This window comes from Apis mellifera, linkage group LG1 (genome assembly GCF_003254395.2).
Source record: "Apis mellifera strain DH4 linkage group LG1, Amel_HAv3.1, whole genome shotgun sequence".
Taxonomy (NCBI): Eukaryota; Metazoa; Arthropoda; class Insecta; order Hymenoptera; family Apidae; genus Apis; species Apis mellifera.
Window position 1 is genome coordinate 22,491,551 of NC_037638.1, and position 121,896 is coordinate 22,613,446.

Sequence of the window (121,896 nt, forward strand, 5' to 3'; positions counted from 1 at the left end):
GGCGTGATAAAAGGGAGAAAGGGGTGCGGGGACGCGACGGTTTCCAACGTGCAGAAGCGTTGGGAGACACGATCACCGATGTATATATATACATATACGCGCACCGAGTGCATGCAATAGTTGTGCGTATACACAGCGACAATCGTAACAGCGACAGAGGCTGCGTCGCGCGAGACGACGGGGGCGGCGAGGGCTTGTGCAAACGCGCCAACGTGCAAACGCAAACCTGGCGAGAGCGAACAGTTTCGCGCCGTTGTAATGATTTTCGGGTGGCGTGGATGTGGCGCGAACGTGGCCGCGTGTGAGTGAGTTAAAACGATTAGGAAGGTGAGCTAACATCGTTGCGTTCTCCACGGAAACGCTGAGACAGAGTCATTCGAGGAGCGAGGAAGAGGGGAGGGAGAGAGAGAGAGAGTGTGTGTGTGGTAAACGAGGTGGATGGGAAAGGGTCGACGATGAGAGAAAGAGGATTAGCCGTTAACGGAGGGAGGAAGAGGAGAGCGGAGTGATAGAGGCGGTTGCCGAGGGGTTGGAGAACGGGATATGACGGGAACGCAACGACAACTTCGTACAAGTGAATTACGCGTAATTGGCCTTGGACCGTGCAAGTTTAAAATATATTTTTGGTGATGCGATTCCAACGGGTGTTTCAGACGCCCGCCCATTAGTCCGACTTTGTCTAATTGTTCGCTCCGTTATACGGGTTTCTCGCATTGCCACGCAGGTAACGCGGCCGACGTCGCCAATCCCATTTCGGTAATCCGACTGCGTCCTTGTTTACTCGAACCCGGGGCCACCGAAAACGGAATGTGGCAAAGTGGAAAGGGAATTAGAGGCGGATCGTCTCTTGGCTTTACGAGGAGAGAGAGAGAAAAAAAAGGGAAAAAAGAAAAAAAAAGTTGAAACCTTTCCTTCGCACACATTTCGAATGTGTCTCGTCGCTCGTTTGTTCGATATGTAATTCTTGTCTCCTGTTTAATTTTCACACAGGGAGGGAGGAATTTATTAAATCTCGTTTTGGAATGTTCATTTACTTGGGAGAGTAATATAAAGCATCGTGTCCAATTGTTTTGGAAGGTTTGGAACGTATGTTTCATCAGCGACCACGAAGGGCGTCGTTAATGTGCTATCGCTGGGCTGCGATGATGTTCAGGGTCCGACCCTAGTATATTTATGCGCTCGTACTAATGGGCCGATAATACCAGTCGTGAACGACTCTGGGTCGCCCAGACGGCGCGCGATATACTACCGAACACATTTCTCTCAATAGTTTTGCAATCCCCCGCTACATGTCCGCTACACCTAGTCTCAGCATAATTATCCTTTTATCAATTGCGCTCGACAAAGGATATTTTTCTCCTCCTTCAAAACGTATCAAAGTTCTTCCTATCTTCGATCGCCCACGTACTCTATCTTCTAAATAAAAAACGCTTCCAATCGCTCGATAAAATTGATCGTTCAAAGTCGAATCCGTCGAAACACCTATTTCTTTACGCGCGATAAAATGTTGATAAAATTCGCATTAATCAAACGACCGTCGAAAACGACACGTCGCGCGTTCGAGATAAGTAGTACCGTTAGGAGTATCCGGCAAGACCATTTACGCGACGCGAGATATGCCGGGACAAAGCGGGGCGAGGGGATAGGCACAAGTATAAAGGCCGTTCATAATTGCCAGTGCATTGTGGATATTAATTTCGTGGCTCGTTCATATCGAAAGTAATATCGACCTCGGCCCTGGGCCGAGGGAAAGTCTAATAGAAGTCGTCCCAAGATGAGTTACTGCCTTTAATTTCCCGATAATAGGGCTCGAGCAACCCTCCCGTTTCTCCCGTCCCACGGTGCATCCTCTTCCTCTCCCCCCACTCACCCACGCCCCTCCCGATTTCGCTCGGTATTCCTTTCTCTTTCCGTGAACCCTCTCCTTAGCCACTTGGAAGGCAACGAGCCATAGCGATCCTTCTCGAGCGCGACGCATCCTCCCTCCTCCGCCCTTCTCGCCGCCAGGTACCCCATTCGCCGCGGACTCGGCTCGCAGAATTGTTCCCTGATAGTTTCCGCGCGGGGGACACCCGGCCCAGTAGTTAACTTTGCGGTCGGGGCCATTCATCCTCGTGGAACAACTATTTTATTGGCAAGCCCGCAATAACCCTCCTCTCGCGACGGACGTTTATCAGCGGCCAACTATGTTTACCGGTCGGGCCGCTCCAATTTTTTTTAATAGACGGATAAATCAACCGCCCGCCCAATTACCGAATGGAAAAGTAATTAAACGTGTGCTTGCTCTATTTTTTTTTCGTCGGATAGGAGATTGGAAGAGAATTTTTATTTATCGCCGCGCGAAGAGGAAGATTGTCGACAATTGCATTTCAGGTTTGGATTTCAGGATTTTCATGGGTCTGGATGGAATGGACGAAAGACGTTTCTGGGAAAAATATTAATTTTTTCGACGCACCGCTCCTCCGAAGCTCCTCCGTTACACTTGGCTAACTTTCCGGTCACTTGTCGAATGAAATTCCGGACGCTGGCCAATCTGCGTCCTTCCGCTTCACGCGACGCCGCGTTTCTTTCTCATCGTGGACAAAAGGCAGTCTATCAGAAGGAGCACCGGTCGCAAGGGTACAAAGTGATGTCACGTAATTGAAACCGTCGGAATCGTGGCGGTGGAATTCCTCCAGCGTGCCCTCTGCCCACCGCGAATCAAGTTATTAATATATTTTTTCTTTTTTTCTTACCAACATCGCAGCTGCGACCAAGTTCGCTCACTGATCCCTTTCCACGAAACAATTTTCTCCGAAACGACGCTTTTTCGTTCCCTTCTAACGAGGCGTCTATCTTAAAAATAACGAGGACCGTAAAAAGAAAAAAGAGAAGATGAACAAGTTGGTGCATAACAATTCTCCCCCTGGTCGATTCGACAGAGTGGACAACGACGGATGTCGAATGAAAAATCGTGACCCCGGCTAAGCTAATTTCGATCGATCTTATTGAATTAGAAAAATGATCTCGCTCTTCTCCCATCGCGTGTACACGCCACTGCCAATCCATATACGCAACGCGCATCGTCACCTATGCACCGTCACGCTGACGTTGCCTGAATTCCCTTTCCGCAGCGAGCCTTGTATCTCTTCTGTCTCTTCTTCAACCGTGTACAAACGCAACCGCAAGCCACGCTGTTGCCGTACCTACTTCACCAAGTTTACCCGGGCATTCCGACGATATTGAATTGGAATAAACCGTCTCTGCCTCTCCCTGCCTCTCCTCCTTCTCGCCGCGCGTCTCGAAAGGCTGCCGTGAAAAAAACGTCCCGGTCGAAACAACTTTCGTGTAATGCAAATCATTCGGGGAACGTACACGAGTTTCTAAGAAACGCTGTCTAAACATTCAACGGATTTATAGCGGAATATATCGCGCTTTATTTGTCATGGGAAATCATAGATGGATCCCCAACCAACCGGAGTGGGGATCGAATTGAAAAAGACGATTGAAAATTGAAAAGCGAATGGGAATAATAGGCGCGATAAATCCGTCGATTCTTTTCGCGATCACTTTTCTTACAAAACAACCGGTGTTGTTTTTTCCCGAATCGAAGATCGGGCTTTGGAAATTGGAAGGCGTAAATAGAGGTTTGGCTTGGCGGTGTAATTATCGCCGGTAAGAAATTATCTCGTGGAACGAAGTAACGGTAGAACTGGCCGAGCTCGATGATGGTCGTGGCCGTTTCGAAAGCCGGTACGAATGATTCATAAACCCGTGGCAATCTCCAGCCTCGATACAAACCGCACAAGAGCTATTGGAATTTGTGACCTTCGGCAAAGCGAGGCGAAGCCCGCAACGCTCGCGCCCACTTGTGGGCGTTCGCACACCTCGCCCGAGTTTGAACAAATAAATTCTATTCGACTCTCTCAGGTACGCGCATACCACCACGCATAACACGAATTATTTTAAACAGCGCGTTAGTTAAAAGTGGCATTTCGGGCATTTCAACGCCTTGTTAAATTCGCTCTAAAACATCGGTCGGATCGGAAGATCGGCTCTTTTGCGTGATAAACATTTGTTCCTCGATCGAGACTCTTTTCGAAAATGTTTAAAGAAAAAGAATTCTGATTCCTCGTTTATTCTGAGAATAGCCTTTTTATTAATTATTCTAATTGGAATCCAATTAGTACTCGATTTCCAAATGGATTATTATTCTTTTTTTTATAGTTTCCAACGCTCGATTTTCATTTTACTTTAAGTCATACGATTTTAAAAGCGACGTTCACATTTCTTCGACGAGGTTGGTTAGAAACGAACGAGCTCGTGTTTCTTTTCTCTTGTTTTTTCTTCCTCCTTTCATGTTTTGCGTTGGTTTCCACGTACACTCGAAGGTTGAACAGCACTTATCAGAAATGGCAAATAATTTCCCGCGGCAGCGTGAGGAATGGCCGAGGCAGCGCCTCATTAGCCTTCCTTTTTGTTCGTTCTGAAACGATTTCGCCGTTGTCCCTCGGAACGGAAACGGCTTTCGGCGAACACTCTTATCGCGGTTCCTTCCTCTTCGTATAAACCAACGTTGCAGACAAGAAGGGGAGGGAGGAGGGACACGGCATCCTCCAGCGGTAGAGCTTCCACCTTTTCTGCCGCGAATGCGTCCCTAATCGAGGGAAAAATCTGTGGCCCGTACGAATGCGCAAAACGCGATTCTCTCGACCGTGAAATAACTACGCGAGATATTTCTCGAAATATTATCTTTACAATAAATAATAACAGAAAGATCCCGTAACGTTTATCGTAACGAATCAGAAATTCGACGGATTACGGGAAGAACGATGAAATTAACTGCGTACCAACACGCTCTCAACTGATATTCGCCGGGTGCGAACAGCAATGAAGACATCAAGCGTCGAATGGCGCGCATTAGAATGCGTGAAGCGAGGACAGATGTCACGCATCTACCCCTCCCCCGTGAGTGGTTTAACGGATTTTCCACGCATGTGTCGCCGCAGATCTGCCTCGATACCGGTGGTCGCATATGTCGTCGATATCGGCCCACGATATCGGTCATTAATTATTCCAAGATTTTCTTTTTTTACACGTGTCCCATCGTGTATACAAAACGATTCGATACGCGGCTGTTCAACAGGCAGATTGATCGGTAAAATAATAGCTAGAGGGAAACGAAGAGATATTATATCAGAAGGATATATCAGAAAATTATTCCCGATCTGTGCGCAGTTTCATTCCGCAGAGATTATATCGTTGGAACACTTTCGAATCCACGCGGAATCGACGCGTTCACATTTTACTATTCGAGATCGAACGCGTCACTCGCACGTACCGCGAAAGAAAATAAGATTTCCACGACACGTGTGTACGTATTTTCCGTTGCGCGCGCGATGGCAATAGGAAAAGGGTAGATATAGTGAATTCTTGGAAGAAGGGAGAAAAACGCGCGATTACGCCTAGCGCGGTCAGGTATATCCACCTCCTTTTTATCATGAACCAATTGAAAATTTCATTACCAAACGGTTATTAAAAGTTCATCGAAATCCGATACACATACACGGCCCGATTCCATTAACTTTTCCATTTGGTCGGATCGAGCGGGGGAGGGGCACAATGAAAAAGTACGATAACCGAGAGAGAGAGAGGGACTATTCCGCGCGGGATAACTGGTTTCCTAAAATAAAATAGATCTCTTTAAACGGGACGGGACGGGTTAGTGGAGCGCTAGTTCAAATCTCTGGGAGATAGATGTTGGTTGAACCGTGTCGCGCCCCTGTTTTCCCACGTACGTACGAGCGCGCGTACACACACACATATATATATATGTACACGCCCGCTGCCGCTTCATAAATAAACGAGTTTCTTAATTAACCAAATTATACGCAACTGCATCAAAATTTCACATTACCAGTTAAGGGTTAATTGCATTCGCACCAGTCAACCGCTCCACCACACTAAGCCCTTTACGCCGCTCAACTACGTGCCAGAAACGAGATTTGCATCGTCGCAATTTCCACGTACAGATTCGCGCATATCTTCGCGTCTACCGCGCGCCGTTCCAATCCACCCGTATCCGGAATTACAATTTTCAGTCCGGGGGGGAGACTTCGAGAGGAGATCCTTTCACGATGCCAACGAATGGCCGCGCGCGAAAACAACGTTCCTTCGAGGAGGGAGATCAACGCGCAAACAATGAGACACGTTACGTGCGTTTAATTCTTAGTTTCGTTTGAACTAAGAATAGAATCATAGCTAGACTCTCGAAACGGATTTTTCTCAGATTTCCCCGATAGAAACAGCCGACGATAACGATAATAGAATTCTGAACGGAGAGGAGGGGGACGAGCGATACCACTTCTGCTCGAAATAAAAAAAGAGAGAGAAAGAATGAGAAAAAAAATGAAAAAAGTTCAAGGAGATTTAAAGTACGCGAGCGGAGAAAAAATGGGGCAAAAGGAACGGACGGATGGATGGATGGTGGAGCACGGTTGAAAAAGAGGGGACGTATAGAGAGGAAGGGGGCAAAAGAAGGGAAGTATAAAGGTAAAAAAGAAAAGGGGAGGAGAGAAAAAATTGAGGAGAAGATAGAATGCAGAAGGAAGAGGGCGGGCGAGGAAGAGGGGAGCGGATCTCGCAGTACGGTAGCCACGGCAAAGGTGTATCATAGCAGGGCCCAAAGTGTCGGATGCTCGTGGGATGTTCGGGGCCGTGAAACCCCTTGCCGGTCGGTTCGCTCGATGGAGGTACAAGTAGGTGGTTCGCTCGAGGATCGAACGAGAGCAAGGAGGATGCAGTGGGGCGAGCGGTGGGGGGCGGGCGGAGAACGAAAAGAAGAAAAGTTGGCGGCGGTGGGGCGGAGGGGCAGTCGGCGTTCCGTCTTACCTTGTAATTTACTCACCGCAGGCCCCAGGCTATCCATCTCGTGGCATAACTCAGGGATGGGCCCATCGGGCCCCGAAAATGTCACTTCTTCGCGGGGCACCGAGTCGAGGAATTTACAAACGTCTCGCCAACGTTCCAATTTCAACCGCGTTCGATTCTCCGAATTGGATCATCTACCACGGCTGCCAATTTCGATCGATCCATCTTTCTCTCCGCTCGAGAGAATCTCGTCCCGTTTCCCTCCGCGATTGCGGAAAGATTTTTTTCCCCTCCGAACGAAAAACAGAGTAGAATTTCCCCACGCCTGTCCGTGGCATTTCCGTCCATGCAGCCTACCACGAACGATCGTACGTGACAAATAGCGGCATCGAAGATAATAGAATTTATGACGGTATTATACAGGCGCGTCTATTGTTCGCCGAGGCAACGTGCACACACGACGCTCGCGCTCATCCCGCTCGAACTGGACGCTCCAAGATGCTCGATCCACCGACGGATAACCACACTTATTCTCGTCCACCAACAAGCAATCGCTCAATTACCGCGCGCCGACTAATCTCGTTAGAGAACTCGCACCACCTACTAACTGTCTATTGTTTCCTAAAATTATTACAGGATGCCGTACACTGTGGCGCGGTCGAGCGTGTACCAACAGGATGAACGAAGAAGATCACCCGCCCCGTGTGAACGGTGTCGTGCAACGAACTCTCGCGAGCGAGCGTACGTACGAGCTAACGCCAGAAAGAGGCAGAGACTAGGCACAGCCCTGAGTATTCCAACCCGAGCTTCGATACAACGTTGCATACGTTTAGCTAAATTACACTTTATATGTACCATTATTATTTCATGGGTCCCACCGATGCGCCCTCTCACGGCTGACGCCTTTTTCTCCTCCTCCCCTCCACCACTTATCCCCCTTCGTTCCTGCCCTCCAGCCGAGCAAAAAAGCGACGCGTTCCACCTCTATGCGCCTCGGATAATCTCGCGATCGTTTCATTGCGATATCATCGTTAAATACGTTTCCTTTTTTTCTTTTTCCTTTTTTGTTTCTTTGCTGATTTTCATTCGAAAACGGCGACGTTGCGGATCAAGGTTTGCGGGATAAGAAAATCGTGTGTTATCGCGGTTCGTTACGCGGATACCGCTAGAAAAGGAAATCGATAACGCACGAAACTGCGATCATACTTCGAGAGTAATATTTCCTTTCTTTCCTTTCTCGCGTTTTTGACGAAGGATTGAAAAAAAAAAAAAAAGAAAGAAGGAAAAGAGAAGAAAAAAGGGGGGAGAAATAGGATTCACCGATCGACTGATAAAACCATTCTGGAACGTCAATGGTTTTTCAGCGAAGGAACTTCCAAGTCACAAAGACCCTTTACCGTAAGTAATCAGACATGCAAAATCCTCCTTTTGTGCGCTCAATCTCCCCCTATCCTCGTTCAGCCGCGTGCCACCGCCTCTTCCCTCCTTCTTCCACCTACTCCTCTCTTAATCGAACCGACCCGTTTCTCGATTCCAACGATACTCCCGCCGCTAACGTCGTCGTCCGTTTTCGACGACGACCCTAACCAGAGCCACACGGCCAACTTTTCAGAGTCATTAGAACAGAAACGGCGTATGATGTACGAGCTTTCGTCTTCTTCTCCCCCCCTTTTTCCTCTACCGTGAAGAAAAAACTGTATTAATCTTGCGACAATCGCGCGGTATATACCCCATCTTCCTCGTTCCTCCCCTCCCCCTCTACCCGTTCCGCCACCTTCCGCCATCGTCCAACAGCTTAAGGGAAACGTTTGAGACTAAACTACCACTAAGGTTGTCATATTGCTCCCGATCTCGAATCTGAAATTCAAATGGCCGCCGCTCCATGACTTTCAAATCTATCGATTAGCAGATAGCACCGCGAGCAAGTACAAATTCACAGTAGCAGACGGGACGCTCGCGAATATTTATGCTTTCGAAGAACGGAAGAGAGGGTAATATCCCTGGCCGAATGAATGAAAAATTTATCCCGCGAATCGTCGTCTGTCATTTCGTATCTTTCTTGGGGGAGGTGACGCGCGGAATACGATAATATCTACACGATCCGAGCATCCGAGTATATTTTCTGAATCCGAATATTTTCTTCGCTCGATTCAAGACAAAGCGATTCTTTTCAACCCTCGTTTCGTCGATCGCCTGTTCCATGAATATTCCATCAAAAAAAAAAAATCCATGAAAATACGTAACGCGTATCGTTCCTGATCCAGAGTCTGAGTCCTTAATCGTCACTCGAATCATAAGTGAATCGCTCGGAAAGATTTACTTATCAACCGTCTTGGAAGGCGATAATTAATTATTTTCTTCGTTCGATTCAAGACAAAACGATTCTTTTCAATCTTCGTTTCAAAGTTCATCGATCTATAAATATTACACGCGACTAAACTAATCCACCCACGAAAATATGCAACACATATCATCGATCTAGAGCTCTGAGCCCTTAATCATGAGCACCAGATCGCGAATCGTTCGGAAAAATTTATTTATGCAACTTGCAAGGCGATTCAATTAATTTTCTTTATTCGATTCAAGACAAAACGATTCTTTTTAACCTTCTTTTGAAAGTTCATCAATCTATAAATATTCCACGTGACTAAACAAAAAAATTGATTCATCCACAAAAATACGCAACACGTATCGATCTAGAGCTTGAGCTCTGAACTCTTAATCATCACCAAATCGTACGCGAATCGCTCGGAAAAATTTACTTATCAACCTGCAAGGCGATAATTAATTACTTTCTTCGTTCGATTCGAAACGATTCTTTTAAATCGTTTCAAAGTTCATCGATCGCCTGTTCCATAAATATTCCACGGAAGAAAAAAACCCGACCCACTCACGAAAATACGCAACGCGTATCGTTCCCGTGTTCATCGATCCAGAGGCTGAGCTCTGAGCGATAAACCCCTTAATCGTCACCCGATCGCACGCAAATCCTTCGCTCGGAAAGATTTACTTATCAACCGTCGTGCAAGCCGGTAATTAATTATTTGGCCCCGAGGCCTACGTGGCTCGCGCGCGCACGCTAGCCGAGAGACCGAAATTAATTCAATTTAATCCACGTCCACGCGAGGCGGCCGCGAAGATCCCCCCTGCTTCCTCGTTCCCCTCCTTCGTTCGAGCGCAAAAAACAAACGGGCCAGCGGAGCCACTTATGCAAAACACCGCCGACGGCAATTAAAACTAAGTAACAATTAGAGACGACCAAGGGGTCGAAATCCCTGCCTGGTCAACGCGTGACCCTTCAACGACGCGACGCGGGCACAAAAACGCTTCCTTGGCCCTTTTCTTCCTTCCGTCTCGATGAAGAAGTCCGAGTTGTCCTCTTTTTCTTCGTCTCGCGATTGCGTTCTCTTCTCGCGCGCGAATCTCTTTAAGGATCTCAAAGGCTACGCAACTTTGGGTAATTTAACGAACGCGGGGTGTGAAAACCGCGGTAATCAGAGAGACGGTGGCCACGAATGCGAGTAATATCGAGTAAATAATTCGATGATTTCGATTAAAAATAAGAGCCTCTCGTTTCTTTCTTTTTTTCTCTCTCCATTACTGATTCTGATGAATCCACGTTCTTTAGTCATTATTCAATCGCGCGTTATTCGTTGGAATTTTCCATTCTTGTTTTTTTTTTTTGGAAAGGAAAAGGTTATATATATAATATTTAGAGATCCGTTAAGAGATTTAATCCGGGAAGACAAGAATAATATAAAGATGAGATAAGTTGCAGTGTCACGGAAACGTTCGACGATATTCGTTTCTCTCGGGAATATGCGAGTGTCGTACACGAGTCGCTTTTAATACGCAGTTAACAGGGCCGTTTACGTTACCTAACGTTACAAAGTGTAATCGCGTGGAGAAGATTGGAAATATTTTAACGGGATAAGGGGGGAATAAAACGGAGAGAATCTTCCGTTCGCTGAAGAGACGAGAAAGAAAGAAATTATACGTAGGATTGAATTCCACTTCGTCTCGTAATTAAGCGATAAACGGATGGGACGAACATTCCATTCCGATAAACAGAGAACGTTTACGAGTCTAATATATACGCGATTAAAAATTCTACGCGCGATTAGCGTGCCGCGTAAAACACGTATTTCCGGCGAATTGCCGCGGAAATTTATCAATCGGGGACGCGGTCGAGAAGGGAGGGAAGCGAAAGTAGCGCTTAACGAGCCCTTATGGATAATCGGCAATGAGCGCGAGAGAGACGGGCACACTGTGCGTCTCTGCGGGTAATTATAAGTTTTTCGAGATGGGCCGGGTATTGCCATTCAAGGTCTTTTCCATCGCGAACATCGGGCCAAGTGCGATCAAAGTCGTAACGACAGCTCTCGAGGCACAAACTCGAAAGTTTTCGAAGGCGGGGAGGAGTACGCGCGAGCTCCTCGCCAACTACTTACCCGCTTTCACCAAGTTAAATAAACGATACCCTGTTCTCTTCGCCTTCGCGTCAAATCTTCCCCGTTTATGACGAAGCTATCCGATTATTCTCGATCGTCTCGACCAACATCTCGAAGAAATCTCTCGTTACTTCCACGAAGGATCTCGTTTATAATCGAGTTCGAACGGTCGAAACTTCGTTTTTTTTTTCTTTCTTTGCCGCGTTCGACAAAGTTGAGGCGAGGCGAGTTCTCGAACGCGGAGGGGCGTTCACGTGGCATGGGCCCGGAACCAACGCTGTAATTCCCGGCCCGATGATCCGGTCGCAAGAACTGTCAGTAACAAATGTGCAGTCGGCCGCGAGCACGGCCGAAATCGCGCGATCAGAAGTCACGGTAACTTTAATTACCAGTTTTCAATTCGTTAGCGGTGCGCAACCGCGATACGTGACCGGAATCCGGCCGTTTTGCCGGGCAAAAAATTAGCATGCCTCCCTGCGACGTACCGCAGTCCGGTTAATTTGCAAAGACGCAAGGAATCGATCGGTCGGAATTGTCGTCGTAGATTGGCCATCGCCGTCAAAGGGGGCGAGTGGATAATTCGAATCGGCCCAACTTCGAATCCAATCGAATCGAGTACAATTAAGTTTTTCCATCCGGAGTGCGATCTCGCGTTTCGTTATGTGTACGTTTCGTGTATGATTCAGCTTGCAACGAAACGCATTTAAAAGATCTAACTTAACATAATTGAAATCGGTTTGATTCGACATACCAAATGAATCTACGAACAACTGTTTTTCCACTCTTTGCGTTGTATTACACTCTCGATTTTAACTAACCTAATCGCGTTGCGAGTAATGGGTGAATATCGCGCGAATTTAACTCCAATTTTCCACAATACCATTAATTATTATTTATGATGAACATTCATCTATCAAGGATGGACGCGGTTAAACGCGGTTCATCGTTTTCGATTTCTCATCGAGAAATCCCCGAAGCGCTGTCTATCAACGCAATGACGTGATTCGTTGGATAAACTCATCCCTGATTTACACTAGTATAAACTATCCTCGCGTGTATATATATATAGATACTTTCAAAGCGAGCAAACGCGTGAACATCGAATTTTATATGTACACTCGATTCGCGCGAACGTCGATAATTGTTGTTTCGCAGGGATCCAAATGCAATAATATTAATAAGAGGAGCTCCTCTCTCGAATTTCTGCCTATCTAACACCGGCGGGGGAGATATTACGGAGTTATTCGTATTCAGATTAAAATTCAAACGAAAACTCGGAATGAGTTGTGCAGCGATGTTTACGAGAAAATTTTCGCGCGTATCCGTGCACGGGAACACGAGGAGTGGCACACCACTGTTGTTGCCACCGCACCCCCGTTGTCGAAATTGGAAATTCGAAGCGTTCAAAGCCACCGGTGATACGATACGCGCGTTAATTTTAAATAACGATACAATTGATACGTTTACATAAATTCAATTAAGGGATATGCGGCTGGAAATTATCATTTACCCGCATCACCCGTAACGCGAGACGCATCGAAAAAAAACAAGTGGTCGGGGATAACGGGGCGACGGGGTTGCCGTGGGCGTTAGCTTGTGCGCGCGATTCGTAATCGCGTTATCGTAACGCCTGCCCAACAAAGGGAAATTCGATTTGAAAATACCACGGCGCAGAAAACAATGCGTTTACCGCATTGCGAAATAATTTGCCCCGCGTGTCATTACGCGTTCTCGCGACACTGTGCCGCGAGTGTAATCCGATGCGAGCCTCCTCCTCTCCTCCTTCTCCTCCACCTGCTTCCCCCTCTCTCCGCAGTTCCGTATCCCCGCTTTGTTACACGGGGAGGGGAGGGGAGGGGGGCTAAACATCATTATTTGTAAACGGGCGGGTATTGATTGATCGAAAAGCGATGAAAGTCGGCCGACCTCGGTCGGGCATCGTGCCACGCCTCGCCCCGCCGCGGCGAAACAGATAGATCGACGTGGAAACGAACGCCATTTCCTGCCACGGCATAAATTTCGTTTCATGGAAATGAGCGAAACTCGTCTGGGCTTTTGTTTAAATCTGTTTCCGCGCGGAACTTTCATTCTGGGAGGGCCCAGAATTTATTTTGTTACCTCGTAACGCGATAGACGGAAATTCTACGACTTCGTTTCGTATCGTTTCGTTTCGTTTCGTTTCGTTTCGTTTCGTTTCATTCGATGATATATTGCGAGGAATTCGTTTGTCGAAGTATCTCGATTCGATGAACTTACTTTCCAATTAAAATCGTTCCTCCTCCCTCCCGCGCCCAAGTATTGCGAAATATGAAATACGAACGAATATTATCCCGGTTGGTAATTAATCAATTATTTTTCCCACGGTATTTCATTTATATAAATTCGATAGACAGTCAATTTAACGGATAGATTCATTCATTACCTCAATATTCCTTTTCTTATTCGGATAGGTGAATTTATAATTGGAATAAATATTCTATTTAATTTTTTTTTTTATAAACTTCTATTGGTATACAAAATTCTTACCTATAAGAAAGATAAATTACTTTGTAAGAGGATCTAAATGGTATTAAACGATTGAAATTGCGAACTCATTCCTTGAAGGAGAGTGCACATACCGTTACGTATAACTCACCCCCTCGTTCCAAAAATCGGCGAGCTCAAATCGCTCGTAACAAAGATTTAATTGAGGCAATTAACGAAGACAAAGTTTAGAAGTGGGGAAACGAGAACGAGAGTGACAGGGAAGTGGTGCAAGAGAAGGGTTGTCTGGGCGAGTGTGACGATCGAAAAAGAGAGAAACGGACGAAACGCGTGTGCCTCGATATTTGTATGTACAAGGTGTTCCAACAACGCGATTTCTAGCTAAAAGGGGCAAATTAATCGCTCCTATTATCGGGAGAACGTAACAGCGCCTGTAAGAAATTATTTACACACGAAGTAATCCCACTGATAAAATTCAATTAATGCGTCCTTTGAAGCCGAAATTATAATTAAAATATTGATCGACAGGCGTGTTTTTTCGCAGCAGCCGTCCGGCGAAAAGCTTTTTAAAAAGCGTCAAAGATGGATTTAATGTCGTGCCTCTTTATATAACTCTATTATAATGTTGGCTGAAATTTTTAAAATAGTTGCGAAATGAACCGAACCTTTCATTCGTTCGAACGAAATTCTATTTCAATCATTCTTGCGAATATTCTCCGCACGCATACGTGATTACTCCCGATAATTAACTAATTTCGTTACTGCGTCAAAGCTTAATGGATAATAAAAAAAAAAAGAAAAAAAAATTAATTTAAACATTCAATCATTTTACGCTAATTGTAAGAGGCCAGAATCTCGAGTGATCGATATTCAATCATTAGGGAAATTTAAATTCATACATCGTGAAAATAAATTAAAACAAAAAAAAATAGACGATGCTATATGGAATATTCAAAACGAAATAATGTTAGAAAAAAATTACTTATATACGTTTGAATATCGATACGACAAGTTCTAGCGGATCAATTCCTTCCATTTTGGAAAAAGCCATAAACGATATCATCGCTATCAATCGTTCCAATTATTTCTTATTTCCAGAACACCCTGTACGTCACGGCCAGCCACATCTACACGCGCACAAGCCAATAGATATATATAGATATATATATAGAGCGGAGTGCGAGACGGTCGGCGTAAGGGTGGAAGTCCCTGTGAAGGGTCCTCCACTTTGCCGAAAAGCAAAGGACTTCGAATGCGTTATTTGAAAAGGGACGTCCGTTCCGTTGGGGTGGAGAGACGAGGCCGAGAAGTGACCCTCCATGTATTATTCCCTTCGAACGTCATTTCAAAAACGGCTTATCCGCCGCGAGACTATTAATGTCAAGCCTCCTCTTCGTCGACGCGTAAACGGAAGGGAAGGAACGAGACGGATGACGAGGACGACGGACGACGAAGACGCGAACGACGATCTGATTTGTCCAGAATCCTTCCCGATTTAAGGCGACCCCGGATTTAAATCCTTCCGACGAGCACTCCGCCGTAATGAAGCCGACACCGAGCTCGCCGCACCACATTTCTCTTCGCCGGAGAAAGGGAGAGAGAAAGGGAGAGAGATTTTTTTTTTATAATTATTAACGTCCGACACGCTGAGAATTACGCTCAACGTAATTTTCGATGAAATAAAATATCATCCGGTTGTATATTACGGTTTTACCATCGATATCCATAGCGAAACCGGCCGGATATAAAATTATTCGTGTTCCTTTGCGCACGATTATTCGCGTTCCGTTTATGGAATTTTCGTCCAACGTTACACGCCGCGTTTTACCTGCACGCGGTTCACGTACGCAACGTTGATCGATTCAAGCGCATCAAAGGGGGATCAACGCGCCAATGTGTTACGCGCTTGGCTGTGAATCGCTGTGAATAACCGACCGTTCACCCTTGAGCGAGGAGAGCCGTCAAGTCCGCGATTGATTCACTGTGAATTGGTCCACGGGTGAATTTCAATCGGTTGTCTTGAATTTTATGAAAATTACTCGTAAGGCGTAAAAGCGAACAAGAAGAACAATCTTGAGTGAGTAAAGTATGCAATTAATAATAAAAAAAATATATCGAGGAAAATCGTGACGAAAAATAAAACGCGAAGGCAATCGTCGAAAAATAAAAGAAATATCGCGAAACAATTCGTGAAATAAAGCAACCTCTCAGTCAGTCCTCCCATTTCGAAGGATTAGAACATAACATTCTCGTCTCGTGAATATCCTTTGCCCTTTCTTTCTCTCTCCCAACCAACCCTACTATTTCATAAACGTTTTCATAAATTCCCTGCTTGGAACGCGACGCCACGATGAACAGGACGTAAAAATCGGCCGATAATTCTAGCTACGTGGGGGGACAGTTAAGCGTTATCCGGCAGATTGTCTGCAACGTTCGAATGTTTCCATCGCGGTACGGATGAAAACGCATCGCTTACCGATATCGAAAAATCGTTAGGAAGAGCGTAACCCCGGCCAGATATATATGTCGAGAGATTCCCCCGGCGTCGCGTGTATAGGAGGAGCATCGAGGAGAGACGACTCGCGTACATACCTGCTATACACTCCGTATAACCTAGGCTCTCACGCCATTTCAATTATTCTTCGTTACAGATCTCGCGGCCGCGAAACGTTTTACTCATTTGCGAGCATTGCTCGCGATCCTCCGTGTTTGCTTTCCGAAGATTGCCGCGATAAATCAACGCTTCCACCGAGAGATCGGGAGAATCAAGGAGGGCGCCGAGTTTTTTATTCGGTTCGATTTTCCAGCGAGCAAGCATGAAGGATGGCAAGCAGGATAAAGAGAACCGAGTGGACGTGATTTACCGCACGAGCCCGTTCGTACAGTTACGTAACGAGTTTTCGTTTTAATCTAAATATTCTGTTTCTATTGTGAGCGCAGACATGATTTTTTCCCTCGGAGCATCGATTCGATAGAAGATAAATAAAAAAGAAAAGCAAGAAGAGACGTCTACCGTTGTCCAGACGTCTCGTCGACACTTTTATTATGGCAATCGTAAAATAAGTTGGCGATCACCTGTGTTCGGTTGACCAAATTTACGGCGAGGCTGATTTTATATCGTATCGAAAAGGATTTTTCGTATTGGACGACGTTCACGGCGATAGAACGCGTTTTCAAACGAAATGCACAAGATACTGTTTAATTATGATAAAAACCGGACGAGAATATCTTATTTTTAATTCCGTCGAATGAAAGTGTAAAAATCGTGAGAGCAAAATGACAACAGGAAGAATGGGGTGACTGAGGGAAAGAACGCTTACGGTTTTGTTAATTAAATTTCTGAATTAATCCAGGTTGTCGCGACGCCACGGGCGGGCTAATAGTTTCTCTTTATCCCGGCACAGCGAACAGCTGAGAAAGTCGACATTTCTAGCACGTGCGACTACGTTCCTACAACTGTTTTCCACGGAAAAAGGAAACTTGCTTTCCTTTCCCTTGAACTTTATACCAATGTATATGTATGATCGTCGATTTTAAGATTTACTTTCCGAAAACGAAATTACGAACGATCAATAAAATGAATTGAATCGATAATCTTACGAAAATTCGATATCTCGACGACTAAATTTATGTTAAATTTTATAAATCACAATGAAAGCTTCCGAAAAAGCTCAATGAATTGAAATTTTAATGTACTATATAATAGAGGTAATCCTAATATAATACGGTATTTACATAATATCATTTTAATAAAACATAGTTCATAAATTGTAACAATGCTCTTACGGTCAATGTATCAACACAGTCAATATAAATTTTAATAATAATACTGACGTAATAATACTGTAATGTTTTCATTTTACAGTATTGAATAAAATTGAAATAAAAATTTTAAAAATACAAACATTTTCCTCGAAACTAAATTCCGTATTATAGGATTAATAATATACGAAATATGTATAATAATATACGAAAATATGAATAATAAGCTATTTTCGTTAACGAAAATATTGAAATCAATCGAGTTACTCAATCATGTCATTAATAAATATTTTCAATAAATATTCATGCATTCACAGAAATTACAAACTTACCGCATCCGATGAGATGTCAAATCATCACGATTCGATAAATATTTACACGATGAAGATTCTCCTTTGCAAACATGCTGTGCCAGTAGTTCGTGCGTGTAATGATATTAAGTGTATTTAACCTATATCCTGAAAATAAAGCAGAAAATTAATGTCAACATGAATATTGGATTATTACCATCATTGACATCATTGTGTACTAAATTAGTGTACCGTTTAAAATCGTCAGCATTTCCAAAATAAAGATAAAATATACACATTCGTTCTCGAAATTTGTGACCGAAAATATGATGACACTGTCAACTACGCAGTTAACGTGGCTCACGTTATTATCTTTACGCGGGAACTCTTATTGGAGTCTATAAACGAACTTCAAGTTTAGATCTTGACGTTTATCACTTTCACTGCTCACTTCTTGAAAGTTATGAACTTCTCTGAAATTATGAATCACAAACAAATGTCGTTATTTGATTCTAAATGTACCGAACCGAACTGCACGAAAAAAACGTAAAATTCCAACATGGCTGACAAAGGAATGCGCGATGCGTCTCGCGCATCAAATTGCGCATACGTCTTGCGCATAAAACGCGGGAATCGTGTAGAAAAGAATGCCAAGAGTCAATGTTCCTAGCAATAAATTACTAAAAACATTTGCAGCTAATATTCATGATAGCTGTTAATAAAATTGTATAAAATAATAAAATACGGTTACGTTTTAATTCTAAATCGAGTAAATAACACGATATGATTATAACGAGATCAAGAAAGATTTTATTAAAGCGGCCTTGTTTTTATATATATATTGTTTTAAATATTCATTTTTCACTGCTCACTTCTTAGAACTTTTTTAAAATTATAAATTAAATAAACGTTATTGTTCTCTTTCGATTCTACAGATGCCGAACTGAACCGAACGAAAAAAATTCCAACATGGCTGAACAAGGAATGCGCGATACGTCTCGCGCATCAAATCGCGCATACGTCTTGCGCATCAATTGCATATACGTTTTGCACATCAAATCGTACATGTATCTTGCATATAAATCGCATAGAATGCATAGGAAAGAGCATTAAAACAATATATTATTTTAAATAATTATATTCACGATGAATCCCAAACGAATATTGTTATTTGATTTTACATGTACTGTATCGAAAAAAAGAACTAGCTGGTAAAGAAATGCGTAATATGTCTTGCGCATCAAATTGCGCATACATCTTGCGCATCGAATCGCGCATACATCTTGTACATAATCGCGCCAAATGCACAGAAAAAGACGCCATATTTGTCAAATTTCGTTCGACGATAAATTATTTTTTAAATCGACGTATGGTCGCGAAAGAATTGCACGAAATAACGGGTTACGGTTTTAAAATCGGGTAAATAACATAATGTGGTTATAATTCAATCAAAGAAGTTTTTATTAAAGTGTCTTCTGTACGTTAATAACCTCTTTCAACTTCACGCTTTAAAAAGTTCTTGTTGTTAAGAAAAGTGTGCCAAAATTGGATGCAGTGTTTGATTGTTCTATTCAACTAAAATAGAGACAAGATTTCTAGGATCCCAAATATGGATACATAGAGGTACGTACTCATCTTTGTCAGAATAAAGGAAGTATTCATGAATTTTTCATGAATATCCCAAAGACCGCTTTTCTCTTTATTGAATCTCTATTACGCTGTAAGAGAGAGTACACTCTGCTGTACAACTTAAAAATTTATAACCATATCATTTATTAAACGTTTCGTTATATATCCATTCTCTCGTGTTTAGTTCGAAAACCATTAATTTTATACAAATCTATCATTTCGTATGACGACGAATGATACAATTAAACAAGTATCACACATTTTCGATGAGTAAAAATAACGTCTCGTGTCGAGAAATCGTCGTATATCATTTTTATGAGACCAACTTTATATCGCAACATTAATATATTTTATAAGTGATTGTGCCCTATGTGTATCCGCGCAAATCGTAAGAAAAAACGAATAGAAACTAAGAAGTAGGTATCGTCGGACAGGGAATGGGAATGGCAGCCCTATCCCTGTGTTTGAAATACGATTGCGTCGCTGATATAAAGCATGTCACAGGGCTGGAACTTTTATAGCGTACTAAAACCACAGGATCGAGAATGATCCACAGGATAAAGATTCGGAGACACCGAACGGCTGGAGATATCCGATCCTTCGACCTCGTACACACGGGACTAGCTGATTGTTTGACGTCGCGTGATATCACTTCCTGTCGCGATATCCACACATAGCTCGATACATCGGATTTGGACATTGTTTACAGGTTAAATATCCTTTTGTGCACGGGATATTCTCTTACTTGGTGACGATGCAATATCGGTGACGACTTTAAAATTAAAATTTAGATAATAGAAATAAAATATTATTCGGATGGACATTAAAATTTCCCGGTACGAATGTAAATCTTTATAGATTTTGAAATTGGATAAATTTTGAAAAAAAAAAAAAATGTAATTGTCTCATTTTGTCATTTAATTTTTTAATCGGTGATAAATAGTAATGAAATGCAAAGAATAATCTAAAGTTGGAATAAAACAAAGAATTATAAGTGGCGATGAAAAATGTCGTTAAGAGAAACGATGAAAACTGTAATTGCGCGAATAGGATAAAAAACGAGGATTCATAATGGAACACCGTGGTCGTAGAAATTTCTTTTATTCGGCATCGAGCGGACAATATATCGCCTAAGAAAATTAGTGATCATCGATTTATTGCAACTTTTTTTTTATCGGTCCCGAGTGTTTTCCCACGAATAAAATGGCGATGAGGTCGTAAACGAACGTCGAAGAGACAAGAAGAACGATGCCACTTCACGAGAGCGGCCGTTAAGGTTAAGTTGAGTTATCGTCGTGGATTCTTCCAACGGATCGACGTTGATACATCGTTTTACAAGCTTTACATGCCATCTATTTACAATAAATTAACCGATCAAATATATACTTCCATCGAAATTTGAATTTTTCGTAGAAAATTTTGATAGACAAGGCATGAAAAAAGGGAAAACATTTTAATCAAAATTATGAAAGATACACAAATATTACAAACAATAAAGAATTCCGGCTATTCGAAAATAAATCGAATGATACTTATTTTCAATCGCGTTGTTTAAGAATCGATTGACGTTCGAACAACGATAATATACGCGTAACTAATAAAAAAAAAAAACAAAGACGAGAAAAAATAACGGGGGAGGGAGGAGGAGGAGGAAGGCAAAAGCAAGAAATAGTCTTTATTCGAACGATATTTAAACGAAACGACTGGATTCGCAGCGCGATTCATCAAACGATTCGACAGTTTAAGAGCGGATCAAGCTCAAATTTATAACGCCGTGGCTCAAAAACGGACGGTAAATTTTAATTCGGGATTCGTAGCTGCCGGCACACGGATTCTCATATATATTTAAATCGTTAAATTACAATGTAAAAGTGTGACCGTTGTTAGCATCGACACCATGGCAATTCCATCCATCGTTTCGCCGCGCAAAAATAATACGCGGCTAATGGAGCTCGTACGAATCGTAATTATGACACATTCAAACCATCGATACGGACCGAGGGGGGAGGGGAGGGGGTGTGAATAACAATTTACGAGCACAGTCGCAGTTTAACGAGTTCAAAGACCCTTACGATCCACGTCATTACCAGCACGTAGCACCGCGTGGCTTGATGTTCGCGCGTTGCAATTAGATTCCTTGCATATTATTCTTAATCATCCGGAAAATACCGCTCGCTACGTACTCGTTGCCACCCGGTTAATATTAATTCCATTTTGAATTACGTTAATGGAGGGGGGAGGAAGTTAATTTACCTCTTCGTCGATCATTCTCGACATTTTCACTTAACCATAAAATCCCGAAGGAACATCTGAAATACACTGTGACATGACGAGCCTTGTTAAGTAATATAAAATATAATCCAGAGAAAGATGAATATTACACGTAAAAGATATTTAATCCTATTTCATTTTCTTCTATTCGTGTTTCCAATACCGACGTGTTCTCTTATCGTACGATATTTCCACTTTGATAATACATGATTTCGATCTTTTTTCTTTTTCTTTTTCTTTTGAACTTAACGTAGACACATTATTTCTATCTCTTCTGTATTTTGTTTCTATAAAATTCAATTCTTGGTAGCATAAACCAACGCGACGTTACGTGAAATTTTTCGTTGTTCAAACGGTGCCAGTTTTCCGCGCATCCGTGACGTAGCGTTATATCGTCTATCAAAACGAAAAACCAATGAGACGGAAATCTGGAGAAAGTGTAACCCGCTAAACTCGTGCTCGCTAGTATTATATATCTGTCCGCGCTAGACGGCATACCCAGCTCTCCGCACGTCTATATAACCATTCGTTTCTCCAGAAAAGCAACAGACAAGCCAGCAGCAACGCCATTACACACCACCCACCGCGAATTTTATCGTCTGCGCGACCGCGGCAATAAACCGCTATATTTAGTACGGCCCACGAAATCTCAACGTCCAAGTAATGAAAAGCTCGGATCACACGTTCGTGCAATATCCTTGAACCCATGCTGCACTCTCGGGGAAAACGTCTAATTGGGTCAAGGGGTCGTGTCCTCTTAACGATTAACATGTGCGCCTATCGGCTAAGATGAGTTGAAAAAAAGTAGGAGAGAGAGAGAAGAAAGGAATTCGCTTGCTTGGCAAATGAAGCGAATGGCGACTGATCGAGTCTGTTGGAGGTTGTCAAGGTCGGATTATTATTATTTTTTTTCTTCCTATTTGGGTAAAAAATTCTTCTTCGCTTCGTTCTAACCTTTCCTTCATTTATTTCTTTTTTCTTCGATGATTTTCTTCTCGAGTTAGTTCTCGAAGTTTTTCGATTTATTAATTCTTATAATTAACAACTAACGTAACTTGACTGGCATTCGGTATTTTCGTCCTTTGTTTACTTTGTATATTTACTTATTTATCCTTCGAGATGAGATTTCTTGTTAATTAAAAAATTGTACAAGATTTTCTCCCTTAATTGCCATTTCCCGGGAAGGTCTCGTTATTGTGCCAAAGACAAGGTATTGCCATCAAGGCCGGGCAAGTTAGAAACAGTGAAATTTCTATTCAGCTACGATATTAAAACCATCCCCCGCCGCTTTGTGCAACGGTTGAATTACGAAATTACTTAAAGGATCTCCGGGTAACTTCTACCGAAGACTCTTTTAATTAATAGTTCGCCAGCTACGCGTTGAATACCCAGCAGTCACCCAAGTGGTTATCAAAGTAATCCCTGTTCAACGTACGGAGAGTTAAACGAGATTTTTCTTCGACTTATCCGCTTCTCATCATGCAAAAAATAAACCGATAAAGTCGAACGAACCGATTATCGGGAGGAATAAATCTCGTCATAAAGCCGCATCCTCGATTACCCTTTTATTAATTTACAATTCCAGACACGCGTTCGTACAATATAATCTTAATATATGCGTTCACAAATCTTAACGTTTAACCCACAGAGATATTTTAAAGAGGATAAAATATATCGAAAAAACAAATTCGATTGTAATTCGATTCGAATCTCGATCCGCCTCGAGATTTCCATCGCGCAAGAAATATAAAAAAATATATATATATATATATATAAAAAAACACGATCCAATTCGAATCATCGCCATTTTATCGCGTCATAAAAGAGCACGAGTGTATCGACTACGGCCGATTCTCGATTCGCATAATTTGAAAAGATGGAAGCTACATTTTCCTCGCCGCTTTACTCGTTAAACGACCCACTGACCCAACTCCCTTTCGAATCATGTACCACCGCCGGAATGAACGGAAGCGCCTATAAAAAGCGAAGTCTGGGCAGTAAGTCTGGGTAAGAACCATCGACAGGGTTAGTGCTCTTAAAAATGCATACGATCCAGCTCATGTGTTTTTTATGCACCTCCTCCTCCTCCTCCTCCTCCTCCCTTGGTATCCCTTCACCGGCTACCCTTTTCGGCTTAGCGTGTGCAGCTGTGCGCACTCGCTTTTTCGTGGCTCAGTTTCAGGGTTTCTCAACGCCTTTCGACGTGTTATCATTCGGAACGAATAACGCATGTAAACGTGTCGACGTAATTTGAGTTATACGATTCGACGGATTATCGATGGATCGATCGATCGATCGTACGTAAAACAGCGGGCGAAGATGATTCGGCGGAGCAATAGTCTGGGATAAATAAAGTTAGCCAAGTGTGGAATATTACGGGGAGGTTCTCGTGCAACTCGTAGCTGCGAATGCAAGTAGAGGCATCAATCTCGGTACAAGCTCCCATAACTAATTATAAGTTTGTTTCACTTTGGTAGATACTAAGCACACCGTACTCCCCATTGTTTGCCAACTTCAACAGGGCGTTGTCCCTTTGTGTGCAACGTGAGACTAGTAGCTGACCCATCTACTATCTTCGATTCTACGATACGACGGTATTAATGTTCGAGAACTGTTGCCTAACTAATGACGAGACGAGGGCGAAGGAAAATTCCCTTCCTCCGCGTGTATCCGGCTTGTTTATATTAAAGCTGACTATTGTTGCGTAATTCTAACTAACTCCCCGCAAGTTGTAACGTTTATCGTTTACGAATACGGACGGAAAAAGAAGGAATAAAACTCGTAGTATAATCATCGCCCGTATTTGAGAATTTGTTTTTGCTCCAGTGACCTTCTTTTCGAGATGGGAAAAAATAGGAAGAGGAGAGGGGGGGAGGTTGTCGAATTAAACGATATCCAACAACACTCGGCCGACGGAGGAGGAAATGATTAATTATCGAAAGTATATCGAGTAGAAAGCGAGCAAGAAAATCGATGAAAGGGGATATCGAGTAGGAGCGAATTAATCATCGTGACAAACGATGCATGACACGCTGACAGCAATAGTTAAATCATACTTCACGGCGACCATGACTGTTTATAATCGTGCAACACGTATTATGCACCGAAAAGGTGGCATAAATTAGTTTTCGATTCCGATATTTGACCGATAGTTCAGTTGCCGGAACAGTCTTTCGAACGAATTATCTCCTTTCTCTCTCTCTCTCTTCCTTTTCTTCTTTCTTTCCCTTCGAATCGATTCCTTGGAAAAATTTCTTCTTTGCCCTCCGGAGAAACGCATCGTAACCGACCGCTTTAGCATTGCTGGATGCACTGGGTGTTACGATGTCTTAAGTGGAAGAAAGAAAAAGATAGCGAGAGAGGGAGAGAGAGAGGGGTTCTACAATTTATTACATTTTCCCGTTAAATAACCTCGCTCACAGGTCGGAAGGAATTTGATCGATGGAAATGTTGGCCTGGAGCCCAACGATAATGCAATCTCCTTTATCATTATAGCAGCTGGCTTGTGTAATTATACTCGAAAATGCAACGCGAACAGTGTGTAATGATTTTTGAAACGTATTTTTATATCCTTGTTGAATATGTATGAACCGCGAAAGGGATTGGGAATGTAAATCGAGGGTAAAAGAAAACGAAACGAAATGGGAAAAGAAAAAAATGCGTTACGAATGTGTTCGCCAAACGAAACGAAACGAAACGAAACGAACCTATGAATTTTTTAAAACGATGATTGTTTCGCGTACACAACAAGTTTTTCTTCCGATATCTGCGAAAATCGATACGATCAACAATGGTGTCGCGTCTTTCCATCCATTTGGACGGAGGAAGAAATCACGATTCACCGGGGACAGATTTAACGCTGGCAAACAGAAAGCCGGTGGACGGGTGATATTTTCTCGTCATAAATCAGGGGAAGAGGGGGGGGGGCAAAGAGGTCCGATTACGTCAGTCCAGGTGTTTTCTCGAACAAAAGGTGGAGAGAAGAAAGAAAGGACGTGGAAAGTAGCAAGAAATTCCGAAGCGCGTCCTGACGCGAGCGGATTTCGCAAGTAAGAAAACAGAAGGGGAAAGAAGGAAGGGGAGGAAGAAGGAAAAGAGAGGGAAAGATAGGTGGAAGACATTAATTTCTAAGCTTTATGCGGTTCTTATTAGAATCTCCGTGGAGACGGTGGCCGGGTGCGGCCAGCTGCCCCCAGAAATATGACTCTATTTTTCGTCTGGCGTCGACTTATTTGCGCGACTGGTGAAAATCGTCAGGGATGAGGAAGGGGAACGACTAACAGTTTATAAGTTACACGAAAGTGAACAGTTGAGATTTGATCGTAAGGTCACTCACCCTCTTCTTCTCTTTTTTTTTTCCTTCTCTTCCTTCGACAATCTCGGATATCATCTCGCCTCCTCTCCTCTTATTTCTCTCTTCTCCTCCCTTTATATATATATATATATTTGACGGAGGCGTTATTTTCAAGCGGGTTTTCACGACCTGCGAGCGATATATCGGCTATACCGATAGAGTTTTTAAAATTCTCTCCGCTGCGTGGTTCCTGTAAAAACGCCCGGATAAAATGCCACGACTTAATTAAATGCATTAAAGTAGTTTTTTGTCGCTCCCGCTCGTTTCTTATATTATCACCATATTCATGAAAGTAATGGTAATTACATACGGGACCTAAAACCGTAAAAAGCGTAATTTTTCACAGGGAGGGGAGGGAGGGAGGGAGGGAAAAATGTTTCCCTGATAAAAAGTGCGTAATTCTCCCCTCGCGCCCATTACTGTTTGGGGCATGGAGCGTTCGCACGCACTTGCACGTTCCATACGATTTCCTTTATCTTTCCTTTTTCTTTCATCTCTTTATCTTTTTTTATCGTCGCGTCCGGAAATAAAAAAATATTTAATATCGAAATTGCGCGCCAGAGATCAATCGCTTTTTTTCGCTCTTCCCTTTATCTCTTTCTTCTTCTCTTCTTTTCCTTTTCACCTCTTCTTCTCCCCTTTCCCCCTGCTTATCCCCCCATTGCATTACAACGAGGCGGGGACGACGTATCTATCCACGCTTTTACGCTTATCTCTCCCCCTTATCTCGTTCTTCTCGCGTTTCATCCATACGTCGAAGACGTCCCGATATTGGTAGTCAGTCAACCGAACGGGTCATATGAAATTCTGCGCCATCGTTTCCCACCCGGTAATAGAGTATTTTCTATACAAGGCAGGGAATTTAATTCAACGATCCTTTGAATGCCGCGCGCTTTTCCCTTTCGTTCGCTCTCTCTCTCTCTCGCTCTCTCTTTCTCTTTCTTTTCTGAGCATCGCGGATGAAAAGTTGGAGGGCTTCATAAATTCGGTTGCAAGCGGAGAAGCATCGCGCTTATGCGAACAAAGGGATCCAACCCGGGGAAATCAGCATGCATCCGGGACCGTGCATAACTGGAAAAGAAAAAGTTGGCGCGAATTGGGCGCGGGAGGGAAGAGGGGGAGGAACGGTACATAATTACGTAGGGCGAATAATGACGGAAATCTGGCGTGGTAACTAACGCGAACGCTTAATTATACGCGTTAACTTGAGCAACAATTTTCCCTGGTAAAATACACATCAGGATTGTAACTATTTTTCCTGTGATGAAATTGTAAAATAAAAAGGAGAGGGAGAGAGAGAAAAAAGACAAATAGAAACGCACGAGATGAAACGTTGAATTTTTAACCACGTCGTATCACTCTATTCCGATAATAATCCACGGAAAGGATAAAATTAAACAATCTCTATCGATTTCTCTAAAATTTGCGAAGCATCGTATTTTTTTAATGACGAACTCGAACGGATATCGCACGGAATGATACGCGGAAAATCTACTCGATTTCGATGTTGCTAAAAGCCTTGGCGACCAGATAACAGGGCATAAAAATACGCTCGCCGGTTGCAGTAATAAAATGAGCACAAAAGATTATTTACGCTCGCTGCACTTACATCCAATAAAGAACAAGTATTGGACGACACCAGCATGCACGTGGATCCAATATGTTCCCTTGTGTTGGATACCGATGTGCACCGGCCACGAATACAAATAGCAACGGGAGAGACGGCGAGTTGGAGCCCTGCCCTTTTAACCAGACTTCCAGAAAAATTGATATTCTTGTTTGCGTCCTCGTGCATCCGTCTTAAAGCGTAATAAAGCTTATCCGACCGACGTGTGTGTGTGTGTGCGTGCCACACGAGATTTGCAAGCGTGGAGGATTTATCGGAACTGGAATTTAAAAGATCGATATATCGTGTAATTGTTGATCGATTGTTTCGGGAGCGCGATCAATTTATCTCGATTAATTTCAGTTATCGGGGCCGAAAGAGATGGAATTATAAGAAAATTGCACGATCGTTGTACAACATGGAGAGATTTTCGGAGAGAATTTCTCGTCCGTGGATTATATAAAATAGCGCGCGTATTTTTATTCTTTTATTAAAGATATTACCAGAACGAGACGTATCAAGATAATCTGGAGAGAAGAAATTTAAAAATTTGGGGAATAAATAGTAGAATAAATAAATGTTGTTTGCCCTAAGAAATACCAACATCTTCTTCGTTATTCTTCGTAAACAATGAAACGAAGAAATTAAACGACAAAGAAGAAGATACACGGCGTATTTGTAGGAGTAACAAGGAAGCGAGCAAACGTTAACAAGAAAAAAGAGGTACAGGAATAAAAGTAAGTACGATAAAGGATAGATTCATTCTGCTAGTAACCGTGAACACGTGATTCTTACAAAGATGGAACAAAGGAAACAAAAGAGGCGAAATTGAGAGATAGAAAGATCTTTTGTAACCGTTAAAGAATGGAAGAAAAAGGATATCCGAATCTAAGAGCGCTTTTAAATCAGCGTAACCCAACGTATTGCTCGCGGCGTTCACCTGTGGTAATGGCTGCATAAACTCTAGACTCCGGGGTTCACGTCCGTTCTTTTTCCATTCCGTCGAGAATTATTTGGTTGTACTTCTTTCTTTTCTTTCTTTTCCTTTAACCGCCCATGTTACTCTCACGCTTTACTTTATTTGTATCCGTACGCGATTACTTATTCGCTTTAATATCCCATTTCCTCCCCTCCCCCCTCTTTAATATTAATAGAATAATTATTAATATAATTTTCAAAAAACAAAAATCACCGATCAAATTCCAATATTTTAAAAAACTGAATACCGTACACGGAAAAAAAATCTAAAAATATCAAGTTTCGCAAAAATATAATTTATAACGAAATCGTATCAATAATATCAAATTTTTCATACAATATACAATCGACCATTTCGAAACAAGCATTAACCGATAATTCTTTCCATGTGTTACCGATTCCCGTCGTAAATGGGGAGAGATTAATTTAACGGATCCAGACGACAAAAAAAACATATATATATATATATGTAAAACTGTTGGCAATTAATAAGCTCGAGGATCGAGAATGGAAAAGACCTCGTTCCTCGTTTCACGTTATACCTACGGTATAATGGCGAGGTGGTCTGAACTGGCCGGTGTCGGGAAGATCCTGCTTGCACGAATTAACCATTATAAGTACGAGGAGAGCGGGCCAGGATATCGGATCATTTGTAAAGCAATAACGCCGTATAAATCTCCATCCTTTCATTACTATAAATTCCCGGCCGTTGCGGATTTTTGTTCGTCGCCACCCGACCGGTCCAACGGCCGGCAATAAATGTTATATAGGTATATAAAATTCAGGCTGCATCCGCGCGGCTGTGTTGTATATAATCACAATTAGCGTCCTATTAGGCGCCGAATGTGCCTCCTTATTTATACCGTGCATTAACATACCTACCTCTATGTAAACTTATATCATTTCCATCATCCCCCTTGCAAAACACGGGGTACATCACGGCGGTCATCCTTCGCTCGACCCTTCGAAACGACGCGTGGAAGGACAATAACGGGTTCTCCGCTCTTGCGATTTACGATTATCCGCATTTACACCTGGCCAAACGTTAAACAACGAATATGTAGACACTTTATAAATGGAATTACTCTTGTAAACACTTTGTTCCACGAAGAGAAAGCGATCGTCTCGCGGAACGTGTACGATCTCTTTGCTCTCTGCAACAAAGATTTTTTGGATAACGATATCTGTTCTGATGGTTCTCAACATAGTCGCAAAATATAATTTGATCTTTGGATTTTTTTCTCTATCATTATACGTATTTCTATCGTGGATAAATATTGGATAAGGTCGATGCGGGAATTCTTATTTTCCTTGTTTGATTCTTGGGACGAGTTAAGTTATACCATGGCTTCTGTGTCATCTGTGAAAAGAAATTGAACGGATATTTCGTTAGATTAGATAGTTACCTCGAGAAATGGAATGGAGAAAGAAGGATGAAAAGCAGCTCTCCGAATGCAGCGGCCCTCGTCGTGTGTGACGCCGCAGTTGCCCAAGAACCATTCCACGGACCCTGGAGATGGTGAGGCCCCGAGGTCAGGGCCTTGCCCATGGTGTATCGTGAGGACCCCAGCAGGGTGTCCATGCTTTCCTCTGTATTAATAACATGGCCCGGCCACTGCCAGCTATACATTAAGGAAAATAATCATCATAATCGTGCGTAATACGTCCGGTGAATCGCAATTTTCTCTACCTTCATCCAGCTAGAGACAAATAACATTCCGTATATCGAATTTATTGAAAGGTTCTTTTACCTCTCTCTCTCTCTCTCTTTCTTCACAATATATTCCACGAATCTTTTACTTTAAAAAATCTTCTACATAGTTCGATTCGTATCTACAGATTGAAAGATCGGCAAAGAAAATTTACATTTTTGTGAAAAGATTCGATCTAACGTAAAGAACGATTTCATCAACCGACCCATCCCCGACCCAACCCCGATTTAAATCGAAATTATCGTAGTTAGAAAAAATCTTCTAAATATTTTGATTCGTATCTACAGATTGAAAGATACTCGGCAAAGAAAATTTACGTTTTTGTGAAAAGATTCGATCTAACGTAAAGAACGATTTCATCAACCGACCCATCCCCGACCCAACCCCGATTTAAATCGAAATTATCGTAGTTGGAAAAAGTGGCGTGGAAGCAGCGCGATCGTAAAAGGAGGTCGATCGCGTTACCGGTAAACTAGCGAATAAAGGGGTGAGCCTTAATAAACAGCGAAAAATTATATTTGCTTTTTAATCTAGTCGCGCATCGTAAAGCTCGCGCGCTCACGTAGTTCGTTAAGGGGCACGTATTGCTAACAGGGTGTATATGCAAATCATGTATGGAATTAATTTTTCGCATGCTGCGCATACACGGCCCCGCGTACACGCACACGCGCGCGCGCGCGCGCGGGGGGCGCACCGCGAATCCATCGTGGGTGGACAGACGCCGCGGATATTGCGAAATGCTAGGGCAAACCGATGGCCGCGACTATGCGTACAATTGATTACAGACGTGATCGTCATACCGCGCTAAATCCGCGACATTCTCCTCAATCTTGGCCGCCGGATTCGACCACGTCCCCCGATTCTAACCCGGAACAATCGATGTTAAACCTCCATGATAAAATTTCTCTAACAATCCCTCGCGATTGACGAGGGATCGTGAACGAAACGCATTACTGTCCCCTCGCATTTGATAGGGATTAAATACGAGCACTGTTGGAGAAAGACTCGATACGTTCATTTCCTGTATCCAATGTCGTTTTTAACGGTTAAAACGCGAAGTGGGTATTTTAACACAGCGGAATGAAAATTTGACACGTTTCGAAGATTAAAATTACTCTTCTTCTAATTGGAAAATGAAATTTATCAAGTTCGATGCTGCGATAGGGCCATATACAATAGCGCGAATTGTTATAAATTATACGCCGTATCCGTGTAACGAATTATAGAAAATAAGAATGTAGAATAACGAAATTCTTGTTGAGGAAATAATACAATATTCAAGAGGACGCGTTACAAGATTAATTCTGACGACGATTATTCATTTAACTGTCCTTCTATTTTTAAATTATTCCGTATATGAATTACGTATGAAGGAAAGGTCCTATCGTTTGTTGTCGCTCTTAATTGTGAAACGTTCGAACGATATAAATACTATAAATACTAACGTTAATGTATCGTTAATGACTCACCAAACTGTTTGGACGTAGATACACGCTACGGTGCTCCTTTGCCGGCGTCTTGCGGGACACGTTTTCAATAATTCATTTTCCGGATAAGGTATATCGGTAATAAAGTGACTTATATCGGTGTAAGGCCACGACAGCACGCGTGACATTCGTTCACGTGGAATCACGGCCGGTTCCCGGAGAACTCTCCCTCTCTCTCTCTTCTTTCGTACGCCATTTCTTCCTCTCCTCTTCCTTCCTCTTCGTCGTCGTTCTAGTTGTCGTCTCCTTTCGGCGGCCATACGCGATTCGAGTTAGCCGTCACGGTGCTTTGTTATGTATTTATGTGCATATTCGCCTATTTGTCGAGAAATTCCATCGTCGTGTCGGCTCTAGGCTGCTCACGACTCGTTCGTTCCATGCACGATCCGTTGAACGTCGAGCCCGAGGACGATGTGTTTACCCGGCGTACACGCGCGTCCTTATACGCTCGTACACGCGAACCTTGTGTTGTGGATTCCCCGCGCTCCCTCGAGGACTTTGTTGTCTTCTCCTCCTTGTGTCTCTTGTGTCTCTCACGTGACCCCCCAACGTATGGAAAAACCGTCCTCTCCCATAACCGTCACGATTTTTCACACATTTCTCGCCATTTCCTCCCCCGATCGAACGAATATTTCTAAATCTATTCGTGCGATCTGTGAAAATATACTACAATGTGCACGGATACGTGTTTGTCTCTTCGAAATCCTTTCTCGAAACCGAAGATTCCAAATGCTGCTTTCTTGAAACTTCGTCGAACGACCATTGCCGTGAGACGAGACGAGCAACACAGATCACGCGAAATATTTACTAAACAATCGTACCCGCGAAACGAATATGCTTCGAACTTGATTCGAGGAAAAATGATACGCGAATACACTCGACACGTTTAATTCGATTTTTCGTTCGTCGATTAACTGCGTTATTTGATATCGAGGGGAATTTATGGCATAAAAGTTTCTGATCTGAAAATCTAGAAATCTTCTTTTCTTTTTCAATCGATATCGAGAGTATATAGATTCGAAAGAAAATGTTGAGGAAAGAAATAGGAAAAATAAAATTTTAAGATGTATTATCGACGGATCTTGCGTAAACAGTTTCTTTTATTCCACGAAATGTGGAATAAAAGAACGCGTGGAGGGAATCTTTGAGAGGATGTCGAATCGAGATGAAAAAGATAAATTTCCATAACGTCGGCGGCGAACAATTTTGTTTAAATAAACAAGAAACGCGGCCGTGTGAACATATTATAAGCACGTCGCACAATGATATAACTCGTTGTTGACTGTTGCGCGAAAAACGTTGTTCTATGTGCTTTTCATCTGCATTCTTTATTGTCGATAAATTATCCGGTGCAAGTGCTTGTTGCCTCCGCTTGATAAAGTATTCATCGTAAAATCAACTTTGCGGAACTACCGTGAAACACCGTGCGTACACAAGATCTTGGGAAATTTTTTATCGATGAAAGTCATTCCCTACGCACTTTTGATTACGAGGAAATTTAAAATGATATATCGACGTGGAAAAAGATATAATATACCTTAATAAAAATATATACTTTACTTACTTCGCTTTACCTTACTTTACCTTACTTTACTCACTGCTCACTTTATCAATCGTATCTTCAGAACGAGTTAATACGTTTACTGCAACATTTACCCAAAACGAGTTGCTCCTCGTACGCACGCATATAAATAAACGTTCTATTAACTTCAATTGATTTAATATCGAGGGTAAACAAGAAGCGAAAAAAAAGAATCTGTTCCCAAAAGATGTATAAATCAAATAAATCATCGAGATACGGACCGAACGAGAAGCATATTTCTTCGGAGGAACAGCGATGTTTTGCTTCGTTAAGGATCGATAAAGGAAAGAGGCGAGGAAGGAAGGTTGGAGGACGGTGGCAAAAATACGCGGAAAATTGATGCTTTTTCCAACGTGGACTCGCGCGTCATCTTGTAAACACTTCTTTCTTTCCCCCCTCCTCCCTCTCGGCCGTTGTAAATAACGAGCAGGCGGTGCTCCCGGCCCGGAAAAATCTCTCATTCCGGTTTCCTCGCCGCGCTTAGAGGCGCTACACCGCGGCGAGGTCGTTCTCCAGATTTATTGATTACAAATTGCACGGCGATCAATCGCTTAATGGTACCGGCCGCGCTCTCGCTCTCTCGCCAGATGTATTTATGAATCAATACGAAATATAGCCTTATTAAATCACCTATCGCCCCCACCGAGCCCTTACCCCCGAGAAAGGAAGGGGGAGGAGGGGGAGGAGGGGGCCTCTAACGCAACGAACGCGTCGTGTTTGCACCGCGATTAATGCGCTCTCGAACGCGATCCTGACGGCTATTATTTTCTTCGTAACGCGATATAATCGAACCGCAACCGAGATCAACATTTCGTGCGGAAGAACGTTCGATCAGGAACGTTCGAGGAGAGGGGGAGAGATGGGAGGCGAATTTGCATTTAACTTCTCGACACCCGCTGCATAAATTTTTCCTCGTAAATTGAAATTCTTTACGGCTCCTTGATTCGTTCGACGCGATTTTTTTTTAAACGATCGATCCTTATTTGACCGTTGGATCGACGATCCAAAGATATTTCTCCGATTCCGATTTTTTTTTTTTTTTTAATAAACACGTCAAGTACGTGTAGAAAATAAAATATTGGAAAATCGCGTGCTTTTTCTTTGATAAATGGAAAAATATTTGTACGTCAGAAGGAAGAATTTGTTTTAAAATCTTAATCGGTGTGGAAGCAAAGACGGAATCTATCTCGTTTATATGAATACAAAAAGAAAAAATTGGCAAAAAGTTGACTTCTCCCTTACTTCGAAACGTCTCAATTGGAAACGAGATCGATGGAGATCATTTTGTTTTGAGAAAGAGAAAAAGTTTGACGTATCCGGTGGTGAGAAGAAAACGAACCGGTTTACGTACCTTATTATACAATTTCTGACAGAGTTGGAAGGAACGGAAGGAAGGCGCGGAGGCGAGGGTACAAAAGAGGCCGGGGAATGCGAAGCAATAAGATCAAAGCTAACGATCGATTCCTCGGAGACTGCAGCTTGGCACGATCCTTTGCCAAGATCGTTTCCGGAAATCGACGACTCTGTCGACGTTAAAATTCAATCCCAAAAGTAAGAGGGGGTGGAGGGGGGGGGAATAAAAGTAGAAGGAGAATACGCGAGCGTGTACGAGCCGAGAGAGGAATTTCTTTGGCTTCTCTTGCGAGTCGAATCCCTTTCGCGATCGATACCTCCATTCTTCCGTGACCATTGCCCTCCCCCGCTTAACCACGACAACATTCCGATTAATCCATCCATTCGATTATTCGCGTGAGAAATAACAGCCGGATAATATTGTATTTACACGTTTCTTAAAATTCTCATGAAAAACTGAATCGCGAATGAAACAGTCGCAAACTCAATTCCTTCATCTTGCTTTAACGATCTCTTAGCGCAGTGACAACGAGTTGTTTCAAACCGTCGCCTCCTCGGCGAAAAAAAAGGGAAGGGAAAACGCATAAAGAGAATAAAAGAGGGAAACAATAGCGAAGACGGGAAAAGAAGAAGTTGTTCCCATGGAAAAGAAAAAAAGTGAAAGCTTTGAATACTGCACTCGTCGAGGCCCCCGTGCCGGCGGAGCCAATTGCCGGAAATCGGCGGCTCCTGGGCGACGTCAAAGTCGAGACGAAAACGTCGACATCGTCGAGTCAACGGCGAAGACGTCGAGAACGGAACGAGGAGACGGAAATGGAACGAAACGGGCGAAGAATGGGAACAACTAGACGACGATGAACAGGGAGAAGGAGGAGGGCTGGTCGACGGAGGGCGAAACACGAGGAAATAAATAAATCAACGAGCGAGGCGGTCTCCTGGGTTGAAAAGTGGAAGAAAACGATCGACGCCGAGGGGTGGAGAATAACAGGGGCGGGACGAAGGGCTACGGTAGTTCGCGCGAACGAATTCGAAACAGGGTTTTGTGTGTATATATATATATATGCGCGTCTTCGTTCTTATCCCTCTGGCTTCATTCAAATGTAAGAACTCGAAAGGAAAACGCATTTTCTCTCTCGCGATCGAGAGGGGAATCGATCTTTTCTCTTGTGCCACGAGCGGAAACGGAAAGGAGGCCTTTTCCAGAGGCGGCACAGAGATACAGCCTTCGCTCTGGAAAGCGGAGGATACTCCAGTGCTGATATTCCAGCACGGAATTCTTCTTCTACGTAGCGTGCACAGAGGGGGTGAATATTTGCCACGATTCTTTCGCTTCGAGTTCATCGCGGATCGATACGGAAATTTAGAATTTGAAATTTGGACGGGAATGAATTTGGAATCATTCGATGTTAATGCGTTTGCTCGATCGGGGAAAATTTATGATAAAGTTGAAGGAAAATTGAGTTAAGTTTTAAATCGATAACGGTTTAAAATTGGGATAAAATTGTGGAATTTATCTCGTGTTGATGCGCTTTTTAGGCGAACAGAGAAATTCGCGTTAAGATAATATTTCCGTGAGCGGACGGTGGATGGTTTATCGTTAATTATGTATAAAGAGGGGTATTAAGGGGCATAAAAAGGAGGAATCGTTGCATCAGAAATTTTGTATCTACCTACCTACCCTTCAAACTGACAAAAACTAGGGAAATAAACGACTTATAAATTGATAACATCTAAACAAGGAAAATCAACGAGTCGTGCGCTTTGGTAAATTTCATGAAGTTTGTACCGGCATCAGAATTAATTACCAGGAATCTAATTTATTCGGGAAGTTGATAAGCGGAGGAAAAGGATAATTGATAGTGATTTTGTGTGAGTGAATAACATGGAAGCGCTCTCTCGTACGAAATCCAGGAGCTAGAGCCGTAATCGGAGAACACTAAAACGAACTGGTCGTTATGTCAGAGGATTTACATATTAGAACTCAAGCCCCCGAGATTACACGAAATTTGGGGAGAACTAATTTCCCTTTGCTTGCGGTATTATTCGATTATTGATTTCCACGCGAAAATTTCCTGGTTGAAAATAACTCGTTATTTATATAATTGAAATGTTGGCGAAACATTCACTTCTGGACACGTATCCGCGCGTACATGCACGCACGTATACGCGCGCGCGCACACACACACACACACGTATATATATTTTTTTTAACTGGAATCAAATTCGAAGCATTCGTACAAAAGAGGAAATATATGTATAGATCTAGTACGGTTCGGGTAATTGCAAAAAAATAGACATTCAATTTATAGTGCGCTATTTGCTTTGTAAAAATATTACGAATATCGAATTTTTTTGTCGAAACAAAGGGAAGTGTAACTATGCACAAACGCTAAACATAGTTGCATAAAAAAACGAGACAGATATTTTCGTTCGTTTTGCATGTAAAGTAAAATAAACTAATTAAGCGTTTCCCTTTTTTTTTTCCTTTTCTTTTTTCTTTTTTTTTTTTTTTTATCATTCGTCTCTCCGAATTTTTCACGTAAGAGTGTTCAAGAGTCTAATTTTTGAACGATGATACAAGAGCATCGGGCGAGCAACCTCCCCTGACAAGGGAACGTATTAGGGAACCCCATGTAAAATTCAGAAGCCATCGTGCACTATGACGTCAATAAACTAGAGCGTAAGCCTCTGGTGATTTATTCTCTGCAACCATCGCGATGGCAATATATACGCCATATTTAATGAATTATGATCGGCCACTGCGGCCACCGAGATTCTTAATCTCGAGGAGAAATAAAATTCTCTCTAACTCTCCCTTGTCAAAACCCTCGAAATATCGTAATTGAACAAAACGCTAATTACAAATTTCGTCGTTTCGATCGTTGCCCGAGAATAAAACGGAGAAAAATTCGAACTGGATCGGGATCAAATAGACATTAAATTAAAATTAAAATTAAATCGAACGAAATTAAACGTGGATCGAAATGAAATCAAGCTCAAATTGGAAACGGTATTAAAGCGAAATTAAAAATCCGGGAGAGGAATCCTCTCTTGTCTCGACTTGCAAAACTTGCAAAACTCGCTTAAACACCCCGAAAAAAAACGTAAAACGCGATTGGTTACCGTCAGGGCTAAACTGGGTAAACTGGAAGAAGATTTTTCACGGCGAAACGGGTTAACGAGTAGAAACGCGGGCAAGAAACTCGAGGAGGGAGGGGACGTTCTGGCGACGTCTAGGGCTCGCCTTGTCATTCTGTTTACGGCCTCTACGCACTAACTAGAGCGGAAACCGGGTGGCCAGCATTGTGTATCCGGGACTGGCTTTAACCCGCGGGCCTCCGGATTAAGTCAGCGTCGCTGCATACTCTCTGTGCGTTCCTCCACGTTTTCCTCCGGCTTCGTCCTCCCGCTTCTTTGTTCCCCTCGCGGGGTGGCTCGGCCGCGAGTTAAGAAACTTTCCCTCTCCGTCTCTCTTCTTTCCTCTACGCGCGTGCCTCTAAAAAAGGTAACAGGTGCGGAACGCGCAACACCGACAATCTCCCTCCTTTTTTCCCCTCTTTTTTTCCTCCTCTCCGTTTCTACCGACGACCAGTTCAACCCCCCACCAGAACAACCAGAACAATGCTAATTTATTGCGCGGCCGATGCGCAGGCGCTTTAAAAGACGCCGCGAACGATCCTAGACGAACCGGCCACTTTGATAATGCTGGATCAACTGACTTCGTTCGTTCCATTTTTCAACCAGGAAATAGAAGCTCGAACTTCAATTCTCGAGAATAATCGAATATTTCAAATTTAATATTCCAAGTATTTTTTAAACGACAGAATAATCGATTGATTGAAAGATCAAGGAAAATTATTCCTCTTTCCTTTTTTAGATTATGATTTTCAAAAGGGGTTCGCGCGTAATCCGTGTAATTGATCGCGCGAACGATCGCCCTCTAATCCTCTTCTGAATTCTCCGTGGACAGCTCGGCTTTCACATCGTGGCACGGTTTTTTGCCCGCGCACAATGAGACGGTGCGTGCACAACGCTACGCCCTCGCGCATTCACTATGCGACTCGTCCCGGCAGATGCGCGAAGCTTGCCCGGAATGCGTTCGAGAAAGAGAGCTCTCGCCGAGAAGGAATCGAAGAAAAAGAGAGAGAGAGAGAGAGAGTGGAAGAAACGAAAAGGAAGAAAAAGAGAGATATTTGATTGATGAAGTGCGCCGTACGCGGAAGAAAAAAAAAAAAGAAGGAAAGCCTCCGTCCGGCGCAATTACGCATTCGAACTTCGCCATCAATCTTAATTACCGGCCACGGACGAAAAGAGTTCGTTAAAATATTAAATGTGCGCGCTTTCTTTCGCGCGGATAATTAAAAACCGAAAGAGAGTAATGATCGTGGCCGGGGCCGGATTCTCGCGATTACTTACTATTCGAAACACGATCCGATCAAAGGCTATTAACGCTGCACTTTGTACACCGTTTCGCGGCCGTACTTGGCGCGCCGTCGCACAGATCGTTTCCTGTTTCGCCTCGTCCCCATCATTGTTCCACCGCGTTTATGATATAAAATCCACCGAACTTTGTCGGCCGACTCGGAACAATTTAGAAAGTAAATGGAAAATTCTCTTCTAAGTTGCAGTTCTCTCGTCTAATGTCGGCACTTCAAACGCGTGTAAACCGCCGAGTAATAAATAAATTTAGCCGCGCGGAACGGCTATTACGGCTTCTTTGTACGTTCCCCGTGATTGGTATAAATTAACGGAGCAGGATCGCTTTCAGCCCTCGAAACGGCCGTGTCAACGTAAGATTTATCGGAGTTGCCGTGGAAGAGTTGCATGCTACTCGGAATGGACCGTCGAATTAATTGCCGGTTATCTTTCGCGTAAACGTTCGATCGTCCCGATTATATTATTTCAAACTATAGTTTCTCTAGATTCTGAAAGAAAAGCTTCCGTTCAGAAGAAATCGTTATCAACGATTCGATAATAATTCGAATTCACGTGAATTCTTGTTTTATCGCGATTTTGTTTCAATTTCAACAAAGCAAAGATTAAATCGTTACGATTATAATTGAATTCGTTGATCACGTGTCTATCTACACGGTGTGTAATTATTTGCGAAAGGGAAAAGAAAATAAGAGTAATATACATATCTCGGAAATAAAAATCGCATCGAGACGAGATAAAAATCGGGAATGATAAATAATACGAAGGAGGAAGAGTCGGAGCGGACTACTTTGGCGGACTGTACACGGGCAAAAACAGGCGGCCGATATCTATATTTATAAGGCATCGGCGAAACCGAGCACCCCTCCTCATCTTTTGTAATTAAAATAATAAGATTAATGTTTCGCGCGGTGGCGCGCAAATTGAGCATTTATACATATGTAACTGTCAGCCGGCCGGACATAATGACTTTGCCTACATAGCGTTATATCCTTAAAAACGCAACTCCTCCTTTTAATCACAACCGCTTTAATCGTACTCATTACGCAGACACGCACGGGACATGCACGGTCATATCAATTCGTCCGGCCCGCTTAAATCGATCCATTCCAGATAATGAACTCCAGTTAAGCCTAATAAGCATCGAGAGAGAAAGAGAAAGAAGAAAATGTGATTTAAAAATCGTGGATCCATTTTACCCATTCGAGATAAAAAAACCAGCCAAAAATGCATTAAACAACCGATTCGACTTCCAATATCCAATTATTATTACAAGTTGACGAAGGGAAAGAGACGTTCTTCGATATCTCTCTAAAGTAGAGGGAAATGGAATACGAGATTCGTCCTCCCTTTTTTTTATTCAGCCGCGAATCGTGCGCGAATTTGCGGGGCGACGTTGGCCGGAAACTTTTACCGCGGACTGTGCCCCGGCCGAAGGCCACAATGCATGCATAAAACCTCTCGCGAGCCACCTAATCGAAATGCGAGGTTCATTTGACCGCGGGGCTGCGATCGCACGAATCCAATCGGTAATCGAAAAAACTCGGGGGTCGGTCGGTCGGTCGGTCGGCCCGTTTTTATTTTCGTTTCGCCTCTCGGGCCCCGAACTCGACGCCGAGCCGAGAAGTCGTTCGTTAGGTATCATTTGCATTTCGCTCGTTTCGTATTAGTTACATCCGACCGGCTGTAATCTAATTAGCCGTCCAACTTGGCGGATCGTTAGCGCGTCCGCTATCGCGCGCATTATGCGGCTCAAGGCTCGCCGAGGTGAAAGAATTGTCGAAATTATCGGAATCGGAAGGAACGGAACAAGGCCGAGCTACAAGTGTCGTACAAAGTGTTTCCACCGGTTACAACTTAACTCTGACCTAACCTGACGCTGGAACCTGTTCTCCATCTCATTCTGCAATTTCCAACGACGTATATTATCGATCGTTAGATTTGAATCGATCAATGGGAAGGAATGTTTCTTATTTCTCATCGAAATATCTTTGTCATCTCGAGTTTGTTTATAGAAATTTCGAGGTTATATCGAATCGAAACGCAATAACTATTCAATTTTCGTTGCTTCCTTGAAATCGATCCGCGTGAAAAATGTAATAGGGGCCGGTGAACCGTCAAAATCGGTCAACTTGGGCGTATATCGGGCCGTGCGGTTTCCGAGACAATCTGCAATCGCGGTTGCGGTTTCAACGTAGGCGGCCAAGATTCAGGAGCGCATTACGGATTGGCCGACCGCAACGAATACGCGCGCGTTATATTCTTCATCTCCGTTCTCCGCGCCACACTCCGCTCGCTTTCTCACGCCGCGCCAATCTTGGATGCCTTCATTCACGAATTAAAACCTGTCCCGTCATTCATTTCCCCGCGGACGGTTTGCGTGAAGAACAGGTTCTTCACTACTCCTCTCTCGTGTAAATTGTTTCATTGGCGAGATTTTTCTTTCCGCGCGCAATTACGGAACGCGTGTCGGCGGTGCCACTTTATGGCATCCGGCAACTGGGCCCATTCTTCGGCCGCACAATATCCTGCTGGCCAGAAGAATAGGTGACGCACTCGAGCGCTCCGAGTGCTATTGTTCTAAAAAGCTCTCGCGAGCGATGCGGGCAAGTCCTTGGCCCGCCCCTCTTCAGCGCACCCTTTCCTTCTTCCTATCTCGCCGCACCGCCTCGAAAGAACAATCGTGAGAATTATGAGAATTACGAATCAACATATATATATATATATTGTGCATACGTATTACAATTTTTGCTTTTCGCATTGTTGGCCGAAACAGCAGGCAACGTCGACATTTCATTCCTCGAGACGTGTAGTAAAAGATTTCGAATTGAACGAGTATTCTTATTCTTATTCTTGCGATGGATCGTGAAAGGAAACGTAGTAGAGTTTTGATCCGACATTTGTCCATTCCTGTATCATTTCTGCGTGCAATTCGAGCAACGATTGTAAAACTATTTCTAAGGATCATTCCTCTCACCATAGATTCGACTTTTACAGTCGCTACGCACGTTTTTAACACGCGTGTCCCGAGATTCGAGATTTCGAGCCTAGTCTCGAGCCACGTTTAATAAATAAACGAGACAGAGAGCAAAGATGGATCATTCTTGAAATATGAATCACGTTTCGTCGAGTTTTTCCATGAAGAGCAAACTTTGATTCCGTGAACGAGGATAAAGCCGCGATCGAGAGGAGGAGGGAGGCTGTTGGAAGTTTGGAAAATAAAGGAAACGCTTCCGTCGCGCAATCACCGGCGAGATCCCTAGCAAGAGGCAGACGCGACTGGAACAAAAGTGAAGGGACGGCGACGTTGCTTCGAATACATATCGCGAGGCAACTTCCCGTCTCGAATAACAGCCAAGCAGATTGCTCGTGCATAATTAAGGGAACGAAGTTGATTTCGTGGAGAATTCATGGGGAGAGAGAGAGAGGAAAAAAATGGCACCGATCCTCATCTCGAGAGATTGCTTGAATTTTCGTAGAGAAAAGAATCGTGAAACGAACGAGCCTCGATTACGAGATCTACGCGCATAAATATTTGTTCACGAAGGATGCGATATTTAAGAGGCAACCGCGAAAGAATTTTTCATTAAATCGGAAAGATGTATAAGTGTGAAGGAAAGGGGACGAGTCAATTAGAGGAGCGATGAAGATTTCAAGAAACGAATACAAATACGATGGATTAAAAGAGGTTGAAAATAGGTGGTTGGGCCGATGGGGGAAGTATCGCCTTGACGAGAGCGCACAGAGATTAAACCAGTAAAACGCAAGTGGCCATAAAACCGGTAAACGCCGCGCCCTCATCTCCAGGGCGCCGGGACGTCAGTTTAATGACGGGAATAATTTTACTTGTGACCCGACCGAGCCGTGGCCAGGGAGAACCGGTTCCGCTACCGCAATACGTCAATAACGCGCCAAGGCAAAAAATATGAGATATTCGTGACAATTTCTCGAAAACAAACGATTTCTTCTTCCATATCTATAAAATATACTTTTTCTTTTTTTTTTTTTCCCCCCTCGAGTATCGATGATTATTAGATTTAGAGAAATAATATACGACGAGACATCGTTTCATCGCGCGTAGTGGATTATTGTTTGCTCGTAATAATAAATTGTAATCTTTTTTATATTATAATTCCGATGAAACGGGAGAGAAGATCGTAAATCAGAAATATATCACGACGTTTTATTGACACGGAGGATCAGCGGGCAGGGTATCGGACGGGATTGATTAGCTTTCGAATTAAATTTCCTCGAATAAAAACAACGTCTATCTGTGTGCTTTAACATCTGATTTGCCGTTGTTGATGAATCGAAACATCGGCAAAGCTGAGCGCGCAGAGAGAAACTCGGCAAATCGGGGATCACTGTGGATTAACCGACATCCCCGTGCGTGTAATTCGACCGAATCAGCCATTAAACTTTCGCGAAAATACCCAAAGATCCGAATCTATCCGAACGCTTGACTAATCGCTTTTCGCCTATTTTCAAAATTTGATTATTCCAAGAATCGATTTCGATGATGAAAAAGAGAGGAGAGAAAAATCAGAGATATCAAAAAATAAATTCATCAAACATTGGAGGTAATAAAGTATTTCCTCGAACGGTGTTTTGACACGATGATCATTAGCGTAATCGGCCGAGAGGGAGAGAGAGAGAGAGAGAGAGAAAGCCGATAAATCAGAGATCGGTGGAGATTAGCCGACATTTGGTACGCGCGATTCGGTGTTCGGGCGAAAATCGGGCAACGGACCGAGGCTGCGTAAATATACATGACTCTGGTAACCGTGTACGCGACAAACATCAATTCCATCCGCTGCTTATGCCGCCGGTGAGAATTCTCCTCGCGTATCGGGCATCAATGCCGCGTGTAATACCGGCAGAAATACGTACATTGGGGGCGGCGTAACGTGGATCGAGAGCCGGCATTAATGCCCGAATCGATCATACAAGCTATCGGTATTAAGGGGTAAATCATTTGCCTTGGCCGATGTTGGTGGTGGTGGTAGCGACGGTGGTTATGGCGGTGGTTGTGGGCATGGAGGTGGTGGCTGGAAGCGTTAGAAAGTTGTTGCTCGTGCACTACCACCGCCGCTGTACCAAGTAGCAATTGCCGCTCATTTGTCAGCCGCGCCACTGAAATATCGTGGCTGAAATAGAGGCTGCGCGGCAAACCAACCGCGTTTCCTACTGCCTACTAGTAGTGGTGCTAGTATCGGTCACTTTACGCTTTGATCACCATCCTGCATCGTACACGAATTTCCTTAATGGTAACGCCGTTTCACGAGCTGGCGTGCATCTGGGCAGGGAGGAGGGTAGGAGGTTCGATAAGGGGTATTAAGGGGTTGCCTCCAGCTTTTAAGGATTTAAGGATCGATCGGGGGATTAAGTTTCGATGGAGAGATTTCAATGGTGAATTTTGTGTTAAAAATTGTTCTTTGCGACAACGGCATGTGCGATATTTTGAAGGAGAGATTCGTTACGATAATTGAAGTAATTATTCGAGCAATATTTCTCTTCTATAGCGATTGAATATTTTTCAGAGTTTTCTAGATTCTTCCCTTCTTTCTTTTTTTTTTTCTTTCTTTTCGAGTTCCCCACCGACGCTCTCCTCTATCCTTCTTATTTTTCTCATTGCTCTTTCACATTGCGTGTATTCCTCGAGTGCCTTTTGCCTTGAGCCTACTTTGACCAAGTCCTTATACAACTCTAATCCGTAGACAACTCTCCACAGTACTGAAGAGGTCGAAGGATTTACGGTCGAGGTACCGCGCCGCTCTTCGAGCAAAAGTGAGAAGGATAATGCGAAGGGGGAGAAAGAGAGAGAGAGAGAGAGAGAGAGCAAGAAACCCAAATGCCGAGTACTATCGCTTCAACTAAAAGGCATTACTGTATCCTAAGAAGCATTTATTCAGCCACTCGTTTACTTTAGTAAGTAGCTTTATCCCCTTTGTCGAAAAACCACCATTTAATGATAGATCGCTACTTCCATTCGCGATGTTCGGTATAAATAGTATTACGTTATAAAACAATTTTTTTTTCTTTTTTATATCTTTCCAACAAATCCTCGTTCGTCGAATTTAAAAGGGGATTCAAAGTTTAAGATCCATTTTGCGATTTTTCCGCGATAAATTATCGTGCCCCCGTCACGATTCTATTACGCGACATTGAAAAATTCATAGCGCTATGACAAATGTTAGGGGAGGGAGCAGCCTCGTGTAGTATCGAAACGTGCACGAAGGATCTCCGAAATCGGATCTCCACCAGCTTCCATTCCTTCGCGTCCAGGTAAGAACACGGTGATGGCATTTCGTTCAATGGAATTCCAGCGTCGGATTCTTGGACGGCAATTTGCCAGTTGCGTTCGGATTTCGCGAATTCCTAGCCCGTGTATCGGGCCAACAGGTAACCGCCATAGTCGATAGGTATAAAAACGACTTGCATAGACGCACGGACCACCCCACGTGACCCGCGTGATCCATGCACGATCGTCGCAAAAGCGACGATCTAACCGTGGAGCGTCAATCTTGCAAATATATATATACACGCCGGATAACGTCGTTGATTCATCGGGTGATTCGGAATCCGAATTATAGCGCGCGTCCACGATGAACAGTGACGCGACGCTGATCGCTGGCGCAGTCGTAAAACACGGGAGAGACGATCGATCGTTTGTCTTGGTTGATCCAATTGCAAATGGAAGGCAGGGGCTTCGCGAACTGTCGGACGTTCCCATAAATAGCGGAGGTCGCTCTTCGCACCCACCGACGTCGAAAACAAAAAAAAAAAAAAAAAGGAAGGAAAAAAAAGGAAAAAGGCGAAGAAGAGCGATAGAAAATAAAAGTACGGGACGCGAACGGTGGAAAGTTGGCGAGGCAAAACGGCTCGTTTTCACGATCGATTGTTTGTCCCGTTTGATCCAATTTCAATCAGGATTTCGTTGCTCGGGAATCATTTATCTTTCAAAGTTCCACTCCAGTTAACCGATAACATGAATTTCGACGACGAGACCCATGTTCATATTTTATTTTCCGCGCGATACTTTTAATCAAGCCGTTTTTTCTTTTTTCTTTTTTCTAATCCGATCGAACAATGTTTCAATTTCAACCTCTCAAAGGAGAAGAAGATTAATCGAAAGGAAGAAAGAAAGATAGATACGATGAATAGATAAATTAAGGGGACTAGGATAAAAAGAAAGATCGACGAAGGAATGTTCACTCGAAAGTTTGTAATAACTGTGGTATATAACGAATACAGGAAAATTGGCAGAAAGTTGAACGCGAAGGATTGATTGGCGGGCAGCGCGTATAACTTAATAACGCCTATCCAAGGTTGGGGAAGAGCGTCGAAAAGTACAGCCCGAAGGTCTCGTAGCTCTCGGGTGGAATCCGCGGATGTGGCCGGGCCGCCACGTAGGGATACGCGGCGCAGGCACGCACGCATGGGAGGCGAGGGAACCAAGTCGGAAGGGTTATGATACGCGTGTCAAATTTGGACGGGGCCCCGAGAGACCGCCCACGCGGCCGAACGGAGCGGAGTGAAAAGCAGCTCTGCCGCGATCGGGGCCCAAGCGGCTCCTCGGTTAATTATCGTACCTACGCCACATTCGTGCGCGTAAATCACTTGACGATGCCTCGAGACGTGAGATGTTTCCTCCCTCCCTCCCTTCTTTCTCCTTTTCGCCTTCTTCAACTTCAACGCTGATTCCGATCCCCCTCCCCTTCGTTACTCCAACTCGTTTTATTTCTCCCCACGTCTTAACCCCTTTTCGCGAGCAGCCTATCCTCCGTACAATCCTCTCCCCCTCTCCCCCTCCCCGGGACCGAAAATACCACCTCCCCCACGAAAAAAACGCGCGCGGCCTATACACACGCGAGGCGGCCTAAAATATGAAGGGGCCCCGAGTTAATACGGCATTTAATCGAGGATGTGTAGGCACAACATGGTGGCGTGGCATGACGGAGGGCGCGAGTGGACACGGGGGAAATCGAATAGCCCCGCCGCGTGTACACGGATAATAAACACGCGTGTGTAGTGCAGCGGGCATCACGGCTAATTATGAAATATTGCGGGGGCCATTGGCAGACCACCGCCGGCAGACCGAGCCGTCCACGCGCGTATGAGCGTCGCGCGTGTGTGACCCCGCGAAACTTGCCCTATGGCCCCGAATCCCGAACACGGGCCCAACCACCGGTTCGCACCAACTGCAACCCCACGACTTACTCTCTCACCTCTTCAACCGTTCCTCTTTTCGAAAACGCGCCTCTCTCGCCTCCTCTCCTCCGCCGCCGCCGCGCTCCGCTTCCTTCTCGGAAACAACTATTCGCTCCGACCTCCTGCCCGAATACTTCCCGACCCGAGATTCCGGACCAGCCGGGAATTATTGCCGGATTAGCCACCTACTCCACGTAACCCCTCGCCGATATATTTATTAGGCTGGCGATAACGAAAAAACCTTCTCTTCCTTTCTCTTTTCCATCCGCCACTTCTCACGCTACCAATAATAAAACTCGGTACGCCTGCCCCTGCCCCGCGACCGGTGATTTAAACGGGGCCGCAAATTATCGAACCGTCCCTTCACGGTTAATCAGAATTGTTGCTTGAAAAATCGTTAAAAGCTCGGCCGATAATTTACACACCTTCTCCCTACGTTTCTTCTCCCCACTCCCTTCCCTTTGGTCCAGGCGCGTGTGTTCGCGATACGAAGAAGCGGCCTTTATAACCTTGTGAATGGTGCACCGTGCGGAAGAATGATCGGTAATGTCGCCGTGGAATCTCGTTTGCGTGCGTGAAACGCTTCTCCCAGGGAGAGCACCGTTTCGCGGAACGAATTTGATTTAACTCGTATCGCGCGCACGCTTTATGGCCCCGGCCGAACTTTCGGGGATAAAGTCGGATAAAAGCCCTCGGCGCTCTCGCACTCCTCTTCCTCGCAGAGGAGCACGCGGGATTCGTCGCGATTCTCCCGCTGCCCTTTTCGACAACCGTAGTAATGTAACGTTGTAATTGATCGGATTGAATCGCCGTTCCTCGTTCTTCCCTCTCCATAACGGAGAGACCGAGACCCTTAGATGATTTGCTTTTGAAAATGTCTTGCATTTGCAACGCAAATATGGCCAATCTTTAGATACATTATAGTTTGACGATCATCAATTTGCGAGGGAATTCCTTATTTTTCTTTTTGTCAGATTTTTGTTCGAATTTTTGTGAGTATATTTTTGAAGATATTAATTGCTTCTCTCTATTTTCGTTCATTTATATTAATTTTTAATGGAATATCTTCAAAAACGAAGTAATCTCGAGATTATTTTAAGGATCAAACGCGTATGTGTTTAAAGCGCGATTTATCAACATGCACGCAGAATTGTTCGAGAAGAGATTAAGTTTTAATTTGACAAGTGAAAAATTTCGCTTCGATTTGTTACTTACAGCAGAAATATTTAAAAGTAATATTTGTTGAAAGCACGTAACAACTATATTTGTTGCACGAAAAACTGGCTGATATTCGTATGTCGAGCCCGCTTCTGTTACGCAAAAAAAAAAAAGAAAAAGAAAAAGGAAAGAAAACGATCACCTAAACGATGCACCTGCAAAGTGCAGCTGCACTTGCGAGAGAAACGAGGTCGTAGGGACATAATCCTTCTTATACCGTTCAACTTTTTACCCCCGACACTTTTTTCCGTCATCAAGCAAACAAGAGATACGATTCGCGTGACCGTCCGCGGCGTAAGGATTTTTACAATGGAAACTGCACGGGCCGCCGCTGTTGAATATTAACGACCCCCGTCCAAATGACGGAGATCCTCCGTTCAGAACGTGTACAAAACACGTCGGGCCTCATTTCTTCCTCCCCCTTCTCCCTCCCTCCGCGTCTTTTCATTACCGCGACGCTTCATCGTTTAAAATAATGTACGCGAGTCTTTGAAAATAACATCGCGCAACACGGAGAAATTAAACATCTGAGAGATGCAAAGAGCAACTTAGTAAAATCGAAGCACGCCTTTGTTTCGCAACAATACACTTTTTCCTCCTTCAACGTTTCTTCCTTGCCGCGAAAAAATTGCCACGATAACGAACGCAAGGGTGAATCGTGAATCGACGAGTTTCAGTCAGTTTTAAAAAAATCGTGCTTGTAAATGCGACGATCGATATTCTTGGACGGATATCGGAGATTCGTTTCGGAAAATTTAAAAGATTATTTCGTTCGATTACCTTCTATAAAACACGTTGGCAAAACTTTCCATTCATATATCCCGGCGCAAGAATCTTCCCCCCCGTCTTTAGAGAGCGGCTTAACCACTCTCTGCCGGCTTTTCGAAAACGTAACGCGGCGCGAGACCGCAGAGCGTTCGTTTGTGCGACACCGCGGCGACGTGTAGAACGCGGGCCAGGTACGCGCCGCAAAACCGCAGGTGGCGCGAAATTTTCGGCGAGGAGTATTACTAAGTAATTTGTTCCCTCTCCTGTGTTAAAGTCTGCGGCGTAGAAAGAGGGATCGTCGTCGGGCATAAGCCGCAATACTATAATCTCGTCCGTCCTCCCTTTCTTTCTCTCTCTGTTCGTGAAAGACGAAGATGAGGAAGGAAGGAAGGAACGATCTCCCTATCCCCTTTCATGACCACCATCGACGACCAAGAGTAATTAAAGCGGACAATGTCTTACGCGCGAAATTAAAAAGGGGATCCCTCCGAGAAATACGATACGCGCGAGTTAATGCACGCGAGCTCGCCTCTATCTCGCATGGCTTTATTTCTAACGGCAAGTCTTAAATTATTACGCGAATTTCGCGCACGGTTGTGCGTGCATCGAGGCGCGTGTCGCGGATGAAAAGCCGTTGGATGGATTATTGGACGCGATTGACAAACATCTGACGAACGAGGGAGGGATCGAGCCTTGGAGCTACGGAACATGGAAACGCTATCAGAAACCACCGAGCGCCGATTGGTTTAAATCGATTTTCAGGAATATCGATGAGAAGAATTGTCCTAGCATGTTTGAGAATGTTTAGAATTGCAGCAGGTTAAAGGAGCGTTTTTCAGGGAGGATCGGTTTTCATCGCGGTGGAATATCTGTGAGTCGAAGAATTTTTTCAAAGTATCGTAAAACGGGTATCGAAAAGGTATCGGAAGGAAGAGGATTGATTTGAATGGCCGGTCGTCATCGAGACGTTAATCTCCGATAACGGTAGCAAAGACACGGGGTTTCGAGGTGTTCCATGGAATACCGTATGAAACCGAGTGACATCTTTTCAATTTCGACCGATAAACCGGTCCAACGGTGGGTCCAAGGGATAAACAAGTTTTTTGCACAGGGTCCCGAAACATCGGTGCGCAATTAAAACCGGGCTTAAGTCTTACCCGAGTGACGTTAATCCTTGATAATGGCCGGCTAGGACATGGCTCGCGAGATCTTTCAGCAGACGACACGAATCGGGTAACGACCGGTTGCCACGTGTTCCGTCTTCCTTAAAATCGGCCCAATTTAAAAAATTTCGATTCGATTTCTCCATACGATGGAATAATAAAAGAGATCGAGATTTAATATTTTTCTCGTCTCGTATAATATTTTTCAATCGGGAATTATCTTCTTCTTTGTCACGATCGTAATTATAATGGAAATGGTTAGAACGCGGATAACGGTTTCGCGATAAACTCCATTGGGATTCCATTATTGTCCTCGGTGTCCATCCTTCTCGCAATTACAGGCGCGTCTCCCTGCGAATACGAAGCAATGGTACAAGTGGAGGTACAGGCCGAGAGTCATAGAGAGACTCGGTGTTGTCGGCACTTTCATCTCAATCGACACACTGGCGCGGGGATAAAGACATAAAACGTAACGGGCGTCCGTGAAGAGAGTGCATAATGGTTAGCTCGCGCTTGGACGAAACGATCGAAAACCGAGAAAGAAGAAAGAGAGGAAGAAACGAAGGAAGGAAGGAAGGAAGGAAGGAAGGAAGAGGCTTGATGCACGCAACGAACGATCGGAGGGACGTCGAAGCGATCGAGCAAAAGACGCTCTCGTCTCTTTCCACCTTTCTCCTCCGTCCGCTTCGTCTTCCCTCTCCCTTTCATTTCGCTTCTTCCTGTCGACCTGCTTCTTTCCTTCCTCCGCGTCTCTTCCCGTTTCTTCGTTCGCGATGCGACGATGTGTGTGGTCCATCGTGGCAGCCGCCAGGGTCGACTCGCTAATAACACCCCCCCGGCCCTTCCGCTCACCTTCCCCCTCCCCACTCTCCGTTCTCTTCCATCCCTGACCCGTCGTCGTCGTCCTCCTCCTCCCCGTCATCTCCTGCTCTTGCCCGGTGCTGGCCAACGAAAAGGGTAAAAAGGTACCAAAGATTCAGAACCCGGGCCGCAAATCGTCTTCTATGAATGCCTCGACGAGGAGAAGGCTCGCTCTCCCGTGGCTTCCACGCAATTCGTCATCCTCGTCCTACCTTCCGATCTTCCACGTTCGTGCCCCCTGCCCCTCCTCCTCCTCCTCCCATCTTTTCCTCGGCCGCGTGAGAGGGGCCCGCGATCACGCTCCTTCCCCTTTTTACAACGCGCTCGAAAACGCACGAACGCGCGTCCGCTTGTCGAGCTAGCGAATTTTTCGCATTCTATCGCTTCATTATAAAGGCCGGCCCCTTGCACCGGCTCCCGATTTCGGGGGATCGAGACGCGACACTGGCCACGCAGTCGAATCACGCCGTCCTTTTAGAATGTACGAACCTGTTCTCGGATCCCCTTTCTCCCTTCCCACCGCGTCGAGCAGTTCTCTTTCTCTCTCCTCCAACGTCCTTCTCTCCTTTCCTTCTCTCCTTGATCGTACGTCTTGAATTCGCGTGGTATCGACGTGGCTCACGATTTTGCCATTTTTCTACGAATCCTTCCCGTTTCCACAAAATATCCTTCGCTATACGACCTATACGCAGTTGATTTTAACGTTGCGTTCTCGTTTTTATAAATTGCAATTTAGGGACAAACGAGAATTTATGTTTGCAAATTTACAACGATCGATATAAATTTCCCTCGAAAGTCGTAATTAGAAAGTTTTATACCGTATATGTAACAGGTTGAAAAATTTTAGCAACAAATTGGCCGTGGAATCCTAATAAATTTGCACGGGGCGCTGAGCCGCCGATGGTCACGATAAGTCATTTCGCGCGGGTAGTCACGGTTGTCCGCCAATTCTTGGCCTGCGCTGCCAACCAACGAATTATCTATTCGCAAATTAAGGTAGGAGAAAAGAGTTATGGCTGCTTAAAAGGTTGGCCGTTTCACGAGGGCCATTCCTTCTTTAACGTTTCGTTCACAGGTATGTTCGTGTCCACGTAAACGCAAACTATATAATCGATTGTTCCCCTCTACCTTGAAACGTGGAAAATTTACGTTTCGCGTCCTTTTACGAGACGAGAGCTCCTCCTGTGAGCTTCCATCTCCTGGAATCTCGACCAATGTCAAACGAAAGAGAAGGAGAAGAAAAGGGAGAAATGAAAGATACGCACAATGTGTATCCGCCGACTATTCCATCCAGAATCGGGCACGAAACAAAATTTTGAGATTGAAATTTACTGCCTCGAATTCGTTATTTATCGGCCACTCGAGCTTCCGTTTCGTGAATCCCTCCTTGCCCCATAACGCGCCTACATAAAAACGCTTATGTAGAATTATGTTTTTTACGATTACGGGTTTAATAATACCGATGAATTAAATTAATGATCCGCGATACGAAATGCGGCGATCGTTCACAGGATACACGTGTTTCCGTTGATTCTTCATTTTCTTTCTTTCGGCAATTTTCGATCGATTCGTTCCTCCGTCGAGAGTAATTGACGCAAAATTTCAATCATATTGATTGCGCCGCCGATTTAAATCCCTCCCCAACACTTCGGGGCCCGCACACTCGCCTGTTTTTTTTAAGTCATTAGTTTTTGAAAGCCATTAGATTTTGATTCGGGGTAGCCAATTGCAATAACCGTCCCGTGACTGCTATCGATACTCTGTCTGATCTTATTGCATGTCTCGCCTCGTGGATTTACGTGGGCAAGTTGGGCGGAGTCATCACCAGTGGTTCTCCTCTCGCGTGAATTCCAAACACTCTTCTCACTCGATTTTCATCGAACGAATCTTAAAAATATCTTTTACCGCTTCGTCCAGATTTCTCGCAATTTTTCAAATCGATTATTAATCGGACTTTTGTAGATTGGTAATTTTAATATTTGAATTTTAAAAGATTTTTTTTTCTTAATGTTGAAAATTTATTCGTAGATACAGTTGTAACGCAACTCTTTTCGTTTTTCATGCGCATCTTTCCTTCCAGAATAACGTTAAAGTAAAGAAAAGAAAAGATATTATAACATCGAGTTACGTATATACTGCAGTTTTAACGCAAAAATCCGCGAAACGGTAACTTCAAACGGTGTCAATCGAAAAGTAAATATAAAGCTGCACAGCAGGATTTATCAACGATCCCGTATATATCTCCTCCCCCGTGCTTTTCTCTCTCTCTCTCTCTTTTCTATTTTCACAATGGGCGACAAGTGCGATCTGCGCGAGTCCCATCGTTCTATCAGAGAAATAAAAAAATGTGTTCGAACGTCGAAAGGATGCGTTTAGAAAATGAAAAACGCGAAAAAAGAAAACAAAAAAGAGAAACAACGATGGAAATAAAAACGAGATCAACCGTGGACGGGGACAAAGAGCGGAAAGAGAGAGAGGAGGACGGAGGCGAATTCTGGGTTTCACGCGGCGAAGTCGTTCATCCCCGACGCTATCGTTCGATTCTCGCTCGTCGTACTTTGTCATCATACCTCGTGTTTAACGATTTGTCCACGCATCAGATTCCCCAGATCCTCTCTCTCTCTTCGAATTCACCGTCTGTCATTTTTCCACGTGGCTCTGTTTCCCTCGCCGTGCCACGAGCGTGCCATGCCCTCCAAAAAGCCATCGTTAGAGCAATATTTTCGCGCAGATCGCCGCTCGCGTAAAAAAGCAAAAACCAGCTCGCGTGTGTCTGATGGCGCGAACAATACCCGGCGATATCGATATCCCAGGTAAAATCGATAATACATTTCCCTGGAACCGGTTGAACAGAGGCCGACCTTTCTGATCCCTCACTTTTATCCCTTCTTTCGATGGTAACCCGAACTACTGATGATCCCGTCGTAGTACACCACCTCCCCGACAGTCCCTGACGAACCACGCCCGTCCAAACAAATTATTTTCTCTCCGAACAGAGGCCGTATTTTCGTTCGACGATGACGATTGAATCAGCATATAACCATCGAATTTGAATTGCAATAGAGTTCAATTATTCGAGCCTTGAAACAGAAGAATTTCCACGTCAAAATTTGAATTATTATTTTAACATTCCAATTTGGAGATCTCGAATTACGAGATCTGGAATCATGACGGGCAAATTTCAATTATTTCGCTCATATTCGATCGTAAATTTCGTCCAACGTTAGACGCGTCAAAAGCACACGCGCGTGCATGGAATAGAATCCGAATTGCGTAAATGGATGGACGGATTCGATCGTTAGAATAGTCTTGGAACGGGCAGAATGTGCCCTCGAATGTATAACGTAGAGACGCAGGGACGAAACGAAAGTACTTTACCTTTTCTCTCCCACCGGTTTACCTTGGTGAGCCGAACGACACAGTTACGGCGGCCATTTCTCGCACAGTCGGACAAAAGCCGGCGCACGGTACAAACACCGATATCTTACGCCGTCTACCGATCTAGTTCAACGGGTTGAGGCGCGTGGCCGGATAAAAAAGAAAAAGAAAAAGAAAGAAAGAAGAGGAAGAAGAAAAATATCCAGGTGCGCACCGTTGTTGTATCGTTCGGCTCTTTAATAATTGGACAGGTGGACCTTGTAAGTGACCGGTAAAGACTGGTATTTTCACGCACGATTAACGCGATCGGCGCGTGCTACCACGAGGCTCGAATCGAGGCCACTTTAAGCGCGCCTATTATTCTCTTCTAGGCTGTGCAACCCACTAACCAACCTCCACGTATTTGGTAACGTTTCAAGAGTTATATGTACGCGTCAAAGGGTAACGATTCACGCGTTGAGAAAAAGGAAACGGGGAATGAAGAATTTTGTTGATTTCGCTTCGTCGTTTAAAAATAAATAAAACAAATAAAATAATATAAACTTTGGTGCAAATTCGAATTATTTAGCTATGTCATTTTAACTTGGATCTGGTGTAATCCCACAAGTTGAAATTTATGCACGTTGTAAGGAAAACTTTTATTATTATTATCATCTCTATTCGAAGTAATTACGTGTCGCAACTTGTTAGTAACTAGTTATTTCATAATATATCTCTTTTCTTTCGTCTGTCAGAATTGAAAATTATAGCGTATTTGCGTATTTTGAAGAATTCGTTTCATTAAGTAAATTGATATTTATGAAAGGAATGGGTTTTTCTATTCTCTTGTGTTAGCATCGATTTAACTTAAAAGAACGTGGTATTATTACATCATAGTTTCATTTTTATTCGTCACATTTTCATCATTATGATCTTCAATCATCCAATTGTTCGTTGAATACTTGAAAACAAAAGAAGACATTTGCGAATTTCTATTCTTTTTTAAACTCTTGGAAAATTATCGATCTCCCATGAAATCTCTTTAACTCAAAGATTTTAGATCTCTTTCCTTCAGATTCGAGTTCCATTTTTTATGCAATTAATCAAATTACTTGAATTTCCAAAAATTTTGTCTTAAATCCGAGTTAAAATAAGGAGGCATAAGGAACATTTTGAGAACAATAAAGAGAATAATAAAGAAGTGTAATAAATTTAAAAGCTTAATTCTTCCATTATGTAAATCTTATTTCTCCCGATATTGAAAAAAAAAAAAAAAAAAAAAAGAACGTGTCGAGCATTCCTTATAATTTGGTTGCGATGAAAAGCGCTTTTTAGTACACCGTTCTTCCATTCTTTCTCTCTTTCTTTTTTTTCCTTTTTTTTTTTTCTATTACCATTAACGTGTGCGACATGTGTTCCTTTTCACTTGAAAAGCGCGAGCTTTGTGCTTTTGACGCGAAATACGAAAGAAGAAAAGCGGTAATTACTATAGCAAAAATTTCGTTGTAATTTTACCGCAAGAAAGAGCGAAAGAAATATTATTCATTATTAAATCTGATTGCTGGGGAACCATGAATGAACAAAAGCCCCACGTTATTGTGCGCGTACTCCTATGAAAAGAGTCATTGTCAAATTTCGATCGAGAAAATCCGAAACTTTTATACTTTAGAATTGTAATGAGAAATATTATTGCAAATTAATATTTCAAAATAAAAAAAAAAAATACATAATTATATATATATATACACGCAAAGATACATGGAACGAATCGAGAAGTTGAAGGAGGTTTCAGACTGGAAAAGCACGGAATGATGAACGAGGAGAAAGGTGGCGGAGAACGATCACGAGGGTGACGCGCGATTATTAAAGAGTTAGTTTCAAGAGTGACACCGCGCCTCATTGCTTATTCAGGCTGCATACTTTATTAGGCTGGAACGAAGACATACGCAGCAAGATTATGAGTCGGTCTCATCCTTGATGGCGTTAAAGGAAAGGACAACGACGAGGAGGAGCTCGAAGGAAACGCGGGAGGGAGGGAGAGAGAGAGAGTGCGGAACGCTAACGAGGGAAGGAGGGCGAAATGGAAGAAAGAGAGGATAGGAAGAACGGAAGGACAGAGTTGGGTACACAGCCGAGTTGCAAGGGGGTAACTCGGATACCTTGTACAGAGCTACTGGCGTTTAACTTCTAATTGAATTGTGAATCCCAATGCAGGAGCGTTGGTACAGAAAGACCCGGCAGTTAAATCAACTGTGTGAGCCGTCTAATTGAATTATCAATCCCGGTATGGCGGTGAAGAAGGAAAAACCTCGGAAAGATCCGTGATCGAGATAACGAGGTTAACGCGTGGCAAGGATATATATATGGTGTACGGATGGCGTATATATCGATTTTAATAAGTATCGTTAATAATCGCGATTATGAAGCCGCGCTATTGAATTCATGATCCACGGATCATCCGTAAATTGAACGAATCGAAGAAATGGCTATCCTCGAACGATAAATTTAAAGGACGATTAAAGCGTATTACGATTGACGTGTAAAATTGAATTTCTTATCTATTCGAAATGCTCAGCTTATACGTTAGAATGGATATTTTCGATGAATGGGATGAAGAGATTTTTTTTTTTTTAAGTCACGAACGACTCAATGTGACGGAGCATGATCGATAATAGAATCGAGATCATTTTTAAAATACTTGAGTATTTATGCTCTCCTCGTGATGACAAAACTTGTCATTTCGATTTCATTGCTCGTAAAATATAGGAGATCGTGCGGGAGAATAAAATGAAAATGATAAGATAAAAGATATCCATATATTTTTTTTTTAAATAAATGAAAAAAAAAGCATAATGGTTAAGAAAATCAACGCGAGAAGATCGAATAGGATCGATGAGTGAAAAAGATTTCGCGGAATAATTAGCCTCGCGTGTTATAAAATTTGACAGGGCGGTGTGTGCGTGTATCGGTTGAACACCGGTCGCGTCCCTATTAAATTATCGAACAGACGTAGACGCGAGCTTTTGTGGAAGGGATACACGTGGAAAGCTACTATAATTGTAGTAACTACGGCTGCTGAAATGAAGTTCAGCTTCAATTTACGATCGAATGCTGAGTTACACACACCGTCTGGCGGCCGAATTGGAACCAGGAACAACTTACGCTTCCAGGTAATTAATCAAATCTGTGTGCGGCGGCGACAGGTAAACTTTAATGAACGAACAATACGGCGGTTTCTGTTAAAATCTCTTAACCGCAAATATGCTCCCAGAAACAAGCGTACAATACCCTAGAAATTATCGGCTAAAGCAGGCAAACGTCCCTCCCTCCCTCCTCTTCCTTTCCTCTTCCGCGCAACATTCCGATCGATGATTTTGTTGTTCGTTCGTTTCGAAGGGAAATTACAATATTCGCCTTCATACTTTCCCCTTAATCCTCCCTTTAAATATGAAAGAGGTGAAAATATCGTACAGGTAATAATATTACTTCGCGATTATTAATTAAAACGGATGAAAAACGCGATCGAATCGACGTTATTACGATATGCTGCTGAAGGGACAGACTCTCGTAAATATTTGTATTGGAACTCGAAGAACGTATCATCGATTCCTTCCTATAAAAAATATATCCTAAAATCGATTATCATCTCGTGATAAAATTAACAATCGGTCGGGTAAGGAATTTCTTGCCGTCATTAAAGTTGCGACGTGGGAGGAAGAAAGGCGCGATATTCCAGGATATTCCAATATTTTATTGCACGGAATAAAGTGGCGCAAGCTGGTAATTTATGACAGTTTACCTAGCAGAGGCCGAGAAAGCTTGACATTTGCAGCGAGGCGAGGCGAATTTCGTCTACGAAGCAAGACGAAAGCGACAGTCGGCGTACCAACTATTCGCCGGCATCGAGTTCCGCGAAACGCGCCCTCGAGACTTCGCATTCTCTCGCTCCATGCGCCACCGCTTTCCACCTCTCGAGAGCGTGTAACAACCGGAAACGAAGGTGGTGGAATGTTTAACGCCCGCCAGAAAGAAACTGACGTTTCGCGCGTATCGATCCGCGAGACGCGTGCATCGAATGTCAAACGCCTCGAATACCTCTCTTCCTTCTCGTCGAACGAGAAACCAAGAAATCGGGTTCGTGCCGGGTGGAAAAACGTAAACGAGGGCGTTTACAATTAAACGAAGGAAAGGAAGGGAAGGGAAGGGTTATGCAAAGAAGGAGGATCCGAAAAGGGGAGCGGCATCGCTTTTATTCCGCTCACGTAATCGTGGCCGCGATCGCGATTTTTTCATCTCGGGATGAAAGGCCCGGTTTCTCACGAACGCCTGCTCCCCCCCCCCCCTCGTCTAATTAAGGGACCGCGAATGGCGCATAATCGTCCTACTATCTCGGATGATCCACGAAAAAACGGGGATTTTGAAGGGGCGATAGGAGGGGGAGGGAGAGGATGTCCACGAACGGTCGAATCGCGATTATTTTTAATTCGATCAACGTCACCGGCCTGCTCACCACGCTCGAGGAAGCGTATATATATAGGCGCTCCCTTTTCCCTTTTTCTGTCGTATCCCCGGTTAGAGGAGCTCGTGCGGGGGGAGGGGGACGGATTTGAATACGCACATGCCAAATGTCTCGGGGTCCGGCCGCGGCCGCGCTCCCTCCCGGCCCCCCGGCTCTGGCCATCGATCCGTTTGTCCAGCCTCGCTCGTGATCCCGCGGCAATAAATAAGGGGAGACGAGACGCGGCAGGACAGTCGCGATGTCGTGCGGAATGCATCGGCTTCTGTCAAACGGGCGAGTGGTGAGGAGACAACGGAGAAGAGGAGGGACGAGGAGGACGGGACGAGGATGGGCGACGACGCGGCGGTCCTGGAGAGGGAAGGGATGGAGAGGGAGAGAGGAGGAGGAGGAGGAGGAGGGGGAGGACGACGACGAGGACGACGACGAAGACGACGACGGGAACGGCGACGGGCCATTGAACGGGCAGAGGAGCACGTTATACCCATCCGCTGATCCGAGTCTAGATTGCATTAAGGCTTTTCCAAAATGAGCGATCCCTTAGGTCGGGGGACTGGGAGGAGAAAGGGAAAGGGAGAGGGAAAGAGAGGAGGCTCCGGTTCAGATCCTACTAACGACTCCCAAATGCGGGCAAGCCGAAGGTCCAAGGCACGTAGACCTCGTCACCTTTTCGTGCTTTCGGCCGAGATTTCGTGATATCGAGCGTATCCGCTACGTAGCGGAACGTAGCTGCCATTTTAACGATGCAAATGATTCGAAATGCCGGATGGATCGCAATACCGATTCTAACGTATTTGACCTCTGAACGGAGATTGAACCCGCTATTTATTAAATCGTTGCTCGAATCGGAATCGAAATAGAAATAGAAATTTTGGTATCCGTACGATGTACGGAGTATTGTTCGAGTATTTATTCGTGTTGGAAGGATGATAGAAAAAAAAAAAGTGGCGCGATTATATTTCGATCGCGAAAAGGACGAAGAGAACGAAAGGGGGGACGAAGAGGACGAAGTGGAGGGTCGTGTCTCTGGTCGTTGAGCAATTTTACGATCGAGTACCGGGCTTAAAGAGATACTTTTGCGCGAATTTCACATACAACTGATGAGACACCGCTAACAATGCCCAGTCATACATCGAAGTCGCCAAGGACACGACGGTCCGCTGCATACAAAACGAGAACAGCCTCGAACGGCGCATCGTGCCCCGACACAGGAAGAATCGAATACGATCGGGCTTTTCTTAATCATGTACCGATTTCTTATTTTTTTTTCCCTTTCCTCCCTTTTTTCTTTTTTCTTTTTTGCTCCCTTTTTCCTTTTTTTTTCTTTTTTGTACGATCCCTGTGAAAAATGCCGCCCGGTTGTAAATCGTCCGTTTAGTGCGCTCTTTCGGGGAACGAAACACCGGTTGAATTCTAACAGTTTCGCTCGTCCGTTTTTCATCCCCCTCCGACCGTACCTCGAACCCTTTCGACTTTGCGTCCAATCCAAGTGGAAAATTTAACGTGTATAAAATCCGGTTCCTTCCGGATTTTTAACTTTCGGACGGTTGATATAATTAAGGGAGAATGCGCCTTCGCTAAATCGAACGAGACTGCAATAAAATGGAGGAGGAAAGACTGTCGTGAAATGAAATTACGGGACGCTGAGCAAGCACGTAACACTTTTCACGACGACGTATCCCCGTGAAAATCCTGCAGGAACGTAGGAATTCAGAAATCAACGTTAACGAACGGATATTGCATCAGACGGCAATCAAGGAATTAGTTTCATTAAACCGTCTAAGGGTCACTCGAACTCCGATCAGTTTGAAAATTGACACGTTTGAAAGCACGATGCGAGGGAAGGGGGCACGTTCCGTCGAGAACACTTCCGCGAACTTTAATCTACCGTGTATCATTGAATTTATCGCAAGATATGTCGAATATCGATAATTTAATTACAACATATAACGAACATTAAAGACACGAATCGATCATACTCACCGATCAAATTCCTCCTTTCCTCGTTCCGTTATTAACCTTCCGCTATTAAATACCTCGAATCGCGTAATTTTCAAACAAATTTCCTATATATTTAATAAAACATAATCCTTCCAATCTCCTTTCGCGAGATTGATGATCGGAAAAAAAATTCCACGTGAAAATCGTTCGAAACAATTGACACTTAACTTGAGAAAATTCCAATATATTCCAAGAGGAAAGAAAGTGAACAAAGTGATATCTCTCGATATATATACATAATCGTAGACGAGATTGACATAACCCTCGATTCTCCGGATGCAAATCCGATCGAACGAGGTGGAGGAGAATCGAAAAGGGCGCGAAGATCGGTCGATTTATACTTTCCATATATTATTCCCTCTGCATCGTAAAACGATACTTCCATGGAATGAACACGTTGCCACGTGTGACAAAGGGCCACCACTGGCGGCCACTAAACGCATTACGTTGCCCGTCTACGCGCCTTCTAACACCTTCTAGCACCGTGTTCCAACCAATCTTTCCCCCTGTCGCGTACGCAAATACGCGTAAACGGCTGTAACCATCCGTATCCAACCGCTTACTGCTGTACTCCTCCAGATCGTGGAGGAGAGAGAAGAAGAAATATTCTTCGATGTATTCGAATAATAAACGAACCGTGAAAATATGTAACCAACCCTCGACTCCTGTCTCTCTCGACGCAACCTACTTTTATTTGTTTCCGTCGGTGGAAAGTTGGAAGCGGGGAGGAGAGAATAAAGAGGGAGAGGAAGAGAGGCGGCTTCCATCGGAAAATAGACCTAGGTCGCCTGTGGGGACAGATTCGTCCGGAGACACCTCCCTCCACCGTTTCGCCCCCAAGATGAAATTAAACTTCTTTGCTGTTTGCGCCGCGGCTTGTTGTTGCGCAATTTAAAACACCGGGGGGCAAACATCGATACAACAACCGATCAAGAAGTACAGGCAATGGGATAAAAGCCTCTCGAAAGTCGAGAATCTTTTTAAAAAGTTCCGAACTCTGCAATAATAACACCGTGAATTAATTCGCGATGATTAATTCGTGTTTGTATCGAAGCTTACGTTTTTTTCAGAGATTTCTTTTTAAGAAAAACAAATTCGAAAATTCATCGAATATCAGTGAAGAACATTGATTAATTCTTATGATTGAATAATCGATAGAGAATTATCGAAATTGTATTCTTCTGATCTTCTTTTTAATCATCTTCTTCCGTTCTTTAGAAGAGAAAACATCCAGTGTTAGAATTCGATGGCGAAACCGAGCAGGCAGAATGACTCGACCTACATTTCGCGACAACGTCGATGCAAACGCCGGCTGATACGAGAGTATTTTTGAAAATGACGGGAGGGGGGACGAGAAGAGAGAGCGAAAAGAGGAAGAGAGAGAGTCGGGAGACGGGACGATCGAACGAGCGAGTTCGTCTCTCGTATGCACACGCACACACTCGTGGGCCAGCGCTCGTTAAGCGCAGTGCGATTCCTCGAGATATCGTGCCGGCTTTAAATCAAGTCCGTCTGCCTCTCAACTGCTGACTGACTTTGAGCCAAGTCCACGGGCGTATACGTAAAACAAAAGAATCGTTAACGTCGAACCGCGACGACGACGCGCATGGAACCGCGGCGCATTCAAATGAGCTATTGGCCGTCGCAAAAATGACGACGAGAACGGGAACGGCCAAAACACGAGAAGGAAATCGAACCTGATTCGACCAGGAGAAGAATAAAACCAGCCTTCCCTCGCCAGTTTTTGTTCCTCAGTTTTCGATTGTTCGGCGAAACCTCGATGCATCACTTCCCGTCAATTTCTCTATATTGATTACGTGACGGTAGGAATGTTTTCAATGTTTTCTTGTTTTTTTTTTTTTTAAGTGTGTGTGCGTGTGCGTAGATTATTTTAAGATAAATTTCATAATTTTGCGGATACGAAATTCAATATTTTTCTTACATTTTTTACTTTTCGTATTTTGGATGTAATTATAAGAGATGAGAGTGTTTTCAAATATTTGGAAAGAATCGAATATCGGATTTTGCGAATAATCACGTCGGCGAATAATTGGATAAAAGTGAGGAAGGAAGTGAAATTTCGGCGGATCGGTTTTATTTTCGAAAGACCACTCGCTCGTTCGACTTGGAATCGATAAAATACCATTAATATATTTGACAAGTTTAAAAAATACCTTACCATCTTTTCCTGCCCTTTCCCGGTGGTCCTCGCGCAACCTGAAATTACCTTATAAAAGATCGCGCGGGGAACGTGCAATGAATTAACATTTAATCAAGCTATATCTAAATGCTTTCTCTCGAAGAGCACCGTATCTTTAATCGGGTTATAGAAGTAATTGCCTTAATAGCCGCTCAATGACCGTTTATTTTCGATCGTAAATTAATAGAAAGATGACACGGCGGACACGTTGGACAAAGTTGTTCTATAAATTGTTAAGATTTACGCGTCGATTAATAGGGTTTGGGCAATACGGTTTATTAATCGAAATCGGCGTTTGGCGCGATCATCGCCACGCATTTAAACAAGCTGTCGAGGCCGAGGTGGAAAATCAAATGGTAAGAAGAGTGTCGCGGCCACCGCTTCGCCACCACGGTGTTACATGGACGAGAAATGAGACCGGTTTCTCGTGCGAGCTACGTGTGTCCACTGTGTTCTTACAATAAATTTTAACACGGTACTATTATGTCGGGGATTAATAAGGATCTACATATGATTTGCTCTCTTGTTCCTCCTGTTTCTCGATCCCTCAGTTCTCACCATCTAATCACGACACCGAGAATATCATTAAGATATTTTATTTATATCGAATTAAAAGCTTATTGGATATATATATTTTTTTATTATAAATTGCAAACGTAAAGCTATTTATCTGTTTGTGAATTTCGTTAAAATACAAATCATACGTAGAAATTAATCATGATCAGATTATGATACTGAATTTGAAACTTTTATGACAAAAATTTTCACGTAATTCATTTTAACAAAATGGATAATCAGGACGCTTTATCAAGAAAAAAATTCCTTAACTCTAATTAAATAAATATGAGGACAATTTCGTAACATATATATTCGTTTATCACAATCACTTCCTTCTCCTCTCGTAAACACTCGTAAATCTATCTAAGGGAAGCACCAATGAAAAATAACGTAATGGAAGAAAGAGAAGAAGGAAAATCCGCTAATTGCGATTAAAAGAGATCTAATTTCACGGGCATCTTCTATTTTCGATATTGCTTCGATGAACGATCAATGAATCCACCCTCAATTGACGAGGTGTATCTCGTCTGAAAGGGACGGACGCGCGATGGTTGGCCGCGAAATCAAAAGGCGCGCATTACCACATCTGCTTTGAAGTTGCATCGAGTCGAGATCGATCTTTGAGAAACTCCATTTCTCGAGGACGAGGGCCACGCCGTCCCCCCCTCCGATGCGGGGATAAAGGGAAACGGACGACGGCAACAGACGACGGTGGAGATTGGTATTTCTCTTAGCGGGTAACGACGTGTTTCAAAAACACGCATCTAGCGCGGCTACCGTGTCGATAATTGGCAGGCCAACGGGGGGAGGGGAGGACAGATGGGACAGACCGCGGGTGGCCAAAAGGTCACGAGGCGCGCGGATAGGTGAGAACGTCTTGAAAAAGCGTACAAAGCGTTGGTTGATGGACGAAGATGAATTGGCTCGACGTGAATTCGCTCACGACTTGGATGGGGTGGCATCCAAGCGACAGCTCGTTCGAGATCGAGGACGATAAACGTTGAAATCGTTGCATCATTGAATATCATTTTTACCCATCTAACGAGGGGGAATCGTTGCATTGAAACCGATTTCAATGAAATTTCTCTCCCCCCTCCGTATTTCGCAATACGTTGTTCAATACAAACTGGCTCGTGAAATATTTAAGATCGAAACTCTTGCACAAACTGCATCACTAGAGACACACGTTTAATTTTAATCTCTCCTTTCTTTTACCCTATTATTGTACATCGACGAAGAAAAATTCCAAGATTATTGTCACTTGCAAGATATATACGTAAATATATCGAAAAGAAGAGAAAAATTCTCTTCTCGAGAAGCTCCCTTCTTTCCTTAAACGCCTACGCGTGGACAGTCGACGGCCCGTTTAATTTAATCCACCTTACAATCCGGCGGCATTCGAGGAGGCAAGCGAGGGGGGAAAGGGGAAAAAAGAGAGGCGCGCGCGGGCACGCGTGTACACACGCGAGCATTGGGACGAGCAGGGCGCTCGTAAAAGAGGGATAGAGCAGTCGATGCAGAATTGGCTCTGCCGGTGCTCATCTCCACTGCCTAGAAGCCGGTGCATCTCCGAATATGATTAGCATATGTATGAGTCGGCCAACCCCTTTCCGCAGCCTCGAACGAGTGACCGCGCATGTCACCGTCAACGTTCTCCTCCACCATCCCCCCTACCTCTCTCCTCAACGGTGGTCAACGTGCACGCACAAACGTACCCACGCGTGTGTAAACGTGTGTACACGTATACACGTACGGGCGTAGTGGACACGAGTCTGCCCCAGAAACTTCAATAATACCTTCCACGTCCCTCAATTACCTCCTATTTAATTACAACGCCGCATAATTAACGTCGCGAGAACACCCCTCTGGGTGATGCGTCGCCGCTTGACCGGTCAACTCCTGGATACTGGCAAGGTCGTGTCCTATATCTAAGTTGCCACGCATTGCGAAATCGAAGCTCGAGGAAGGAATTTTCAAGTTGGTGTTTCCAATTATCTTTGGTGGAAGGAATTTGAATTAAATAATTATCGTTTCGCTGATAATTATTACGATCCAAGCAGATATAACGTCTTCTGATATAAAGTTCGTCTTTCTCGTGGGATCATTTCTTTTTTTAATTAAAATACTATCAAAATATTGGGACAAAATCGTGGCTTTGATTGAGGTTGAGATGATGACCGCATGATTGATAATCTGATTACATGATTAGAAGAAAGAAACTTTGGTCGATCGAAGACTAGATCATTAACTTTTATATTAAAATCCGTATATGGATAAAATTTCGATCTGGAGTGAAAGAAGAATTCGAAAAGGGTGGCTTCTCACGCTTAAGGATAAATCGGGTGAAACTGTTTGAACAGCACGAGCAACGAAGCTCGAAATTCGTCGAGTACACGGAGAAAACGAGACACTTATCCGCTCTTCCGATGCACATGTCCGTAGCATTCCTATGGACGCGGCTAAAAAGATCACGCACGCTCGATAAAACTTTCAAGAGAGATCTCTGTCGGTTGCATAATGCACGAAAGCATGGACAGTGAGAAGCGGCTGCGAAGACGCGAGCAGTTTCTCACGTTGCATCCTTGCCAAGGAATTCTGTCCTCGCGCGTTGCTGACCTTCGTCCACTTAAGGAATCCGATCGCGACGGCAGGGAAATTAAGTTAGTCGAAAAGAATCGAGTCGATTCGAGCTCGAGTGATTTAGAAAATAAAATCCGTATATAGAATAATCGTTTCGAAGAAAAGAAAAACCATATTGCGTAATTTCCTATAATTTATAATTTCTTGACGATAATTGGAGCGTATCAAATCGTTTCAAATAAATACGTGGAATGTAATTCGAAACGTATGTTTTTCGAGCCTTTAGCTTCCATTCGAAAAAGAAAGGAAAGAAAGAAGGAAAGAAATGCTAAAAGCAATCAAGTTTTTCCCTTTTACGTTTCGTTAAAGCATCGCATCACCCCGTATAGATCTGTCATCCTCTTTACATCGTGGATTTTAGCATTCCACCTTTCTCTTCTACCGCTGAAATCACCATTGAAAGGAAGGAAATTCCAACTCCGCGACGAGGACGCAGTTGGCCGCCATTCCAAAAAAGGACATCGTAAATTGTGAAAAGTGGAAGGAATGCTCGGATAAGCGTGCGAGATCCCGAGGGGAATACCTTAAAGCGAAAGGCTGTACACTTACACAATTCTCTTACACACATATATATACATACACACACATATATATATCGAAGTTGAGTTTAGAACGATCGAGATATTGGACTAATTTGAGGATAATCGCAAATCGATGAACGATCGATGAATATAATGGAAACGTTCTAGGGCAGAATCGGAGAAACTGCATTACCAGGCGGAGAGCGTATATACAAATGGATAGGAGGTACATAATAGGAAACGATTGGTCTTTAATTGGCCACATCTGATTGGAAACGACCCTCCAGCCATTCGCCACTTCTATAGGCCGATTATAAGCTTGAGAGAGGGGAGGGGAGGAGAGAGAGGAAGAAACGTCATAACGTTTTAAGCGCGGTTAATAGCGCGAGCTACCAAAAACATGAATTTCGCCCCGGTTGAGCGTAATCGGTTCAGTTTCGATCCAAAGAGAGAGAGAGGAAGAGGTTCGAAACTGCTCTTTACGGGAATCTCCATAATTGAATAAAATTTGAATAACATTTTCGGAAACAATACTCTTAAACGAATAAAGTTAAAAGCTAATTGGCCGAGGTAAAATGTTTAGCCGAAAACGGCCCGTCTCTTTCAACCTTATTCGGGGTTATTCGTTTCCCACGATCGCACCTCCCCCCTTTTTTTTACCCCTCCCTCCTCCGCTTTGCCGAGTAGATTTGAAAAAAAAAGAAAAAAAAAGATAATCGGAGCTATTGCGTGAAAGCCGGGTCGATGAAAATGAAAAACTGATTGAAAAGTGGGTGCCTTAACCGCTCTGATGGACTATCGATCGCCGCGACAAGAGCGAAAGATACAGTTTTGATCCGACTGGGCGGGTAATTGTCTTCCCCGGGATTGGCATACAATTTCCGGCCAAAAATGTCTCTTCCAGAGCGGATTATTTCTTGTCGTTCAACCTCTCGGTTAAGTGTTTTCCGGGAAAAAGTAGATAGTTTCGACTTCATTCAAAATGATTCTGTCAACGATGAAAGTCAAAAGCAGACGTTTTTTTTTCTTCTTTTTTTCATCCTTTGTCTCTTGAATCGAAATATCGAATAGATTCCAAAAGTTCTCTCTCCAAAATCGAAAAATCTTCTTCCACCGATAAAAGAAAGAATAATTCTTCGTGTTGCTCTCATCCTCTTGGAAACGAAAAAATCGAAAAATCTTCTTCCACCGATAAAAGAAAGAATAATGCTTCGCGTTGCGTTGCTCTCATCCTCTCTGGAAACGTTAAGACCGCGAAACGATAGGGAAAGATTGGCGGAGAAACTGTGGCCCTTTCACGCGGCAGCTTTCAAGACGGCGGCGGCGGCGGCGCGTCGAAGTGACGGACTTAGATTAACTTAGGAAAGAGGGTGGTGTAAGTTCAAAGGGGCGTCACGGCGCCATACGCCACCACGAAGTATTCGAAGAACGACTAGAGAGAGAGAGAGAGAGAGAGAGAGAGAAATTCGGTAATCTGAATCGAGAGAAGTGGGAGGGAAGGGGTTGGGCAACATTGCGCGAGAGAGAACTTTAACAAATTTACGCGCTGCAGGGTGCAAGAGGAGGCGAGGCGCGCGTGTGTGCGAGTTCCTTGCCTGTGACACTGAATAAACGCGAGGCTTTCGTATCGATTATAGAGAAGGAGATTATAGAGGAAAGGGTGAAACGACAGCAACAAACAAACAAACAACGCGAGTATCGATGCGATATTCGATGGTGATCGGCTCGAATTCGTACGTCTCTGGCCCCTCCCTCCCAGCCTCTTTCCCTCCATTTCTCGAAAAGACGACGTTAGACGCGGCTCGAATACAGAATTAGCTCGGAGGTAATTGATCCTTTAAATGAACATCTTGAGGGAGCTCGCCGGGATGAATTCGCGATGAGAACACGCTAGTGCGAAACGGTGTCGTCGTTAACGCTTTGTCGGATGAAGGGACTTTATCAGTTGGCCGTAGACGCGGCGAAGTGTCTCGGAATTATACGGGTCCCAACGTTCATAAATCATGTAGAGCCGCGCCGCTAAATCATATTTCTGGGATAGCAGCCTTAAACCTGGCCGGGCTGCATGCGAGCGTTACGCTTTCCACGTGAGGAAAACCACGGGGAATCGAGAAGAATCCGGCACGTGGGACAAGATACAGGAAGATTTCCTTTGTAAAACTCGAGTCGAATGAGATTCGAGTTATCGATAAATTCGCTCGAAGACACGAAAATTTCGATAGGTTTAGATGATGGTCCTTGATTCGAATTCTTTCACAATTTTATACTCGGTGTCCATGCAACGTGAAAATTTGAAATTTTCACAATCGAGAATACCGGTTTAAAATATTCAACCAGTTTTAAAAGCTAATGGGGGAAAGCGTTGAAAGTTGGAGAAAAAGTAGGAGGGAACGGAACCGTTTGTCGAAACGGAACGTCGCGTTGAATTCTCGAAGCGAATACACAAAGGACAAGATTGCACAGGGAAGGTGTACAAATATGTATAAATAAATGTATTGGGAGCGGCGTTTGGGAGCGTTAGAGGGAAACGCGTGTGGCAGGGGGCGAAAGGGTGGCGAAGAGGAGCGAGCCATTTAATAATCAGTAAACTAGTTACAGCCTCGCATACATTCATGCAGAAGCGGCCTAGCTCGGTCGCATGTGCACCCTGAATTATTTACAGCGGAGGATGACCGCTCGCCAAAATGGACTTAGAATTCGCAATTAAGGTGCACAGCTCCATAAGCCCGAAACGCATTATCGCATTATTATTAAAATCGGGTAAAGCCGTCGCGTTCACCTTGCGACCGCAAAATGCAAAGAGACCTTCGCTTAAGCGGACGCTGCCTGGTCGGGAAGGAAAAGAGCGATCGAAGGAAAAGAGGAAAGGATAAACTAGAATGTGACGAATTGTTATACACACTCATCCGTTTGAGAGAACGAAACTTACAACAAGCTGGATTAAATTTTCATGGGAAGTATAGGTTATACGTATAGGTTATCAGAGTTGGACTAGGAAATTCTGGTACGGAAGACTTGTTTGTGCGACAATTTTGTTCACGGATGGGTGTAACATCCACCACTCGCCACCACAATGCTTTCGAATAATCGAAATTCAATCAGAAAGCGTTGCAATGTATACAGGGGAAGCGGCAATCAAGCGTGGGTATGGTGAAATGAAAAAGCTCGTGGATTAACGCGTAGCGGTGTGCATAGATAGTCGGCATAGATACGGCGATCAACTTTCTGCACACGGGCTGATTGATATTTAAACAAGCCACGAGATGCAAATAAACAAGCGAAGATGTAAATAAACAAGCTAAAAATATGTGCAAACAAATATAGGAGAGATACAAACTGTGACACGCGTGTTCCAATTTTTGATACAAGAAGTTTAAGCTCTTTTTTTTTTATAAATAATCCGAATGATCATGTTATATTCCGTTCGTAACGTATGCAATATCTGGCTTAGCTTTCGGAATGGATTTTTTTTCCTATAATATTTCCCGGATCAAGAGTGCAAATTCAATTGTCAAACAGGTAATGTGAAAATTTAATTAATCAAGTGGATTTTTCCATTTTTGTTAAACCATTCGCCGTTTATTAATAACAGAGGAACGTTTCAACAAAATTCAACCACCTTTGAATTCATCGAGTGGACGCGCCAGCGTTTGCTCAATTTTTTTTCCTCTCTCTCTCTCTCTCTCTCTTTTTCTGTTTCCGCTTTTTTATTATTATTTAGCGCGGAAACACTGTGACTCTTGGACACGCAATAACGGAACAAAAATTTCCTAGAACATTCCGCGACGCCAAGTGCAAAGGCTTTTTATTGAAACGGGCGGCCGAATGGATTGCGTACACATTCGAGAGGGACCATGGACCGTGCATGCAAATTTTATATAGGTTAAATAGGGCAAGTTCCAGAAATAATTATCCCAGTCTCTCTCTCTCTCTCTTCATTCGTTGTCTTACTCACTTTTGCCTAACGCATCGTTGTTTTACATATTTGTCTTCGACCGTCCACGATCAAAAAATCATGTTTCCAGGAAATAAATGATTTTGATATTTTTAAGAACAAAAAAAATATATATATATATGGAGATGAAATTATTTCTCGAAGATCCCATTATTTTAATCAAGAAATAACGAAGAAATATATTTCGACATAGCAAATTAATAGAATAATTTATATTTTCAAAAAAATGAAACTTCTTCCGTTTCAAATTAAATATCTTTTAATTAACTCCTAAAAATGCTTGAAACGCTTTCTTATATTTGTAGAAGTTTTTAAACGCGCGTTCTCTAATTTTCTTCAGAAAAACGTATGTGCAAGGAAAGAACAATCATATATATATATATATATCGTATGTAAAACGAATCGTCCCACCGAGCTAAAAGAAAAATTATTAAGAACTCGACGCGATACTTAAAGATCGAATGGTAACCCAGAGGGTTGAGCTACGACATCGTTGTTGCTAATTCCCAATTTCATGCGCGGAAAACTATAAATCGACGAGAAGAGGGAAGGATTAAACGGCAATAAGTAAAGCGATCGGTGTACGCTCGCGTTCCTACACACTGCATAAATCCTCGATAAGCTGTAACCGATTTTGCCCTACGTGCGAATCGCGCGTGGCCATTGCTTTTCCATCAACTCGCGATTATCCCTTCGGAAGTAACCGAAAATTGTGGAGCGATCGAGGAAAACGGACGCGTTAGAGTCGATCGTCTCCGTCAAGATTAATCGAATCCCGCGTGCAAAGAATAATTAAATTTCTGCAAACCGAAAGCTAAATAGATGCAACGAGGATCACGAGAACAAGGCCCAATTGAAATTCGGGATTCGTAACAGGAATTTTCAAGATAAGTTTTATACGAAACTATAATTAATTTTAATTAGCTCAAAGATTTTCATTTTTACCAGCTTTGATTAATTTTCGCACTGTATCGCGATATTGGTGTTATATAAATACGATAATGACTCGACTTGTTGTAAATGAAAAAACTTTTGGTATCCTTTTTATGCAAATATGCGAGAGGATAGATTTTAAGAGAGGGGTCGAAAAATATTAAGCAGCAGTGGATTAGACGGTAACGAGTAGAAAGAAAAATTTAATTCCAGGCGTTGCGCGCTTACCTTTCCGGCAAATTATCCTTCCCTCTCCCACTCCTCTTCCTGGAATCGCGGGAATATGTAAGAAATGTGCGATATAAAATTCCTGGTCCCGGTTGAAACGAAAGGAAAGAAGACACTTTCTTTTTTTTTCTTTTCTTCTTTTCCTCTCACTTTTTTCCCGTATTCTCGCAGGGAGGGGGAGGGATAGGTAACTGCGCGCTAACTGAAATTAAAGTAAAGGAGGGAAAGTGCGCGCGAATTTAATAAGAGGGAGTGGCCGGTGGTAACCCGTCGCGCAACATATTACAACGGGTATGCATCGAAAATATTACGCGTCCATGGTGTAATCTCTAACCCGTTAGAGGTTGCCTTCATAACGAATAATTAATTAGTCGAGTCCCTGGATATGGACACACATAGTCGAAATGTGTTCGATCTCCCTCCCCTTCCTCCTCTTCCTTCTCCTCCTCTTCCTCCCCTCCCCCGTATATTCCGTTGGCAATACCTTAATTCCAGCCACCGCCTAGGAAGTAATTAAACGTCCGATGATTATCTATTTCCTACCCAGAGACCTCCGTCCCTATCTATCTCTCCGTCTCCCTCCATCCTCCTCCCTCCTCGCCACTGGTAGCCACCTTTGCACAATGACGATGCCGCCACCAGTTGAACCGGAAATTGCCACGGAATCAGGGTTAGCCTCGCACGCTCGGCAACATCACACATCGACATAACGCACGGTGTGCTTACACGTACACGCCATTATGGGGAATCGGGCGCTTGGAAATTCCTGGCTGGGATGGTACCTGTGTACCTGAATTAGCATCCCTGCTCGAAACAGCCGTTTTGAACTTCCTAACCCCCTCCTCTTCCTCTTCCTCCTCCTCGTACCTACCACCGGATGATCCTGTACTCCTCCTTTGCCATCAAACGCACAAATCGCCTTCCGTACGACGACCGTAGTTTCGAGAAAATGATGAGTTGTGTGATTCGGAACGCGTTGGATCTCTCTTCTTCGTCGCGTTTGATTTTTATTGTCACTCGTATTGTAAAAATATAGGATTTTTAAACGTTTAAGGATAAATTTATATTCCGTCGAATTGGGAAAGAGGTAAAAATTCGGTGTAATGAATCGGTGTATGGAATAAGGAGGAGAGGATTCTATGAAAAGTGATCAATGAAGGGGCAAATATTTAAACGGTGGAGAGCCGGTTCGATTTTAGATATTTGAGTTTCGGGGGAAAAAATCCAACCGAACGCAGAGGGAATTTAATTTAAAGCCGGGTCAGGCTCTCTCTTCTCTTTTTTCTTTTCTTCTCTCTCTCTTTCTCTCTCTCTCTCTCTCATTCCTCGGTGAACTTACGAACTTGTTCTTTAACTTGTATCGAACGAACGTGAGAAAGAATTCAAACAGCGAGCGAGTGGCTTCGGCTCGAGCCGCGCCGCCTCGAACCCCGCTTTAATCCTCCGCGCTCCTACCGTGATATAATTTACCGTGTAATCAAGTGAAGCATCGCAGTGGGTTACTCGAGCCATTCCTAGCCGTTCCCGGCTCGAATTTTTCCGCTCCCTACGTTCGCGATAATGTAAGGTCGGGCAGGGTACACCGATGTTTCATCATCGTTTCGATAACGCTATGTTAATAGCGCGCCGTTGCACGTGCGCGAATGTATAAGTGATGGTGGTGGTGGTGATGGTGCACGTCGCCACGTATTAATTTCTCATCCGTTCACGGTACAGAGGATGAAACATGATCGAAATCATCGACGAAAATGCGGCCCGAGTTATACACCTATGATGATAACACGCGATCCACAAAAGAAACACGGTTTACACATACACGGAGTATCTTTCCTCGTTTTTCTTTTTTTTCCCCCTCCTTTTTTTTCTTTTCTCTTTTTTTCCTCCGTGAAAAATAACGAACAACGAAAATGTACGCGCACATTCGACGGTAAAATTGAGACGAATCCGTAACGAAACACTCTTTCCAACGAATCGTTATGAATGAAACATTTGTATTGTGTATATTTTTTTTCCTCTTTAATCTCTCTCTCTCTCTTTTCTTTTCTTTTCTTTCTTTTAATCTTATATGTCTATCATGTAACATTTCAGTGGGATAGTTGCGAAATATTCATAACACAACGTTTGCGTGCAAAAACATGGGTTTTATTCGTTTATCCTCTCAAATCAATCGAATAATCTTTAAGAGAGAAGGACCACGTTATCTATTCGAGAGTAGCGGGAGAAGAATAACGGGCTAAGGAATTCCTCCTGAAGACGTCCCGACGGTACTCGAACGTCGGCAATCCGTTTTCACTACAGACAGAACGAAATCCGTTGTCACATGTTTCAATGAATAACGGAGCAAAGGAGCGTTTCATCTTACCCAATTTACTCGCCATCCTTCCTTCCTTCCGTTCGAACAGGCGACGCTACTCCGTTGCTACTTGCAAGCGCATATTATGTACAACGATGCGTGGTAATAGATTATCCATATCACGATGCATATCAGGTACAGAGTCGCGTACATGATCGAGATCCGGAATATCCATACGAGGAAACTGCTCTTCCAATTCATAGATTGATTCATGTTCGAAGAGAATGGGGAGAAAATCGATGGTGTATCGATGGGATCCACTTCTTCGTCGAAGCAAAACGAACGATGCTCCTCACGATCGATCGGAAACGCGAGGAGAAGAGCAACTGGATCGACCCCAGAAAGAGAAACAGTCGTTGTCACGTGTCACGCGATATTACGTATTCACGCATAGAAACGGACCACCACCTTCTGTCGCGTCCTTCTGTCCCCCTTCCTCTCGTTCGCGCGCGAGGCAATGAGAAAAGGAGAGAAACCCGGTCGACCGACACCTCCGCTTTTTAATAATCGTCTCGGGATAAATCTCGAAGCAGCGTGAAATACGTGCGCGGTTGCGGCCGTTCCTCGACATCGACAGTTTCGGCAATAACTGTTTTCGCGGCTATGCGGCGCAGAGCGGAGCGTGGCAAAACAGCGGAAACAAGCGACTGTAAACAAACGAGGATCTCGTTTCGCCTCGTCCCGTTTCGTCGAGCATACTTCGAATTTGTTTACGGGGCGAGCGAGGCCCTCCTTCCGGACCCTTGGCCACCTTGATCGACATTGTATCAACGCGCACGTACAATAATTTTCGTGTTAGACCCGATCCATCTCAATTGACATTTTTCTTTTATCGATTAAATATATATATGTTTATACGTATTTATATATTCGATAATATATAGGATATATATTTCACGAAAAAATCGTGGATCGAATGAAAACAGCTCGATGTTAATTTCTTCGATATTCGTGTGATCGATCGAGTGTGATATTAATAGTATTATATTGTATCGCTTTGCTGTAACAAAAGATGAAATCGTGTAGTATGAAATATATAAAAGGGACGATGTAGAAGGAACTAAGTTTCTTTTCTCGGGAGGAAGAAAATACGATATCAAAGTTTAAAATATAGTTTGAAGCTCTTCGCACACATCATTTCGCTCTGTCTTCATCTCGTTTCATCTAAAGCAAACTTAAATTGGTTACAATAATTTATGATACATAAATTCGACATTTTTCTACGTCCACTTTTGCTTTATCCTTTTAAAATCGAATCTTCGAAAAATGTTCACAAAAACGTTTCCACGAACGATCCAGTAGTGATCATCAATTCTTTGCAAATTGGATTCGATATTGCGATTGGATGAGAAGAGAAAAAAATCTGTTTTCCAAAAAACGAAGCTCGATCTTGGAATTTTCTTAGAGGCTTGATATTTTAGAATATCAAGATTATCATAGTTCCTCCGGAACGTTTTTGGTTTGGTGGCGGAGGATCTGTCGGAACTCGTCAAACCTCGTTTAAGACGAGGTCGGTCCAAAGTAGAAACTGCAACCTCATTCGTTAATTTACACGGTTGAAAGTTATTGCCAGAGAACCCCCCATGGGGCAACTGTCAATTCCTGGTGGGTGGCGCTTGTGTGTCGTGTAACGAGGAATTCTCACATAAATCAGAGTTATTAATGGATCCAAGGGTGTCGGGGAAGCGTGTCCCGGGGAAGAAGATCGACCGCGGTATGACCTCGACAAACATTTAACTAATCTTGTGTACTCAGCCTCAAACGAGCCCCCTAATTTAATAACAAACGTATGCTGATGCCAAGCATCCGACCGTGTTGCATATTCATCCTCGATTAATGATCCTCATTTCGAACCCATTACACCCATGTAATAAACGTAAGAAAAATCGAATTATCTCGGTATTAATATTGATTCTGAAACTGGTAGTAATTCACTGGTAATCAATTATTTATCTAAATTGTAATGAAATTAAATTTGAATCTTTTATCGAAAAGATGTGTCTCTACATTCTACAAAACGAAACTTTTCAGATATCCTTCGATATAAATAAAACACAAGTAGCAAAAATTTTCCAAATTTCCAAAATCCAATGAATTTTAAAATTCCTGTTCGACCGAGCGAGCAAAATTCGAGAGCAGCGAAGAAAAGGAGGGAAGAAAAGAATCGAAAGAACGAGTCTCTCGGGGAAAAAAATAACGAAATTGTAGGAAACAAAGGAGGGATAAAATATAGGGGGAAGGGGGCAGCCACCTATTTCGTGAAAATAATTATTCAGCAACTACCGCTCTTGTAGTTACCATTAGCAACGCAGCGAAGGCAATATTCCAAGCATCGGTAATCGTATTTAAAATTGACAAATTTGTCGCGATGTTCCTCCTGTCGTGATGCTCGTCGAATCTCCTCTCCCTCCTGTATAATTTGTCCCGGGGTACCGCGCGGGGAGGGGGGGAGAGGGGGTTCGTTAACGACGAGCAATTTGTTCGTCGAGTGTTTATCGGGACATTCGTTTCACGGAAATGTAATGAGGCCTGAAAAAGAAACTGGAAAGTATCGCAACTTTTTCACCAGACATCGGTCTCTATCATTTTATTATTAATATACAATCTCGCGCTTGATTTCTTCTCCTCGATCGGGCGGCTAGCTAACGATTGCTATTTAACGAGTTCAGAGAAACGACTATCGAGTAAGGGGGTGGAGGGGATCTTGTAACGACTGGGAAAGGAGGGGGAGGTAACGACTCGTTGGAAATTCGAGGTAGAAATATTTAGGAAAAGTGAAAAGCAAGAAATGGAGAATAAGTGAGAAAGGAAGAGGGAAAGAAAGGAAGAGGGGAAGAAAGGAAGAGGGGATTTTTTTTCCATTTCATCTTCGAAGAGACGTCGATTAAAGATGAACCGCGTTTGAATTAACCGATGCGACGAGAAAAATGCAACAAATTGCATCTCGTCGATCCTTTCCTCTCCCTCCCTTCTCTCTCTCTCTCTCTCAATTTCGTCTCGTTTCGGTTTCGTTTTTTGCGTGGGAGGGAGAAAATTTGGGCCGCCACTCCGTTGTGCCGGTCGATTTAAGCGAAAAGAGTTGGAGTAACAGTTGGAGCGCACCGATGCGTTCGCAAAAGCTCAACGAGTTAAACCACGAACTCGATTGGACGTCTGAAAGAAACTGTGCAACAAATGCGCAAAGTCTGGCCCGGGCACGGCCAAGTGCTTAGTCGTTTGACTCCTCATTTCTACTCCCGCAAAAACCTGGATAACGACTTTGTACTTGATTCGCTATCGACGTTATAAAACTTCCTCCCTCTCTCTCTCTCTCTTCCTTTCTCTATCCATCATTGCGTAACACGAATGTGTTCCGTTGTGTCAATATCGAAATCTCTTCGGGGCGGGGATGTGCGAACAGGCTAGAAAATGTATGGAATAATATATCTCGATGGCGATAATCGGAAAATTAATTGAAACGATGCCAGGGAAAATCGTGCAACCGGGAGATCATTTTGACAAATAGTCTATTTAAACAAATAATCTTCGATAGTTTGTAATTTCCATTCGAAAATATTATAAAATGAAATGTTATAAGATATAATAGATACTTCTTGTTCATTTAAATTTTAAAAAATACGTATTTTACGTAAATACGAATATGTTATAAAATAATAATAAGATGCATTTAATTATCGGGATTATATACGATATTCCGATTGCGAAGACAGTATATTTAAAAGCAATGAGGAAAGGTTGTTGTATCGCGTGATACATTGTTAAAAGTTGGCGATCTCGGTGGCACGCACGTATTCAGCGAAGGGATGGAAGAAGAACTTTGCAGAACAAACCGTTCGGAAGGATTACCGCGAAATAGGATACACAAGGTGTGGCAGGGAAGCATATAGGTACTTGTAAAGAAAACAATCTCGCGTGCGCAAGAAAATATTTTCAGAGAAAACGGTTCCCCCGCGTAACGAAATTAACCAGGTTGCGTATATGCATGCAACCGAGTATAGCAAAATTCCTAAAGCTTAATCCGCTTCGCGCAAAGATCATACGTTTATTTTCATTTAAATGAAATGGATATTTTTATCGTTCCCGTTCTTAGGCAAATTCTTATTGAAAAATTAACAGTTTTAGTTTTTCTTTTATATGTATATAGTAGTTATTTTTGTATATAAATTACTTATCTTTTTTTTAACGTGATTACAGCGATCGAAATAGATTCTAGATTTTTATCACACGTATGTTAAAACTCTACTATTACAATGATCGCTAATGAGCCATTATCTCGTGCACGGAACAAGACGTTCGGCCTCTTCAAAATTCAGCTGACTATCACTGATTCTTAAGTCACAGCGCGAGCTACCATCTGCATTTTTTAAACGTCTTGAGCATCCGTTAAGCGATGCACATACGAACGATGCTTCGTCGATGACATCGTTTTAAGATTAAGGTCGACGGTGTTGCACTTTGGCGTATTAACATTCTTGAGTGGCACAATTTGTCCCTTTCTCTCCCTGCATCTAATAATCCGGATCGCTAGCGTTGCAACCCCGTCGTAAAATATTGTCACACTTTTATCTCGCGTTGGATTAAACTACAAGCCGCACAAAAATTCTCTTCGTAACTTTACTCGAATAATTATTTTTTTCCATCCGTGCGTTCCTTTTTAAAACTTTCCTCTTATATAAATTAATAACTATAGGAAGAAGGGGAAAAAGAAAATAATGACATACAATATCATTACACGTACAAAGAAAAATTGATGGTTAATCGCAGAGCAGTCCATAAATGTCCGCAAACGTGGCTTCTAAAATGATTAGAACGAGGGCACGTGGCAGTTCATTGAAGCGTGCAGCAACCGATGTTGCCCGATCCCTCGTATGCGCCCGATCCACAGATAATATCGTAATTTTTATAAGCCCCTCTTCCCCTCCACCGATGATCCTCTATTGTTATATCTTGCACCTGCACCTTGTCCAACCCTCGCATCGAGGTGCATATTGACCGACCACTTTCACCGGTAACGGGAGCTTTGTGATCGAACGTCGATCGAAGGGTGAAAAAGGTTGATAACGGGTGGCCTACTTTCCCTAATTTATTTGTCCTTGGACGCTACGTTCCTCGACGATCGTTCCAAAACGGTGTTCCATCTCTCGATCTCGATCTCCAATGGCCGTCGAACCGAGCCACGTGGGCCTACTATGGATCTGGCTGATCCATTCACGAAAGTGTGGCGCGGATCGCTAATTAATCAAACGAAAAAGCGATTTAATTAGCGCAAAGATAGCGTATCTGATTATCCGGCAGCGCAGCCCGCGCCAACGTGAACGCTCGCGTTCAATGTGTACGTATTGCGAAAGTGGCGGCCTAATGATCGCATTCCCAGAAATCCCACGCGAGGGTGGGTGTCGACGACGCACACAACGTACAGACTCGGTGGACATTTCGTGTCGTAGGCGCGTACGTGCCACGGAGAATTATGCCGATCGATGGCGAATTGGTGGCCAACGGACGAAGAAAAGAGAAAGAGAGAACGTGTGATAGATAGTTTTGCATGTTATTTATTATGTGCATAATTAGAGCGAGGAACAACGAGCGAGCTGTTGGAAACGTTCTTCGTGGAGCACACACGATGTCGTTGAAGAAGTCGTCGAGAAATCACGGTTTGCCTTGAGGGAAACTGCTGTTTGCGCGGAACGTTGTACAGCTTTCTCCGTACCGTAAATATAATTTCGTGGGATAAAATAGACAAAAGTAATGAAAAATTGAAAATTCTTGCGGTCGATGTTTGTATAGAATTTTGGGGAAATTAGAGATTTTGTATCGAATTAAATATTAACTGTATTCGGTTCAACTTCAATCTTTTCTTCGTGTGTATATATATATACTATAGTATTGGAAAGACTTAATTTGAAGGAAACGGTATCGATGAAGAATATAATTCATGCATGAAATCAGTTATCTCTATTCATTCGCGAGACTTGACTGATTTATGAGGCATAAATTATATAGTGTATTTTGAACGGAGACTTCAAATATATAGACGAAACTTTCGATTTAATTAAAAACAAATAAAGTTCGATGAGGAAGATAATCGTTTTATAGATTACCCCGACGTTTATTCATGAAGTAGCTAATTCCTGCTAGCAACTATAAATCATCGATGGCACTCGAGGTCGGTACGAGGTAATTAAAATATCATTTGAACGTTCGTGGAGAATTATCGTAACGGTTGCTTAAACCGAACGATTACTTGGAAAACGTTAGATTCCAGGTGTCGAGGAGATACCTATCTCTTATTATTATCCCGATAAAATTGGTAATTAAACCGTTTTCCAGCAACACTTTGCGCGTAATATGTGCTCCTAGTCCAAATGCAGCATATGGCCCGACATGCTCACAGTGCCAGGATACCATCCTTTAAATTCGCCGTTAAAGTGTGTTGCGCCGTTTACAGCTCGTGCCAGATATTTCGCGGGGTTTATCGATCATTCATGCTGACGAGGGGGTGTAGCTCAATCGAATGGGGTCCCTTTCTCCTAGCTTCCATACGCTTCCTGCCTCGTTTCCAATATTCTCAAGAGAGGAAAATATATCTCGTCGATGTTGTATATTCTTTTAACGAAATGATCAATTACGAGTGGAATGGAGATTTCATTCGCCGAGTATCGAATCCGTTTCGAATAATCCTCGTTAATTTTTTTTCCAAACAATATCTATCGTTATATGTCTATATTTTCGTGTCCTGTATCGTCAACACGCGACGCATTTCAAAATTCCCCTTGTAAAATGAATCACCTCGAAATCGTGCACACGCTACATTTAGATTTAAATAGCACAAAAGAACATTCAAGATATTAAGATTATATATATATATATATATATATATGTGTGTAAAATCAATCCTAGATATAAACAAAGAAATAAATTTACAAAGATGTAGATTGGACAGCCAATGCTTAAGAGATCGATAATCTAGAAGATTTATCGATAAACAAAAATTAATAAACGAAGAGGCTTTACGAATGAATACGAAGGAAGACGAGTGTTTGCCTCGTTCCAACCTCGATATAATTTACGAAAGTTCACCCCTTTAGCATCAGCCCTTATTTTCTCTCTCTCTCTCTCTCTCTCGTGATGTAATGGGTGCATAAATTATACAGTTTGAAATATGCTAATGCTAGGCTTAACCGGAGCCGCTATATCAAGGGACGTAATCTAATAAAAAAGTCGGCATCCTCGGAGGAAAGTCCGAGAAACGTTCTCGTATTCAATGCCGTTTCGTGGCCAACGATAAGATCGGATGGTTAAAGCTGCGCGCGCAGCTTTTCTGTATCGCGCTAATTACGAGATCGTTCTAATTAATCGAGAAAAATCAGCATCAAGGTTAATATTAACACGCGCGCGGTCGTATTTATTAAAGGCCCATACAATATTGCCTCTCTTTCGCGATGTACAAGGATATAGATACAATTATTTAATCCCTCGTCGTGATTATAACCGGTTCGTCGATAATATATCGTGTATCCTCTCGAATAAGATATTCGTGAATATTTAATAAAGCGCGAACGTTTTAATATTCGATAAATTATTCCTCGAATTATCGACGACGAGCCTTTCTAACGTAATCTTTTTGCATATTATTATCTTTCACTGGCCATCCTTTAATTTTTCCCTGACGCGTTCCATTAAATAACAATGTGGCCGAATGTCTGTGGCGCGCTCATGAGAATTCAATTCGTTACAACGTCTGAGAGATCTCGTCTTTTTCATTGTCAAGTATTTCTAATCACGAAATGTAAAACATCGTTAATCGTCGCAATCGATGCAGGAAAATGATAGAAATATCCTGAAACCTAATCTTCAAATCTGAGATAACTGATCGAAAGAGAATTGAAATTAATTCCCGTGCACTTATGCTTACAAAAATCAGCTTAAATCGAGAGATAGAATCGAGATAACTTTCGTGAAATCGCAAGAAATTCACAAAAACGGTATTTTGGACCTCGTCCAAACGCAATACGCCGGAACACGATACCTTCCCATTATACATTCCCCATTGTTCCGCCGCGTTTTCAACCCCCCACGAGGAACTATTTGTTTCTTACTTCTAAATAGAAATTCTCGTTCAATTCGGGCGACGACAAGCAGCCCGTTAAATGGTGAAGGAAGGAAGGAAAAGAGCGAGCCACAGAGCAAGGTTTCTCAACCCCTCGTCCGTGAAACTTTGGGAAAACCTATTTCACGAGCTGATCGCTTTCCTTCGAGTCACGTCAGAGTTCGTCTGCTTTCTCCCTTGATTCTTTTTCTTCCTTCCTCCCTCCCCCTCCCCCATCTTTCTTCTTTCTCTCCCTTTGTTTTACTTCTTTCTCAAGTCTTTTCTTTCTTCACGGACAAGGGATCGTTAGTTCGAGATAACAAATTAAGGAAGCAATGATGGAACGAACGATGGAGGGTAGAAGAAGCGGATCTCGCAAAGGTATATTACATTCATTTCACTGGCAAACGACCGATATATCTAATCATTAGAAATCTGCATAATGGTCAGTTAGCGTGTCTTGTATATACGCGCTCTCCACGTATATACACCAGAAATGGTTGTTACCTTCGTCCGCACGTTTGGAAATAGCCTAGGCAGGATAGAATAAAAAATTTTTCGCCTTAACGTTCGTCCAAGTGCCAGTTTTATTCCAGCAATTCGCCATTACCATTCCTGTAAAAAGAAATTTCGAAAGATTGATGCGAAAAGAACGATAGAGCACCGTGATAAATATTTAATCGGTTAAAGATCGATCTGTGCGACGTTAAGATTTTTAGATTCTTAATAGCGAAAGGTATCTTCGTGGAGTTTCGAAAGATTGAAAGAAGGAAATGCTAGCGACATCTATCCGTACCGTACTCAACATTCTCCCCGATCTCAAATGATAACTTGACTTTTGCGGATTATTTTTAAACGCGTGTACAAAAATTGTTTCGACAATGATGATTTATAAAAAAAAATCATCCATTTTCAACGATTTTGTTTAATTAATATTTCCAAAAGAGAGATTCTCTTTCTAATAAGTGTGCATCCACTTAGGATCATCCTCGATTTCCCATAAATTTCCCTAAATTACTAAGTCGTTACATATTCGATGGGGTCAAACAAATAGAAGAACGAAACAACGAGGTTGACCTGACACGTTCTACTTTACATATAATGGGACGCCATAAGTTACAATGTACAGAGGCGGCAATACACCATACTGGTGTGTATATACCGTGGCTTGTTGGCGCAATTGTACACAATGGTTCGAAAACCATTGGTGGACCAACCGATTCGAAAAGTAAAAGAAAAAAAGAGACAGAGAGAGAGAAAGAGAGAAAAGATCACAGAGCAGAAAAAGTCGAAACATTTGGATCCCACTTACCGAGTCGGATACAATGCATTGATTAATGAAGGACATCAAGACCGACACGCGGTACCCGCTAAGAATTTAATATGGGCCAACACCGTGTGATGCCGTCCGAATGTTTTACTAGCGTATTAAGCCTGTCTAACGATGCCCCGGGTGAGAGACGAACATATTTTCATCTTTGATATACGTCCCCTTGTCAAGGATGTCAGGTGGCGGATCCACCGAGAATGATTGCTAATAAAGAAGAAATAATGATCCTATTTCTTCCCCGAGGTTACCTTTCGGTAAAAAAATGTACACGGTAAGTCGGCCGATGTTGTCTCGAATAACTTAATGCTTCATTTCGTATCCCCATCCGTGTCCTATAAAAGGAAAAAAAAAAAATTAGCCTATACCAAATTTTACTTCTACTTTTCTTCTTCTTTTTTTTAATCGTATCGAATAACGGTTTTCAACCGATTAACCTTAATTACCAATCGCTCACGAATCTTTTCGCCAATCTTTTATAATCGCGACGAAATTTATATTCCTTTTGATACATAGTTTCTTCCGGAGCGAATGAAGAAAAAATTCGAATATTTCGAAGCAGTAGGCGAAAAAGTCGTTCAATCTCGATCCATCGTGGCGATAATGAACGCGAAACAATTTCTTGCGTCCTCCTCGAAATCGCGGCGCTGCGGTAAATTCACCGCATCGCGAACAATGCGGCCCGGCCCTCGTTTCGCAGCGGATCTATATATTTTTTGATCCGCTGTTTCGCGAAACTTATCGCCCTACGCTGCCCGAGTTATTGCCGCGTGGATGAGCAAAAGGCATTGTTCGATGTATATTCGATGCAAGGATAAAGTCGCATTGTACGGGATGGAATGGGAGTAAGGACACGCGCCGTGGTACGCGACGTGGGTGAAACGATGATGGACTATTAGTGAACGAGTTACCGAGGCGGAGGAAAAGCGCGGGTTAAGGCTCGCCAGTAGTAGTAATAAAAACGCCTTGAAAATCTGACTGGCTTCCACTCCGCGATTTCCTTTCTCTTTTCTATTCTATTTCCCTTCTCTCTCTTTGAAATAGCTCTGATTAACTTCATTCATTCGTGCTTGTGGAAAATCGCTTGAAATAATTACCGGCAGACTTAATTTACTCGATTCGCTCCGAAAAATTTTCTGGAAATTCATAGAAATTCGGCCTCGTTTGAGAGTCGCGTGTTCTGAAATGAAGCGTGGAACGGAAGAGGGAATATTCATGAATCTTTACCAAGTTCCTTTTTCTTTTTTTTTTCTAGGTTTTTCCATCTAGGTTCTATTAATGGAATTATTAAAAAAGATTCGGTTGTGTAACATAATTTGGCGACGAGGTGAAATGAAATGTTGTAATGTGCAAATTATTTCTTCAATTATTATCTAACAGATTTATTCCTCCATTTGATAGATCGCAATTGTCCACATCAAATGTTGAGAAAGATATTCCCGTGTATTCCTACAACACTCGTCTCCAAATAGAATAACGTAATAAAATAATGCAATATACGTAATACGATATAAAATATATGATACATTACGAATTGAAATACGTCTACCAGCAGCGGATAAACGTTGGCAAATATGTTAGACATTTTGATCACGTTCCAACGCGTGTACGTGTACGCATGAAATTTCATTTGCTAAGTATTCACCGTCGACGTAACGCAGCATCACGTACTGTAATCGGTCATTCCTACCAATTCGTTATTATCTATGCAAATATGTGAAATATATAACAATTAATTTTATTGATCGCTCGACGCGTATCGGATTGTATTATTCACTCGATAATATTGTTCGCGAATTTTTCTTTTTTTTCTTTTTTTTGCAAAATTTAACGAAGTCTTTCACAAAAATGATATACCATCCTTTTACAATTCGTCGTTCTGAATAATAATAAGAATGTATATACCATCGAAATTCTTCAAGATTTCGCGTACTTATACGTTAAAAAGTTTCGCGATTCTTCTAATATATCGCTGAACTCGAACTAACCCCCCTTACTGGGACCGTCGTCAAATTTTTTTTCCTCCGATCTTTTTCCCTATTATCCGAAATGGTCGTCGCGTACAGCTCGGGCAGTCTGAAAAATATGACCGTCCCCTCCCGCCACTCATAAGACTCGAGATTCAAAATGACGGTAGAAACAAGTAGAAGTATAAGAACGATTCTACTCTCCCGAAAAAAAAAAAAAAAAATTATTCTCTAACGTAATAATTCATCGTAGACACGCAAGAGTTTTGTCAACGAGTTAGAAATCGAGATTTCAAATAAAGAGAGTATATACGTATTAAACAAATTATCCGATTCGGCTGAAGAAATACACAGTGTAGCGATTCGCAAGTACTTGCCTCGATAAAATGCTATATATATTTTTATTAAAATCGATTCGTGGCACAAGGCGCGTGCTACGTACGCTCAAACCGTACGATAAATTACAGCGTAATATCCGTATAGAGGGCGAAACAATGAGAAAGGATCACGTTGGAAGAATAACACCGCGTTTGAACAAGTTTCCCTATAGATACGTACGGTCGCGATGTAAATTCACGCGAGACTTACGCCGCGTGTGGAGGAGGTGGTAGGCGCGAGTGGAATAGAATCGGCGGAAGGAGGGGAGAGACGAGAAGAGGGCGAGAAAGGCACGTGAAAAGCATCGTACTCTGTTGGCCGAGCTTTTGTCGCCGCGTTCTACGCGCGGTACGAAACGAAAGAATGAAATTCGCACTGTCCCGAATGGTATTGTCCGCGGGAGCACTGTAATCGATCGTCGCTCGATGAATGGGCCGAGAATAGAGAGAGGCGAGATCGAAGGATGGAGGAGGTGGGATGCTGCTGCGTGCACGGCCAGATACGCAGAGCCGATTTTTATTGCCAGCCGCCGCTTCTCCACGAGCTTTGTAATTCAGACCATCTATATGAAATCTCCCATCTTTATCCCTTCGTATAAAGGAGAAGGCTTCGGGTATCGAGGAAGTCGATCTCTTAACACATTTTTTTTTTTCTTTTTTTTTTCCTTGGAACGATGGAATGTTCGTCGAAACGAACGATCGAAGGAATAGTTCTCACTCTATCCCGATGGGGTAAGAGAGCAATGAAAAAAAAGTTTCGTTCGGTAATTCGAAGAGAAAAAGAAATAATTCTTTCTCGCGACAACGTTGAAAGCGTGATATATACGCGAAGACGTATAAATACTCGTTTTACAATTTCAACCTCCCCTTCCCCAATTCACCATGAGCGAAGGGGAGAAAAGCAATTTTTAGGTTAAAAGTGGGACGCAAAGTAGCGCGAAAAGTTAGATTATTAAAGTCTCCGAATGGGTGGAGAGAAGGCGTATTATCCGCGCTTTGGTTTACTTCAGATTAAGAAAGTTCAGGGCAGCTCGTTTTCGCGTCAAAACCTGGTGAATCATAATAACGATCCGCAAATTCAACGTGTACTTGAGATATAAAAAAAAAGAAAAAGGAAAGAATAGAGGAAAGAAAGAGAAGGAAAAATGCGAGAACGAAGAGAAAGAAAGATCTGGGGAAAGAGGTTGTATATCGGAATTGCATCGAAAAGTATCTCCCGACGAGCGAATTAATAGTTTTTAACAAACACTCGGTGCAGGATGATTGGCGAATCTATACATCTATATATATATATATATATATATATATATATATACATACAGAAGTTACCGTAAGCGTGTTCGTTCCGTCTAAGTCTCGACCGTTATATTTATGCCAACCCGAAACGTTACTTTCCCACGCGAGGAGAATTACTCGCGTATCTCACGCACGCGCTTTTACAACAACGCTCGACGCTGATCGACGAAATATCAGATCGTACCCGATAAAAATGTCCTGCCTTCGCCGTACGTATGTAGGTACGTTTGTTCTCTCGCGTAATGGAATTATCGTTCCGCAAGCACGCGATACTTCGATTACGTCAAATACTCCCTTTCGCGGCTGCCTCGCTCGCAACCCTCCACTCTGCAACCCACCCCTTCCCATCCCCTCTCTATACCTCCATCCTTGATGCTCCGCGGTTGTTGTCGATGCATATAATTCCTGCTTAGACGCTTAGACCCGGCCAAAATTACGACGCGTCGCGACGGTCAATTACGATCGACGCTTAAGGGTGATTAGAGGAGGCATTTAAGGGGGGACAAGGAGGGAAAAGGATTGGAAGGAAGAGAGGGGAGTCGTCTCGTGATCTTAGTTTTTTCGAGTTCGAAAAAAGGTGAATCGTCGTTGATTCACTCGCGGGAAGGAATGAAAAATCGATGAAAGGAAAAAAAGGGGGGAGGGAAGGAGGGATGGTGAATAGTAGCGACGCGTCGCCGGCAACTTGAATGACTATTCCGGGCACAGGGAAGGAATTTCGTTGGAAAAATCTTTCTCGACGCGAGACAGTGTACAAGCGTGCGTGCAAATGGCATCGGGTCCGAGCGAACGAATGACGGTTTCTTTCTACATTTACATACTATCGTGAAAGGATATACATAGATTTATGGATCCCGATGAAGAAGAATTCTGTTTTAAATGCTCGAAGGATTAAGGAGTAAAAAAAGAAATAAAATATTAGGAATTAGGATAGATTCGTACGGATTACATCAAATCGTAGATTAATAGGCAATTAACCAGTTATGATTTGCATCGAAATTATCCGGCATCGGATGAATGGGACAAAATATCAAAATTAAACGATTCCTATATTGTTATATTGTAACACACACGCATACGAGTTGTTGTAATTGCGAAAAATGGATTGAAACGGTCCATATACCTTTTGATACGCAGTCCTGAATTTTTTAAATTTCAATATAAACTTCAATTTAACACAAAAATTCTATCATAAATATTTACCGGAATATTGTGCCAGACACGAATCGACGAAAAAGAAAAAAAAAGTGAAAGGCGTACGTAAGCTCGAAAAAGAAACGAATCGGTCCTGAGATGTAAAAATGCAGGAACGTAGTACGAGGAAGAAATAGGTCTCTCGCCTGAAGGCAATTTGTCGCGAAAAACTTGACGCGCAATCTGAAAGGAAAACAGAAAGCGTGTAGGGCAATGGCCAACAAACGGTATACGGTATACGTGTGGCCTTTTTGCAATAATATGGAGGGACGATGTGTGCGGCTCGCTCGTCTGCTCCGTGAAAATATTTCACATATTTTTGTTAGGAATTAATTCAACCCGTAATACTCGTTGGCCAGCGTGCTCACCGCTGAAAATTCTCTTGACAAACAACCCTCTCGGCTGCATTCGTAACTCCGCCTCGCTAAAGGGCGAATCGCTTTTGTATTTGTACGCTTCTCGCACAATGTGTACAGGGGTTACGGCGACAGTGTGTATAAGTGAACGGTGAAAACGCGGGCAGATCCGACGAAATGGTCAGCAGTAACTTCCGCCTCTTCCTCGGCAACCTCCGCCCCGTTTGCAATCCCTTACACGCCCGCGCGTCTCTACTCGTGGCACATGGAATTCCTCAAGTTTGCCCAGGGACAGAAATTAGTTGGAGCGACGTAATTGCTTGAATGTATGCGTTCGGCCGTTAACATTATGGCACCTCTCATTACGGTCCTAACAGCAGCTGACACAAGCAGCCAGACGGGTTCATCCCGCGCGTACAGTTTATGTATTGCGGGGACAAAAATTTAAGCGTTGTCCTGGGAAATCCTGGAAAAATTCAGCGATAAATTCGTCCGTTAGTCGTGAGGAATTTTTTCCTTTTCTTTTTTTTTTATTTTTTCTTTTTATTTTTTTTTTTCTTTTTTTATTTTTCAAACATGTTCCAAGCTCGAGAGAAATGCGACCATTGTTAAAAGAGGTTCGATATTACTAGCGACATATTAAAAAAAATAAATAAATGGGAACGCAATGATTAATAATTTTTTTTATCAATAACACATCGGTTAACAATGGTCCCAATTTCGTTGGCGATCGTTATTCGAGATTGACGCGGCGAGAGTGAACACTGGCAAATTATTATCATTCCATTGGGTCATCCCGTTAGTCATGATTAAGCAAATTTCATACCCGACCTATTAATATTAGAGTGGTTGACCATGTCCATTGACGATGTCCACAAAATTCCCCTGGCTAGTATAGAATGCATATACTAACCTGACAACTATCGTCCACTAGCAAACTTCCTCAAGTTGATTAAACCAAGCTTCAGATGTTGCATCACACGTTGAGATAATTTTGTTTCGGACAATTAAACTATTGTTATTTAATCTGTAATAGCTTTTACGAATAATTAAAACTATATAAAAAAAAAAATGGTGAAATTGCTATTGTATTGCTATACAAATTTTAAATAATTTTAAATATGATATTTAATAACTTAATTTAAAAACGAATATTGCTATAACATAATGAATGAAACATAAGTAAAAATAAAGCAAAAAAAAATTATATAATAAAAGAAAATAGATATTATTAATCCTTATAATTCAATAACATTTTACATAAAATTTGAATTTGACATTATATTCATGTAATTAAAATAATAAAAATTTAATTAAAATAAAAATAATAAAAAAATTTTTTCTACATGGATATAATATATTCATGGAACATTTTTAAAAAATCGATACTAGAAATCAAAATAAATACAAAAATTGATTTGATACAAAAATATCGATTAAGACTTATTTATTGTTAAATTATATGCAATTTAAGTTTGTATTAGATGAAGTGAGGCGGAAATAGAACGAAATGACGCGACAGTGGAAAAAGAGCTATCTCACTCTATTTGTATCTCGCTTCATCTACAATCTTCAATTGCTTATAATTTACTGAATAAGTCTCAACCAATGTTTTTGTATATCAACTTTTGTGTTTGTTTTGGCCCCTATAATCAATCCTCCAAAGTTATCTCACGAATATATTAACACTCTATATATTACATACGATTTGTGATTTTAACTTCTTGTAAACTGCCTTTAGATATGTTGGAAAACTAGATTTCTAAAACATCGACTCTGTTTAACATATCAGAAAATACGAACACGAGCTCTTTGCGTACATCTGCCAGAAAGCTCATGATTTGTTTAAAGTAATGGCATTTGCGACAAAAAGTATACAACATTTATATAAAATATACAATGCAAATACAACAACGATATACTCAGCACTTCGTCTACCAATCGCTCGGATATCAGTTGTTCAAATGGCGCAAAGACATTATTATAACACTGAAGGTAAGTAAATACAAAAAATATAACCTTATTATAAACCGAAACACGCGCTAGCCGCATGTTGTTTAGCGTGAAATTTTTTCAATAATATATGAATGAAATAAATCTTTATTAACTTTTTAAATAAATAATACATTAGTATTATATAAATAATTTGCTTTCAAATTTTTAGTTTTTATATAATAAAAAAATATTTTTAAAAAAATAAATAATATATAATAAATAATAATTGTTTATTATTTTTGTTTTATAGCACATAGACCAAAAATAACAGGTAGTCTGACAAATATTCAATCGTCTGGAGGAACTGTGCAATCTTTAACGCAAGATGGATTAGATAATAAAAAGTTAGAAGAAGAAGCAAAAGAAGAAGCAGAAGAAAAAGAAAAACGAGAACAATCGCAAAGAGTGCTTAAATATAGTTTTGCATTCTTGGGAGTATTTACCACTGTTGGACTGTCTTATGTAATATATAATTTAACAAAAGCTAAATATGATGAACATGGAAATATTATTGAAGATGAATTTTCAAATTTACCATTTTATGAAAGAATATATAAAATGCTTAAAAGGGAATTTAATTATTATACTAAGGTATCAAAAGTTTAAAATAAAATTAAAAGCATATTTTAATCGTAACTGAAGTATATATTTTTTAGATGGTTCAAGAACCTAGTAGAAATAAATTACTTCCAGATCCACTCAAATATCCTTATATTCAACCCCCTTATACTTTGGTGCTAGAATTGACAGATGTATTAGTACATCCTGATTGGACAGTAAGTAGTATTTTTTTTTTTTTTTTTTTTTAATATTTAATATATTAAAAATTTTATGAATATTATATTTATTTTTATTATTATCCCAGTATGAAACTGGTTGGAGATTTAAAAAGAGGCCTGGTGTGGATCAATTTCTAGAGGCTATAGCTCCACCACAATTTGAAATTGTAGTTTATACAGCAGAACAAGGAATGGTAATTAAAATTGTCAAAATTATTTTATTTATTATTTTCATATATCATTTATATGTATGACTTAATATGACTTTTGTAGACTGTTTTTCCTATTTTGGATATTTTGGATCCTAATGGATATATCATGTATAGATTAGTAAGAGATACAACACGTTTTGTAGATGGTCATCATGTTAAGGATTTAAATGCTCTTAATCGTGATCTTAGTAAAGTAAGTATAAAATTTTTATCTTGATAAAGTAAAATTTTTTTATATATATTTTATTCATTATATTATTAGGTTATAGTAGTTGATTGGAATCCAAAAAGTACAAAATTTCATCCTGAGAATACTTTACAATTACCACAATGGATTGGAAATGATGATGATACAACGCTATATGATTTAGCTGCATTCCTTAAAAGTGTGTATCTTTTTATATCGTCAATTATTATAGATTATATTTATATATAATTATTTATTTTATTTATTGTTATTCTATAGCTATATTAGCAACAAATGTGGAAGATGTACGAGAAGTTCTTAATTATTATAGACAATTTGATAATCCATTACAAGTTTTTAGAGAAAACCAACGAAAATTTTTGGTAAGAATTATATTATGTGTGTGTGTGTGTGTGTGTGTGTGTGTGTGTGTGTGTGTATATATATATATATATATTGACTATAAAATTAACTATAAATATTATATTATTAAATTTAATTCTTATTATTTATAAAATTTATTTAGATGCAAATAGAAGAAGAAGAAAATAAAGCACAGCAAGAAAGTAGTAAAGTACTTACATCAAAATGGAAACCAACATTTCATTGGAATCGCTAAATCACTAAAAAAATGCAATGTTGTAAAATACAAAAATTTGTAAATTATCATTAACATATTCGTTCATTTTGTCGATACATATTGTGTAATTATTGTATAATTTTTGCTATAAATAAATAAACAAGTAATTCATATGTCGAAATATTTAATTTTATTATTTTATTAAAAAAATATAATTTTACCTTTGTTGTATGTACAATTCTTTAAATATTTTATACCTTCCGTTTTTTTCGTATACTTCCTTTTTTTAAATGTGTAGTTTTAACTTTTGGTAAAAGATCTTGTAATGCATTACTGTCATCCAAGTAAGTTATTTCCATTTCTTGAGATACACTTATTAATTCTTGTGAATTAATTGGTGTTGATATATTCTCCATTTCTTCTTGTGATAAAATTGGTGCCTTTGGATCTGCAGATTCTAACCAACTTAAAACTTTTTGATGAGGTGCTGTTGTTAAAGGTAATGGAACTTCCTCACATATTTCCCACATAGCTAAAAGTTCAGGTGCCAATATATCCATATAAGTATTTAATTTCTCAAAGGATTGTTTCCAACTTGGTTCAAAACAATTAGTTGAATTATGTATATGATTTTTCAATTGTAATTTTTTATTTGTAAAACCTAATTAAATTAAAAAATATATATATATGTATAATATTCAATTTAAATAAATTATATAATTTTTAATTTTTTTAGAATGAAAAAATTATTATTTATTTACTCTTAAAAAAATTTTCCACATTTAACTTATTAGATATTGTAAGAGGCACTATAGTATCTATTTGTACAGATACTGCATTTTCCCAAGCATTTAATAAACAGCATGATTTACCATTAATAAATGAATACTTATCTAATGCAGTATCATGTGTTAAACATTGATAATATATATCTCCTAAAAAACATATTTGTATTAAAATTTTTAATTAGTAAAATACAATAAAGCATAAAAATAAATACATACCAATAGAATTTTGAAGAAATAAAAATATATTCTGATTAATATCTTTAATAATGAAAGATCCAGTATTTGATAATTCAAATCTATCTCTCAAATATGGATTTAAGCACATTCCTTGTATTTGAGATTCATTTAATGTCTCTTTAATATGAGGAGGAGTATATGGAAAATTATATGAATGTGAAATTTCATTAGTTGTCCAAGTATTTACAATAATTGTAGTTTCACCAGCAATTTGACTAGATAAAACAACAAATTCTTTATCTTCTCTAAAAGCATAAGTTTATTATTACATATTTAAATATATTTATAATATATATTTGAATAGTTTATTTAATTTTCTTTTACCTATTTATTACAGAACCAATAAGTGGTGGACCTTTGAATTGATGAATCCATTTTTGTTGAACACTTTTTTGTGGAGAACGATTATCACACATTAAAACACTATGATAAGTTCCTATATATCTACAAAAATTATTTTTACTAGCAACATCTAATGAAAGATATTCACATTTTTCTAAATAAAATTTTGGACATATTGTTAATGTTGGTCGATCAAATGGAACCTGACACATAAAATTAATATATCATTAATTAGATAATTTTATAAGCTAAATATTATATTAATAATAATATATTTATATTAATAATAATAATAATAATAATAATAATAACACCAACAACAACAGATATAATATTAAAAATATTAATAATAAAAAAATATTAATAATTAATATTTGTATTCTTACGCGAATATCAAGATAATGTAAGCAGCATCGATCTACAAATAAAAGAACATTAGGATCTATGGACTGAAATTTTATACTGCTCCATGAATCATCTAATACAGTAGTATTCAATATAGTATTAGAGTTTGTTGGTTTCCTATAAAATTAAAAAATATATATATAAATTTTTCATCTATAGAAATATATATATTTGCAATATTTACATTTTAGTCATATCCCATAATGTCACGCATCTATTAACATCAACTAAACAATATTGATTTGCATTAAGAGGATTTAAATCTGCACTAATATAAGGTATTTTTGATATTTGTGTATGTACTTCTGTAAGATTACATTTATTATCACGTTCAGATAATATATAAAAATTACAATGCTGTTTATATCTACCTAAAATCATACCTAAAATATTGAATTACAAATTATTAATTTCATAATAAAAATTCTATAATAATAAATATATGTATATACATATATATTGAAAATTTATACATTAATATCATAATATCATATATCATATATATATATATATATATATATCATTAATAATTGTTTTCTTTAAATATATGTTACTTACAAATATCAACATTAACATTATGTTTTAATTCATACAATGAACCATTGAGTTCACATTTAGCTGCTTTTTTAAATAAAGGTTTCCATAAAAACTCTTCTATATTATCAAGAGGTGTACTTACTAGAAATAAATTAAAACAAAAATTATATTGCTAATTATATTGCTAAATTATGAAGAACAAGAAATATTATAATAATAATAATAATAATAATAATACCTAATTCTCCCATAAATGGAAAAAGTAAAATGTCTTTATTATGTAAATTTATATGATTCATAGATCCACCAGTATAATACCAATTATAAGCCTAAAAAAAATTTGATTTTGTATTATAAAATTTTAATAGTTTTATTACAAAAAGATTTAAAACTTTAATTTTTATCTTACTCCTTTAAAATAAGGATCTGGATCTTTATCAATAACTTGTGCTAAATCTGCAACATATTTAGGTATTTTGGCAGTAATTATATCTTTCATATGATTCCATTTTACATCTTTCTTATATATCAATTTTAAATCTAAAAAATATAGTTATTATAAATATAATTTTTTTTATAAAATTTTATATTTATTATTAGATTTACCTTTTTCATGTTTCAAATAATAATGTTTCATTCTTTCTATATCCTTGTTCATATAATTCTTAAGAATAACTAATTCTAATGTAGGATCTTCTTCATTCAATACTATATAATTTATAAATATACATAAATATAATATATATTATAAAAATATATCTTATAAATTATTAATTAATTAAATATACTTACCATTTCGAGATAATTTAGCAGGTGGTAATAAAGGTTTTGGTAAATCACAATGATAAGGATATTCTTGATATTGTTCTATAACATTTTCTAAATCAGAATCATCTACAGAAAAATTAGTATGTAAATTATGTCCAGGTACCAAATAATGAGGATAACGTTTTAAAAATGCTAGTTTTAATTTATCTTTCAAATTTGTTTCTGCACGTTTATATGATTTTGATGTTAAAATACTTTGCTCCTCCATTTTTATTATTTCTTATTATTAGTAATGTTTATTACATTTAAAAGTTATGTTATAAAAATAATTCTTTCTTTATATGTAAATTTTTTGTTACATTTCTTTTTTTATAGATAATTTATTAAAAATTTTAAAAAAGAATTATTTTGTAATAATAATACAAAATAAATAAAATTATTTAAAAAAATAAAAAGCTTTTATTTTTTTTATTAATATTTCATTTATTGTGTATTTTTAATACACATTACAATGTTAATCAATATTGCTAATATCAGAAATATTGCCAAAAAAATGTTTATAATAACATATACACGTGTGTTTTCAAAATTATCATAGAATATAAAATTATATTAATGTAATCCGTTTCGAATATTTACCTATAGAAAAATCTATTGCAACGCCCTCTACATTTTATAAATTACAATTAATAACTTTTCAGTTACAAATATCTTTGTAATATAATTTTATTAAAAAAATTTTACAAAAAAAAAAACAAATTCTATAAATATTAAAAATCTAACAAAAATATATAAAAATCAATTTTTAATATATATAATATAATTATTTACAATGAGTTTTATATTTCGAATTTAGTTTAATTAGAATTTTTAATTTTAATTATAATATATATAATAACTAAAGATTGAATACTTTTATATTTCAAATTGTTGATAAGAAAAAAAATCACAAAACTACAACAGGGAGAATTAAAGGATTTAATGATATTTAATTTTTTATTTAATAAGTGTAATGCAGTTAAAAAATACAAATGTACTTTTTTTTAATTTTAAATTGCACAATAGAATACATTTCAATTAATCATTCAATTATATTTCAAACATAAATTCAATACATTTTTAATAATTTTTTCATGATAAATCTTATTGTACTTTACAGGATATTATAAGTAGCGAATTATTTAATAAAAAATAAAATATAATTATGCAATAAATAAATTTTATACATGTCAATAAAATTGATATAATTATTGAATATGTGCAATACAAAAAAATATTTATATAAAAGTATTGAAATTTAAATATAATTTATTCAGTCTGATTTTTATGTGCTTTAGCTACAAATGATCTGAAAAAAAAAAATATAAAAAATATTACTAAACTTTATAATAAGATTATATTAATAGTTAACACTTACTTGATTACATTAGGCAAATTTTTATAACGACATATATATTTATGTCCAAGGCCATATAATGCATCAATTCTTGTCATTTGAATGCTATTTGTATTATTTCCATGATAATTTATTGCTGCTTTAAACAACTAAAAGCAGCAAATTTTTTAATAGTTTTAATTATTATGAAATTTTATAAAAAAGAAACATATTTGTACCTTTTCACCTAAAGCAAATGGAATGATATTATCATCTTCTGCATGCAATATCATAATAGGACATTGAATTTTTTCTACATGTTTATCAGATTCAAAACGAAGAAAATTATCATAAAATGGTTCAACAATTATCCAATGAAACCATGGTAAATGTTTGAATATCTAAAAAGAAATTAAAATTTTTTAAATTATTAGAATTTTTTTATTGATTAAATTGATTTTAAATAAATATAAAGGAACCATGTTTTTTTTAATTAATTATTATTCTTAAAAATACCTGTGCTAAAGGATGTTCACTTAATTCATCCGCTATATTATTAAATGGTGATTCTAAGAACAAACCTGCAGGTTGAACTTTTTTTATTGCTAATAATGCCAATACATGAGTAGATACTCTATAATATAATAAAAATCTAAGTTTTAATTTTATCATTAATTTTATCACTTTATATAAATATAAATTTATACCCAGTTCCTAATGAATGTCCCCATACAAAAACAGGGGTTGTACCATTTACTATTTTTAATAGCCATTCAAGTACATATTTACTATCATTAACAACCCCCATTTCAGAAAGTTCTGCTTCTTCACTATCACCATAGCCTACATTAAAAAATATTGCAATCAAAAAATATTTGAAACAATTATTTACATAAATTTTTTATATAAACTTCTTTTTTATAATTATAACATTTTTATCTTACCTCTGTAATCAAAACATATAACATGATAATCTAAATTCTGAAAAAGTTTATATAATTCTAAACGATGACTACTTGCTCTATTACCACTATTACCATGCATATAAAGAAAAATAGGTTGTTTAGCATTTTTTAATACAGCTTCATAATCATTAGCAGTTGTAATAGTGGAATCATTTAATAAAGATTGAGGTAGTATTTGCCTAAAAAAATAATATATAATTAATATAAATAAATTGAAAATATATATTTATTTATCAATTATCAACCATAATCCTATTTTCACTTCTTCATCAGTTTTTAAATAAAAATTTCTTGTTCCTTTCATTCCAACTGATTCTGGTTTTGAAAAATCTACATTAAGTGGCCATTGGACTAAAAATATATCATATATATAATTATATTTATGAATAAAAAAGTTTATTAATAATCTATATAAATAAATTTAACTTACCAAAATTTAAGAAAAGAATCTTTTTTTGGAAAGCATAAGAATAATGAAATATAATAGGTAAAAGTCCAAATATAACAAGATATGTAAATATTGATACCTTCATAATCCAAAATAAATATCTGTAATGAATATATTTTAGTATTATTATAAATGAATAATTAAACTTTAATATGTACATTTATTTAGTAGTAATATTCTTTATTTAGAAGAATAAAATAATTTTAAAACAAATTACATAAATTATACTATTATATTAGTATATTTATTTGAGTTTTATCAATTATCTCTTTTTTTTAAATATTAACTTTTTATAAATAAATAATTAAATAAATAAATATACAAATAAAATACAATATATAAAAAATATATATATATAAAATAATAAATATAATAAAATATAATAATAACAATAAAATAAAAAAAAAAGATATAAAAATAAAATATATTTATATAAGTAAATAAATAAATAAATATAATTATATATATAAAGAGATATAATTATATCTCTTATTATAAAAACATTATGTCTTTTTAATTTTAATTTTATAAGGATTTATAAATTATTATTTAATAAATTAATATTACAATTTAAATAAAGTATAAAATTTATATCTATAATTTAAATAATGTTACATATTATTTGAAATTTATTCAAATTAAATAAAACTCAAAAAATTTATTTTATAAAATAATTTTTAAGATATTCAATATTCAATATCATTATAAAAGATTAAAGTGAAAGATTCATATTTCATATTAAAAAATGATTTAAAAAAAATAAATAATATATTATTATATTTAATAATCCTTTAATTATTGTTTAGTAAAAAAGACAATATATTTTAAAATTATATAATAATTAAATATTAATATAAAATGCTTATTAATATATTAAAATAAAATTTTTTTTCTTGAAATATATAAAATTTTAAAATTGTATTAGATAAAATTATGTTAAATAAGATATTCTCTTAGTGAGAAATAGAAATTTTTTTTATTTTAGAAGTTATATTATAAAATTATTAATTCTAATAAAAAAAGATAAATGTGTTGTATTATGATTATAACAAAGAGACTTACATTTTTGTATACCAAATATCAAGAGCGGCGAAAGGTAATATTGCTGCTAATAGCAGATAAGTTGTCTGCATATTTGTTAGTAGCTATCAAACACAAGGTGCTTTTTTAAGTTCCCCATTAATGTAATTTATATGTGTCATTATAAACTACTAATATATATTAATGATGTAATAATAAATATATAATTTGTTTAAACATGCATAAAAGTATAATTATATCCATATTTATATCATTATATCCATAGATTATATTTTGCAATAAATTATTATTAATATCAAAAGAAATTTAGAAATTTTCTGATATATATTATTTTAATATTTTTTATTATTAAATTACTTATGTAAATTAAAATGCAAATTTAATAGATATAGATGAATAATGAAATCATTGATTTCTATAATTTCAAAAATTGAAATTTTTAAAAATTTAATTATTATTAGTATATAATTTATTAATATATAAATATAAGATTTAATATTACAATCTACATATTTTTTTATTAATAAAATTTTATGAATATCTAATATAATTTTGTCATTTTTTTAAAATAAAATACTAAAACTTCAGATATAGTCATTTTGATTATTCTTACTTATTCTTATATTGTTATTTTAGAATTCTTTTTAAATGTAATCATTTTTATTTTATTTCATTATATTTAATGAATTTAGTATTAAGAATATAACATAAAAAAAGATTGAATTTATAATATTTATAAATAAAAATATATATTATATATTTATTATTAAAATATTTAAATTAGAATCAATGAGTTCATATTACATGAAATAATAAAATTAAATTAGATTTATCAAAATATATACAATTTATTGCATATATAATTTTTGAAAATTTTTTTATTAAATTTTTTATTAAATTTTTTTATTTTTATTAAAACTAAAAATAAATTTTCAAATCAAACTAATAAGCAAGCAAATAATTATATATAATATTGATGTAAAAAAAAAATATATATTTGAAAATAATAAAAATTATGACATTCATATTGTATGAAAAAAAAGTTATAATATAAGAAATAGAATACTAAAAATTAAAAAATTTTTTAAATAATTAATAATTTAATAATTTAATGTAATAAAATTTTTTTAAAGTGGAAATAATTACACTTATCGATAGTTTAATCAATTTAAAATACTAATTAAATTGATGTATCAAATTGTTAGTATTTATTCGTAAATTTATACGATTGTATATGTATTAAATCTAAGATTAAAAAATATATGATCAAATAAAAATAAATGATTAAAATCAAGAATAATACCTCTTTTTAAAACATTTTTTTGGTAACCAATGTACCATAGTAATTGCAAATTAGTGAAATTTCTGCAAACAACGTATCTCTATCTATGAAGTATAAATATTTATGTAATTACGCTTTAATTATAATTCTAATTTATATACTTATTCATAATAAAAAGTAGTATAGAAAGTAAAATAAATTTTTAAAAATCATTTTTATTCTAACTTGCAAAAAGAAAATTATTCAAATTTTTCATTTTAATACCACCATATTTAATGATAAAACAATCTCATAAAAATATAAGATATATGGAATGTCCTCTATGTCACATTAATTACATAAAAATATAATGAAACATAAGTTAATAAGTTCTATAAATTAATAATTATTATTTTCCAAAAATTTTTTTAAATATATTTTAGTAAATAATCATAAAAATAAAGTTATAATAAACATCATGTTATGTTTTAATCTATAAAGTTTTTTAATTTTTGTTTTATAAACTATATAATAAAATAATTGTACATAATGCTATAAAAATCCTTGAAATATATTAAAGTTGAATATAACTATCATTTCTCTAAATATTAATATATATCTTTTTTATTTTATAAAAATTGAATTATAGAATATAAAAAAAGTTTAAAAATAAATAATAATATTTAAATGTTATATTAATAATAATTAAAACATATGAAATATAAAAAAGTAAAAAAGTAACTTAATAGTATTTTGTTTCATAAAATTCTATAAAAATTTAGTTTATGGTTATTATTTGCAATTGGATTGGTTGATTTATTTTGAAATAAATAAAATACAATGTTCAATTAAAGTGTAAAAGTGTACATCAAAAAAACTTTTTTATTTTATATTTTATGTACAATAGATATAAATATTTAGATTTACTTGTAAACGTACATTTATTACGATTATCGATTCATTAAATCTCATCAATAGTATAAATTTATTAGATACTGTGTATCAAAAAATAAATTATAAGATAAAATTAAAAGGTAAAATTATAAAATTTTTAATATAATATTTTAAATATAATTTAAAAAATATTTAAAGAATATTAAAAATAATGCATAATAAAAATTAGAAATGATAAAATTATCTTAAAACGATTGATTCTAACCTCATTTAAAAAAAAATAATATCATATAAATAAATATTTATTTTTTATATATAATATAAATTTACAGATGAGTCGCAAAGAAGCATTATCTCAATTTATCCAACAGATACATGGACGTCCTGTTGTTGTAAAGTTAAATAGTGGTGTAGATTATAGAGGTAATGTATTTATGTATATTATTATATATAAAGTAACTTAAAGTAATTTAATAATTAAAAAGTTATTTTTATTTTGTAGGTGTTTTAGCTTGTCTTGATGGTTATATGAATATAGCACTTGAACAAACAGAAGAATATGTAAATGGCCAATTGAAAGATAAATATGGTGATGCATTTATTCGTGGTAATAATGTATTATATATTAGTACACAAAAACGTAGAACTTAAGTAAAATAAATATATAATTTATATTATGATCTCTTTATTTATTTCACATTACATAAAAATCTAAGAAGTATTCTTCAAAAATCTATAATAAATAATATGTTTAACATATTTTTTTTTTCTAATTGCTATATCGATACTTTTAAAGAATATAAAATTCCTTAATGACTTTTTTACAAGTTATATTATAATATTTATATTCTTAGATCCATTATTGTTTAAAGTATTTATTTTTTAATATATAATTATACAATTTACTATTTTCTGATTATGCAATACTTTTTCAAGCTTTCATTTAGTTTTTTTTTGCATTTCTTTAAATTTTACAATCTTTTTTTTTTTTTTTTTTGATAACTTTTCCAATTTATTTTTATATGTTTTTTTATCTTATTATTAAATTGTGAAAAATTAAATATTAATTGTAGATAAAAAATTTAGGTTCTAACTTTTTCAAGATTTTTTATTTAATTTTTTTTTTGCACTTCTTTAAGTTTTGCAAGTCTTCTTTGGATAGCTTGTTGTCTATTTTTTTCTATACGTTCTTTTACTTCATTACTTAATTGTGAAGAATTAGAAGTATTAGTTGTAACCAAAGAATTTGTAGTATTAGATTCTGATAATAACTTATCAAATACATCATCATTAGTTGTAACTATATTAAATGAAGATTGTTGCATAACTTGCTTTTGTTTTTCTATTTGTTCTGCAATCAATAAATCAAATTCATCAATAGGTTCATCTTGCTCTTTATTTTCTTCTATATCTATATTATTATCCTGGTTAATAATATCAATATCTTCATTGATCATATCTTGTCTATATTTCTTTATAAATACCTGAAGATCCTTTTTAGTACCTAATTTTTCTAATCTTTCAAGAAAATCATCAAAATCTAATTTAGGAAATAATCTATGTCCCCAATGTTCTAATCTTTTCATAATTCTATCCAAATCTAATTTTTCATATCCTTTTTCATAATATTTAAAGCCTTCAAAATATTTTTCAATAGTATGAATTCCTTTAGGACCCTTTAAACGTTCTGTATTTAATTTAGGCAAAGGATTTCTTACTATATGTTTTTTAGATGAAGTTGATGGATCAATTCTTTTTACAGTATTTTCTTCTTTACTTTCTTCATTTTCAAAATCTGACTTTTGTTGAATAATATCTTCCTCTGACTCTTGATTTTCATATTGAACTATTATGTCATGTTCATTTTCATTACAATCAGAAGTATCTGATAGCGTCGTCATATTCAACAAGTTGTATTCCCACTTTTTTATATATAAAATACTAATTCTTCATTTAATACTAAATTTTTTAGAAAATTCTTAAATATAAATATTTAAATGCAAGAAACTCTGTAAATTTTCTTCTCTTCTTAAATAATATACGTTTTTTAATTATACAATTAAATTATACAATTGTAAAAGTAATCTTGCCGGTTAATGATATATGTAGGTTAGCTTTTATAATATGCACATTTATATTTAAAACTCATTATCATTTTGAGAATCACAACTGTTATTTCCTTTGTCCATAAATTTATCGAATTCGCCAGTTGATTTATTCATTCTTTCTAAAAGTGATACCAATAACTTTTTATTTAATCTATCAGTTTGCGTTATTTCCCGCACAACAGGTTCATAATTTGTAACCGGAGGGCGTTCCGTTATTTGTAATTTCTGTAATGTATCATTCTTTTCTTTCATAGGAGTTCCTGGCATTTTAAATTGTTTAATTAAATTATTATGTTTCACTATCACAATTTAATTTTGGTTATATGATAAATTAATAATCTTATGCGTGACAATAAAATTCTTTAACCTATATGAACTATAGTATATATATATATATATATATATATATACTATGCTATCATCTTCTGCGCATGTGATAACTTGATTTTTTACATTTGATTTTAAATAAAACTTTTAATAATTAAAGTTTAATTATCATGTATACTGTGAATTTATTTAATCAAATTATATAATATTTTTAAAATTAAACTTATTAATAAAATAATTTATTTAAAAAAAATATAAAATTATTATATAAAAATTTCAATTTTCCAATATATATATTTTCAATATATATTTATTTATTATATATTTTGAATTTAAAAATTTAAATAAATTAAATTTAAATTTAATTATTTAAAAATAATATATAAAAAGCAATATATTTTATAGAAAAATTAAATTAAAAAGAATATTAAAAATTTTTTTATATTATTTTATTACAGATAAATTATTAAATGAACTTGAACTTCTTTTATATTTCTTAAATATATTAATGTGTTAAAAATTTTTATAGAATATATTTAATATAAAGATATATTAATGAATGAATAATTTTTATCATTATTATCATTTTTATCAATATTACAATATTAATATTACGATTAATATTAAAAAATATATTTTATAATAAATTTAAACTTGATATTTTTCATTTTATATTAAATTTTTCTTGTTTAAATCATTATATTTTATTTAATGGTAATTTTATTATAAGTTTGAAATATATTATTTATAAATAAATATCATGACATTCATATAATGACATTCATATAATATATTCATATATTTATATAATGAATATAATGACACAAAAAGTGATTTTTTAAAAAATAAAGAAAACTTATTTTATTTAATGAAATTTGTAATTAAATAATGAAAAAAATATTTTATATATTTAATAATATTTTTTATATATTTGAAAAATTATAAAAATTTTATAATTTATTGTATTTCATTATTACAATGTTATTAAAATATCGGTATTGTAAATAATTACTTCAAAATAATATATCGAATATGATTTATGAATAGTGAACAATGATTAATGAAAATATATTCCTTTATATATATATATAGAAATAAATTCATATATTTACATGTATCTATAATTTATTAAAATTTTTCCTTGTTGTAAGTTCTTCTTATGTATGAATATAATGAAAGAATTGCAATTGGTTTCAAGTATGATATCCTATATCAAATAAATCGTAAGTTGGCTATGGATTAGCGCGGCAAACTCAGAGTTTAATCAGTATCACTGCAACGTCTGTGCAGTACGGAGTTTTTAAGTAGAAGAAATCAAAAACTACTTTGAATTGTACGTGAATTTAAAATCATAAAATCATCATTTAAAAAGGAAAGGTAGGTTTTAAATTTTGATTATTAATAATTGAATATTTTTTATTATTTATAAAATTGTCAAATATTATATTTATATAGAAAATTAATAATGTATTAATTAATAAATCAATAATAAATACAAATGTAATGAAATATTAATAATATTAACGATGATTTTAAATAATTTATTAAATATTCTATAAATAATCAAATAAATTTAATGATTATATTTTATTAAATTTGAAATTACATTCATTATTAATTACATTCATATAACATTCATTATTTGCGATTAAATTCATCAATATTACGTGATTTCTTTTGATTTCAAAATAACATGACTTCGAGGTGGCGTGATCACTAGTAACGGGTTTAAGTTCATTCCCCACTTTTCAGATTCATTGAAATATGAAGAAAAACAATGAATATTTAATATATATAAGATATTATCTGCAAAATACAAATTTTGAAAAGGACTTATATGAATTTAAATATGACGAAGAAAATTATATTATTTTAAGAATTTATTTATTTTTTTAAATATAATATAAACTGTGCATTAAATTTTATATATGTTACATCTTCGAAGAATCGACCAATTATAAACTTCAATGTAGATGAAAAAATGACTATTAATTCTAAATGATGAATAATGAATTTGATAATTAATCTATGAAATATTAATGTTTTCTTTATACATTTATACATTCTTTTGAATCATTAATTTAATATATATATAAATATAATAATTTAATATATATATAAATATATTATATGTAAAGTATAATGAAATGGTTTTAAAACAATAAAAAAATGATTATCAATATATTAAATGTCTTTAATTTTCAAATAAAAATATTTTTTATTTTAATTATGAACAAGTATTTAAAAAAAAATTTATTATAATAAAGATCGACTGAACTAAAAAAAAATTGATATTTAATTTTTTTTTATAAAATATTTACTAATCTTGTTACTAACTTTATTTAAATGTATAAAAATTTTAATAATAGAATTCTTATAAATATAAAATATATTGATAATATATAATTTTTGGAATAAATAAAAAATATAGTGATTTTAAAGTTATTCATGTATTATTCTATGATTGGATTAAAATAATTTGATAAAAACAAAATAATAAAATAATAAAATGATAATTCCACATAATAATTTATATTTATAGATAATTTATTATTTAAAAATAGGAAAAGAAAAAAAATTTCTTTATACCATTAATCATTTTAAATTTAGATCTTTATTTTCATTTACTACATTATCAAATACATTATAATTTTTTAATTGAAAAAAATAAATTATTCGAACTATAGACCCACTTTCTACCTTCGAATCATTGACATTTAACGGTACTATTCTCAGCAGTACAAAAAGAAAGGAAATGAGAGAAAGAAAGTTCTATAACAAAATTGTTAATAATATTGCATTTATCTTGTTATTATGTCTTAAATTCATAAATCTAAAAAAAATTATCCTTTTTTATTGTATGTAGTTCATCAATTTTTAATTAAAATTAGTAACTATAACAATTAATTCGATCAAAACTAACTTTTTTTTTTTAAATTTATACAAAAATTCCAAATTTCATTATTTTATTTAATATTGAAATCAATACAATTACAAGTAAAAAATTTGTATTTATATTTTGAATCAAATAATTAATATTTTAATTTTAATTATGTAATAAGTGAAAGTAAAGATATATATATATATATTCAATATATATATATTGAAATCTATATAATGTTTTTCTCAAGTTTTATTTGTTTTCAAAGTAATTTAAATTTGTAATTTTAATTTGTTAATGGAAAATTACTATTTGTTATATAATCAAAAAATATCAATTTTATGTATTTTGTGTTTATCATCTAATGACTCTGTTTGCATGTTCATTCTTGGATTTCCGAAATAAATTATCATGTCAATTATAAATGCGTTTCATAATTTAATTTTTCATTTTTTTTTTATTTTCTTATATTTTCTAAAAGATTAATTATTTCCGTGATTATTAATTAATTATATTTTTTTATTTTTTCATTAATATAGATGACAAAGCAAACATATAATATGTTTACACTTTTAATTTAACAATCAGTTAACAATTAATTATTTATATTAATAATTAATATAAATAAAAAAGAAATAAACTATTCAATGCTTAAATGTACTACCAAAAAATATTATTCTGTTATTCACTTTCATTAATTAAATTGTTTTCTTACAGATTAAATAAATTCTGTGAAATTTTATTTTTTAAAGATACTTTTAAAAGTATTTTATTAATTTTAAATAATCCATAATAAATGGAAAATTGAATTGAATATAAATAATTATTTAAATTAATATTTTGTAATTTAAATATATTACTCTTTTAAGACTGATAAATGATAATCACATTATAATGTAATTCAATGATCTATGATAAATGCGTCAATTAATTCCTTTATGCTATTTAAAAATATTTATAATTGCATTATATCGCATTTCCTTTATTATTTTTTAGTTTTTTTATAAATCTTTTATATATTTTTATAATAATCTTAATGAACAAATTTTTTGAATACAATAAGATATTAAAAAAAATATATTATAATTCTATAATAATTAATATAATAATTCTTATTTTTATAATAATTATTATTCTTATAAATCAATTATATTGATGTAATAAAACAATAAAATTTATAATTTTTATAAATATATATATATTATAAATATATTATAATAACTTCTTTCGATTCTCTTATCTAATTTATAATATATCTCCAGAAATAAGTTTTTTAGTAGTATATTAAAAGTTTTTTAGTAGTATATCAAATTGCTCAATGATATTTATAGTCAAGAAAATTGATAATCATTTAATTTTTAAATTTGAAATTCAATTTTTTTTTAAATTAATTTTTAAATAAAATAAATTTATTTTTAAATAAAAAAGATTTATTTTACATGTTTAAATATGAATTAATTTTCATATGAATTAAAATTAGCTCCTATCGATTCATTCTAATCAGAAGTCAACAAGTTAATTACATTTGTAATTTAAAAAAACTTTTAAGATTTAATGTATCTGATAAAATAAAGTTTTAAATAAAAAAATTTTTTTTTTTCGATTTTTTTTCGATTTTTTTTATATATAGAATCATTATCAGTCTTTTGGATCATTAATTTAATATATATATAAATATATATAAATATAATAAATTTTAAATGAATTAAAATAAAATTTATATAAATGTATAATTTATAAAAATATTTATGAGAATGATGCAATATGTAAGAATACTAATATAAATGACGCAATATGAGATGATAAATAGATGATAATTTATTAATTAACTAACTAAAAAGAAAAAATTATCAAAGTATCAAAGTATCATATAAGTAATTTTAAAGATTAAAGATTTAGTAAGAAAGATTTAGTAAAAGAGATATATATATATATATATATATATATATATATATATATATATATATATATATATATATATATATTATGATTTACGAGTGATGATTACGAGTAAAAAATTCTAAATATTAAAAAATACACGCTTATTAAAATATTATCAAATTATAAAAAATATTATATTCGTGTAAATTAATTTTTTTTTTTATTAAATTATATAAATTACATTATAGAGTTATATAAATCAAACTTTTATTTCTATTTTGAGCATATAAATTATCAAATTTATCACAAAAAATCACAAACAAAATAATTTTTATTTATCACTAATTACATCAAATATATGAGATTTATATTTAAATATATTGTTAATATATTGAAATAAAATGATAATTATTAAACTTCATGAAATATAATATTTAAATTTATGATAAAATTAAATTAAATTATTATATATCATTATTATTTATGATTTATATTAACTATATTCATATTCGAAAATGTTATTTATGCCAAAATATTTATTATAAAACAAATTAAATTTTAAATTAACTTTTAGTTTCACTTAATTATGTATAAAACTTACTATATTATGTTATTTTAGATAATGACGACGATGCAGCCAATTCAAACAAATGGAATAATAAAGGATTTTATGATAAATGAAAAGGTGTGATAATTAAAAAAAAAATTAAATAATTTTTTTTAGAAAGTTTATTTCTAATATCATTCATCATAAATCTATCAGTATATTTTTTTCTTTCATCTTCGATCTTAATAAGTTTAAAACTTGAAAAAATTATGGCATTTTAGAAAAATTTTTTTCATTATTTCATTATATATAATTATATATATTATATATAATTCTGACAATCGGTTTTAATTTTTAAATTATTCATAAAAATTTTTTGATATGACTATCTATTGAATTCTGTGCTTATGTGTATGTATTAATGCAGCAATACGTCTACATATATATATTCTTCTAAACTATTTATTAAATTTTAAATAAAAAATGAAGTTCTCAAATATATCATGTTTTATTTATATAAAAAATTTAAAAAAATATGTATGTAATAAGATAAGAGATGATCGCATAAGAACGTAAACAATGTATAAGCAAAATTCAATAGTAATATCATCATCATCATCATTAAATAATTTTAATATCAAAAGTTTTTTACGAATAATTCGATAATTAAAATTAATTGTTGTTATATATAAAAATTTATATAAAAATTATATAAAAAAAAATTATTTAAAATAATGTTCTTTATAATATATTTCAAAAATCATTAAAATTGATCAATCATTGATACGGAAAAACATATCAACAGGTTCGTCTCATTCATATTTATATAATAAAAAAAATAAAAGAAAGAAAAAAAAAAAGTTAAAAATTAAAATTTTTAATCTTATAGGATAATATAAAGGACAAAAATTTTATACATTACAGCGAAACTGGTCTTGATGGTAAATATCCAAATTTTTAAAAAGGTAAAGATTAAATTATAAAGCACATATTTATTTCACTTATTTTATTTATAGGACCTGATCAAATTTTACCTGCTGATAGTTTTAAGACCACAGAACACAATGGACGTGTACGAATACAATTAAATAATGAAGATGTTAATTCAATGCCTATATCAATTCCTGGATTAATGTCAAATACAGCAAAGAAATATTCTAATCATTTAGCTTTGGTGACAAGACCTGATGAAAATGGTATAAGAAAAACATATACATATAGGTAAGCATTCTATAGAAATAAAAAAAAATTTAATATTTAAAATTATGAATTATTTGTTTTACTAATATATATTTTTAGTGAATATGAAAATCAAGTGAGAACTGTAGCCAAAGCTTTCTTAAAATTGGGTTTAGAAAGGTATCATGGAGTTTGCATTTTAGGATTTAATAGCCCAGAATGGCTTTTTGCAAATCTTGGTGCAATATATGCAGGGTAAATATTACATATATGAAGAATAAGAAAGATAATATATCTAACTTTAAAATCATATTCTTTAAAAATAATTTATATGATTAAAAATTTTCTTATTGTTTAAATTTTCAATTAACAAATTAAATGAATAAGTATTTTCATAGTAATAATTTAATTAATTTATCAATTAAAAATTTAATAAAAAAAAAAATTCTTATATGTTTAATTTAATTAAATTTAAGAAAATTAAATTATATAAATTTAAACTTTATATTTATATTTAAACTTATTATTTTGGATCCTTGTATGTGAAAATGAAAAAAATTTACAACAATATTTTATTCAAATATTTTATATAATAAATATTTATATAAAATATAATTAATAAATAATATAATATAATTTATAATTTTTTTTAGAGGATTTGCAGTTGGAATATATACTACAAATAATCCAGAAGCATGTCAACATTGTGCTATAATCAGCAAGGCAAATATAATAGTTGTTGAAAATACAAAACAATTAGAAAAAATACTACAAATAAAACATAATCTTCCCCATTTGAAAGTAATTGTTCAATACGAAGGCAAACCAGAAGAAAAAGATATTTTAAGTGTAAGTTATTTCATATGATATCAAATCTATTATTAAACTATTTTTAATAATAATTTTTACTTATTAGTGGAATGACTTAATAAAAATTGGCGAAGCAGAATCTGATGTCAAATTAAATGAAGTTTTAAAAACAATTGCTGTAAATGAATGCTGCACTTTGGTTTTTACAGTATGAAAAATCAATTTTTTATAAGATTTTAATATTAAAGAATATTTGTTTAATTATTAAATTAAAAAATGAAATTACAACATTTTTTTTACAGTCAGGTACTGTTGGAAATCCAAAAGCTGTAATGTTAAGTCATGATAATTTTTTATCCAATGTTCGAAGTATGAGTATGGCTTTGGAATTGAAAGAAGGTTACGAAACTTTAGTTAGTTATTTACCATTATCTCATGTTGCAGCACAGGTAAATATAAATTTATAAATTTTTATGATTGTTGACATAATTGAAAAACAAGAAAGTTCCATATTTGATATTAATTGACTAATAATTACATTTGATACTAATCTGTAAAAATGAAAATTTTTATTACATAAATTTGTAAAATGAATATTTATTATTAAAATTACCGATGTGAGCGATTTCGAAAAATACAAATTTTAAATATATAATATTATTATAATTATGTATTTTTTAATAATTCCAGGTAGTTGATATATATTTCATGTTATATATAGCTGGCACAATATATTTCGCAGACCAAAATGCACTTAAAGGTAGTTTAGTTAATACTTTGCTTGTGGCACGACCTACCACATTTGTAGGTGTACCAAGAGTATGGGAAAAGATTTATGAAAAAATGCAAGCAGTTGCAGCTAATAATGGATTTATTAAAACATGGATTGCTTCATGGGCAAAATCACAAGCACTTTATTATAATATAAATAAAATGAATGGCAATGATCGCAAACATTGGAGCTATATAATTGCTAAATGTCTAGTTTTTAATAAAATAAGAGCAGCACTAGGTTTGGATAGATGTAAAATGTGTATTAGTGCAGCAGCACCTTTAAGTTCCGAAATTAAACAATATTTTTTAAGTTTAGATATTCCTATATTAGATGCATATGGAATGTCTGAATGCAGTGGTGCACACACTGTGAACACACCAGTAAATTTGAAGTAAGTATCTATTTTTATATGGAATATTCAATTTAATTTTGATATTATATTAATTAATTTTGATAGTTATAAATATTTTTAAAATTTTTGTTTTTTTACTGAAAAAAGTTCAAATAAAAGTTGAATGTTTTAAGAAACATATATTTTAATATAATTGTTTTATAAATAAAATATTTACGACGAAGTATTAATTACAAAAACATAAAAAATATATGTGATTTTATTTTAAATCATAAAGCTAATCTTTATATGATTCTTGCTTTATATGATATTTTGCTGAAAAAAATTATTTTTATCAAATTAAGTGCTCCTTAAAACTATTTAACTTGTATTTAAAATATTGCTTGATGTTATCAATATTTTTGAATATTCACATTGATTAATTTAAATATGAAAATATTTTGTCTTTAAAATTATATTTCCATGATCTATTTAATAGATTTTTTTTTTTTATTTATTTTCTATTCAGATTAAATAGTGTTGGTCGACCTATATTTGGACTTAACACAAAATTATATAATCCAGATAGCAATGGTGAAGGAGAAATTTGTATGTCTGGAAGACATATATTTATGGGATATTTAAATGAACCTCAAAAAACAAATGAAGTATTGGATGCAGATGGTTGGTTACATTCTGGTGATTTAGGAAAATTTGATTCAGATGGATTTTTGTATATCACAGGTATACACTTATATATATACAAAATATCTTGCATGTGAATAATATTTCAGAAATTAATTTGGATCATAAAAATGATTAAAAGAAATTATATAAACACATGTCCTTGATTTTATTTATGAGATTTATAATTAATTTTTTATCATTTTATATTTGATTACATACTTCCATAGGATATAAAATTGAACAGATAATTATATTGATGACAAGATCTTCAAATAATATATTGAAATATAAATAATTATGTTAAGCAAAGATAATCAGATATGAAATAAGAAAAAAGAAAACTCATTTTACAAATATCTTATAAACAATTTCCAATAAAATATATGAATTTTTCATTTATATATTTTATATTTATTGCTCATAAGACATTTTGCATATATTATATATGCAATATATACTATATGTTTTATATATCTTTATATATTGTTTAATATTATTTAATATATAATATCTAATATATATATATAATTATATATTAAATATAGGAAGAATCAAAGAATTAATTATCACTGCTGGAGGAGAAAATGTACCACCAATTTATATAGAACAGTTAGTATTAGCTGAACTATCTATATTAAGTAATGCTTTATTAATTGGAGATAAACGAAAATATCTTACTATGTTAGTTACTCTAAAGGTAAGATATAGATATATTGACTTTCTACAAATAATAATATTTATATTTTTTTAAATTATATAATTTTTATTTTTTATTTTCAGACTGAAATTAATGCTGAAACTGGTGCTCCAAAAGATAACTTCACTTTAAATACTTTAAAATGGTTACAATCTATTGGAAGTACATCAAAAACAGTTTCAGAAGTTTTAGAAAAACATGATCCATTTGTAAGTTTATTAATATATAGAAAGTATTAATTTGTAGAATATTTTTAGAATTAATTCTAAAGAATTTAATCAATACAAAAGTTAATATAAAAATGTTGATTGAAGTTTTAAGTAATTTATAACATTAAAATAAATGCATATTAAATAAAATGAGCAAATAATTTATCAATTACTTATAATTTAAGTAACATTCAATTAATATTTTTTATATACTTTTATATTTTTTTTGACCTTTAGAATCAATCTTACAAATACATTATCTTACATATAACAAAAAATTTTTCAAATAGAAAATAAATTGTTTATAAATATATGTTTTAGGTATATGAAGAAATTGATAAAGCAATTAAAAGAGCAAATACTAAAGTAATAAGTCATGCACAAAGAGTACAAAAATTTCAAATTTTGCCGCACGATTTTTCAATTGTTACTGGAGAATTGGGACCAACACTTAAAGTTAAAAGAAATATTGTTTATAAAATGTATGAAAATTTGATAGAAGACATGTATAAATAAATATGGAAATTCTAATTATAATTTAAAAAAAAAAAAATATTTTTAAAATAAAATGCTTTAACATTTAAAATATGATTAATAAAAAAAAATTTATTAGCATAAATTTAGCATATTATTGCTACAATATATAATAATATCATAGCATATTATTTAAATTTAAATTTACAATTGTATAGATTTATCAAATTGTGTAAATTTAATTATTAAATTTAATATATATATTTATAAATAGCGGGTACATATATTAATTATAGTTGATTTTAGAATATTAAAAATTTTATTATAAAATAAGAATTTATTCTATAAAATTAGAATAAGATAAAAATAGAATATATTTATAATATTTATAATAGCAATAATAAAAATAATAGCAAAAATAAAATAAGCAAACATCATTATATGCATGATTATAATTAAAATATATGTGATTTAATATTTAAAATGTTTTTATAAGTTTACTATTTTAAGTTTACATTTATAAGTTTACTATTTTTTTATTAATTATTTCAATAAATAATATTTTACGTATAGAAAAATTATCATTCAATATAAATTTCATTAATCAAAAATTAATACAAAAAAACAATTTTATTAAAATTTCTATGTGCTTTAAACATGAAAATAAAATTAATGAAAAGTAAAAGTTTATTATTCAAATTCATTTCTTCTTTTTTGTAGAAATAATGGGAGTAATTAAAGAAATATTGATAAATTTAAATTGCAATATATTAATAATATAGTTTACAATAAACAAAACAACTGCTATATTAAGATTATTTTAAGTTAAATACAGATTTTAAGACAATCTGACATCTTATAAGAATATAGTCTAAGCACATCACAGCAACTTTGGAAATGCAGATCTGTATAATATCTCATTCTATTGCATATACAAATGGTTACAACATTGTCTTTTTTATCACCAATCTTGTATTTTTAAATATTTAACTTCACTACTTATTTTAAAAATAAATTTTGAAATTCTATATTTATGTTTCTAAAATATCATTTCAAACAATACAAAATTATTAACACTTTCACTTTAAATAAAAGAAAGATCAGAATAATAATATTTGATACATGATACATTATCATAAAGTATATAATTTCTGTTTTTTGAAGTACCTTAAAAACTTTCATTTTTGGAATGTTTTTATGGTACATGATGTACTGAAAAGATATACATATTATTATGAACATAAATCTTTTTCAATATATTGATAATGTATAAGCATTCAAAAAACATAAAAGTTGAAGTTTCAAAATAATACCGTCTATAAAATATAAAGATATTGAATTAAAATTAAAATTCAGATTGCATATAACCACATTATATCATTTGAGTTGCAATACTTTTAAAACAGTACAAAAATTTATGATGTAGTTGTTGTATTAAATTTTTGTTGAATTATAGATGTTTTTCGTTGTGGTACTGTTTCAGGTGTAGGTATAGCATCACCTGTTGGCAAAACACCAGCTGGCTTAGGCTTAGCTGTATATTTTTGTTTTGCCATTTGATAATCTCCAGAATCAAAATATTTTTGCTGAAAATATATTACATATAAGTTATAAAATTTTTATTATCCTAACTCTTATTATATGTATTTATTATAAAATTATTATTATTTTTAAGAAATTTAATCAAATATTAGATCATAGATATTTAAACAATAAATTTATAATAAATAATATTTTTACCCCTTTAGCTAGCCTCTTTTGTAGGAATGCTGAATGTCCACTAATTGGACGTCCAGTATTTGGAAATTTTGCTCTTAATTTTGCTTCTTCTATTTTCTCAATGTCATTGGAAGATAACTGAAACAAAAATTATTTTTTTTATAATTATCATACGAATATATTTTTAGATCACTATATTAATAAAATTATTTAACTATGACAATATATATAATATAATAAATAATATAATAATGACACAAAATGTTAATATTAAAATATTAAAGAAATTTAAAATTTATAGAGAACTCAAATATAAACTTTCAAGATAAATAAAAAATTAAAAGTATTTATTTTAATATTTTACCTCAACTGTTTCAGACAATTCGTTTGCTTGATCGTTACTCATCGTTGCTGTTTCTAACCACTTTCTTCGATGATAAATTTAAAAATTTTACAGATATTGGTCAAATATTCGTTTTAACACTGCTACATAGAATCATATAGCAAAGAAACACAAATATTATTCACTTACATTAGTTTTTATTTTTATAAGATTTATTCATTTACTATTTTACGAATTTTATCGTTACCGAAAACAAATAACTGCCAATGAAAACTGTACATGAAAGCGTACAAAAAACAGCGTTTTATATATAATTATATATTTCTAGACAGCCGTTATTGAAATTCAATCTAGATAAATACGAATTTTCATTGCGTAAAAGCGATAAAAATTGACGTTTAAATAACGATTTATAAATGCATACTACCATTAACTTGTATAAATGAGTTATCATCAAATGTGCTAATAATTCAATGCATATGTACATTTCTGATCAATAAATATAGTTAGTATAAAAATTTTATCTCAATAGATCGCTCATCATCTGCGTGAAAATATATCCTAAATTTATAAATAAGTTTTAGAGTTCTATTTGTAAAATATTATTATAAATTTTAATATATGAATTTAATATATATCGAATTTAAATATATAAATATAAATTATATAATAATATAAATTAAATTCATTAAATTCATTAATCAAGAAATGTATTTTTCGATTAACAAAAATTTATGCATTTAGGAACAGTTAAAAGTGATTTGTAACGATTTTTTAATGAAGTGTAGAATTATAGAATTGACATGGAGTATAACAGTGAGGTAATATTTCTTGTGATAAAATTATAATATGTTGTTTAAAAATAAAATATTATAAAATTATGTAATAATTAAAAATAAATCTTAAAAAATAGGTAGAATCGTCTTTACAAACTGATTCTATTTTAAGTACTGCATCGAGTACAAAATATCGTGAAGAAATTATTTCTATAGAGGAACAAACATTATTAAATTTTTTGCAAAAAGGAATATTGGAAACAAGTGAAGAAAATATAGCTTTTGGAAAACAAATATTACCATTATTGAATAAATTAAATTTGGAACCACAATCTTTGCCCAATGACATCAAGGAAGGATTGCAAAAAATAGCTTTAGTATTAAGATATGAAAAATTGAGTGATTTTAATGATGTTACATTGAATATAGTAAATGAAAGAAAGAAAATAGAAGAAAAGAAAAAACAGCATGAAGAGAAACAGTTGGCATTATTATATGATGATCTTTTTAGAAAATATTCCACTTTTTCAAAAAAACTCAATTATTTACAAGAAGCTGTAAGTTCTCTTGAAAACTTTATTGAGAAATCTCAAAAAGAACAAGAAGATATTTATTGTAATCATGCTTCATTATCTACAAAATTAAAAGAATATCAGCAAACTGTAGAAAAATTAGAAACTGACTTAATAGATATGCAAGTTGAAGATCTTTACCCTACAAAAATATTAAATAAATATCATAGATATTTAGAAATGTCTGGTGAATTAGCGGAACTTAATCATTATCTTAGTCAATATAAAGACTTGCCACCAAATTTGCTACAAGCTAAAGCTTTAGTTGATGTTAAACGAAAAGAATATGAAACTTTGAAGAATGCATTATTAGACAAAACAAATTATTATCTTGAATGATTAGATAATAAGTGATACAAAATTATCAATTAATATATTATTTTTTGTAATTTTTTTCATTTTTGTATAATAATAAAAAAATATATGCATATTTTCCACATGTTTTTTTTAATTTAATTTTTTATCAATTTATTTTGTATCTATTGATTCTTCAATCTTATTTTCATTTAACTTGTTGTGCTAAATGTATTTAATATTCATAATTATGCTTTGTTTGTAACAGAAAATATAAATTAGATATAAGAGAACAATAGACTAATTTTATGAATGAGATTCAAACTTGATTATTAAAATTTAAACAATTTTGATATTGATTTCGTCCTCGTAAATGATGCGAAAATAATTATATAATAAAATAAAATAATTAATTAAAAAAAATATTAATAAGAGTATTAATCAAACAATACATGGTTATATGCTCTTTGGTAAATAGTTATTATTCGATGCAGAAAAATAATTTTTTTTATAAGCAATATTGTCGAGCAAACAAAAATTATAGTGATATTATTATAGATTGTAACAATAAAAATTGATTATTGAATAAAATATTCGCGATTTTTTGATATCGTACTATAAATAATATTTATTAAATAAATTTATCAATCTATAATATATAAAAAATAAAAAACTTTAAATTCATTTTAATTATTTCATTTTAATTATTGTCACTATATGTATAAATATATATATATATATATATATATATAATAAATTAAAAAAATTATTTTTAAAATTTGTTAATTTTAATTTATTAGTTTTTGTTGAGAATTACATTGAATTAAATATATTTTATATAAATTATATATCTTTAAAAAAAATAATAAAAAAATCAATTTTTATTTCTTGTTCATTTTTTTTCTATCTAATTTGCACTGTAAGATTTATTTTTTCTTCTGTTCAAGAGACATTTATATATAATGTGATACGCATTGACTATTAATAAATAATAATTAAAAAAATATATAAATTCATTTAATATATACAATTAATATATATATATAATATATATATATATACATATATATATGATAAATTTAAAAAATTATTTTTAAAATTTATTAATTTTAATTTGTTTATTAATTTTTGTTGAGAATTACATTGAAATGAATTAATGAATTTATAAAATTAATGAATTAAATATAATTCTTCACTGCCACAAATTAGATAATTTTTACTTCTTCTGTAACGAAATCACAGATTTTTATATCTAATGTATAACAAAATCATTAATTTTTCTTTTTAAAAATATATGTAATTATACAATAATTAATAATAATTATTGTTAAAAAAATTCAAACAATTTCACTAATCTAAATCTCTTCTTTAGCTTCTTTTTTTACTATTCCGTTAAATAATCTTAGATAATTGATTATCTTATAGATTTAATTTATAACAGATATAATAAGAACTGATCATCAACGCCATCTCTCGAGCGCCAAAAACATCTTTTGAAAGTGCGGTAAAGTAGAATAACAATTGAAAATCAACGTTATCTTTTGAGTATTTTTAAAATGATGATTTTAATAATGAAGATTTTTACTTTATCTTAGTCTATTTTTGGAAAGATATCTTTAGCACTCAAAAGATGGCACTGATTTCCCAATTTTTACTTTATTTCTGCCTTTCTCCTACTATTTACTCTTTTTGTCTATAGTTAGCGCGTAATCATAGACGAAATATTAAACAATATCAAATTAAACATGTTTTTATCATTTCTCTTTTTTCTCATTTTTAATTAAAATTATAAATATTATATTTTCGGTTTTATAATGTAATTCTAGAATAATGATCTCATAAAACATAATTATATTCTTATACAATTTTCTCACGAATATATTTAAATACTATTTTACAAGAAAATTTATTTAATCCGAAAATTCTAATTCGAATAAAAGTTTGATTTTGTATGTATAAGATTATAAATTAGTTATGAAGCAATAATTAAATTTTTGTCTACAGGAAATTTTTCTGAAGGAATAAAATTAACTTCTAAAGTTTCAGTATGTTTTCATTATATTTTCGTATCCGTAAATTTTTGTTATAATAACGTAATAAAGTTTTGATTTCTAAACATTTCGTAATTTAAAATTTCATTCTATCTTATATTATTACAAAATTATAAATATAAAAAATATACAGCATTGATTTTGTTTTTTTAATGATATTTCATAAAAAAAAATTATGCAATCTATTATACTTCATGCATTTATAAAGTTTCATTAAAAATAAAAAATTAATCATTAAAACATTATTAAAAATAAATAATGTGATAGCGATAGAACGTAAACAATATCGAATTCGGCAAAGAAAGTGAGAAAAAATTAAAAAATTTTTCAAATTTATATAAATTTTTTAAATTTCTAAAACATATGATTAGTTATTAAAATATTTAAGAAAACAGAGAGTTAATATCATATATTTTTAATAAAAAAAATTAAGAGAGTAAGATATTAATTTTCAAATTATTTCAAGATTATAGTACGTTTACACATTTGGTTTTTAATCTTGTGTACATCTTATTATATTTCATCAATTAATTTGTAATTTGTAGTAAAAACAACTTTTCACATAGAATGTATATAATAGCATGGAATCTATGTTAATTACCTTAAATATATATGATTATATATATATATTTTATATATAAATATTTGTATTATTTTTTATTTGTAATTTTATATTGAAAATTTTCAATTTCAAATTGTTAACATTGTTATTTTATTCAGAGTTTTATTCGAATCGATAACATTGAGTATAAGAGTAAAATAATAAAAGAAGCATTAATGTTCCTGAAGTATGGGACAAAATAAATATTAGATAAGCATTAAACGTTAGATCTATTTCGTACGTCTGTGATGCACGTGTATGATCAATATTTTATTTATTTTATTGCGATATATTAAAATAGATATTTATAATTAGTTAGCATCTATCTAGCTAATAATAAAGATATTTTCCAAGTTAAGTAGAAGATGACAATAATATTTAACCATTTAAACATTTTTTTTTATCTTTTGTCTTTGTGATTACAAAAACATTTAAATACTGTGCGATCAAATCTTTCGAACAAATTTTCCAGCTTATAATAAAAAGCGCAAT

At 36.8% G+C, this 121,896-nt stretch overlaps 9 protein-coding genes and 1 long non-coding RNA gene across 14 annotated transcripts; 4 read left to right on the plus strand and 6 right to left on the minus strand.

Annotated features, from left to right (window-relative positions):
- Nucleotides 1-62,824: 62,824 nt before the first annotated feature.
- On the plus strand, nucleotides 62,825-93,264 carry LOC408569 (mitochondrial import inner membrane translocase subunit TIM50-C). Its single transcript, XM_392112.7, has 9 exons — nucleotides 62,825-63,160; nucleotides 91,070-91,323; nucleotides 91,574-91,914; nucleotides 91,980-92,099; nucleotides 92,189-92,296; nucleotides 92,376-92,507; nucleotides 92,577-92,700; nucleotides 92,781-92,884; nucleotides 93,028-93,264. Exons 2-9 carry the CDS (start codon nucleotides 91,182-91,184, stop codon nucleotides 93,118-93,120), a joined length of 1,164 nt encoding a protein of 387 aa, XP_392112.3. The 5' UTR covers nucleotides 62,825-63,160; nucleotides 91,070-91,181; the 3' UTR covers nucleotides 93,121-93,264.
- On the minus strand, nucleotides 74,372-75,484 carry LOC100578855. Its single transcript, XR_120637.4, has 2 exons — nucleotides 74,735-75,484; nucleotides 74,372-74,664 (listed from the first exon to the last, which is right to left on the minus strand). It is a non-coding gene; the product is annotated as an uncharacterized LOC100578855 (long non-coding RNA).
- Nucleotides 93,057-96,764, minus strand: LOC100577689. Its single transcript, XM_003251680.3, has 11 exons — nucleotides 96,183-96,764; nucleotides 95,997-96,098; nucleotides 95,800-95,930; nucleotides 95,629-95,719; nucleotides 95,412-95,531; nucleotides 95,038-95,236; nucleotides 94,835-94,970; nucleotides 94,431-94,651; nucleotides 94,086-94,351; nucleotides 93,843-94,016; nucleotides 93,057-93,742 (listed from the first exon to the last, which is right to left on the minus strand). Exons 1-11 carry the CDS (start codon nucleotides 96,424-96,426, stop codon nucleotides 93,333-93,335), a joined length of 2,094 nt encoding a protein of 697 aa, XP_003251728.1. The 5' UTR covers nucleotides 96,427-96,764; the 3' UTR covers nucleotides 93,057-93,332.
- A 684-nt stretch (nucleotides 96,765-97,448) lies between these two features.
- LOC411927 (monoacylglycerol lipase ABHD12) lies at nucleotides 97,449-101,609 on the minus strand. 2 transcript variants are annotated; one of them, XM_395396.7, is made up of 10 exons: nucleotides 101,291-101,609; nucleotides 100,009-100,091; nucleotides 98,929-99,047; nucleotides 98,744-98,849; nucleotides 98,478-98,677; nucleotides 98,241-98,376; nucleotides 98,050-98,167; nucleotides 97,773-97,934; nucleotides 97,576-97,703; nucleotides 97,449-97,506 (listed from the first exon to the last, which is right to left on the minus strand). In XM_395396.7, the coding sequence occupies exons 2-10, from the start codon at nucleotides 100,077-100,079 to the stop codon at nucleotides 97,467-97,469; spliced, it is 1,080 nt and encodes a 359-aa protein (XP_395396.2). In that variant the 5' UTR covers nucleotides 100,080-100,091; nucleotides 101,291-101,609; the 3' UTR covers nucleotides 97,449-97,466. The 2 variants fall into 2 exon arrangements, with proteins under 2 accessions (XP_395396.2, XP_006571406.1); XM_006571343.3 differs by lacking the exon at nucleotides 100,009-100,091 and having other exon boundaries at nucleotides 101,291-101,445.
- Nucleotides 101,610-102,086: 477 nt separating this feature from the next.
- LOC725947 (U6 snRNA-associated Sm-like protein LSm6) lies at nucleotides 102,087-102,819 on the plus strand. Its single transcript, XM_001121733.5, has 3 exons — nucleotides 102,087-102,282; nucleotides 102,475-102,565; nucleotides 102,645-102,819. The coding sequence occupies exons 2-3, from the start codon at nucleotides 102,475-102,477 to the stop codon at nucleotides 102,791-102,793; spliced, it is 240 nt and encodes a 79-aa protein (XP_001121733.1). The 5' UTR covers nucleotides 102,087-102,282; the 3' UTR covers nucleotides 102,794-102,819.
- Nucleotides 102,820-103,121: 302 nt separating this feature from the next.
- On the minus strand, nucleotides 103,122-104,096 carry LOC725981 (protein TIPIN homolog). The gene has a single exon (XM_003251691.4). It carries the CDS (start codon nucleotides 104,041-104,043, stop codon nucleotides 103,255-103,257), a length of 789 nt encoding a protein of 262 aa, XP_003251739.1. The 5' UTR covers nucleotides 104,044-104,096; the 3' UTR covers nucleotides 103,122-103,254.
- Nucleotides 103,874-104,670, minus strand: LOC113219119. The gene has a single exon (XM_026443925.1). The coding sequence runs from the start codon at nucleotides 104,515-104,517 to the stop codon at nucleotides 104,281-104,283; it is 237 nt and encodes a 78-aa protein (XP_026299710.1). The 5' UTR covers nucleotides 104,518-104,670; the 3' UTR covers nucleotides 103,874-104,280.
- A 1,126-nt stretch (nucleotides 104,671-105,796) lies between these two features.
- LOC551837 (long-chain-fatty-acid--CoA ligase ACSBG2) lies at nucleotides 105,797-115,472 on the plus strand. Of its 3 annotated transcripts, none has more exons than XM_006571341.3 (13): nucleotides 105,797-105,954; nucleotides 109,959-110,024; nucleotides 110,776-110,827; nucleotides 110,903-111,107; nucleotides 111,186-111,320; nucleotides 111,719-111,914; nucleotides 111,982-112,083; nucleotides 112,178-112,324; nucleotides 112,566-113,041; nucleotides 113,511-113,725; nucleotides 114,214-114,365; nucleotides 114,449-114,574; nucleotides 114,896-115,472. In XM_006571341.3, the coding sequence occupies exons 2-13, from the start codon at nucleotides 109,962-109,964 to the stop codon at nucleotides 115,088-115,090; spliced, it is 2,064 nt and encodes a 687-aa protein (XP_006571404.1). In that variant the 5' UTR covers nucleotides 105,797-105,954; nucleotides 109,959-109,961; the 3' UTR covers nucleotides 115,091-115,472. The 3 variants fall into 3 exon arrangements, with proteins under 3 accessions (XP_006571404.1, XP_006571405.1, XP_026297103.1); XM_006571342.3 differs by having other exon boundaries at nucleotides 105,822-105,954; nucleotides 110,811-110,827; nucleotides 114,896-115,090; XM_026441318.1 differs by lacking the exons at nucleotides 105,797-105,954; nucleotides 109,959-110,024 and adding an exon at nucleotides 110,674-110,691.
- Nucleotides 115,473-115,798: 326 nt separating this feature from the next.
- Nucleotides 115,799-117,613, minus strand: LOC113218850 (alpha-endosulfine). 2 transcript variants are annotated; one of them, XM_026441330.1, is made up of 4 exons: nucleotides 117,358-117,539; nucleotides 117,132-117,253; nucleotides 116,789-116,905; nucleotides 115,799-116,634 (listed from the first exon to the last, which is right to left on the minus strand). In XM_026441330.1, exons 2-4 carry the CDS (start codon nucleotides 117,171-117,173, stop codon nucleotides 116,464-116,466), a joined length of 330 nt encoding a protein of 109 aa, XP_026297115.1. In that variant the 5' UTR covers nucleotides 117,174-117,253; nucleotides 117,358-117,539; the 3' UTR covers nucleotides 115,799-116,463. The 2 variants fall into 2 exon arrangements, with proteins under 2 accessions (XP_026297115.1, XP_026297113.1); XM_026441328.1 differs by having other exon boundaries at nucleotides 117,132-117,613.
- Nucleotides 117,597-118,893, plus strand: LOC100577648. Its single transcript, XM_026441321.1, has 3 exons — nucleotides 117,597-117,615; nucleotides 117,855-117,931; nucleotides 118,024-118,893. The coding sequence occupies exons 2-3, from the start codon at nucleotides 117,914-117,916 to the stop codon at nucleotides 118,795-118,797; spliced, it is 792 nt and encodes a 263-aa protein (XP_026297106.1). The 5' UTR covers nucleotides 117,597-117,615; nucleotides 117,855-117,913; the 3' UTR covers nucleotides 118,798-118,893.
- The last annotated feature ends 3,003 nt before the right edge of the window (nucleotides 118,894-121,896 follow it).

What these genes read in the sequence shown, in the direction of transcription:
- LOC113219119 (XM_026443925.1), bottom strand. Translation starts at nt 104,517, where the DNA reads ATGCCAGGAACTCCTATGAAAGAAAAGAATGATACATTACAGAAATTA.
- LOC113218850 (XM_026441328.1), bottom strand. Translation starts at nt 117,173, where the DNA reads ATGAGTAACGATCAAGCAAACGAATTGTCTGAAACAGTTGAG. An exon ending in AATTGTCTGAAACAGTTGAG is followed by an intron (nt 116,906 to 117,131) that starts GTAAAATATTAA and finishes TTTTTGTTTCAG; the next exon opens with TTATCTTCCAATGACATTGA. An exon ending in AAAAGAGGCTAGCTAAAGGG is followed by an intron (nt 116,635 to 116,788) that starts GTAAAAATATTA and finishes ATATATTTTCAG; the next exon opens with CAAAAATATTTTGATTCTGG.
- LOC411927 (XM_395396.7), bottom strand. Translation starts at nt 100,079, where the DNA reads ATGCAGACAACTTATCTGCTATTAGCAGCAATATTACCTTTCGCCGCT. An exon ending in GATTCTTTTCTTAAATTTTG is followed by an intron (nt 98,850 to 98,928) that starts GTAAGTTAAATT and finishes ATATATTTTTAG; the next exon opens with TCCAATGGCCACTTAATGTA. An exon ending in GAAGTGAAAATAGGATTATG is followed by an intron (nt 98,678 to 98,743) that starts GTTGATAATTGA and finishes TTATTTTTTTAG; the next exon opens with GCAAATACTACCTCAATCTT.
- LOC725947 (XM_001121733.5), top strand. Translation starts at nt 102,475, where the DNA reads ATGAGTCGCAAAGAAGCATTATCTCAATTTATCCAACAGATACATGGA. An exon ending in TAGTGGTGTAGATTATAGAG is followed by an intron (nt 102,566 to 102,644) that starts GTAATGTATTTA and finishes TTTATTTTGTAG; the next exon opens with GTGTTTTAGCTTGTCTTGAT.
- LOC551837 (XM_006571341.3), top strand. Translation starts at nt 109,962, where the DNA reads ATGACGACGATGCAGCCAATTCAAACAAATGGAATAATAAAGGATTTT. An exon ending in AACACACCAGTAAATTTGAA is followed by an intron (nt 113,042 to 113,510) that starts GTAAGTATCTAT and finishes TTTTCTATTCAG; the next exon opens with ATTAAATAGTGTTGGTCGAC. An exon ending in CTATGTTAGTTACTCTAAAG is followed by an intron (nt 114,366 to 114,448) that starts GTAAGATATAGA and finishes TTTTATTTTCAG; the next exon opens with ACTGAAATTAATGCTGAAAC.
- LOC725981 (XM_003251691.4), bottom strand. Translation starts at nt 104,043, where the DNA reads ATGACGACGCTATCAGATACTTCTGATTGTAATGAAAATGAACATGAC.
- LOC408569 (XM_392112.7), top strand. Translation starts at nt 91,182, where the DNA reads ATGGCATTTGCGACAAAAAGTATACAACATTTATATAAAATATACAAT. An exon ending in AATTTAATTATTATACTAAG is followed by an intron (nt 91,915 to 91,979) that starts GTATCAAAAGTT and finishes TATATTTTTTAG; the next exon opens with ATGGTTCAAGAACCTAGTAG. An exon ending in TTAATCGTGATCTTAGTAAA is followed by an intron (nt 92,508 to 92,576) that starts GTAAGTATAAAA and finishes TTATATTATTAG; the next exon opens with GTTATAGTAGTTGATTGGAA.
- LOC100577689 (XM_003251680.3), bottom strand. Translation starts at nt 96,426, where the DNA reads ATGGAGGAGCAAAGTATTTTAACATCAAAATCATATAAACGTGCAGAA. An exon ending in TAATGTTAATGTTGATATTT is followed by an intron (nt 95,237 to 95,411) that starts GTAAGTAACATA and finishes TCAATATTTTAG; the next exon opens with GTATGATTTTAGGTAGATAT. An exon ending in ATTTCTTCAAAATTCTATTG is followed by an intron (nt 94,017 to 94,085) that starts GTATGTATTTAT and finishes TATGTTTTTTAG; the next exon opens with GAGATATATATTATCAATGT.